Genomic DNA, 144,179 nt, shown 5'->3' with positions numbered 1-144,179 from the left:
ATGAGGAGCAAGAAACGGTCTGAAAAATAGGAGGAGCATGAAGCGGTGTTGAAAAACATGAAGAGCCTGAAAAAGTGTGAAATATATGAAGAGCTTCAAAAGGTGTAAAAAATATGAGGAGCATGAAAAGGTCTGAAAAATAGGTGGAGCATGAAGCGTTGTTCAAATACATGAAGAGCCTGATAAGATGTGAAAAATATGAAGAGCTTCAAAAGGTGTCAAATATGAGTGCATGAAACGGTCTGAAAAATAAGAGGAGCATGAAGCGGTGTTGAAAAGCATGAAGAGCCTGAAAAGGTGTGAACTATATGAAGAGCTTCAAAAGGTGACAAAAATACGAGGAGCATGAAACGGTCTGAAAAATAGGAGGAGCATGAAGTGGTGTTGAAAAACTTGAAGAGCCTGAAAAGGTGTGAAATATATGAAGAGCTTCAAAACGTGTCAAATATATGAGGAGCATGAAACGATCTGAAAAATATGAGCAGCATGAAGCGGTGTGGTAAAACATAAAGAGCCTGAAAAGGTGTAAAAAATATGAAGAGCTTCAAAAAGTGTCAAAAATATGAAGAGCATGAAAAGGTCTGAAAAATAGGAGGAGCATGAAGTGGTGTTGAAAAACATGAAGAGCCTGAAAAGGTGTAAAAAATATGAAGAGCTTCAAAAAGTGTCAAAAATATGAGGAGCATGAAACGATCTGAAACATAGTAGGAGCATGAAGCGTTGTTCAAAAACATGAAGAGCCTGAAAAGTTGTGAAATATATGAAGAGCTTCAAAAGGCGTCAAAAATATGAGGAGCATGACATGGTCTGAAAAATAGGAGGAGCATGAAGCAGTGTTGAAAAACATGAAGAGCCTGAAAAGGTGTGAAAAATATGAAGAGGTTCAAAAAGTTTGAAAAATATGAAGAGCTTCAAAGGTGTCAAAAATATGAGGAGCATGAAACGGTCTGAAAAATAGGAGGATCATGAAGCGGTGTTCAAAAACATGAAGAGCATGAAAAAGTGTGAAAAATATGAAGAGCTTCAAAAGGTGTAAAAAATATGAAGAGCTTCAAAAGGTGTGAAAATATGAAGAGTTTCAAAAGGTGTCAAACATATGAGGAGCATGAAACGGTCTGAAAAATAGGAGGAGCATGAAATGGTGTTCAAAACCATGAAGAGACTGAAAAGGTGTGAAATATATGAAGACTTCAAAATGTGTCAAAAATATGAGGAGCATGAAACGTTCTGAAATATAGGAGGAGCATGAAACGTTTTTCGAAAACATGAAGAGCCTGAAAAGGTGTGAAAAATATGAAGAGCCTCAAAAGGTGTCAAAATTATGAGGAGCTTGAAACGGTCTCAAATATAGGAGGAGAATAAAACGGTGTTGAAAAATATGTAGATCCTGAAAAGGTGTGAAAAATTTGTACAGCCTCAAAAGGAGTGAAAAATATGAGGAGCATGAAATAGTCTGAAAAATAGGAGGACCATGAAACGGTGTTCAAAACCATGAAGAGACTGAAAAGGTGTGAAATATATGAAGATCTTCAAAAGGTGTCAAAAATATGAGGAGCATGAAACGGTCTGAAAAATAGGAGGAGCATGAAGCTGTGTTGAAAAATTTGAAGAGCCTGAAAAGTTGTGAACAATATGAAGAGCTTCAAAAAGTGTCTAAAATATGAGGAGCATGAAACGGTCTGAAAAATAGGAGGAGCATGAAACGGTGTTCAAAACCATGAAGAGACTGAAAAGGTGTGAAATATATGAAGACTTCAAAATGTGTCAAAAATATGAGGAGCATGAAACGTTCTGAAATATAGGAGGAGCATGAAACGTTTTTCGAAAACATGAAGAGCCTGAAAAGGTGTGAAAAATATGAAGAGCCTCAAAAGGTGTCAAAATTATGAGGAGCTTGAAACGGTCTCAAATATAGGAGGAGAATAAAACGGTGTTGAAAAATATGTAGATCCTGAAAAGGTGTGAAAAATTTGTACAGCCTCAAAAGGAGTGAAAAATATGAGGAGCATGAAATGGTCTGAAAAATAGGAGGACCATGAAACGGTGTTCAAAACCATGAAGAGACTGAAAAGGTGTGAAATATATGAATAGCTTCAAAAGGTGTCAAAAATATGAGGAGCATGAAAAGGTCTGAAAAATAGGAGGAGCATGAAGCTGTGTTGAAAAATTTGAAGAGCCTGAAAAGTTGTGAACAATATGAAGAGCTTCAAAAAGTGTCTAAAATATGAGGAGCATGAAACGGTCTGAAAAATAAGACGAACATGAAACGGTGTTGAAAAGCATGAAGAGCCTGAAAAGGAGTAAAATATATGAAGAGCTTCAAAAGGTGTCAAAAATATGAGGAGCATGAAACGGTCTGAAAATAGGAGGAGCATCAAGTGGTGCTGAAAAACATAGAGAGACTGAAAAGGTTTGAAAAATATATCGAGCTTCAAAAGGTGTCAAAAATATGAGGAGCATGAAACGGTCTGAAAAATAGGAGGAGCATGAAACGGTGGTGAAAAACATGAAGAGCAGGAATAAGTGTGAAAAATATGGAGAGCGTCAAAAGGTGTTAAAAATATGAGGAGCATGAAACGGTCTTAAAACTAGGAGGAGCAAGAAACGGTGTTGAAAAACATGAAGAGCCTGAAAAGGTGTGAAAAATATTAAGAGCTTCAAAATGTGTCAAAAATACGAGGAGCATCAAGCGGTCTGAAAATTAGGAGGAGCATGAAACGGTGTTGAAAAACCTGAAGTGCCTTAAAAGGTGTGAAGAATATGAAGAGAGTCAAAAGGTGTCAAAAATAGGAGGAGAGTGAAATGGACTGAAAAATATGGGGTGCATGAAACGGTCTGAAAAATACAAGGAGCATGATGCGGTGTTCAGAATCATGAAGAGCCTGAAAATGTGTGAAATATATGAAGAGCTTGAAACGGTGTCCAAAATATGAGGAGCATGAAACGGTCTGAAAAATACAAGGAGCATGATGCGGTGTTCAGAATCATGAAGAGCCTGAAAATGTGTGAGATATATGAAGAGCTTCAAACGGTGTCCAAATAATGAGAAGCATGAAACGGTTTGAAAAACAGGAGGAGCATAGAGCGATGTTGAAAAACATGAAGAGCCTGAAAATGTGTTAAAAATATGAAGAGCTTCAAAAGGTGTCAAAATTATGAGGAGCATGAAATGGTCTGAAAAATAGGAGTAGCATGAAGCGGTGTTGAAAAATATGAAAAGCCTGAAAAGGTGTGAAAAATATGAAGAGCTTCAAAAGGTGTCAAAAATATGAGGAGCATGAAACAGTCTGTAAAATAGGAAGATCATGAGGCGGTGTTGAAAAACATGAAAAGCCTGAAAACTTGTGCAAAATATGAAGAGCTTCAAAATGTGTGAAAAATATGAAGAGCTTCAAATCGTGTCAAAAATGAGAGGAGCATGAAACGGTCTGAAAAATAGGAGGAGCATGAAGCGTTGTTGAAAAACATGAAAAGCCTGAAAAGGTGTGAAAAATATGAGGAGCTTCAAAAGGTGTGAAAATTAAGAGTAGCTTGAAACGTTGTGAAAATAGGAGGAGCATGAAGCAGTGTTGAAAAACATGAAGAGCCCGAAAACGTTTGAAAAATAGGAAGAGCTCAAAAGGTGTAAAAATATGAAGAGCTTCAAACGGTGTCAGAAATATGAGGAGTATGAAACGGTCTGAAAAATAGGAGGAACATGAAGCGGTGTTGAAAAATATGAAAAGACTGAAAAGGTGTGAAAAATATGAGGAGCTTCAAAAGGTGTGAAAATTAAGAGTAGCTTGAAACCTTGTGAAAATAGGAGGAGCATGAAGCAGTGTTGAAATACATGAAGAGCGCGAAAACGTGTGAAAAATAGGAAGAGCTCAAAAGGTGTAAAAATATGAAGAGCTTCAAACGGTGTCAGAAATATGAGGAGTATGAAACGGTCTGAAAAATAGGAGGAACATGAAGCGGTGTTGAAAAACATGAAAAGACTGAAAAGGTGTGAAAAATATGAGGAGCTTCAAAAGGTGTGAAAATTAAGAGTAGCTTGAAACGTTGTGAAAATAGGAGGAGCATGAAGCAGTGTTGAAAAACATGAAGAGCCCGAAAACGTGTGAAAAATAGGAAGAGCTCAAAAGGTGTAAAAATATGAAGAGCTTCAAACGGTGTCAGAAATATGAGGAGTATGAAATGGTCTGAAGAACAGGAGGAACATGAAACGGTGTTGAAAAACATGAAGAGCCTGAAAAGGTGTGAAAAATATGAGGAGCTTCAAAAGGTGTGAAAATTAAGAGTAGCTTGAAACGTTGTGAAAATAGGAGGAGCATGAAGCAGTGTTGAAAAACATGAAGAGCCCGAAAACGTGTGAAAAATAGGAAGAGCTCAAAAGGTGTAAAAATATGAAGATCTTCAAACGGTGTCAGAAATATGAGGAGTATGAAATGGTCTGAACAATAGGAGGAACATGAAACGGTGTTGAAAAACATGAAGAGCCTGAAAAGGTGTGAAAAATATGAAGAGGTTCAAAAGGTGTCAAAAATATGAGGAGCATTAAACGGTATGAAAAATACCAGGAGCATGATGCGGTGTTCAGAATCATGAAGAGCCTGAAAATGTGTGAAATATATGAAGAGCTTGAAACGGTGTCCAAAATATGAGGAGCATGAAACGGTCTGAAAAATACAAGGAGCATGATGCGGTGTTCAGAATCATGAAGAGCCTGAAAATGTGTGAGATATATGAAGAGCTTCAAACGGTGTCCAAATAATGAGGAGCATGAAACGGTTTGAAAAACAGGAGGAGCATAGAGCGATGTTGAAAAACATGAAGAGCCTGAAAATATGTTAAAAATATGAAGAGCTTCAACAGGTGTCAAAATTATGAGGAGCATGAAATGGTCGGAAAAATAGGAGGAGCATGAAGCGGTGTTGAAAAATATGAAGAGCCTGAAAAGGTGTGAAAAATATGAAGAGCTTCAAAAGGTGTCAAAAATATGAGGAGCATGAAACGGTCAGAAAAATATGAGGAGCATGCAGCGGTGTCGAAAAACATGAGAAGCCTGAAAAGGTGTTCAAAAACATGAAGTGCCTGGAAAGATGTGAAAAATATGAAGAGCTTCAAACGGTGTCAGAAATATGAGGAGCATGAAACGGTCTGAAAAATAGGAGGAACATGAAGCGGTGTTGAAAAACATGAAAAGACTGAAAAGGTGTGAAAAATATGAGGAGCTTCAAAAGGTGTGAAAATTAAGAGTAGCATGAAACGTTGTGAAAATAGGAGGAGCATGAAACAGTGTTGAAAAACATGAAGAGCCCGAAAAGGTGTGAAAAATAGGAAGAGCTCAAAAGGTGTAAAAATATGAAGAGCTTCAAACGGTGTCAGAAATATGAGGAGTATGAAATGGTCTGAACAATAGGAGGAACATGAAACTGTGTTGAAAAACATGAAGAGCCTGAAAAGGTGTGAAAAATATGAAGAGGTTCAAAAGGTGTCAAAAATATGAGGAGCATTAAACGGTATGAAAAATACCAGGAGCATGATGCGGTGTTCAGAATCATGAAGAGCCTGAAAATGTGTGAAATATATGAAGAGCTTGAAACGGTGTCCAAAATATGAGGAGCATGAAACGGTCTGAAAAATACAAGGAGCATGATGCAGGTTCAGAATCATGAAGAGCCTGAAAATCTGTGAGATATATGAAGAGCTTCAAACGGTGTCCAAATAATGAGGAGCATGAAACGGTTTGAAAAACAGGAGGAGCATAGAGCGATGTTGAAAAACATGAAGAGCCTGAAAATGTGTTAAAAATATGAAGAGCTTCAAAGGGTGTCAAAATTATGAGGAGCATGAAATGGTCTGAAAAATAGGAGGAGCATGAAGCGGTGTTGAAAAACATGAAGAGACTGAAAAGGTGTGAAATTTATGAAGAGTTTCAAAAGGTGTCAAAAATATGAAGAGCATGAAACGGTCTGAAAAATAGGAGGAGCATGCAGCGGTGTCGAAAAACATGAGAAGCCTGAAAAGGTGTTCAAAAACATGAAGAGCCTCGAAAGATGTGAAAAATATGAAGAGCTTCAAAACGTGTCAAAAATATGAGGAGCATGAAACGGTCTGAAAAATAGGAGGAACATGAAGCGGTGTTGAAAAACATGAAAAGCCCGAAAAGGTGTGAAAAATAGGAAGAGCTCAAAAGGTGTAAAAATATGAAGAGCTTCAAACGGTGTCAGAAATATGAGGAGTATGAAACGGTCTGAACAATAGGAGGAGCATGAAACGGTGTTGAAAAACATGAAGAGCCTGAAAAGGTGTGAAAAATATGAAGAGGTTCAAAAGGTGTCAAAAATATGAGGAGCATGAAACGGTATGAAAAATACAAGGAGCATGATGCGGTGTTCAGAATCATGAAGAGCCTGAAAATGTGTGAAATATATGAAGAGCTTCAAACGGTGTCCAAAATATGAGGAGCATGAAACGGTTTGAAAAACAGGAGGAGCATAGAGCGATGTTGAAAAACATGAAGAGCCTGAAAATGTGTTAAAATTATGAAGAGCTTCAAAAGGTGTCAAAATTATGAGGAGCATGAAACGGTCAGAAAAATATGAGGAGCATGACACGGTGTTCAAAAACATGAAGAGCCTGAAAAGGTGTGAAATTTATGAAGAGTTTCAAAAGGTGTCAAAAATATGAAGAGCATGAAACGGTCTGAAAAATAGGAGGAGCATGCAGCGGTGTCGAAAAACATGAGAAGCCTGAAAAGGTGTTCAAAACCATGAAGTGCCTGGAAAGATGTGAAAAATATGAAGAGCTTCAAAAGGTGTCAAAAATATGAGGAGCATGAAACGGTCTGTAAAATAGGAAGATCATGAAGCGGTGTTGAAAAACATGAAAAGCCTGAAAACTTGTGCAAAATATGAAGAGCTTCAAAATGTGTGAAAAATATGAAGAGCTTCAAATCGTGTCAAAAATGAGAGGAGCATGAAACGGTCTGAAAAATAGGAGGAGCATGAAGTGGTGTTGAAAAACATGAAGAGTCTGAAAAGGTGTGAAATATATGAAGAGCTTCAAAAGGAGTCAATAATATGAAGAGCATGAAACGGTCTGAAAAATAGGAGGAGCATGAAGCGTTGTTGAAAAACATGAAAACCTGAAAAGGTGTGAAAAATATGAGGAGCTTCAAAAGGTGTGAAAATTAAGAGTAGCTTGAAACGTTGTGAAAATAGGAGGAGCATGAAGCAGTGTTGAAAAACATGAAGAGCCCGAAAACGTGTGAAAAATAGGAAGAGCTCAAAAGGTGTAAAAATATGAAGAGCTTCAAACGGTGTCAGAAATATGAGGAGTATGAAACGGTCTGAAAAATAGGAGGAACATGAAGCGGTGTTGAAAAACATGAAAAGACTGAAAAGGTGTGAAAAATATGAGGAGCTTCAAAAGGTGTGAAAATTAAGAGTAGCTTGAAACCTTGTGAAAATAGGAGGAGCATGAAGCAGTGTTGAAAAACATGAAGAGCCCGAAAACGTGTGAAAAATAGGAAGAGCTCAAAAGGTGTAAAAATATGAAGAGCTTCAAACGGTGTCAGAAATATGAGGAGTATGAAACGGTCTGAAAAATAGGAGGAACATGAAGCGGTGTTGAAAAACACGAAAAGACTGAAAAGGTGTGAAAAATATGAGGAGCTTCAAAAGGTGTGAAAATTAAGAGTAGCTTGAAACGTTGTGAAAATAGGAGGAGCATGAAGCAGTGTTGAAAAACATGAAGAGCGCGAAAACGTGTGAAAAATAGGAAGAGCTCAAAAGGTGTAAAAATATGAAGAGCTTCAAACGGTGTCAGAAATATGAGGAGTATGAAACGGTCTGAAAAATAGGAGGAACATGAAGCGGTGTTGAAAAACATGAAAAGACTGAAAAGGTGTGAAAAATATGAGGAGCTTCAAAAGGTGTGAAAATTAAGAGTAGCTTGAAACGCTGTGAAAATAGGAGGAGCATGAAGCAGTGTTGAAAAACATGAAGAGCCCGAAAACGTGTGAAAAATAGGAAGAGCTCAAAAGGTGTAAAAATATGAAGAGCTTCAAACGGTACAGAAATATGAGGAGTATGAAATGGTCTGAACAATAGGAGGAACATGAAACGGTGTTGAAAAACATGAAGAGCCTGAAAAGGTGTGAAAAATATGAGGAGCTTCAAAAGGTGTGAAAATTAAGAGTAGCTTGAAACGTTGTGAAAATAGGAGGAGCATGAAGCAGTGTTGAAAAACATGAAGAGCCCGAAAACGTGTGAAAAATAGGAAGAGCTCAAAAGGTGTAAAAATATGAAGAGCTTCAAACGGTGTCAGAAATATGAGGAGTATGAAATGGTCTGAACAATAGGAGGAACATGAAACGGTGTTGAAAAACATGAAGAGCCTGAAAAGGTGTGAAAAATATGAAGAGGTTCAAAAGGTGTCAAAAATATGAGGAGCATTAAACGGTATGAAAAATACCAGGAGCATGATGCGGTGTTCAGAATCATGAAGAGCCTGAAAATGTGTGAAATATATGAAGAGCTTGAAACCGTGTCCAAAATATGAGGAGCATGAAACGGTGTGAAAAATACAAGGAGCATGATGCGGTGTTCAGAATCATGAAGAGCCTGAAAATGTGTGAGATATATGAAGAGCTTCAAACGGTGTCCAAATAATGAGGAGCATGAAACGGTTTGAAAAACAGGAGGAGCATAGAGCGATGTTGAAAAACATGAAGAGCCTGAAAATATGTTAAAAATATGAAGAGCTTCAACAGGTGTGAAAATTATGAGGAGCATGAAATGGTCTGAAAAATAGGAGGAGCATGAAGCGGTGTTGAAAAATATGAAGAGCCTGAAAAGGTGTGAAAAATATGAAGAGCTTCAAAAGGTGTCAAAAATATGAGGAGGATGAAACGGTCAGAAAAATATGAGGAGCATGCAGCGGTGTCGAAAAACATGAGAAGCCTGAAAAGGTGTTCAAAAACATGAAGTGCCTGGAAAGATGTGAAAAATATGAAGAGCTTCAAAACGTGTCAAAAATATGAGGAGCATGAAACGGTCTGAAAAATAGGAGGAACATGAAGCGGTGTTGAAAAACATGAAAAGCCTGAAAAGGTGTGAAAAATATGAGGAGCTTCAAAAGGTGTGAAAATTAAGAGTAGCATGAAAAGGTGTGAAAATAGGAGGAGCATGAAACAGTGTTGAAAAACATGAAGAGCCCGAAAAGGTGTGAAAAATAGGAAGAGCTCAAAAGGTGTAAAAATATGAAGAGCTTCAAACGGTGTCAGAAATATGAGGAGTATGAAATGGTCTGAAAAATAGGAGGAACATGAAACGGTGTTGAAAAACATGAAGAGCCTGAAAAGGTGTGAAAAATATGAAGAGGTTCAAAAGGTGTCAAAAATATGAGGAGCATTAAACGGTATGAAAAATACCAGGAGCATGATGCGGTGTTCAGAATCATGAAGAGCCTGAAAATGTGTGAAATATATGAAGAGCTTGAAACGGTGTCCAAAATATGAGGAGCATGAAACGGTGTGAAAAATACAAGGAGCATGATGCCGTGTTCAGAATCATGAAGAGCCTGAAAATGTGTGAGATATATGAAGAGCTTCAAACGGTGTCCAAATAATGAGGAGCATGAAACGGTTTGAAAAACAGGAGGAGCATAGAGCGATGTTGAAAAACATGAAGAGCCTGAAAATGTGTTAAAAATATGAAGAGCTTCAAAGGGTGTCAAAATTATGAGGAGCATGAAATGGTCTGAAAAATAGGAGGAGCATGAAGCGGTGTTGAAAAACATGAAGAGCCTGAAAAGGTGTGAAATTTATGAAGAGTTTCAAAAGGTGTCAAAAATATGAAGAGCATGAAACGGTCTGAAAAATAGTAGGAGCATGCAGCGGTGTTGAAAAACATGAGAAGCCTGAAAAGGTGTTCAAAAACATGAAGTGCCTGGAAAGATGTGAAAAATATGAAGAGCTTCAAATCGTGTCAAAAATATGAGGAGCATGAAACGGTCTGAAAAATAGGAGGAACATGAAGCGGTGTTGAAAAACATGAAAAGCCCGAAAAGGTGTGAAAAATAGGAAGAGCTCAAAAGGTGTAAAAATAAGAGGAGCTTCAAACGGTGTCAGAAATATGAGGAGTATGAAACGGTCTGAACAATAGGAGGAGCATGAAACGGTGTTGAAAAACATGAAGAGCCTGAAAAGGTGTGAAAAATATGAAGAGGTTCAAAAGGTGTCAAAAATATGAGGAGCATGAAACGGTATGAAAAATACAAGGAGCATGATGCGGTGTTCAGAATCATGAAGAGCCTGAAAATGTGTGAAATATATGAAGAGCTTCAAACGGTGTCCAAAATATGAGGAGCATGAAACGGTTTGAAAAACAGGAGGAGCATAGAGCGATGTTGAAAAACATGAAGAGCCTGAAAATGTGTTAAAATTATGAAGAGCTTCAAAAGGTGTCAAAAATATGAGGAGCATGAAACGGTCTGTAAAATAGGAAGATCATGAAGCGGTGTTGAAAAACATGAAAAGCCTGAAAACTTTTGCAAAATATGAAGAGCTTCAAAAAGTGTGAAAAATATGAAGAGCTTCAAATCGTGTCAAAAATGAGAGGAGCATGAAACGATCTGAAAAATAGGAGGAGCATGAAGTGGTGTTGAAAAACATGAAGAGTCTGAAAAGGTGTGAAATATATGAAGAGCTTCAAAAGGAGTCAATAATATGAAGAGCATGAAACGGTCTGAAAAATAGGAGGAGCATGAAGCGTTGTTGAAAAACATGAAAAGCCTGAAAAGGTGTGAAAAATATGAGGAGCTTCAAAAGGTGTGAAAATTAAGAGTAGCTTGAAACGTTGTGAAAATAGGAGGAGCATGAAGCAGTGTTGAAAAACATGAAGAGCCTGAAAACGTGTGAAAAATAGGAAGAGCTCAAAAGGTGTAAAAATATGAAGAGCTTCAAACGGTGTCAGAAATATGAGGAGTATGAAACGGTCTGAAAAATAGGAGGAACATGAAGCGGTGTTGAAAAACATGAAAAGACTGAAAAGGTGTGAAAAATATGAAGAGCTTCAAACGGTGTCAGAAATATGAGGAGTATGAAACGGTCTGAACAATAGGAGGAACATGAAGCGGTGTTGGAAAACATGAAAAGACTGAAAAGGTGTGAAAAATATGAGGAGCTTCAAAAGGTGTGAAAATTAAGAGTAGCTTGAAACGTTGTGAAAATAGGAGGAGCATGAAGCAGTGTTGAAAAACATGAAGAGCCCGAAAACGTGTGAAAAATAGGAAGAGCTCAAAAGGTGTAAAAATATGAAGAGCTTCAAACGGTGTCAGAAATATGAGGAGTATGAAATGGTCTGAACAATAGGAGGAACATGAAACGGTGTTGAAAAACATGAAGAGCCTGAAAAGGTGTGAAAAATATGAAGAGGTTCAAAAGGTGTCAAAAATATGAGGAGCATTAAACGGTATGAAAAATACCAGGAGCATGATGCGGTGTTCAGAATCATGAAGAGCCTGAAAATGTGTGAAATATATGAAGAGCTTGAAACGGTGTCCAAAATATGAGGAGCATGAAACGGTCTGAAAAATACAAGGAGCATGATGCGGTGTTCAGAATCATGAAGAGGCTGAAAATGTGTGAGATATATGAAGAGCTTCAAACGGTGTCAAAATTATGAGGAACATGAAATGGACTGAAAAATAGGAGGAGCATGAAGCGGTGTTGAAAAACATGAAGAGCCTGAAAAGGTGTGAAAAATATGAAGAGCTTCAAAAGGTGTCAAAAATGAGAGGAGAAAGAAACGGTCAGAAAAATAGGACGAGTATGAAGTGGTGTTGAAAAACATGAAGAGCCTGAAAAGGTGTGAAACATATGAAGAGATTTAAAAGTTGTGAAAAACATGAAGAGCTTCAAAAGGTGTGAAATATATGAGGAGCTTCAAAAGGTGTGAAAAACATGAGGAGCATGGAACGGTCTGAAAAATTGGAGGAGCATGAAGCGGTGTTCAAAAACATGAAGAGTCTGAAAAGGTGTGAAAAATATGAAGAGATTCAAAAGGTGTCAAAATTATGAGGAGCATGAAACAGTCTGAAAAAAAGGAGAAGCATGAAACTGTGTTGAAAAACCTGAAGGGCATTAAAAGTGTGAGAAATATAAAGAGCTTCAAAAGGTGTCAAAAATATGAGGAGCAAGAAACGGTATGAAAAATAGGAGGAGCATGAAACGTTGTTGAAAAACATGAAGAGCATGAAAATTGTGAATAACCTAAAGAGCTTCAAAAGGTGTCAAAAATATGAGGAACATGAAACGGTCTGAAAAATAGGACGAGCATGAAACGGTGTTGAAAAACATGAAGAGCATTAAAAGTGTGAAAAATAAAAAGAGCTTCAAAAGCTGTCAAAAATATGAGGAGCAAGAAACGGTCTGAAAAATAAGAGGAGCATGAACGGTGTTCAAAAACATGAAGAGCATGAAAAGGTTTGAAAAATATGAAAAGCTACAAAGCGTGTCAAAAAAATTAGGAGGATGAAACGGTCTGATAAATTGGAGGAGCATGAAGCGGTGTTGAAAAACATGAAGAGCCTGAAAAGGTGGGAAAAATATGAAGAGCTTCAAAAGGTTTTCAAAAATATGAGGAGCGTGAAATGGTCTGGAAAATAGGAGGAGCATGAAATGCTGTTGAAAAACATGAAGAGCCTGAAAAGGTGTGAAAAATATGAATCGCTTCAAAACTAGTAAAAAACATGAGGAGCATGAAACTCTCTGCAAAATAGGAGGAAGATGAAGTGGTGTTTAAAAACATGAAGAGCTTGAAAAGGTGTAAAAAATATGAAGAGCTTAAAATGTGTGAAAAATATGAGGAGCATGCAACTGTCTGAAAAATAGGAGGAGCATGAAGCAGTGTTCAAAAACATGAAGAACCTGAAAAGTTGTGAAAAATATGAAGAGCTTCAAAAGGTGTCAAAAATATGAGGAGCATTAAACCTTCTGAAAAATAGGAGGAGCATGAACGGTGTTCAAAAACATGAAGAGCATGAAAAGGTTTGAAAAATATGAAAAGCTACAAAGCGTGTCAAAAAAATTAGGAGGATGAAACGGTCTGATAAATTGGAGGAGCATGAAGCGGTGTTGAAAAACATGAAGAGCCTGAAAAGGTGTTAAAAATATGAAGAGCTTCAAAAGGTTTTCAAAAATATGAGGAGCATGAAACAGTCTGTAAAATACGAGGAGCATGAAAGAGTTTGGAAAACAGGAGGAGCATGAAACTGTATTGAAAAACATGAAGAGCCTGAATATGTGTGAAAAATATGAATAGCTTCAAAACGAGTAAAAAAATTAGGAGCATGAAACAGTCTGAAAAATAGGAGGAGCATGAAGTGGTGTTCAAAAACATGAAGAGCCTGAAAAGGTGTAAAAAATATGAAGAGCTTAAAAAGGTGTGAAAAATATGAGGAGCTTAAAAAGGTGTGAAAAATATGAGGAGCATGAAACTGACTGAAAAATAGGAGGAGCATGAAGCGGTGTTCAAAAACATGAAGAACCTGAAAAGGTGTGAAAAATATGAAGAGCTTCAAAAACGTAAAAAATATGAGGAGCATGAACCGGTCTGAAAGATAGGAGGAGCATGAACGGCGTTCAAAAATATGAAGATCCTGAAACGGTGTGAAAAATATGAAGTGCTTCAAAAGGTGTGAAAAATATGAAGAGCTTCAAAAGGTGTCAAAAATAAGAGAGGCATGAAATGGTGTTCAAAAACATGAAGAGCCTGAAAAGGTGTGAAAAATAGGAAGAGCTTCAAAAGGTGTCAAATTTATGAGGAGCATGAAACGGTCTGAAAAATAGGTGGAGCATGACACGGTGATAAAAAACATGAAGAGCCTGAAAAGTTTTGAAAAATATGAAAAGCTACAAAACGTGTCTAAAATATGAGGAGCATGAAACGGTCTGAAAAATAGGAGGAGCATGACACGGTCTGAAAAATAGGAGGAGCATGAAGTGGTTTTGAAAACATGAATAGTCTGAAAAGTTATGAAAAATATGAAGAGCTTCAAAAAGAGTCAAAAATATGAGGAGGATGAAACGGTCTGAAAAATAGGAGGAGCATGAAATGGTGTTCAAAATATGAAGAGCATGAAAAGGTGTGAAAAATATGAAGAGCTTCAAAAAGTGTCAAAAATATGAGGAGCATGAAACACTCTGAAAAATAGGAGGAGCATGAAACGGTGTTGAAAAACATGAAGAGCATGAAAAGTTGTGAAAAATATGAAGAGCTTCAAAAGGTGTCAAAAATATGAGGAGCATGAAACGGCGTGAAAAATAGGAGGAGCATGAAACGGAGTTGAAAACATGAAGAGCATGAAAAGGTGTGAAAAATATGAAGAGCTTCAAAAGGTGTGAAAAATATGAGGAGCATGAAACGGTCTGAAAATTGGAGTAGCATGAAGTGGTTTTGAACACATGAAGAGCCTGAAAAAGTATGAAAAATATGAAGAGCTTCAAAAGGTGTAAAAAATATGAGGAGCATGAAACGGTCTGAAAAATAGGAGGAGCATGAAGTAGTGTTGAAAAACATGAAGAGCCTGAAAAGGTGGGAAATATATGAAGAGCCTCAAAAGGTTTTAAAAAATATGAGGAGCGTGAAACCGTCTGGAAAATAGGAGGAGCATGAAACGGTGTTGAAAACCATGAAGAGCATGAAAAGGTGTTAAAAATATGAATAGGTTCAAAACAAGTAAAAAACATGAGGAGCATGAAACTATCTGGAAAATAGGAGGAGCATGAAGCGGTGTTCAAAAACATGAAGAGCCTGAAAAGGTGTAAAAAATATGAAGAGCTTAAAAAGGTGTGAAAAATATGAGGAGCATGAAACTGTCTGAAAAATAGCAGGAGCATGAAACGGTGTTGTAAAACATGATAAGCATGAAAAGGTGTGAAAAATACAAGGAGCATGAAAAGGTGTGAAAAATACAAGGAGCATGAAAAGGTGTGAAAAATACGAGGAGCATGACAACGTCTAAAAAATACGAGGAGCATGAAAGGTGTGAAAAATACGAGAAGCATGAAAAGGTCTGAAAAATATGAGGAGCATGAAAAGTTCTGAAAAACACGAGGAGCATGAACAGGTGTGAATAATATGAGGAGCATGATAAGGTGTGAAACATACGAAGTGCATGAAAAGGTGTGAAATATACAAAGAGCATGAAAAGGTGTGAAAAATACGAAAAACATGAAATGGTGTGAAAAATATGAAGACATGAAACTGTGTGAAAATATGAGAAGCATGAAACGGTGTGAAAAATATGAGGAGCATGAAAAGGTGTGAATAATATGAGAAGCATGATAAGGTGTGAAACATACGAAGTGCATGAAAAGTTGTAAAATATATAAAGAGCATGAAAAGGTGTGAAAAATACGAAGAGCATGATATGGTGTGAAAAAGATGAAGAGCATGAAACGGTGTAAAAATATGAGGACCATGAAACGATGAGAAAATATGAGGAGCATAGAACGGAGTGACAAATATGAAGAGCATGAAAAGGTGTGAAAAATATGAAGAGCATGAAAAGGTGTGAAAAATATGAAGAGCATGAAATTGTGTGAAAAATATGAAAAGCATGAAACTGTGTGAAAAATATGAAAAGCATGAAAACGTGTGAAAAATATGAAGAGCATGAAAAGGTGTGAAAAATATGAAGAGCATGAAACGGTGTGAAAAATATGAAGAGCATGAAAAGGTGTGAAAAATACGAAGAGCATGAAAAGGTGTGAAATATATGAAGAGCATGAAAAGGTGTGAAAAATTACCAAGACCATGAAAATGTCTGAAAAATACAAAGAGCATGAAAATGTGTGAAAAATAGGAAGAGCAAGAAAATGTGTGAAAATGTGAGGAGCATGAAAAGGTGTGAAAAATAGTAGGAGCATGAAAAGGTCTGAAAAATACGAGGAGCATGAAAAGGTGTGAAAAATACGAGGAGCATGAAAAGGTCTGAAAAATACGAGGAGCATGAAAATGTCTGAAAAATACGAGGAGCATGAAAAGGTGTGAAAAATACGAGTAGCATAAAAAGGTGTGTAAAATAGTAGGAGCATGAAAAGGTCTGAAAATATGGGGAGCATGAAAATGTCTGAAAAATACGAGTAGCATGAAAAGGTGTGAAAAATACAAAGAGCATGAAAAGGTGTGAAAAATACAAGGATCATGAAAAGCTCTGTAAAATACTAGAAGCATGAAAAGGTGTGAAAAATACGAGGAGCATATAAAGGTCTGAAATATATGAGGAGCATGAAAAGGTCTAAAAAACGTGAGGAGCATGAAACGGTGTGAAAATATGAAGACGTTTAAAACGTGTCAAAAATATGAGGACCATGAAAAGATGTGAAAAATATGAGGAGCATGAAATGCTATGAAAAAAATGAGGAGCATGAAAATATGTAAAAAATATGAAGAGCATGAAAAGTTGTGAAATATGAGGAGCATGAAAAGGTGTGAAAAATACGAGGAGCATGAAAAGGTGTGAAAAATACGAGGAGCATGAAAAGGTCTGAAAAATACGAGGACCATGAAAGGTATGTAAAATACGGGGAGCATGAATCGTTCTGTAAAATACGAGGACCATGAAAGGTATGAAAAATACGGGGAGCATGAAAAGGTCTGAAAAATACGAGGAGCATGAAAAGGTGTGAAAAATACGAGAAGCATGAATTGTTCTGAAAAATACGAGGACCATGAAAGGTATGAAAAATACGGGGAGCATGAAAAGGTCTGAAAAATACGAGGAGCATGAAAAGGTCTGAAAAATAAGAGGAGTATGAAAAGGTATCAAAAATATGAGGAGCATGAAACGGTGTGAAAATATAAAGAGCATGAAACGGTGTGAAAAATATGAAGAGCATGAAAGGTGTGAGAAATATGAGGAGCATGAAAAGGTCTGAAAACTACAAGGAGCATGAAAAGTTGTGAAAAGTACGAGGAGCATGAAAAGGTCTGGAAAATATGAGGAGCATGAAAATATCTGAAAAATATGAGGAGCATGAAACAGTATGGAAACATGAAGAGCATGAAACGGTGTGAAAAATATGAAGAGCATGAAAAGGTGTGAAAAATATGAGGAGCATGAAACGGCCTGAAAAATATGAAGAGCATTAAAAGGTGTGAAAAATATGAGGATCATGAAAAGGTATGAAAAATACGATGAGCATGAAAAGTTGTGAAAAATACGAGGAGCATGAAAAGGTGTGAAAAATATGAGAAGCATGAAACAGTCTGAAAAATACAAGGATCATGAAAAGGTGTCAAAAATATGAGAAGCATGAAAAGGTGTGAAATATATGAGGATCATGAAACGGTATGAAAAATATGAGGAGCATGAAAAGATGTGAAAAATATGAAGAGCATGAAAAGTTGTGAACAATATGAGGAGCATGAAAAGGTGTGAAAAATACGAGGAGCATGAAAAGGTCTGAAAAATACGAGGGGCCTTAATGTCTGACAAATACGAGGAGCGTGAAAAGGTGTGAAAAATACGAGGAATATGAAAATGTGTGAAAAATACGAGGAGCATGAAAAGGTCTGAAAAATACGAGGACCATGAAAAGTTCTGAAAAATACGAGGGGCCTGAATGTCTGAAAAATACGAGGAGCGTGAAAAGGTCTGAAAAACGCGAGGAGCATGAAAATGTCTGAAAAATACGAGGGGCCTGAATGTCTGAAAAATATGAGGAGCGTGAAAAGGTCTGAAAAACACGAGGAGCATGAAAAGGTCTGAAAAATATGAAGAGCATTAAAAGGTGTGGAAAACACGAAGAGCAAGAAAAGGTGTGAAAAACACGGAGAGCATGAAAAGGTGAGAAAAATATCAAGAGCGTGAAAAGTCCTGAAAAATATGAAGAGCATTAAAAGGAGTGAAAAACACGAAGGGCAAGAAAAGGTGTGAAAAACAGGAAGAGCATGAAAAGGTGTGAAAAATATGAGAAGCATGAAACGGTCTGAAAAATACGAGGACCATGAAAGGTATGAAAAATACAGGGAGCATGAAAAGGTCTGAAAAATACGAGGAGCATGAAAAGGTATGAAAAATATGAGGAGCATTAAAAGATGTGAAAAATATGAAGAGCAAGAAAAGGTGTGAACAATATGAGAAGCATGAAAAGGTGTGAAAAATACAAGGAGCATGAAAAGGTGTGAAAAGTACAAGGGGCCTTAATGTCTGAAAAATACAAGGAGCATGAAAAGGTGTGAAAAATAGGAGGAATATGAAAATGTGTGAAAAATACGAGGAGCATGAAAAGGTCTGAAAAACACGAGGAGCATGTAAATGTCTGAAAAATACGAGGAGCATGAAAAGGTCTGGAAAATACGGGAAGCATGAAAAGGTGTGAAAAATAAGAGGAGCATGAAATGTTATCAAAAATATGAGGAGCATGAAACGGTGTGAAAATATCATGAGCATGAAACCGTGTGAAAAATATGAAGAGCATGAAAGGTGTGAGAAATATGAGGAGCATGAAAAGGTCTGAAAAGTACAAGGAGCAGGAAAAGATCAGAAAAATACTAGGAGAATGAAAAGGTCTGAAAAATATCAGAAGCATGAAATGGTCTGAAAATTACGAGGAGCATGAAAAGATGTCAAAAATACGAGGAAAATGAAAAGGTCTGAAAAATACGGGGAGCATGAATAGGTCTGGAAAATACGAGGAGCATGAAAAGGTCTGGAAAATACGAGGAGCATGAAAATGTGTGAAAAATATGAGGAGCATGAAAACGTCTCAAAAATATGAGGAGGATGAAACGGTGTGAAAATATGAAGAGCATGAAACGCTGTGAAAAATATGAAGAGCATGAAAGGTGTGGAAAACATGAGGAGCATGAAAAGGTGTGAAAAATACGAGGAGCAAGAAAAGGTGTGAAAAATTCGAGGAGCATGAAAAGGTCTGAAAATACGAGGAGCACGAAAAGTTCTGAAAAATAAGAGGAGCATGAAAAGCTCTGTAAAATACGAGGAGCATGAAAAGGTCTGAAAAATACGAGGAGCATGAAACGGGCTGAAAAATACAAGGAGCATGAAAAGGTGTAAAAATACGAGGAGCAAAAAAAGGTCTGAAAAATACGAGGAGCATGAAAAGGTCTGAAAAATATGAGAAGCATGAATTGTTCTGAAAAATACGAGGACCATGAAAGGTATGAAAAATACGGGGAGCATGAAAAGGTCTGAAAAATACAAGGAGCATGAAAAGGTCTGAAAAATAAGAGGAGTATGAAAAGGTATCAAAAATATGAGGAGCATGAAACGGTGTGAAAATATAAAGAGCATGAAACGGTGTGAAAAATATGAAGAGCATGAAAGGTGTGAGAAATATGAGGAGCTTGAAAAGGTCTGAAAACTACAAGGAGCATGAAAAGTTGTGAAAAGTACGAGGAGCATGAAAAGGTCTGGAAAATACGAGGAGCATGAAAATGTCTGAAAAATACGAGGTGCCTAAATGTCTGAAAAATACGAGGAGCGTGAAAAGGTCTGAAAAACACGAGGAGCATGAAAAGGTCTGAAAAATACGAAGACCATGAAAGGTATGAAAAATACAGGGAGCATGAAAAGGTCTGAAAAATACGAGGAGCATGAAAGGTATGAAAAATACAGGGAGCATGAAAAGGTCTGAAAAATACGAGGACCATGAAAATGTCTGAAAAATATGAGGGGCCTGAATGTCTGAAAAATATGAGGAGCGTGAAAAAGTCTGAAAAACACGAGGAGCATGAAAAGGTCTGAAAAATATGAGGAGCATGAAAAGGTGTCAAAAATATGACTAGCATGAAATGCTGTGAAAATATGAAGAGCATGAAATGGTGTGAAGAAATATGAGGAGCATGAAAAGGTGTGGAAAACACGAAGAGCAAGAAAAGGAGTGAAAAACACGAAGAGCATGAAAAGGTGTGAAAAACAGGAAGAGCATGAAAAGGTGTGAATAATACGAGAAGCATGAAACGGTCTGAAAAATACGAGGACCATGAAAGGTATGAAAGATACAGGGAGCATGAAAAGGTTTGAAAAATATGAGGAGCATGAAAAGGTGTGAAAAATAAGAGGAGCATGAAAAGTTATCAAAAATATGAGGAGCATGAAACGGTGTGAAAATATCATGAGCATGAAACTGTGTGAAAAATATGAAGACCATGAAAGGTGTGAGAAATATGAGGAGAATGAAAAGGTCTGAAAAGTACAAGGAGCATGAAAAGATCGGAAATATACTAGGAGAATGAAAAGGTCTGAAAAATAGGAGGAGCAAGAATAGGTCTGAAAATTACGAGGAGCATGAAAAGATGTCAAAAATACGAGGAACATGAAAAGGTCTGAAAAATACGAGGAGCATGAAAAAGTATGGAAAATACGAGGAGCATGAAAATGTGTGAAAAACATGAGGAGCATGAAAACGTCTCAAAAATATGAGGAGGATGAAACGGTGTGAAAATATGAAGAGCATGAAACGCTGTGAAAAATATGAAGAGCATGAAAGGTGTGGAAAACATGAGGAGCATGAAAAGGTGTGAAAAATTAGAGGAGCACGAAAAGGTCTGAAAATACGAGGAGCACGAAAAGTTCTGAAAATACGAGGAGCATGAAAAGCTCTGTAAAATACGAGGAGCATGAAAAGGTCTGAAAAATACGAGGAGCATGAAAAGGTGTAAAAATACGAGGAGCAAAAAAAGGTCTGAAAAATACGAGGAGCATGAAAAGGTCTGAAAAATATGAGGAGCATGAAAAGGTGTCAAAAATATGACTAGCATGAAATGCTGTGAAAATATGAAGAGCATGAAATGGTGTGAAGAAATATGAGGAGCAGGAAAAGGTGTGGAAACACGAAGAGCCAGAAAAGGAGTGAAAAACACGAAGAGCATGAAAAGGTGTGAAAAACAGGAAGAGCATGAAAAGGTGTGAAAAATTCGAGAAGCATGAAACGGTCTGAAAAATACGAGGACCATGAAAGGTATGAAAATACAGGGAGCATGAAAAGGTCTGAAAAATAAGAGGAGCATGAAAAGGTATGAAAAATATGAAAAGCATGAAAAGATGTGAAAAATATGAAGAGCATGAACAGTTGTGAACAATATGAGGAGCATGAAAAGGTGTGAAAAATACGAGGAGCATGAAAAGGTCTGAAAAATACGAGGGGCCTTAATGTCTGAAAAATACGAGGAGCGTGAAAAGGTGTGAAAAATCGGAGGAATATGAAAATGTGTTAAAAATACGAGGAGCATGAAAAGGTCTGAAAAACACGAGGAGCATGAAAATGTCTGAAAAATATGAGGGGCCTGAATGTCTGAAAAATACGAGGAGCGTGAAAAGGTCTGAAAAATACGAGGAGCATGAAAAGGTCTGAAAAACATGAGGAGCATAAAAAGGTGTCAAAAATATGACTAGCATGAAATGCTGTGAAAATATGAAGAGCATGAAGTGCTGTGAAGAAATATCAGGAGCATGAAAAGGTGTGGAAAACACGAAGAGCAAGAAAAGGTGTGAAAAACACGGAGAGCATGAAAAGGTGTGTAAAATATCAAGAGCGTGAAAAAGCCTGAAAAATATGAAGAGCATTAAAAGGAGTGAAAAACACGAAGAGCATGAAAAGGTGTGAAAAACAGGAAGAGCATGAAAAGGTGTGAAAAATACGAGAAGCATGAAACGGTCTGAAAAATACGAGGACCATGAATGTTATGAAAAATAAAGGGAGCATGAAAAGGTCTGAAAAATACGAGGAGCATGAAAAGGTGTGAAAAATAAGAGGAGCATGAAAAGTTATCAAAAATATGAGGAGCATGAAACGGTGTGAAAATATCATGAGCATGAAACCGTGTGAAAAATATGAAGAGCATGAAAGGTGTGAGAAATATGAGGAGCATGAAAAGGTTTGAAAAGTACAAGGAGCATGAAAAGATCGGAAAAATACTAGGAGAATGAAAAGGTCTGAAAAATATGAGGAGCATGAAATGGTCTGAAAAATACGAGGAGCATGAAAAGGTCTGAAAAATACGAGGAGCATGAAAAGGTCTGAAAAATATGAGGAGCAAGAAAAGGTCTGAAAAATACGAGGAGCATGAAAAGGTCTGGAAAATACGAGGAGCATGAAAATGTGTGAAAAACATGAGGAGCATGAAAACGTCTCAAAAATATGAGGAGGATGAAACGGTGTGAAAATATGAAGAGCATGAAACGCTGTGAAAAATATGAAGAGCATGAAAGGTGTGGAAAACATGAGGAGCATGAAAAGGTGTGAAAAATACGAGGAGCAAGAAAAGGTGTGAAAAATTCGAGGAGCATGAAAAGGTCTGAAAATATGAGGAGCACGAAAAATTCTGAAAAATAAGAGGAGCATGAAAAGCTCTGTAAAATAAGAGGAGCATGAAAAGTTCTGAAAAATACGAGGAGCATGAAACGGGCTGAAAAATACAAGGAGCATGAAAAGGTGTGAAAATACGAGGAGCAAAAAAAGGTCTGAAAAATACGAGGAGCATGAAAATGTCTGAAAAATACGAGGAACAAGAAAAGGTGTGAAAAATACGAGAAGCATGAATCGTTCTGAAAAATACGAGGACCAAGAAAGGTATGAAAAATACGGGGAGCATGAAAAGGTCTGAAAAATACGACTAGCATGAAAAGGTCTGAAAAATAAGAGGAGCATGAAAAGGTGTCAAAAATATGAGGAGCATGAAACAGTGTGAAAATATAAAGAGCATGAAACGGTGTGAAAAATATGAAGAACATGAAAGGTGTGAGAAATATGAGGAGCATGAAAAGGTCTGAAAACTACAAGGAGCATGAAAAGTTGTGAAAATTACGAGGAGCATGAAAAGGTCTGGAAAATACGAGGAGCATGAAAATATCTGAAAAATATGAGGAGCATGAAACAGTGTGAAAATATAAAGAGCATGAAACGGTGTGAAAAATATGAAGAGCATGAAAAGGTGTGAAAAATATGAGGAGCATGAAACGGCCTGAAAAATATTAAGAGCATTAAAAGGTGTGAAAAATATGAGGATCATGAAAAGGTATGAAAAATACGATGAGCATGGAAAGGTCTGAAAAATACGAGGGGCCTTAATGTCTGAAAAACACGAGGAGCATGAAAAGTTCTGAAAAATACGAGAAGCATGAAAATGTCTGTAAAACACAAGGAGCACGAAACGGTGTGATAAATATGAGGAGCATGAAACGGTTTGAAAAATATGAGGAGCATGAAACGGTCTGAAAATATGAGGAGCATGAAAAGGTCTGAAAAATACGAGGGGCCAGAATGTCTGAAAAATACGAGGAGCGTGAATACGTCTGAAAAACACGAGGAGCATTAAAAGGTCTGAAAAATATTAGGAGCATGAAAAGGTGTCAAAAATATGATTAGCATGAAACAGTGTGAAAATATGAAGAGCATGAAATGGTGTGAAAAATATGAGGAGCATGAAAACGTGTGAAAAACACGAAGAGCAAGAAAAGGTGTGAAAAACACAGAGAGCATGAAAAGGTGTGAAAAATATCAAGAGCGTGAAAAGGCCTGAAAAATATGAAGAGCATTAAAAGGAGTGAAAAACAGGAAGAGCATGAAAAGGTGTGAAAAAAAAACGAAGAGCATGAAAAGGTGTGAAAAATATGAGGAGCATGAAAAAGTGTGAAAAATACGAAGAGCATGAAAAGGTCTGAAATATACGAAGAGCTTGAAAACATGGGACAAATACGAAGAGCATGAAAAGATGTAAAAAATATGAAGTGCATGACAAGGTGTGAAAAATAAGTAGAGCATGAAATGGTGTGAAAAAAGAGAAGAGGATGAAAAGGTGTGAAAAATATGAAGAGCATAAAAAGGTGTGAAAAATTTCGAAGAACCTGAAAAGGTGTGAAAAATACGAAGAGCATGAAAAGTTGTGAAAAATACGAAGTGCATTAAAGGTGTGAAACATACGAATAGCCTGAACGGTGTGTAAAATATGAAGAGCATGAAAAGTTGTGAATAATATGAGGTTAATGAAATGGTGTGAAAAATATGAAGAGCATGAAACGGTCTGTAAAATATGAAGAGCATGAAAAGATGTGAAAAATACGCGGAGCATGAAAAGGTTTGAAAAATATGAGGAGCATGAAGAGGAGTGAAAAATACGAAGAGCATGAAACGGTCTAAAAAAAAGGAGGAGCATGAATAGGTCTGAAAATATGAAGAGCATGAAGAGAATGAAAAGTTCTGAAAAATATGAAGAGCATGAAAAGTTGTGTAAAATATGAAGAGCAAGAAAAGGTTTAAAAATACGAAGAGCATGAAAAGGTGTGAAAAATTTGAAAAGCATGACAAGGTGTGAAAAATATGAAGAGCATCAAACGGTGTGAAAAATAAGAAGAGCAAGAAAAGGTTTAAAAAATAAGAAGAGCATGAGAAGTTGTGTAAAATATGAAGAGCATGTAAACGTGTGAAAAATATGTGGAGCATGAAAAGGTCTGAAAAATACGAGGAGCATGAAGAGGAGTGAAAAATACGAAGAGGATGAAAAGGTCTGAAAAATAGGAGGAGCATGAATAGGTCTGAAAATACGAAGAGCATGAAGAGAATGAAAAGTTCTGAAAAATATGAAGAGCATGAAAAGTTGTGTAAAATATGAGGAGCAAGAAAAGGTTTAAAAAATACGAAGAGCGTGAAAAGGTGTGAAAAATTTGAAAAGCATGACAAGGTGTGAAATATATGAAGAGCATCAAACGGTGTGAAAAATAAGAAGAGCAAGAAAAGGTTTAAAAAATAAGAAGAGCATGAGAAGTTGTGTAAAATATGAAGAGCATGTAAACGTGTGAAAATTATGTGGAGCATGAAAATGTCTGAAAAATATGAAGAGCATGAAAAGCTGTGAAAAATCTGAGGAGCATGAAACGGTGTGACAATATGAAGCTCATGAAAAGATGTGAAAAATATGAGGAGCATGAAATGGTGTGAAAAATAAGAAGAGCATGAAAAGCTCTAAAAAATATGAAGAGCATGAAAAGGTGTGAAAAATATGAAGAGCATGAAAAGGTGTGAAAAATACAAAGAGCATGAAAAGGTGGGAAAAATACGAAGAGCATGAAAAGTTCTGAAAAATAGGAGGAGCATGAAAAGGTCTGAAAAATATCAAGAGATTGAAAAGGTCTGAAAAATATGAAAGGCATGAAAAGTTGTGAAAAATTGAAGAGCATGAAAAGGTCTGAAAAATATCAAGAACATGAAAACTTCTGAAAAATATCAAGAGCATGAAAAGGTATGAAAAATATGAAGAGCATGAAAAGTTCTGAAAATACGAAGAGCATGAAGAGCATGAAAATTTCTGAAAAACATGAAGAGCTGAAAAGGTGTGAAAAATATAATGAGCATGAAAAGTTGTGAATAATATGAGGAGTATGAAAGTTGTGAACAATATGAGGAGGATGAGAAGTTGTGAAAAATACGAGGAGCGTGAAAAGTTCAGAAAAATACGAGGAGCATGCAAAGGTCTGAAAAATACGAGGAGCATGAAAAGGTCTGAAAAATACAAAGAGCATGAAAAGGTCTGAAAAATACAAAGAGCATGAAACGGAAAAATGAGAAGAGGATGAAAAGGTGTGAAAAATATGAAAAGGTGTGAAAAATTTCGAAGAGCCTGAAGAGGTGTGAAAAATACGAAGAGCATGAAAAGTTGTGAAAAACACGAAGTGCTTGAAAAGGTGTGAAACATACGAAGAGCCTGAAATGGTGTGAAAAATGTGCAGAGCATGAAAGGTTGTGAAAACTACGAAGAGCTTGAAAAGGTCTGAAAAATATCAAGAGCTTGAAAAGTTCTGAAGTATATGAAGAGCATGAAAAGGTGTGAAAAATACCAGGAGCATGAAAAGCTGTGAAAAATACGAAGAGCAAGAAAAATTCTGAAAAATACGAAGAGCATGTAAAGGTCTGAAAACTATGAAGAGCATGAAAAGTTGTGAACAATATGAGGTTCATGAAATGGTGTGAAAAATATGAAGAGCATGAAACGGTGTGTAAAATATGAAGAGCATGAAAAGGTTTGAAAAATACCAGGAGCATGAAAAGCTGTGATTTACGAGGAGAATGAAAAGTTCTGAAAAATAGGAGGAGCATGAAAAGGTGTGAAAAATGCAAGGAGCATGAAAAGGTCTGAAAAATACCAGGAGCATAAAAAGTTGTGAATAATATGAGGAGTATGAAAAGGTGTGAACAATATGAGGAGCATGGGAAGTTGTGAAAAACACAAGGAGCGTGAAAAGGTCTGAAAAATACGAGGAGCATGCAAAGGTCTGAAAAATACGAGGAGCTTGCAAAGGTCTGAAAAATACGAGTAGCATGAAAAGGTGTAAAATATACGAGGAGCATGAAAAGGTGTGAATAATACGAGGAGCATGAAAAGGTCTAAAATATACAAGGAGCATGAAAAGGTGTGAATAATACAAAAAGCACGAAAAGTTGTGAAAAATACGAAGAGCATGAAAAGGTGTGAAAAATTACGAAGTGCAAGAAAAGTTGTGAAAAATTACGAGGAACATGAAAAGATGTGAAAAATACAAAGAGCATGAAAAGGTGAAAAATACAAAGAGCATGAAAAGCTGTGATAAATATGAAGAGCATTAAACGGTGTGAAAAATATGAAGTGCATGAAACGCTGTGAAAAATAGGAAGAGCTTGAAAAGTTCTGAAAAATATGAAGAGCATGAAAAGGTGTGAAAAATCCCAGGAGCATGAAAAGCTGTGAACAATATGAAGAGCATGAAAAATTCTGAAACATACGAAGAGCATATAAAGGTTTGAAAACTATGAAGAGCATGAAAAGTTGTGAACAATATGAGGTTCATGAAATGGTGTGAAAAATATGAAGAGCATGAAACGGTGTGTAAAATATGAAGAGCATGAAACGGTGTGAAAAATACCAGGAGCATGAAAAGCTGTGATTTACAAGGACAATGAAAAGTTCTGAAAAATAGGAGGAGCATGAAAAGGTCTGAAAAATACCAGAAGCATAAAAAGTTGTGAATAATATGAGGAGTATGAAAAGGTGTGAACAATATGAGGAGCATGAGAAGTTGTGAAAAACACGAGGAGCGTGAAAAGTTCTGAAAAATACGAGGAGCATGCAAAGGTCTGAAAAATACGAGGAGCTTGCAAACGTCTGAAAAATACGAGTAGCATGAAAAGGTCTAAAATATACGAGGAGCATGAAAAGGTGTGAATAATACGAGGAGCATGAAAAGGTCTAAAATATACAAGGAGCATGAAAAGGTGTGAATAATACGAAAAGCATGAAAAGGTGTGAAAAATACGAAGAGCATGAAAAGGTGTGAAAAATTACAAAGTGCATGAAAATTTGTGAAAAATTATGAAGACCATGAAAAGATGTGAAAAATAAAAAGAGCATGAAAAGGTGTGAAAAATACGAAGAGCATGAAAAGTTGTGAAAAATATGAAGAGCATTAAACGGTGTGAAAAATACGAAGTGCATGAAACGCTGTGAAAAATACGAAGCATCAGAATGTCTGAAAAATACGAAGAGCATGAAGTAGTGTGAAAAATACGAAGAGCATGAAAAGTTCTGAAAAATACGAAGAACATGAAAAGATGGGACAAATACGAAGAGGATGAAAAGATGTAAAAAATATGAAGAGCACGACAGGGTGTGAAAAATACGAAGAGCATGAAAAGGGGTGAAAAATTTCGAAGAGCCTGAAAAGGTGTGAAAAATACGAAGAGCATGAAAATTTGTGAAAAATACGAAGTGCATGAAAAGGTGTGAAACATACGAAGAGCCTGAAACGGTGTGTAAAATATGAAGAGCATGAAAAGGTGTGAATAATATAAGGTTAATGAAATGGTGTGAAAAATATGAAGAGCATGAAACGGTGTGTAAAATATGAAGAGCAAGAAAAGGTGTGAAAAATACGCAGAATATGAAAAGGTCTGAAAAATAGGAGGAGCATGAATAGGTCTGAAAATACGAAGAGCATGAAGAGAATGAAAAGTTCTGAAAAATATGAAGAGCATGAAAAGTTGTGAAAAATATGAAGAGCATGAAAAGTTGTGAATATTATGACGAGCATGAAAAGGTGTGAACAATATGAGGAGCATGAGAAGTTGTGAAAAATACGAGAAGCATGAAAAGTTCTGAACAATATGAAGAGCATGAAAAGGTGTGAACTATATGAAGAGCATGAAAAGGTGTGAAAAATATGAGGAGCATGAAAAGGTCTGAAAAATAAGAGGAGCTTGAAAGGTCTGAAAAATTTGAGGAGCATGAAAAGATCTGAAAAATACGAGGAGGTTGAAAAATTCTGAAAAATACCCAGAGCATGAAAAGTTCTGAAAAATACCCAGAGCATGAAAAGGTCTGAAAAATACAAAGAGCATGAAAAGGCGTGAAAATCACGAAGAGCATGCAAAGGTGTGAAAAATACGAGGAGCATGAAAATGTGTGAAAAATACGAGGAGCATGAAAAGTTCTGAAAAAAAACGAGGAACATGAAACGGTGTAAAAAATACGAGAACCATGAAAATGCGTGAAAATCACGAAGAGCATGAAAAGGTGTGAAAAATACGAGGAGCATGTAAAGGTCTGAAAAATAGAAGTAGCATAAAAAGGTCTGAAAAATACGGGGAGCATGAAAAGGTCTGAAAAATACGAGGAGCATGAAAAGGTGTGAAAAATACGAGGAGTATGAAAAGGTGTCAAAAATACGAAGAGCATGAACAGGTGTGAAATATTACAAAGAGCATGAAAAGGTGTGAAAAATATGAGGAGCATGAAATGGTGTGAAAAATATCAAGAATTTGAAAAGGTCTGAAATATACGAAGAGCATGAAAACGTGTGAACAGTATGAAGAGCATGAAAATTTCTGAAAAATACGAGTAGCATGAAGAGTTCTGAAAAATACAAAGAGCATGAATAGGTCTGAAAAATAAGAGGAGCATGAAGATGTCTGAAAAATAGTAAGAGCATGGAAAGGTCTATAAAATACGAGGACCAGGCAAGGTCTGAAAAATACGAGGAGCATGAAAAGGTCTGAAAAATACGAGGAGCATGAAAAGGTGTGAAAAATATGAGGAGCATGAAAAAGTGTGAAAAATACGAGGAGCATGAAAAGGTGTGAAAAACACGAAGAGCATGAAAATGAATGAAAAATTCGAAGAGCATGAAAAGGTTTGAAAAATATGAGGAGCATGAAAAAGTGTGAAAAATTCGGGGAGCATGAAAAGGTGTGAAAAATATGAAGAGCATGAAAAGTGTGAAAAATAGGAGCATGAAATGTGTGAAAAACACGAAGAGCAAGAAACGGTGTGAAAAACATGGAGAGCATGAAAAGGTGTGGAAAATATCAAGAGCATGAAAAGGCCTGAAAAATATGAAGAGCATTAAAAGGAGTGAAAAACACGAAGAGCATGAAAAGGTGTGAAAAACAGGAAGAGCATGAAAAGGTGTGAAAAATACAAAGAGCATATAAAGGTGTGAAAAATACGAGGAGCATGAAAAAGTGTGAAAAATACGAGGAGCATGAAAAGGTGTGAAAAATACGAGAAGCATGAAAAGGTCTGATAAATACGAGGAGGATGAAAAGGTCTGAAAAATACGAGGAGCATGAAAAGGTCTGAAAAACACAAGGAGCATGAAAAGGTCTGAAAAATACGGGGAGCCTGAAAAGTTGTGAACAATATGAACAGCATGAAACGGTGTGAAAAATATGAAGAGCATGAAGAGGTGTGAAATATACAAAGAGCATGAAAAGGTGTGAAATATACGAAGAGCATGAAAAAGTGTAAAAAATACGAAGAGCATGAAACAGTGTGAAAAATATGAAGAGCATGAAATGGTGTGAAAAATATGAAGAGCATGAAACGGTGTGAAAAATATGAAGAGCATGAAAAGGTGTGAATCATACGAAGTGCATGAAAAGGTGTGAAATATACGAAGAGCATTAAAATGTGTGAAAAATACAAAGAGCATGAAAAAGTGTGAAAAGTACAAACGCATCAAACGGTGTGAAAAATATGAAGAGCATGAAACGTTGTGAAAAATCACGAAAAGCATGAAAAGTTGTGAAAAATTCAGAGAGCATTAAAAGATGTGAAAAATTACCAAGAACATGAAAAAGTCTGAAAAATACAAAGAGCTTTCTGAAAAATATGAAGAGCATGAAACGTGTGAAAAATATGAGGAGCATGAAACTATCTGAAAATATGAAGAGCATGAAACGGTGTGAAAAATACGAGGAGCATGGAAAGGTCTGAAAAATACAAGGGTCGTGAAAAGGTGTGAAAAATACGAGGAGCATGGAAATGTGTGAAAAATACGAGGAGCATGAAAAGGTCTGAAAAATACGAGGAGCCTGAAAAGGTTTCAAAACTATCAAGAGCATGAAAAGGTCTGAAAAATACGAAGAGCATGCAAACGTCTGAAAAATATGAAGAGCATGAAAAGGTGTGCAAAATATGAGGAGCATGAAAAGTTCTGAAAAATATGAGGAGCATGAAAATGTGTGAAAAATACAGGGAGCATGCAAAGGCCTGAAAAACACGAAGAGCGTGAAAAGGTGTGAAAAATATGAGGAGGATGAAAAGGTCTGGAAAATACGAGGAGCATGCCAAGGTCTGAAAATTATGAGGAGCATGAAAAGGTCTGAAAAATACGAGGACCATGAAAAGGTCTGAAAAATATGAGGAGCATGAAACAGTGTGAGAATATGAAGAGCATGAAACGGTATGAAAAATATGAAGAGCAGGAAAAGGTGTGAAAAATATGAAGAGCATGAAACGGTGTGAAAAATATGAGGAGCAAGAAAAGGTGTCAAAAATATGAGGAGCATGTAAAGGTGTGAAAAATATGAAGAGCATGAAAAGTTCTGAAAAATACGAGGAGCAAGAAATGGTGTCAAAAATATGAGGAGCATGTAAAGGTGTGAAAAATTTGAAGAGCATGAAACTATGATAAATATGAGGAGCATGTAATGGTGTGAACATATGAAGAGCATGAAACAGTGTGAAATATATGAAGAGCATGAAAAGAAGTGAAAAATATGAAGATTATGAAACAGTGTGAAAAATATGAATAGCATGAAAAGGTGTGAAAAATATGAAGTGCATGAAACGGTGTGAAAAATGCGAAGAGCATGAAAAGTTCTGAAAAATATGGAGATCACGAAAAGTTCTGATAAATACGAAAAGCATGAAACGGTGTGAAAAATAAGAAGATCATGAAAACATCTGATAAATACGAAGAGCATGAAACGGTGTGAAAAATACAAAGAGCATGAAAAGATCTGAAAAATACGAAGAGAATGATAAAACCTGAAAAATACGAAGAGCATGAAAAGGTGTAAAAAATTTGAAAAGCATGACAAGGTGTGAAAAATATGAAGAGCATGAAACGGTGTGTAAAATATGAAGAGCAAGAAAAGGTTTAAAAAATATGAAGAGCATGAAAAGTTGTGTAAAATATGAGGAGCAAGAAAAGGTTTAAAAAATACGAAGAGCATGAAAAGGTGTGAAAAATTTGAAAAGCATGACAAGGTGTGAAAAATATGAAGAGCATGAAACGGTGTGAAAAATAAGAAGAGCAAGAAAAGGTTTAAAAAATAAGAAGAGCATGAGAAGTTGTGTAAAATATGAAGAGCATGTAAACGTGTGAAAAATATGTGGAGCATGAAAAGGTCTGAAAAATATGAAGAGCATGAAAAGCTGTGAAAAATCTGAGGAGCATGAAACGGTGTGACAACATGAAGCTCATGAAAAGATGTGAAATATATGAGGAGCATGAAATGGTGTGAAAAATAAGAAGAGCATGAAAAGCTGTAAAAAATATGAAGAGCATGAAAAGGTCTGAAAAATACGAAGAGCATGAAAAGGTCTGAAAAATATCAAGAGATTGAAAAGGTCTGAAAAATATGAAAGGCATGAAAAGTTGTGAAAAATTGAAGAGCATGAAAAGGTCTGAAAAATATCAAGAACATGAAAACTTCTGAAAAATATCAAGAGCATGAAAAGGTGTGAAAAATACGAAGAGCATGAAAAGTTCTGAAGAATACGAAGAGCATGAAAAGGTCTGAAAAATACGAAGAGCATGAAGAGCATGAAAATTTCTGAAAAATATGAAGAGCTGAAAAGGTGTGAAAAATAAAATGAGCATGAAAAGTTGTGAATAATATGAGGAGTATGAAAGGTGTGAACAATATGAGGAGCATGAGAAGTTGTGAAAAATACGAGGAGCGTGAAAAGTTCAGAAAAATACGAGGAACATGCAAAGGTCTGAAAAATACGAGGAGCATGAAAAGGTCTGAAAAATACAAAGAGCATGAAAAGGTCTGAAAAATACATTGAGCATGAAACGGTGTGAAAAATGAGAAGAGGATGAAAATGTGTGAAAAATATGAAGAGCATGAAAAAGTGTGAAAAATGTCGAAGAGCCTGAAGAGGTGTGAAAAATACGAAGAGCAAGAAAAGTTGTGAAAAACACGAAGTGCATGAAAAGGTGTGAAACATATGAAGAGCCTGAAACGGTGTGAAAAATGTGCAGAGCATGAAAGGTTATGAAAACTACGAAGAGCTTGAAAAAGTCTGAAAAATATCAAGAGCTTGAAAAGTTGTGAAGTATATGAAGAGCATGAAAAGGTGTGAAAAATACCAGGAGCATGAAAAGCTGTGATTTACGAGGAGAATGAAAAGTTCTGAAAAATAGGAGGAGCATGAAAAGGTGTGAAAAATGCGAGGAGCATGAAAAGGTCTGAAAAATACCAGGAGCATAAAAAGTTGTGAATAATATGAGGAGTATGAAAAGGTGTGAACAATATGAGGAGCATGGGAAGTTGTGAAAAACACAAGGAGCGTGAAAAGGTCTGAAAAATACGAGGAGCATTCAAAGGTCTGAAAAATACGAGGAGCTTGCAAAGGTCTGAAAAATACGAGTAGCATGAAAAGGTCTAAAATATACGAGGAGCATGAAAAGGTCTAAAACATACAAGGAGCATGAAAAGGTGTGAATAATACAAAAAGCATGAAAAGGTGTGAAATATACAAAGAGCATGAAAAGGTGTGAAAAATTATGAAGTGCATGAAAAGTTGTGAAAAATTACGAAAACCATGAAAAGATGTGAAAAATACAAAGAGCATGAAAAGCTGTGAAAAATACGAAGAGCATGAAAAGGTGTGAAAAATATGAAGAGCATTAAACGGTGTGAAAAATACAAAGTGCATGAAACGCTGTGAAAAATAGGAAGAGCTTGAAAAGTTCTGAAAAATATGAAGAGCATGAAAAGGTGTGAAAAATCCCAGGAGCATGAAAAGCTGTGAACAATACGAAGAGCATGAAAAATTCTGAAACATACGAAGAGCATGCAAAGGTTTGAAAACTATGAAGAGCATGAAAAGTTGTGAACAATATGAGGTTCATGAAATGGTGTGAAAAATATGAAGAGCATGAAACGGTGTGTAAATATGAAGAGCATGAAAAGGTGTGAAAAATACCAGGAGCATGAAAAGCTGTGATTTACGAGCAGAATGAAAAGTTCTGAAAAATAGGAGGAGCATGAAAAGGTCTGAAAAATACCAGGAGCATAAAAAGGTGTGAATAATATGAGGAGTATGAAAAGGTGTGAACAATGTGAGGAGCATGAGAAGCTGTGAAAAACACGAGGAGCGTGAAAAGTTCTGAAAAATACGAGGAGCATGCAAAGGTCTGAAAAATACGAGGAGCTTGCAAAGGTCTGAAAAATACGAGTAGCATGAAAAGGTGTGAAATATACAAAGAGCATGAAAAGGTGTGAAAAATACGAAGAGCATGAAAAGGTGTGAAAAATATGAACAGCATTAAACGGTGTGAAAAATACGAGGAGCATGAAAAGGTCTGAAAAATAGAAGGAGCATAAAAAGGTGTGAAAAATACGAGGAGTATGAAAAGGTGTCAAAAACACGAAGAGCATGAACAGGTGTGAAATATTACAAAGAGCATGAAAAGGTGTGAAAAATATGAGGAGCATGAAATGGTCTGAAAAATACGAAGAGCATGAAAAGGTCTGAAAAATATCAAGAACTTGAAAAGGTCTGAAATATACGAAGAGCATGAAAATGTGTGAACAGTATGAAGAGCATGAAAATTTCTGAAAAATACGAGTAGCATGAAGAGTTCTGAAAAATACGAAGAGCATGAATAGGTCTGAAATATCAGAGGAGCATGAAGAGGTCTGAAAAATACTAAGAGCATGAGGAGGTCTAAAAAATACGAGGAGCATGAAAAGATCTGAAAAATAAGAAGAGCATGAAAAGGTCAGAAAAATACGAGGAGCATGAAACAGTCTGAAAACTATGAAGAGCATGAAAAGATCTGAAAAATATGAAGTGATTGAAAAAGTGTGAAAAATATGAAGAGCATGAAATGCTGTGAAAAATATGAAGAGCATGAAAAGGTGTGAAAATTATGAGGAGCATGAAACGGAGTGACCAATACGAGGAGCATGAAATGGTGTGAACAATACGAGGAGCAGGAAAAGTTGTGAACAATACGAAGAGCATGAAAAGGTCTGAAAAATATAAGGAGCATGAAAAGGTCTGAAAAATAAGAAGAGCATGAAAAGGTGTGTTAAATATGAGGAGCATAAAAAGGTGTGAAAAATATTAACAGCATGAAAAGGTGTGAAAAATATGAAGAGCATGATAAGGTGTGAAACATATGAAGAGCATGAAAAGGTCTGAAAAATATGAAGAGCGTGAAGAGCGACGTCAGGACTTGTGCCTAGATGCGAGCGACACCTCGTGACTCTCCTCGAGGCTTGGCAGGGCAATTGGGATGCCTCTCCAGCTGAGGGGGGAGACCAGGGGGTCCCGTTCCACTTGCCACAGGAATCCTGGGACTATTATCCGTATTAAAGAGGTGTCAGGCATTGTCTCCTTTTGAAGCACTGACGTCCGCGTACCTCTGGAGTTTTCAAAGGATGTGAGGCCTCCGGTGGCGATGAGGCGGGGAACTAGGTCTTCCTCTGTGGTCTCCACAGGGGATTCAGGCATCCCTTCGTCATGGGAGATGCAAGACGAGCCTGCATTCAGTTAACTACAGCGATATCCGGCCTTACTTCAAGTCAGAGCATCTCGGTGTCCAATCCACGTGAGGCCACAAACTCAGGGTCCCTCTCACATACCTGTAGCTGAGAGATGCCTCCTCTTGAGGTGCTTGTGGAAAGTTGGTATTCCTCTTGAGTCGAAGCCAGGGACTAAGCTCTCATCTCGAGTTGATTTGGGGTCCACGGAGCCCTTTCGTGTTGCTACAGTGACCTCAGGATCCCATTAGACTTGAGACAGTGATCTTGGGTTTTCTCTGGATTGCCATCAAGGAAATCATGGCTCCTTTCACGTTTGAAATGGAACACGGAATTGCTCTGCACGCAGTGCAGGGGAATCAGGCCTCAGGTCGTGGCGAGGGGGAAGTCTCATGGTTTTTCCCGAGTTGCGGCCGGAACCTGGGGTATATTCTCGAGTTACGATGCGGAGGGCCCTTCCAGACACGTCTTTGTTCATCGACGTCAGCACTCCTGCCTAGGTGCGAGGGACACATCGGGATTCTCCTCGAGTCTTGGAATGGCAATTGGAACGCCTCTCCACGTGAGGAGGGAGACCCAGGGTCCCTTTCCACGTGCCACAGGGATCCTGGGACTCCTATCCATTTTCAAGAGGAGTCAGGCATCGTCTCCTTTGGAAGCATTGATCTCCGCAGACCTCTCGAGTTTTCAAAGGATGTGAGGCCTCTGGTCGCAATGAGGCGGAGAACTAGGTCTTTCTCTGTGGTCTCCAGAGGGGATTCAGACATCCCTTCGTCTTGGGAGATGAAAGACGAGCCTGCATTCAATTCCCTGCAGGGATATCCGGGTTTACTTCGAGTCAGAGCATCTCGGTGTCCATTCCACTTGAGGCCAAAAACTCAGAGTCCCTCTCACATACCTGTAGCTGAGAGAAGCCTCCTCTTGAGGTGCTTGGGGAAAGTTGGTATTCCTCTTGAGTCGAAGCCAGGGACTAAGCTCTCATTTCGAGTTGATTTGGGGTCCACGGAGACCTTTCATGTTGCTACAGTGACCTCAGGATCCCTCTAGACTTGAGACAGTGATCTTGGGTTTTCTCTGGAGTGCCATCAAGGAAATCAAGGCTCCTTTCACGTTTGATGTGGAACACGGAATTGCTCTGCGCCCAGTGCAGGGGAATCGGGCCTCATTTCGCGGCGAGGGGGAAGTCTCATGGTTTTTCTCGAGTTGCGGCTGGAACCTGGGGTATATTCTCGAGTTACGACGGGGAGGGCCCTTCTACACACGTGTTTGTTCAGCAACCTCACGACTCCTGCCTGGGTGCGAGGGACACCTCAGGATTCTCCTCGAGTCTTGGCATGGCAATTGGGACGCGTCTCCACGTGAGGCAGGAGACGCAGTGTCCCTTTCCGCATGCCACAGTGATCCTGGGACTCCTATCCATTTTCACGAGGAGTCAGGCATCGTCTCCTTTGGAAGCATTGATCTCCGCGGACCTCTCGAGTTTTCAAAGGATGTGAGGCCTCCGGTCGCGATGAGGCGGAGAACTAGGTCTTTCTCTGTGGCCGCCACAGGTGATTCAGACATCCCTTCGACTTGGGAGATGCAAGAAGAGCCTGCATTCAATTCACTGCAGGGATATCCAGTCTTACTTCGAGTCACAGCATCTCGGTGTCCATTCCACTTGAGGCCACAAACTCAGGGACCCTCTCACATACCTGTGGTTGAGAGAAGCCTCCTCTTGAGGTGCTTGTGGAAAGTTTGTGTTCCTCTTGAGCTGAAGCCAGGGACTAAGCTCTCATCTCGAGGTTATTTGGTGTCCACGGAGCCCTTTCGTTATGCTCCAGTGACCTGAGGATCCCTCTAGACTTGAGACAGTGATCTTGGGTTTTCTCTGGAGTGCCATCAAGGAAATAAAGGCTCCTTTCACGTTTGATGGGGAACACGGAATTGCTCAGCACGCAGTGCAAGGGAATCGGGCCTCATCTCGGGGCGAGGGGGAAGTCTCATGGTTTTTCTCGAGTGGCGCCCGGAACCTGGGGTATATTCTCGAGTTACGACGGGGAGGGCCCTTCCAGACATGTGTTTGTTCAGCGACGTCAGGACTCCTGCCTAGTTGCGAGGGACACCTCGGGATTCTCGTCGAGTCTTGGCATGGCAATTGCGAAGCGTTTCCACGTGAGTCGGGAGACCCAGGGTCCCTTTCCACGTGCCACAGGGATCCTGGGACTCCTATCCATTTTCAAGAGGAGTCAGGCATCGTCTCCTTTGGAAGCATTGATCTCCGCGGACCTCTCGAGTTTTCAAAGGATGTGAGGCCTCCGGTCGCGTTGAGGCGGAGAACTAGGTCTTTCTCTGTGGTCTCAACAGGGGATTCACACAACCCTGCGTCTTGGGAGATGCAAGACGAGCCTGCATTCAATTCACTGCAGGGATATCTGGCCTTACTTCGAGTCAGAGCATCTCGGTGTCCATTCCACTTGAGGCCACAAACTCAGGGTCCCTCTCACATACCTGTGGCTGAGAGAAGCCTCCTCTTGAGGTGCTTGTGGAAAGTTGGTATACCTCTTGAGTCGAAGCCAGGGACTAAGCTCTCATCTCGAGTTGATTTGAGGTCCACGGAGCCCTTTCGTGTTGCTCCAGTGACCTCAGGATCCCTCTAGTCTTGAGACAGTGATCTTGGGTTTTCTCTGGAGTGTCATCAAGGAAATCAAGGCTCCTTTCACGTTTGATGTGGAACACGGAATTGCTCTGAACGCAGTGCAGGGGAATCGGGCCTCATCTCGCGGCGAGGGGGAAGTCTCATGGTTTTTCTCGAGTTGCGGCCGGAACCTGGGGTATATTCTCGAGTTACGACGGGGAGGGCCCTTCCAGACACGTGTTTGTTCAGCGACATCAGGACTCCTGCCTAGGTGCGAGGGACACCTCGGAATTCTCCACGAGTCTTGGCATTGCAATTGGGATGTGTCTCCACGTGAGGCGGGAGACCCAGTGTCCCTTTCCACGTGCCACAGGGATCCTGGGACTCCTATCCATTTGCAAGAGGAGTCAGGCATGGTCTCCTTTGGAAGCATTGATCTGCGCGGACCTCTCGAGTTTTCAAAGGATGTGAGGCCTCCGTTCGCGTTGAGGCGTAGGACTAGGTCTTTCTCTGTGGTCTCCACAGGGGATTCAGACATCCCTTCGTCTTGGGAGATGCAAGACGAGCCTGCATTCAATTCACTGCAGGGATATCCGGCCTTACTTCAAGTCAGAGCATCTCGGTGTCCATTCCACTTGAGGCCACAAACTCAGGGTCCTCTCACATACCTGTAGCTGAGAGAAGCCTCCTCTTGAGGTGCTTGTGGAAAGTTGGTATTCCTCTTGAGTCGAAGCAAGGGACTAAGCTCTCATCTCGAGTTGATTTGGGGTCCACGGAGCCCTTTCGTATTGCTCCAGTGACCTCAGGATTCCTCTAGACTTGAAACAGTGATCTTGGGATTTCTCTGGAGTGCCATCAAGGAAATCAAGGCTCCTTTCACGTTTGATGTGGAACACGGAATTGCTCTGCACGCAGTGCAGGGTAATCGGGCCTCATCTCGTGGCGAGGGGGAAGTCTCATGGTTTTTCTCGAGTTGCGGCCGGAACCTGGGGTATATTCTCGAGTTACGACGGGGAGGTCCCTTCCAGACAAGTGTTTGTTCAGCGACGTCAGGACTCCTGCCTAGGTGCGAGGGACACCTCGGGATTCTCCTCGAGTCTTGGCATGGCAATTGGGACGCATCTCCACGTGAGGTGGGAGACCCAGGGTCCCTTTCCACGTGCCACAGGGATCCTGGGACTCCTATCCATTTTCAAGAGGAGTGAGGCATCATCTCCTTTGGAAGCATTGATCTCCGTGGACCTCTTGAGTTTTCAAAGGATGTGAGGAATCCGGTCGCTTTGAGGCGGAGGACTAGGTCTTTCTCTGTGGTCTCCACAGGGGATTAAGACAACCCATTGTCTTGGGAGATGCAAGACGAGACTGCATTCAATTCACTGCAGGGATATCCGGCCTTACCTCGAGTCAGAGCATCTCGGTGTCCATTCCACTTGAGGCCACAAACTCAGGGTCCCTCTCACATACCTGTAGCTGAGAGAAGCCTCCTCTTGAGGTGCTTGTGGAAAGTTGGTATTCCTCTTGAGTCGAAGCCAGGGACTAAGCTCTCATCTCGAGTTGATTTGGGGTCCACGGAGGCTTTTCGTGTTGCTCCAGTGAACTCAGGATCCCTCTAGACTTGAGACAGTGATCTTCGGTTTTCTCTGGAGTGCCATCAAGGAAATCAAGGCTCCTTTCACTTTTGATGTGGAACACAGAATTGCTCTGCACGCAGTGCAGGGGAATCGGGCCTCATCTCCCGGCGAGTGGGAGGTCTCATGGTTTTTCTCGAGTTGCGGCCGGAACCTGGGGTATATACTCGAGTTACGACGGGGAGGGCCCTTCCAGACACGTGTTTGTTCAGCGACGTCACGACTCCTGCCTAGGTGCGAGGGACACCTCGGGATTCTCCTCGAGTCTTGGCATGGCAATTGGGACGCGTCTCCACGTGAGGCGGGAGGCCCAGGGTCCCTTTCCACGTGCCACAGGGATCCTGGGACTCCTATCCATTTTCAAGAGGAGTCGGGCATGGTCTCCTTTGGAAGCATTGATCTGCGCGGACCTCTCGAGATTTCAAAGGATGTGAGGCCTCCGGTCTCGATGAGGCGGAGAACTAGGTCTTTCTCTGTGGTCTCCACAGGGGATTCAGACATCCCTTCGTCTTGGGAGATGCATAGGAGCCTGCATTCAATTCACTGCAGGGATATCCGGCCTTACTTCGAGTCAGAGCATCTCGGTGTCCATTCCACTTGAGGCCACAAACTCAGGGTCCCTCTCACATACCTGTAGCTGAGAGAAGCCTCCTCTTGAGGTGCTTGTGGAAAGTTGGTATTCCTCTTGAGTCGAAGCCAGGGAGTAAGCTCTCATCTCAAGTTGATTTGGGGTCCACAGAGCCCTTTCGTGTTGCTCCAGTGACCTCAAGATCCCTCTAGACTTGAGACAGTGATCTTGGGTTTTCTCTGGAGTGCCATCAAGGAAATCAAGGCTCCTTTCACGTTTGATGTGGAACACGGAATTGCTCTGCACGCAGTGCAGGGGAATCGGGCCTCATCTCGCGGCGAGGGGGAAGTCTCATGGTTTTTCTCGAGTTGCGGCCGGAACCTGGGGTATATTCTCGAGTTACGACGGGGAGGGCCCTTCCAGACACGTGTGTGTTCAGCGACGTCAGGACTCCTGCCTAGGTGCGAGGGAAACTTCGGGATTCTCCTCGAGTCTTGGCATGGCAATTGGGACGCGTCTCCACGTGAGGCGGGAGACCCAGGGTCCCTTTCCACGTGCCACAGGGATCCTGGGACTCCTATCCATTTTCAAGAGGAGTCAGGCATCGTCTCCTTTGGAAGCATTGATCTCCGCGGACCTCTCGAGTTTTCAAAGGATGTGAGGCCTCCGGTCGCAATGAGGCGGAGGACAAGGTCTTTCTCTGTGGTCTCCACAGGGGATTCAGACATCCCTTCGTCTTGGGAGAAGCAAGACGAGCCTGCATTCAATTCACTGCAGGGGTATCTGGCCTTACTTCGAGTCAGAGAATCTCGGTGTCCATTCCACTTGAGGCCACAAACTCAGGGTCCTCTCACATACCTGTAGCTGAGAGAAGCCTCCTCTTCAGGTGCTTGTGGAAAGTTGGTATACCTCTTGAGTCGAAGCCAGGGACTAAGCTCTCATCTATGTTGATTTGGAGTCCACGGAGCCCTTTCGTTTTGCTACAGTGACCTCAGGAACCCTCTAGATTTGAGAAAGTTATCTTCGGTTTTCTCTGGAGTGCCATCAAGGAAATCAAGGCTCCTTTCACGTTTGATGTGGGATACGGAATTGCTCTGCACGCAGTGCAGGGGAATCGGGACTCATCTCGCGGCGAGGGGGAATCTCATGGTTTTTCTCGAGTTGGGGCCGGAACCTGGGGTATATTCTCGAGTTACGACGGGGAGGGCCCTTCCAGACCCGTGTTGTTCAGCGACTTCAGGCCTCCTGCCTAGGTGCTAGGGACACCTCGGGATTCTCCTCGAGTCTTGGCATGGCAATTGGGACACGTCTCCACGTGAGGCGGGAGACCCAGGGTCCCTTTCCACGTGCCACAGGGATCCTGGGACTCCTATCAATTTTCAAAAGGACTCAGGCATCGTCTCCTTGGGAAGCATTGATCTCCGCGGACCTCTCGAGTTTTCAAAGGATGTGAGGGCTCCGGTCGCGATGAGGAGGAGAACTAGGTGTTCTCTGTGGTCTCCACAGGGGATTCAGACATCCCTTCGTCTTGGGAGAAGCAAGACGAGCCTGCATTCAATTCACTGCAGGGATATCCGGCCTAACTACGAGTCAGAGCTTCTCCGTGTCCATTCCACTGGAGGCCACAAACTCAGGGTCCCTCTCACATACCTGTAGCTCAGGGAAGCCTCTTCTTGAGGTGCTTGTGGAAAGTTGATATTCCTCTTGAGTCGAAGCCAGGGACTAAGCCCTCATCTCGTGTTGATTTGGGGTCCACGGAGCCCTTTCGTGTTGCTACAGTGACCTCAGGATCCCTCTCGACTTGAGACAGTGATCTTGGGTTTTCTCTGGAGTAAAATCAAGGAAATCAAGGCTCCTTTCACGTATGATGTGGAACACGGAATTGCTCTGCACGCAGTGCAGGGGAATCAGGCCTCATCTCGCGTCGAGTGGGAAGTCTCATGGTTTTTCTCGAGTTGCGGCTGGAACCTGGGATATATTCTCGAATTACGATGGGGAGGGCCCTTCCAGACACGTGTTTGTTCAGCGACGTCAGGACTCCTGCCTAGGTGCGAGGGACACCTCGGGATTCTCCTCGAGACTTTGCATGGCAATTGGGACGCGTCTCCACGTGAGGCGGAGACCCAGTGTCCCTTTCCACGTGCCACAGGGATCCTGGGACTCCTATCCATTTTCAAGAGGAGTCAGGCATCGTCTCTATCGGAAGTATTGATCTCTTCGGACCTCTCGAGATTTCAATGAATATGAGGCCTCCTATTGCGTTGAGGCGGAGGACTAGGTCTTTTTCTGTGCCCTCCACAGGGGATTCAGACAACCCTTCGTCTTGGGAGATGCAAGACGAGCCTGCATTCAATTCACAGCAGGGATATCCGTCCTTACTTCGAGTCAGAGCATCTCGGTGTCCATTCCACTTGAGGCCACAATCTCAGGGTCCCTCTCACATACCTGTAGCTGAGAGAAGCCTGCTCTGGAGGTGCTTGTGGAAAGTTGGTATTCCTCTTGAGTCGAAGCCAGGGAGTAAGCTCTCATCTCAAGTTGATTTGGGGTCCACAGAGCCCTTTCGTGTTGCTCCAGTGACCTCAAGATCCCTCTAGACTTGAGACAGTTATCTTGGGTTTTCTCTGGAGTGCCATCAAGGAAATCAACGCTCCTTTCACGTTTGATGTGGAACACGTATTTGCTCTGCAGGCAGCTCAGGGGAATCAGGCCTCATCTCGCGGGGACGGCGAAGTCTCATGGTTTTTATCGAGTTGCGGCCGGAACCTGGGGTATATTCTCGAGTTACGACGGGGAGGGCTTTTCCAGCCACGTGTTTGTTCTGCGACGTCAGGACTCCTGCCTAGGTGCGAGGGACACCTCGGGATTCTCCTCGAGTCTTGGCATGGCAATTGGGACGCGTCTCCACGTGATGCGGGAGACCCAGGGTCCCTTTCCACGTGCCACAGGGATCCTGGGACTCCTATCCATTTTCAAGAGGAGTCAGGCATTGTTTCCTTTGGAAGCATTGTTCTCCGTGGACCTCTCGAGTTTTCAAAGGATGTGAGGCCTCTGGTCGAGATGAGGCGGTGAACTAGGTCTTTCTCTGTGGTCTCCAGAGGGGATTCAGAGATCCCTTCATCTTGGGAGATGCAAGACGAGCCTGCATTCAATTCACTTCAGGGATATCCGGCCTTACTTCGAGTCAGAGCATCTCGGTGTCCATTCCACTTGAGGCCACAAACTCAGGGTCCCTCTCACATACCTGTAGCTGAGAGAAGCCTCCTCTTGAGGGGCTTGTGGAAAGTTGGTATTCCGCTTGATTCGAAGCCAGGGACTAAGCTCTCATCTCGAGTTGATTTGGGGTCCACGGAGCCCTTTCGTGTTGCTCCAGTGACCTCAGGATCCCTCTAGACTTGAGACAGTGATCTTGGGTTTTCTCTGGAGTGCCATCAAGCAAATCAAGGCTCCTTTCACGTTTGATGTGGAACACGGAATTGCTCTGCACGCAGTGCAGGGGAAACGGGCCTCATCTCGCGGCGAGGGGGATGTCTCATGGTTTTTCTCGAGTTGCGGCCCGAACCTGGGGTATATTCTCGAGTTACGACGGGGAGGGCCCTTCCAGACACGTGTTTGTTCAGCGACGTCAGCACTCCTGCCTAGGTGCGAGGGACACCTCGGGATTCTCCTCGAGTCTTGGCATGGCAATTGGGACGCGTCTCCACGTGAGGAGGGAGACCCAGGGTCCCTTTCCACGTGCCACAGGGATCCTGGGACTCCTATCCATTTTCAGGAGGAGTCAGGCATCGTCTCCTTTGGAAGCATTGATATCCGCGGACCTCTCGAGTTTTCAAAGCATGTGAAGGCTCCGGTCGCGATGAGGAGGAGAACTAGGTTTTCTCTGTGGTCTCCACAGGGGATTCAGACATCCCTTCGTCTTGGGAGAAGCAAGACGAGCCTGCATTCAATTCACTGCAGGGATATCCGGCCTAACTACGAGTCAGAGCTTCTCCGTGTCCATTCCACTGGAGGCCACAAACTCAGGGTCCCTCTCACATACCTGTAGCTCAGGGAAGCCTCTTCTTGAGGTGCTTGTGGAAAGTTGATATTCCTCTTGAGTCGAAGCCAGGGACTAAGCTCTCATCTCGTGTTGATTTGGGGTCCACGGAGCCCTTTCGTGTTGCTACAGTGACCTCAGGATCCCTCTCGACTTGAGACAGTGATCTTGGGTTTTCTCTGGAGTAAAATCAAGGAAATCAAGGCTCCTTTCACGTATGATGTGGAACACGGAATTGCTCTGCACGCAGTGCAGGGGAATCGGGCCTCATCTCGCGTCGAGTGGGAAGTCTCATGGTTTTTCTCGAGTTGCGGCTGGAACCTGGGATATATTCTCGAATTACGATGGGGAGGGCCCTTCCAGACACGTGTTTGTTCAGCGACGTCAGGACTCCTGCCTAGTTGCGAGGGACACCTCGGGATTCTCCTCGAGACTTTGCATGGCAATTGGGACGCGTCTCCACGTGAGGCGGAGACCCAGTGTCCCTTTCCACGTGCCACAGGGATCCTGGGACTCCTATCCATTTTCAAGAGGAGTCAGGCATCGTCTCTATCGGAAGTATTGATCTCTTCGGACCTCTCGAGATTTCAATGAATATGAGGCCTCCTATTGCGTTGAGGCGGAGGACTAGGTCTTTTTCTGTGCCCTCCACAGGGGATTCAGACAACCCTTCGTCTTGGGAGATGCAAGACGAGCCTGCATTCAATTCACAGCAGGGATATCCGTCCTTACTTCGAGTCAGAGCATCTCGGTGTCCATTCCACTTGAGGCCACAATCTCAGGGTCCCTCTCACATACCTGTAGCTGAGAGAAGCCTGCTCTGGAGGTGCTTGTGGAAAGTTGGTATTCCTCTTGAGTCGAAGCCAGGGAGTAAGCTCTCATCTCAAGTTGATTTGGGGTCCACAGAGCCCTTTCGTGTTGCTCCAGTGACCTCAAGATCCCTCTAGACTTGAGACAGTTATCTTGGGTTTTCTCTGGAGTGCCATCAAGGAAATCAACGCTCCTTTCACGTTTGATGTGGAACACGTATTTGCTCTGCAGGCAGCTCAGGGGAATCAGGCCTCATCTCGCGGGGACGGCGAAGTCTCATGGTTTTTATCGAGTTGCGGCCGGAACCTGGGGTATATTCTCGAGTTACGACGGGGAGGGCCTTTCCAGCCACGTGTTTGTTCAGCGACGTCAGGACTCCTGCCTAGGTGCGAGGGACACCTCGGGATTCTCCTCGAGTCTTGGCATGGCAATTGGGACGCGTCTCCACGTGATGCGGGAGACCCAGGGTCCCTTTCCACGTGCCACAGGGATCCTGGGACTCCTATCCATTTTCAAGAGGAGTCAGGCATTGTTTCCTTTGGAAGCATTGTTCTCCGTGGACCTCTCGAGTTTTCAAAGGATGTGAGGCCTCTGGTCGAGATGAGGCGGTGAACTAGGTCTTTCTCTGTGGTCTCCAGAGGGGATTCAGAGATCCCTTCGTCTTGGGAGATGCAAGACGAGCCTGCATTCAATTCACTTCAGGGATATCCGGCCTTACTTCGAGTCAGAGCATCTCGGTGTCCATTCCACTTGAGGCCACAAACTCAGGGTCCCTCTCACATACCTGTAGCTGAGAGAAGCCTCCTCTTGAGGGGCTTGTGGAAAGTTGGTATTCCGCTTGATTCGAAGCCAGGGACTAAGCTCTCATCTCGAGTTGATTTGGGGTCCACGGAGCCCTTTCGTGTTGCTCCAGTGACCTCAGGATCCCTCTAGACTTGAGACAGTGATCTTGGGTTTTCTCTGGAGTGCCATCAAGCAAATCAAGGCTCCTTTCACGTTTGATGTGGAACACGGAATTGCTCTGCACGCAGTGCAGGGGAAACGGGCCTCATCTCGCGGCGAGGGGGATGTCTCATGGTTTTTCTCGAGTTGCGGCCGGAACCTGGGGTATATTCTCGAGTTACGACGGGGAGGGCCCTTCCAGACACGTGTTTGTTCAGCGACGTCAGCACTCCTGCCTAGGTGCGAGGGACACCTCGGGATTCTCCTCGAGTCTTGGCATGGCAATTGGGACGCGTCTCCACGTGAGGAGGGAGACCCAGGGTCCCTTTCCACGTGCCACAGGGATCCTGGGACTCCTATCCATTTTCAGGAGGAGTCAGGCATCGTCTCCTTTGGAAGCATTGATCTCCGCGGACCTCTCGAGTTTTCAAAGGATGTGAGGCCTCCGGTCGCGTTGAGGCGGAGGACTAGGTCGTTCTCTGTGGCCTCAACAGGGGATTCACACAACCCTGCGTCTTGGGAGATGCAAGACGAGCCTGCATTCAATTCACTGCAGGGATATCCGGCCTTATTTCGAGTCAGAGCATCTCGGTGTCCATTCCACTTGAAGCCACAAATCAGGGTCCCTCTCACATACCTGTGGCTGAGAGAAGCCTCCTCTTGAGGTGCTTGTGGAAAGTTGGTATTCCTCTTGAGTCGAAGCCAGGGACTAAGCTCTCATCTGTAGTTGATTTGAGGTCCACAGAGCCCTTTCGTGTTGCTCCAGTGACCTCAGGATCCCTCTAGTCTTGAGACAGTGATCTTGGGTTTTCTCTGGAGTGCCATCAAGGAAATCAAGGCTCCTTTCACGTTTGATGTGGAACACGAAATTGCTCTGCACGCAGTGCAGGGTATTCGGGCCTCATCTCGTGGCGAGGGGGAAGTCTCATGGTTTTTCTCGAGTTGCGGCCGGAACCTGGGGTATATTCTCGAGTTACGACGGGGAGGGCCCTTCCAGACACGTGTTTGTTCAGCGACGTCAGGACTCCTGCCTAGGTGCGAGGGACACCTCGGGATTCTCCTCGAGTCTTGGCATGGCAATTGGGACGCATCTCCACGTGAGGCGGGAGACCCAGGGTCCCTTTCCACGTGCCACAGGGATCCTGGGACTCCTATCCATTTTCAAGAGGAGTGAGGCATCATCTCCTTTGGAAGCATTGATCTCCGCGGACCTCTCGAATTTTCAAAGGATGTGAGGCTTCCGGTCGCGATGAGACGGAGAACTAGGTCTTTCTCTGTGGTCTCCACAGGGGATTCAGACATCCCTTCGTCTTGGGAGATGCAAGACGAGCCTGCATTCAATTCACTGCAGGGATATCCGGCCTTACTTCGAGTCAGAGCATCTCGGTGTCCATTCCACTTGAGGCCACAAACTCAGGGTCCCTCTCACATACCTGTAGCTGAGAGAAGCCTCCTCTTGAGGTGCTTGTGGAAATTTGGTATTCCTCTTGAGTTGAAGCCAGGGACGAAGCTCCCATCTCGAGTTGATTTGGGGTCCACGGAGCCCTTTCCTGTTGCTCCACTGACCTCAGGATCCCTCTAGACTTGAGACAGTGATCTTTGGTTTGCTCTGGAGTGCCATCAAGGAAATCAAGGCTCCTTTCACATTTGATGTGGAACACGGAATTGCTCTGCACGCGGTGCATGGGAATCGGGCCTCATCTCGCGGAGAGGGGGAAGTCTCATGGTTTTACTCGAGTTGCGGCCGGAACCTGGGGTATATTCTCGAGTTACGACGGGGAGGGCCCTTCCAGACACGTGTTTCTTCAGCGACGTCAGGACTCCTGCCTAGGTGCGAGGGACACCTCGGGATTCTCCTCGAGTCTTGGCATGGCAGTTGGGACGCGTCTCCACGTGAGGCCGGAGCCCCAGGGTCCCTTTCCACGTGCCACAGCGATCCTGGGCCTCCTTACATTTTCCAGAGGAGTCAGGCCTCATCTCCTTTGGAAGCATTGATCTCCGCGGACCTCTCGAGTTTTCAAAGTATGTGAGGCCTCCGGTCGCCATGACGTGGAGAACTAGGTCTTTCTCTGTTGTCTCCACAGGGGATTCAGACATCCCTTCGTCTTGGGAGGTGCAAGACGAGCCTGCATTCAATTCACTGCAGGGATATCCGGCTTTACTTCGAGTCAGAGCATCTCGATGTCAATTCCACTTGAGGCCACAAACTCAGGGTCCCTCTCACATACCTGTAGCTGAGAGAAGCCTCCTCTTGAGGTGCTTGTGGAAAGTTGGTATTTCTCTTGAGTCGAAGCCCGGGGCTAAGCTCTCATCTCGAGTTGTTTTCGGGTCCACGGGGCCCTTTCGTGTTGCTACAGTGACCTTAGGATACCTCTAGACTTGAGACAGTGATCTTGGGTTTCCTCTGGAGGGCCATCAAGGAAATAAAATCTCCTTTCATGTTTGATGTGGAACACGGAATTGCTCTGCACGCAGGGCAGGGGAACGGGCCTCATCTCGCGGCGAGGGGAAAGTCTCATGGTTTTTCTCGAGTTGCGGCCGGAACCTGGGGTATATTCTCGAGTTCCGATGGGGAGGGCCCTTCAGGACGCCTGTTTGTTCAGCGACATCAGGACTCCGGCCTAGGTGTGAGGGACTCCTCGGGATTCTCCTCGAGTCTTGGCATGGCAATTGGGACGCGTCTCCCCGTGAGGCTGGAGACCTAGGGTCCCTTTCCATGTGCCACAGGGATCCTGGGACTCCTATCAATTTTCAAGAGGAGTCAGGCATCGATTCCTTTGGAAGCATTGATCTCCGCGGACCTCTCGAGTTTTCAAAGGATGTGAGGCCTCCGGTCGCGATGAGGCGGAGAACTAGGTCTTTCTCTTTGGTCTCTACAGGAGATTCAGACATCCCTTCGTCTTGGGAGATGCAAGACGAGCCTGCATTCAATTCACTGCAGGGATATACGCCCTTACTTCAAGTCAGAGCATTTCGTTGTCCATTCCACTTGAGGCCACAAACTCAGGGTCCCTCTCACATACCTGTAGCTGAGAGAAGCCTCCTCTTGAGGTGCTTGTGGAAAGTTGGTATTCCTCTTGAGTCGAAGCCAGGGACTAAGCTCTCATCTCGAGTTGATTTGGGGTCCACGGAGCCCTTTCGAGTTGCTCCAGTGACCTCAGGATCCCTCTAGACTTGAGACAGTGATTTTGGGTTTTCTCTGGAGTGCCATCAAGTAAATCAAGGGTCCTTTCACGTTTGATGTGGAACACGGAATTGTGAAATATATGTAGAGAATCAAAAGGTGTCAAAAATATGAGGAGCATGAAACGCTCTGAAAAACAGGAGGATCATGAAGTGGTGTTGAAAAACATGAAGAGACTGAAAAGGTTTGAAAAATATGAAGAGTTTCAAAAGGTGTGAAAATATGAGGAGCATGAAGCGGTCTGAAAAATAGGAGGAGCATGAAGCGGTGTTCAAAAACAAGAAGAGCATGAAAAGGTGTGAAATATATGAAGAGCTTAAAAAGGTGTGAAAAATAGGAGGAGCATGAAACGGTGTTGAAAAACATGAAGAGCATGAAAAAGTGTGAAATATATGAAGAGCTTAAAAAGGTGTGAAAAATAGGAGGAGCATGAAACGGTGTTCAAAAACATGAAGAGCATGAAAAGGTGTGAAATATATGAAGAGCTTAAAAAGGTGTGAAAAATAGGAGGAGCATGAAACGGTGTTCAAAAACATGAAGAGCATGAAAAAGTGTGAAAAATATAAAGAGCTTCAAAAGGTGTCAAAAATATGAGGAGCATGAAACGGTGTTCAAAAACATGAAGAGCCTGAAAAAGTGTGAAATATATGAAGAGCTTAAAAAGGTGTGAAAAATAGGAGGAGCATGAAACGGTGTTCAAAAACATGAAGAGCATGAAAAAGTGTGAAAAATATAAAGAGCTTCAAAAGGTGTCAAAAATATGAGGAGCATGAAACGGTGTTCAAAAACATGAAGAGCATGAAAAGGTGTGAAATATATGAAGAGCTTAAAAAGGTGTGAAAAATAGGAGGAGCATGAAACGGTGTTCAAAAACATGAAGAGCATGAAAAAGTGTGAAAAATATAAAGAGCTTCAAAAGGTGTCAAAAATATGAGGAGCATGAAACGGTGTTCAAAAACATGAAGAGCCTGAAAAAGTGTGAAAAATATGAAGAGCTTAAAAAGGTATGAAAAATAGGAGGAGCATGAAATGGTGTTTAAAGACATGAAGAGCATGAAAAGGTGTGAAAAATATGAAAAGCCTCAAATCGTGTCAAAAATATGAGGAGCATGTAACGGTCTGAAAAATAGAAGGAGCATGAAGCGGTGTTGAGAAACATAAACAGAATGAAAACTTTTGAAAAATATGAAGAGCTTCAAAAGGTGTGAAAAATATGAAGAGCTTCCAGAGGTGTGAAAAATGAGATGAGCATGAAACGTTTTGAAAAATAGGAGGAGCATGAAGTGGTGTTGAATAACATGAAGTGCCTGAAAAAGTGTGAAATATAGGAAGAGCTTCAAAAGGTGTGAAAAATATGAAGAGCTTCAAATGGTGAGAAATACATGAGGAGCATGAAACGGTCTGAAAAATAGGAAGATCAAGAAGCGGTGTTGAAAAACATGAAGAGCCTGAAAAGGTGTGAAAAATGTGAAGAGCTTCCAAAGGTGCAAAAATATGAGGAGCATGAAACGTTCTGAAAAATAGGAGGAGCATGAAACCATGTTCAAAAATATGAAGAGCCTGAAAAGGTGTGAAAAATATGAAGAGCTTTAAAAGGTGTGAAATACATGAGGAGCATGAAACGGTCTGAAAAATAGGAGGAGCATGAAGCGGTGTTCAAAAACATGAACAGCCTGAAAAGGTGTGAAAAATATGAAGAGCTTCAAAAGATGTGGAAAATATGAGGAGCATGAAACGGTCTGAAAAATAGGAGGAGAATGAAGCGGTGTTGAAAAACATGAAGAGTCTGAAAGGTGTGAAAAATACAAAGAGTTTCAAAAGGTGTCAAAAGTATGAGGAGAATGAATCGGTCTGAAAAATAGGAGGAGCATGAATCGGTGTTGAAAAACATGAAGAGCCTGAAAAGGTGTGAAAAATATGAAGAGATACAAAAGGTGTGAAAAATATGAAGAGCATGAAGCGGTGTTGAAAAACATGAAGAGCTTGAAAAGGCGTGAAAAATAAGAAGAGCTTCAAAAGGTGTCAAAAATAGGAGGAGCATGAAACGGTCTGAAAAATAGGAGGATCATGAAGCGGTGCTAAAAATCATGAAGAGCCTGAAAAGGTGTGAAAAATCTGAAGAGCTTCAAAAGGTGTCAAAAATATGAGGCGCATGAAACAGTCTGAAAAATAGCAGGAGCATGAAGCTGTGGTCAAAAACATAAAGAGCCTGAAAAGGTGTGAATAATATGAAGAGCTTCAAAAGGTGAGAAATATATGAGGAGCATGAAACGGTCTGAAAAATAGGAGGAGCGTGAAGCGGTGTTCAAAAACATGAAGAGCCTGAAAAGGTGTGAAAAATATGAAGAGATTCAAATGGTGAGAAATACATGAGGAGCATGAAACGGTCTGAAAAATAGGAAGATCAAGAAGCGGTGTTGAAAAACATGAAGAGCCTGAAAAGGTGTGAAAAATGTGAAGAGCTTCCAAAGGTGTAAAAATATGAGGAGCATGAAACGTTCTGAAAAATAGGAGGAGCATGAAACGGTGTTCAAAAACATGAAGAGCATGAAAAGGTGTGAAAAATATGAAAAGCCTCAAAAAGTGTGAAAAATAGGAGGAGCATTAAATGGTGTTCAAAAACATGAAAAGAATGAAAAGGTGTGAAAAATATGAAAAGCCTCAAAAAGTGTCAAAAATATGAGGTGCATGTAACGGTCTGAAAAATAGAAGGAGTATGAAGCGGTGTTGAAAACATGAAGAGAAAGAAAACTTTGAAAAATATGAAGAGCTTCAAAAGGTGTGAAAAATATGAAGAGCTTCCAGAGGTGTCAAAAATGAGATGAGCATGAAACGTTTTGAAAAATAGGAGGAGCATGAAATGGTGTTGAAAAACATGAAGTGCCTGAAAAGGTGTGAAATATATGAAGAGCTTCAAAAGGTGTCAAAAATATGAGGAGCTTCAAATGGTGAGAAATACATGAGGAGCATGAAACGGTCTGAAAAATAGGAAGATCAAGAAGCGGTGTTGAAAAACATGAAGAGCCTGAAAAGGTGTGAAAAATGTGAAGAGCTTCCAAAAGTATAAAAATATGAGGAGCATGAAACGTTCTGAAAAATAGGAGGAGCATGAAACCGTGTTCAAAAATATGAAGAGACTGAAAAGGTGTGAAAAATATGAAGAGCTTCAGAAGGTGTAAAAATATGAGGAGCATGAAACGCTCAGAAAAATAGGAGGAGCATGAAGTGTTGTTGAAAAACATGAAGAGCCTGAAAAGGTGTGAAAAATATGAAGAGCTTCAAAAGGTGTCAAATATAGCAGGAGCATGAAACGGTGTTCAAAAACATGAAACGCCTGCAAAGGTGTGAAATATATGAACAGCTTCAAAAGGTATCAAAAATATGAGGAGCATGAAGCGGTGTTGAAAAACATGAAGACCCTGAAAAGGTGTGAAAAATATGAAGAGCTTCAAAAAGTGTCAAAAATATGAAGAGCTTGAAACGGTCTGAAAAATCGGAGGAGCATGAAGTGATGTTGAAAAACATGAAGAGCCTAAAAAGGTGTGAAAAATATGAAGAGCTTCAAAACGTGTCAAAAATATGAGGAGCATGAAACGGTCTGAAAAACAGGAGGATCATGAAGCCGTGTTGAAAAACATGGGGAGACTGAAAAGGTGTGAAATATATGAAGAGCTTCAAAAGTTGTCAGAAATGATAGAAACCTGAAACGGTCTGAAAAATAGGATGAGCAAGAAGGGGTGTTGAAAAACATGAAGAGCCTGAAAACGTTTGAGAAATATGAAGAGATTCAAAAGGTGTGAAAAATATGAAGAGCTTCAAAAGGTGTCAAAAATGAGATGAGCATGAAACAGTCCGAAAAATAGGAGGAGCCTGAAATCATGTTCAAAAACATGAAGAGCCTAAAAAGGTGTGAAAAATATAAAGAGCTTCAAAAGGTGTGAAATACATGAGGAGCATGAAACGGTCTGAAAAATAGGAGGAGCATGAAGTGGTGTTGAAAAACATGAAGAGCCTGAAAATGTGTGAAATATATGAAGAGATTCAAAAGGTGTCAGAAATGAGAGGAGCATGAAACGGTCTGAAAAATAGGAGAAGCATGAAGTGGCTTTGAAAAACATGAAGAGCCTGAAAAGGTGTGAAAAATATGAAGAGCTTCAAAAGGTGTCAAAAATATGAGGAGCATGAAACGGTCTGAAAAATACGAGGAGCATGAAACGGTGTTCGAAAACATGAAGAGCCTTAAAAGGTGTGAAAAATATGAAGAGCTACAAAACGTGTCAAAAATATGAGGAGCATGAAACGGTCTGAAAAATAGGAGGAGCAAGAAGCGGTGTTGAAAAAGATTAAGAACCTGAAAACGTTTGATAATATGAAGAGCTTCAAAAGGTGTGGAAAATATGAAGAGCTTCAAATTGTGTCAAAAGCGAGATGAGTATGAAACGGTCTGAAAAATAGGAGGAGCATGAAGTGGTGTTGAAAAACATGAAGAGCCTGAAAATGTGTGAAATATATGAAGAGCTTCAAAATGTGTCAGAAATGAGAGAAGCATGAAACGGTCTGAAAAATAGGATGAGCAAGAAGGGCTGTTGAAAAACATGAAGAGCCTGAAAACGTTTGAGAAATATGAAGAGCTTCAAAAGGTGTGAAAAATATGAAGAGCTTCAAAAGTTGTTAAAAATGAGATGAGCATGAAACAGTTTGAAAAATAGGAGGAGCATGAAACCGTGTTCAAAAACATAAAGAGCGTAAAAAGGTTGAAAAATATGAAGAGCTTCAAAAGGTGTGAAAAATACGAGGAGCATAAAACGGTCTGAAAAATAGGAGAAGCATGAAGTGGTGTTGAAAAACATGAAGAGCCTGAAAACGTGTGAAATATATGAAGAGCTTCAAAAGGTGTCAAAAATATGAGGAGCATGAAACGGTCTGAAAAATAGGAGGAGAATGAAACGGTATTCAAAAACATGAAGAGCCTGAAAAGGTGTGAAAAATATGAAGAGCTTCAAACGGTTGGAAATACATGAGGAGCATGAAACCGTCTTGAAAAACATGACGAGCCTGAAAAGGTGTGAAATATATGAAGAGCTTCAAAAGGTGTGAAATACATGAGGAACATGAATCGGTCTGAAAAATAGGAGGACCATGAAGTAGTGTTTAAAAACATGAAGAGACTGAATAGGTGTGAAAAATATGAAGAGCTTCAAAAGGTGTCAAAATATGAGGAGCATGAAACGTTCTGAAACATAGGAGGAGCATGAACCGGTTTTGAAAAACATGAAGAGCCTGAAAATGTGTGAAAAATATGAAGATCTTCAAAACGTGTCAAAATATGAGGAGCATGAAACGGTCTGAAAAACAGGAGGATCATGAAGCCATGTTGAAAAACATGGGGAGCCTGCAAAGGTGTGAAAAATATGAAGAGCTTCAAAAGGTTGGAAATACATGAGGAGCATGTAACGGTCTGGAAAATAGGAAGAGCATGAATCGGTGTTGAAAAACATGAAGAGCCTGAAAAGGTAGATAAACTATGAAGAGCTTCAAAAGGTGTCAAAAATATGAGGAGCATGAAACGGTCTGAAAAATAGGAGAAATATGAAGTGGTGTTGAAAAACATGAAGAGTCTGAAAACGTGTGAAAAATACGAAGAGCTTCAAAAGGTGTGAAAAATATGAAGAGCTTCAAAAGGTGATAAAAATGAGATGAGCATGAAACGGTCTGAAAAATAGGAGGAGCATGAAGCGGTGTTGGAAATCATGAAGAGTAAAAAAAGGTGTGAAAAATATGAAGAGCTTCAAAAGGTGTCAAAAATATGAGGAGCATAAAACGGTCTGAAAAATAGGAGAAGCATCAAGTGGTGTTGAAAAACATGAAGAGCCTGAAAACGTGTGAAATATATGAGAGCTTCAAAAGGTGTCAAAAATATGAGGAGCATGAAACGGTCTGAAAATTAGGAGGAACACAAGTGGTGTTCAAAAACATGAAGAGCCTGAAAAGGTGGGAAAAATATGAAGAGCTTCAAAAGGTGTCAAAAATGAGACTAGATGAAACGGTCTGGAAAATAGGACGAACATGAAGTGGTGTTGAAAACATGGGGAGCCTGAAAAGGTGTGAAAAATATGAAGAGCTTTAAAAGGTGTGAAATACATGAGGAGCATGAAACGGTCTGAAAAATAGGAGGAGCATGAAACCGTGTTCAAAAACATGAAGAGCCTGAAAAGTTGTGAAAAATATGAAGAGCTTCAAACGGTTGGAAATACATGAGGAGCATGACGGTGTTGAAAAACATGAAGAGCCTGAAAAGGTGGGTAAAATATAAAGAGCTTCAAAAGGTGTCAAAAATATGAGGAGCATGAAACGGTCTGAAAAATAGGAAGAGCATTAAACGGTGTTCAAAAACATGAAGAGCCTGAAATGGTGTGAAATATGAAGAGCTTCAAAAGGTGTCAAAAATAGGAGGAGCATGAAACAGTCTGAAAAATAGGAGGAGCATGAAGCGGTGTAAAAAACATGAAGAGCCTGAAAAGGTGTGAAAAATATGAAGAGCTTCAAAACGTGTAAAAATATGAGGAGCATGAAACGGTCCGAAAAATAGGAGGAGCAAGAAGCGGTGTTGAAAAAGATTAAGAGCCTGAAAACGTTTGAAAAACATGAAGAGCTTCAAAAGGTGTGGAAAATATGAAGAGCTTCAAAATGTGTCAAATGCGAGATGAGTATGAAACGGTCTGAAAAATAGGAGAAGCATGAAGTGGTGTTGAAAAACATGAAGAGCCTGAAAACGTGTGAAATATATGAAGAGATTCAAAAGGTGTCAAAAATATGAGGAGCATGCAAGGGTCTGAAAAATAGAAGGAACACAAGTGGTGTTCAAAAACATGAAGAGCCTGAAAAGGTGTGAAAAATATGAAGAGATTCAAAAGGTGTCAAAAATATGAGGAGCATGAAACGGTCTGAAAAATAGGAGAAGCATGAAGCGGTGTTGAAAAACATGAAAAGTTGTGAAAAATCTGAAGAGCTTCAAAAGGTGTCAAAAATATGAGGAGCATGAACCGGTCTGAAAAATAGGAGGAGCATGAAGCGGTGTTCAAAAACATGAAGAGCATGAAAAGGTGTGAAAAATATGAAGAGCTTCAAAGGGTGTCAAAAATATGAGGAGCATGAAACGGTCTGAAAAATAGGAAGAGCATGAAGCGGTGTTGAAAAACATGAAGAACCTGAAAAGGTGTGAAATATATGAAGAGATTCAAAAGGTGTCAAAAATATGAGGAGCATGAAACGGTCTGAAAAATAGGAGGAGCATGAAGCGGTGCTGGAAATCATGAAGAGTCTGAAAAGGTGTGAAATATATTAAGAGCTTCAAAAGGTGTCAAAAATATGAGGAGCATGAAACGGTCTGAAAAATAGGAGGAAAATGAAGCGGTGTTGATAAACATGAAGAACCTGAAAAGGTGTGAAAAATATGAAGAGCTTCAAAAGGAGTCAAAACTATGAGGAGAAAGAAACGGTCTGAAAAATAGGAGGAGCATGAAAGGTTGTTCAAATGCATGAAGAGCCTGCAAAGGTGTGAAAAATATGAAGAGCTTCAAAAGGTGTAAAATACATGAGGAACATGAAACGGTCTGGAAAATAGGATGAGCATGAAGTTGTGTTGAAAAACATGAAGAGACTGAAAAGGTGTGAAAAATATGAAGAGGTTCAAAAGGTGTGAAAAATATGACGAGTATGATACGGTCTGAAAAATAGGAGGAGCATGAAGCTCTGTTCAAAAACATGAAGATGCTGAAAAGTTGTGAAAAATATGAAAAGCTTCAAAAGTTGTCAAAAATATTAGGAGCATGAAACATTCTGAAAAATAGGAGGATCATGAAGTGGTGTTCAAAATCATGAAGAGGCTGAAAAGGTGTGAAAAATATGAAGAGCTTCAAAACGTGTGAAATACATGAGGAGCATGAAAAAGTCTGAAAAATAGGAGGAGCATCAAGCGGTGTTCAAAAACATGAAGAGCCTGAAAAGGTGTGAAAAATATGAAGAGCTTCAAAAGGGGTGAAAAATAGGAGGAGCATGAAACGGGCTGAAAAATAGCAGGAGCATGAAGCGGTGTTCAAATACATGAAGAGCCTGAAAAGGTGTGAAACATATGAAGAGCTTCAAAAAATGTCAAAAATATGAGGAGCATTAAACGGTCTGAAAAATAGGAGCAGCATGAAACGGTGTTCAAAAACATCAACAGCCTGAAAAGGTGTGGCAAATATGAAGAGCTTCAAAAGGTGTGAAATACATGACGAGCATGAAACTCTCTGAAAAATAGGAGGAGCATGAAGCGGTTTTGAAAAACATGAAGAGTCTGAAAACGTGTGAAAATATGAAGAGCTTCAAAAATATGAAAAATATGAAGAGCTTCAAAAGGTGTTGAAAATATGAAGAGCTTCAAAATGTGTCAAAAGTGAGATGAGCATGAAACGGTCTGAAAAATAGGAGGAGCATGAAGTGGTGTTGAAAAACATGAAGAGCCTGAAAATGTGTGAAATATATGAAGAGCTTCAAAAGTTGTCAGAAATGATAGAAACATGAAACGGTCTGAAAAATAGAATGAGCAAGATGGGGTGTTGAAAAACATGAAGAGCCTGAAAACGTGTGAAAAATACGAAGAGCTTCAAAAGATGTGGTAAAATATGACGAGCTTCAAAAGGTGGCAAAAATGAGATGAGCATGAAACGGTTTGAAAAATAGAAGGAGCATGAAGCGGTGTTGAAAAACATGAAGAACCTGAAAAGCTGTGAGAAATATGAAGAGCTTCAAATGGTGTCAAAAATATGAGGAGCATGAAACGGTCTGAAAAATGGAGGAGCATGAAGCGATGATGAAAAAAAAGAAGAGCATGAAATGGTTTGAAGAATATAAGGAGCTTCAAAAGGTATGAAAAATAGTAGTAGCATGAAACGGTGTTCAAAAAATTGAAGAGCCTGAAAATGTGTAAAATATGAACAGCTTAAAAGGTGTCAAAATATTAGGAGCATGAAACGTTCTGAAAAATAGGAGGAGCATGAAGCGGTGTTCAAAAACATAAAGAGCCTGAAAAGGTGTGAAAAATATGAAGAGCGTTAAAACGTGTTAAAAATATGAGGAGCATGAAACGTTCTCAAAAATAGGAGGAGCAGCAAACGGTGTTCAAAAATATGAAGAGCCTGAAAATGTGTGAAAAATATGAAGAGCATGAAACGGTCTGAAAAATAGGAGGAGCGTGAAGCAGTGTTCAGAAACATGAAGAACCTGAGAACTGTGAAAAATATGAAGAGCTTCAAAAAGTGTGAAAAATATGAAGAGCTTCAAAAGGTGTGAAAAATATGAGGAACATGAAACGGTCTGAAAAATAGGAGGAGCATGAAACAGTGTGGAAAAAATGAAGAGCATGAATAGGTGTGAAAATTATGAAGAGCTTTAAAAGGTTTGAAAAATATGACGAGCATGAAACGGTCTGAAAATAGGAGGAGCATGAAGTGGTGTTGAAAAATATGAAGAGCCTGAAAAGGTGTGAAAAATATGAAGAGTTTCAAAGGTGTCAAAAATATGAGGAGCATGAAACGGTCTGAAAAATAGGAGGAGCATGAAACGGTGTTCAAAAATATGAAGAGCCAGAAAAGGTGTGAAAAATATGAAAGCTTCAAAAGGTATCAAAAATATTAGGAGCATGATATGGTCTGAAAAATAGGAGGAGCATGAAACGATGTTCAAAAACTTGAAGAGTCTGAAAGGTGTGAAAAATATGAAGAGCTTCAAAAGGTGTCAAAAATATGAGGAGCATGAAACGGTATGAAAAATAGGAGGAGAATGAGGCGGTGTTGAAAAACATGAAGAGCCTGAAAAGGTGTGAAAAATATGAAAAGCTTCAAATGGTGTCAAATATATGAAGAGAATGTTAAGATCTGAAAAATAGGAGGAGCATGATGCGGTGTTGAAAAACATGAAGAGCCTGAAAAGGTGTGAAAAATATGAAGAGCTTCAAAGGTGTGAAAAATATGAGGAGCATGAAACGGTCTAAAAAATAAGAGGAGCATGATGTGGTATTGAAAAATTGAAGAGCCTGAAAAGGTGTGAAAATTATGAAGAGATTCAAAAGGTGTCAAAAATATGAGGAGCATGAAATGGCCTGAAAAATAGGAGGAGAATGAAACCGTGTTCAAAATCATGAAGAGCCTGAAAATGTGGAAATATATGAAGTGCTTCAAAAGGTGTCAAAAATATGAGGAGCATGAAACGATCTGAAAAATGGAGGACCATGAAGCGGTGATGAAAAAAAAGAAGAGCATGAAATGGTTTGAAGAATATGAGGAGCTTCAAAAGTTATCAAAAATAGGAGTAGCATGAAGCCATGTTGAAAAACATCAAGAGCTTGAAAAGGTGTGAAAAATATGAAGAGCTGCAAAACGTGTCAAAAATATGAGGGGCATGAAACGTTCTCAAAAATAGGAGGTGAAGCAAACGGTGTTCAAAAATATGAAGAGCCTGAAAAGGTGTGAAAAATATGAAGAGCATGAAACGGTCTGAAAAATAGGAGGAGCATGAAGCGGTGTTCAGAAACATGAAGAGCCTGAAAACTGTGAAAAATATGAAGAGCTTCAAAAAGTGTGAAAAATATGAAAAGCTTCAAAAGGTGTGAAAAATATGAGGAGCATGAAACGGTCTGAAAAATATGAGGAGCATGAAACAGTGTGGAAAAAATGAAGAGCATGCATAGGTGTGAAAATTATGAGGGGCTTTAAAAGGTTTGAAAAATATGACGAGCATGAAACGGTCTGAAAAATTGGAGGAGCATGAAGCGGTGTTGAAATATATGAAGAGCCTGTAAAGGTTTGAAAATAATGAAGAGCTTCAAAAGGTGACAAAAATATGAGGAGCATGAAAGAGTCTGAAAAATAGGAGGAGCATGAAACGGTGTTGAAAAACATGAAGAGCATGAAATGGTGTGAAAAAAATGAAGAGCTTCAAAAGGTGTTTGAAATATGAGGAGCATGAAGGGGTGTTCAAATACATGAAGAACTTGAAAAGGTATGAAAAATATGAAGAGCCTCAAAAGGTGTCAAAAATATGAGGAGCATGAAACGGTCTGAAAAATATGAGGAGCATGAAGCGGTGTTGAAAAACATGAAGAGCCTGAAAAGGTGAAAAAAACAAGAAGAGCCTGAAAAGGTGTGACATATACGAAGAGCTTCAAAAGGTGTCAAAAATATGAGGAGCATGAAACGGTCTGAGAAATAGGAGGAGCATGAGGCGGAGTTGAAAAACATGAAGAGCCTGAAAAGGTGTGAAAAACATGAAGAGATCGAAAAGGTGTGAAATATATGAAGAGCTTCAAAAGGTGTCAAAAATTTGAGGAGCATGAAACGGTCTGAAATATAGAAGGAGCATGAAGCGGTGTTGAAAAGCATGAAGAGCCTGAAAAGGTGTGAAATATATGAAGAGCTTCAAAAGGTGTCAAATATATTAGAAGCATGAAACGGTCTGAAAATCAGGACGAGCATGAAGCGGTCTTGAATGACATGAAGAGCCTGAAAAGGTGTGAAAAATAGGAGGAGCTTCAAAATGTGTCAAATATATGAGGAGCATGAAATGGTCTGAAAAATAGGAGGAGCATGAAGTGGTGTTGAAAAACATGAAGAGCCTGAAAAAGTGTGAAATATATGAAGAGCTTCAAAAGGTGTCAAACAGATGAGGAGGATGAAAAGGTCTGAAAAATAGGAGGAGCATGAAGCGGTGTTGAAAAACATGAAGAGCCTGAAAAGGTGTGAAAAATATGAAGAGCTTCAAAGGTGTGAAAAATATGAGGAGCATGAAACGGTCTAAAAAATAAGAGGAGCATGATGTGGTATTGAAAAATTGAAGAGCCTGAAAAGGTGTGAAAATTATGAAGAGATTCAAAAGGTGTCAAAAATATGAGGAGCATGAAATGGCCTGAAAAATAGGAGGAGAATGAAACCGTGTTCAAAATCATGAAGAGCCTGAAAATGTGGAAATATATGAAGTGCTTCAAAAGGTGTCAAAAATATGAGGAGCATGAAACGATCTGAAAAATGGAGGACCATGAAGCGGTGATGAAAAAAAAGAAGAGCATGAAATGGTTTGAAGAATATGAAGAGCTTCAAAAGGTGTCAGAAATGAGATGAGCATGAAGCGGTCTGAAAAATAGGAGGAGCATGAAGTGGCGTTGAAAAACATGAAGAGCCTGAAAAGGTGTGAAAAATATGAAGAGCTTCAAAAGGTGTGACAAATATGAGGAGCATGAAACGGTCTGAAAAATAAGAGGAGCAAGAAGCGGTGTTGAAAAACATGAAGAGCTTCAAAAGTTCTGAAAAATATGAAAAATTTCAAAAGCTGTCAAAAATGAGATGAGTTGAAACGGTCTGAAAAATAGGCGGAGCATGAAGCGGTCTGAAAAATAGGAGGAGCATGAAACGGTGTTCAAGAACATGAAGAGCCTGAAAAGCTTCAAAAAATATGAAGAGCTTCAAAAGGTGTGAAAAATATGAAGAGCTTCAAAATGTGTGGAATACATGAGGAGCATGAAACGGTCTGAAAAATAAGAGGAGCGTGAAGCGGTGTTCAAAAACATGAAGAGCCTGAAAAGGTGTGAAATATATGAAGAGATTCAAAAGGTTTCAATAATATGAGGAGCATGAAACGCTCAGAAAAGTATGAGGATCATGAAGCGATGTTGAAAAACATGAAAAGCCTGAAAAGGCGTGAAAAATATGAAGAGCGTCAAAAGGTGTCAAAAATATGAGGAGCATGAAACGGTCTGAAAAATAGGAGGAGCATGAAGCGGTGTTGAAAAACATGAAGAGCCTGAAAAGGTGTGAAAAATGTGAAGAGCTTCAAAAGTTGTGAAATACAAGAGGAGCATGAAACGGTCTGAAAAAAAGGAGGAGCATGAAGCTGTGTTCAAAAACATGAAGAGCCTGAAAAGTTTTGAAAAATATGAAGAGCTTCAAAAGGTGTCAAAAATGAGATGAGCATGAAGCGGTCTAAAAATTGGAGGAGCATGAAGTGGCATTGAAAAACATGAAGAGCCTGAAAAGGTGTGAAATATATAAAGAGCTTCAAAAGGTGTCAAAAATATGAGGTGAATGAAACGGTCTGAAAAATAGGAGGAGCATGAAGCTTTGTTGAAAAACATGAAGAGCCTGTAAAGGTGGGAAATATATGAAGAGCTTCAAAAGGTGTCAAAAATATGAGGAGCATCAAACGGTCTGAAAAATAGGAGGAGCATGAAGTGGTGTTGAAAAACATGAAGAGCCAGAAAAGGTGTGAAATATATGAAGAGCTTCAAAAGGTGTCAAAAATATGAGGAGCATGAAACGGTGTGAAAAATAGGAGGAGCATGAAGGGGTGTTGAAAAACATGAAGAGCCTGAAAAGGTGTGAAAAACATGAAGAGCTTCAATAGGTGTGATAAACATGAGGAACAAGAAGTGGTCTGAAAAATAGGAGGAGCAGGAAGTGGTGTTCAAAAACATGAAGAGCCTGAAAAGGTGTGAAAAATGTGAAGAGCTTCAAAAGGTGTGAAATACAAGAGGAGCATGAAACGGTCTGAAAAAAAGAGGAGCATAAAGCGGTGATGAAAAACATGAAGAACCTGAATAGGTGAGAAAAATATGAAGAACTTCAAAAGGTGCCAAAAATATGAGGAGCATGAAACGGTCTGAAATAAAGGAGGAGCATGAAACGGTCTGAAAAATAGGAGGAGCATGAAACGGTGTTCAAAAACATGAAGAGCCTGAAAAGCTGTGAAATATATGAAGAGTTTCAAAAGGTTTGAAATATATGAAGAGCTTCAAAAGGTGTGAAATACATGAGGAGCAGGAAACAGTCTGAAAAATAGGAGGAGCATGAAGCAGTGTTGAAAAACATGAAGAGCCTGAAAAGCTGTGAAAAATATTAAGAGCTTCAAAAGGTGTCAAAAATATGAGGAGCATGAAACGGTCTGGAAAATAGGAGGAACATGAAACCGTGTTAGAAAATATGAAGAGCCTGAAAATGTGTGAAAAATATGAAGAGCTTCAAAAGGTGTGAAATACATGAGGAGCATGAAACGGTCTGAAAAATAGGAGGAGCATGAAGCGGTGTTGAAAAACATGAAGAGCCTGAAAAGGTGTGAAAAATATGAAAAGCTTCAAATGGTGTCAAATATATGAAGAGAATGTTAAGATCTGAAAAATAGGAGGAGCATGATGCGGTGTTGAAAAACATGAAGAGCCTGAAAAAGTGTGAAAAATATGAAGAGCTTCAAAGGTGTGAAAAATATGAGGAGCATGAAACGGTCTGAAAAATAGGAGAAGCATGAAGCGATGTTGAAAAACATGAAGAGCCTAAAAAGGTGTGAAAAATATGAAGAGCTTCAAAAGGTGTCAAAAATATGAGGAGCATGAAACGGTCTGGAAAATAGGAGGAGTATGAAGCTTTGTTGAAAAAAAGGAAGAGCCTGAAAAGGTGTGAAATATATGAAGAGCTTCAAAAGGTGTCAACAATATGAGGAGCATGAAACGGTCTGAAAAATAGGAGGAGCATGAAACGGTGTTCAAAAACATGAAGAGCCTGAAAAGGTGTGAGATATATGAAGAGATTCAAAAGGTGTCAAAAATATGAGGTACATGAAACGCTCTGAAAAATAGGAGGATCATGAAGCAGTGTTGAAAAACATGAAAAACCTGAAAAGATGTGAAAAATATGAAGAGCTTCAAAAGGTGTCAAAATTATGAAGAGCTTCAAAGGTGTCAAAAATATTAGTAGTATGAAGCGGTCTGAAAAATAGGAGGAGCATGAAGTGGCATTGAAAAACATGAAGAGACTGAAAAGGTGTGAAATATATGAAGAGCTTCAAAAGATGTCAAAATTTTGAAGAGCTTCAAAGGTGGCAAAAATATGAGGAGCATGAAACGGTGTTCAAAAACATGGAAAGCAAGAAAAGGTGTGAAAAATATGAAGAGCTTCAAAAGGTGTCAAAAATATGAGGAGCATGAAACGGTCTGAAAAATAGGAGGAAAATGAAGCGGTGTTGAAAAACATGAAGAGCTTCAAAAGGTTTGAAAAATATGAAGAGCTTCAAAAGGTGTCAAAAATAGGAGGAGCATGAAGCGGTATGAAAAATAGGAGGAGCATGAACCGGTGTTGAAAAACATGAAGAGCCTGAAAAGGTGTGACAATATGAAGAGTTTGAAAATGTGACAAAAATATGAGGAGCAGGAAACGGTCTGAAAAATAGAAGCATGAAGTGGTGTTGAAAAACATGAAGAGCCTGAAAAGCTGTGAAAAATATGAAGAGCATCAAAAACTGTCAACATATGAGGAGCATGAAACGGTGTTCAAAAACATGAAACGCCTGAAAAGGTGTGAAATATATGAACAGCTTCAAAAGGTATCAAAAATAGGAGGAGCATGAAGCGGTGTTGAAAAACATGAAGACCCTGAAAAGGTGTGAAAAATATGAAGAGCTTCAAAAGGTGTCAAATATATGAGGAGCATGAAACGGTCTGAAAAATAGGAAGAGCATGAAGTGGTATTCAAAAACATGAAGAGCCTGAAAAGTTGTGAAAAATATGAAGAGCTTCAAATGGTGTGAAAAATATGAGGAGCATTAAATGGTTTGAAAAATAGGAGGAGCATAAAACGGTGTTCAAAAACATGAAGAGCCTGAAAAGGTGTGAAATATATGAAGAGCTTCAAAAGGTGTCAAAAATAGAGGGGGCATGAAACTATCTGAAAAATACGAGGAGCATGAAGCGGTGTTGAAAAACATGAAGAACCTGAAAAGGTTTGAAAAATATGAAGAGCTTCAAAAGGTGTCAAAAATAATAGTAGCATGAAACAGTCTGAAAAAAAGGAAGAGCAGGAAGCGGTGCAGAAAAACATGAAGAGCCTGAAAAAGTGTGTAAAATATGAAGAGCTTCAAAAGGTGTCAAAAATATGAAGAGCTTCAAAAGGTGTCAAAAATAAGAGGAGCATGAAACGGTCTGAATAATAGGAGGAGCATCAAGCGGTGTTCAAAATCATGAAGAGCATTAAAAGGTGTGAAAAATATGAAGAGCTTCAAAAGGTGTCAAAAATATGAGGAGCATGAAACGATCTGAAAAATAGGAGCAGCATGAAACGGTGTGCAAAAACATGAAGAGCCTGAAAAGGTGTGAAAAATATGAAGACCTTCAAAATGTTTCAAAAATATGAGGAGCATGAAACGGTCTGAAAAATAGGAGGAGCAAGAAGAGGTGTTGAAAAACATGAAGAGCTTGAAAACGTTTGAAAAATATGAAGAGCTTCAAAAGGTGTGGAAAATATGAAGAGCTTCAAAATGTGTCAAAAATAAGAGGAGCATGAAACGGTCTGAAAAATAGGAGGAGCATGAAGTGGTGTTGAAAAACATGAAGAGACTGAATAGGTGTGAAAACTATGAAGAGTTTCAAAAGTTGTCAAAATATGAGGAGCATGAAACGGTCTGAAACATAGGAGGAGCATGAATCGGTTTTGAAAAACATGAAGAGCCTGAAAATGTGTGAAAAATATGAAGAGCTTCAAAAGGTGTCAAAAATATGAGGAGCATGAAACGGTCTGACAAATAGGAGAAGCATGAAGCGGTGTTGAAAAATATGAAGAACATGAAAGGTGTGAAAAATATGAAGAGCTTCAAAAGGTGTCAAAAATATGAGGAGCATGAACAGTTTTGAAAAATAGGAGGAGCATGAAACGGTGTTCAAAAACATGAAGGGCATGAAAAGGTGTGAAAAATATGAAGAGCTTCAAAAGGTGTCAAAAATATGAGGAGCATGAAACGGTCTGAAAAATAGGAAGAGCATTGAGCGGTGTTGAAAAACATGAAGAACCTGAAAAGGTGTGAAAAATATGAAGAGCTTCAAAAGGTGTCAAAAATATGAAGAGCATGAAACGGTCTGAAAAATAGGAGGAGCATGAAACGGTCTCACAAATGGGAGGAGCATGAAGCGGTGTTGAAAAACATGAAGAGCCTGAAAAGGTGTGAAAAATATGAAGAGCTTCAAAAGGTGTCAAAAATATGAGGAGCATGATAACGGTCTGAAAAATAGGAAGAGCATGAAGCGGTGTTGAAAAACATGAAGAGCCTGAAAACGTGTGAAACACATGAAGAGCTTAAAAGCTGTGAGAAATATGAAGAGCTTCAGAAGGTGTCAAAAATGAGACGAGCATGAAACGGTCTGGAAAATAGGACGAGCATGAAGCGGTGTTGAAAACATGAAGAGCCAGAAAAGGTGTGAAAAATATGAAGAGCTTCAAAAAGTGTCAAAAATATGAAGAGCTTGAAACGGTCTGAAAAATCGGAGGAGCATGAAGTGATGTTGAAATACATGAAGAGCCTAAAAAGGTGTGAAAAATATGAAGAGCTTCAAAACGTGTCAAAAATATGAGGAGCATGAAACGGTCTGAAAAACAGGAGGATCATGAAGCCGTGTTGAAAAACATGGGGAGACTGAAAAGGTGTGAAAAATATGAAGAGCTTCAAAAGGTGTCAAAAATATGAGGAGCATGAAACGGTCTGAAAAATAGGAGGAGCATTAAACGGTGTTCAAAAACAAGAAGAGCCTGAAATGGTGTGAAATATGAAGAACTTCAAAAGGTGTCAAAAATATGAGGAGCATGAAACGGTCTGAAAAATAGGAGGAACATGAAGCGGTGTTCAAAAACATGAAGAGGCTCAAAAGGTGTGAAAATATAAAGAGCTTCAAAAGGTGTCAAAAATATGAGGAGCATGAAACGGTCTGAAAAATAGGAGGAGCATGAAACGGTGTTCAAAAACATGTAGAGCATGTAAAGGTGTGAAAAATATGAAGAGCTTCAAAAGGTGTAAAAATAGGAGGAGCATGAAACGGTCTGAAAAATAGGAGCAGCATGAAACGGTGTAAAAAACATGAAGAGCCTGAAAAAGTGTGAAAGATATGAAGATCTTCCAAAGGTTTCAAAAATATGAGGAGCATGAAACGGTCTGAAAAATAGGAGCAGCATGAAGCGTTGTAATAAACATGAAGAGCCTGAAAAGGTGTGAAAAATATGAAGAGCTTCAAAAGGTGTGAGAAATATGAAGAGCTTCAAAATGTGTCAAAGTGAGATGAGCATGAAAAGGTCCGAAAAATAGGAGGAGCATGAAGTGGTGTTGAAAAATATGAAGAGCCTGAAAATGTGTGAAATATATGAAGAGCTTCAAAAGGTGTCAGAAAGGAGAGGAGCATGAAACGGTCTGAAAAATAGGAGAAGCATGAAGTGGCTTTGAAAAACATGAAGAGCCTGAAAAGGTGTGAAAAATATGAAGAGCTTCAAAAGGTGTCAAAAATATGAGGAGCATGAAACGGTCTGAAAAATACGAGGAGCATGAAACGGTGTTCAAAAACATGAAGAGCCTTAAAAGGTGTGAAAAATATGAAGAGCTTCAAAACGTGTCAAAAATATGAGGAGCATGAAACGGTCTGAAAAATAGGAGGAGCAAGAAGCGGTGTTGAAAAAGATTAAGAACCTGAAAACGTTTGATAATATGAAGAGCTTCAAAAGGTGTGGAAAATATGAAGAGCTTCAAAATGTGTCAAAAGCGAGATGAGTATGAAATGGTCTCAAAAATAGGAGGAGCATGAAGTGGTGTTGAAAAACATGAAGAGCCTGAAAATGTGTGAAATATATGAAGAGCTTCAAAATGTGTCAGAAATGAGAGAAGCATGAAACGGTCTGAAAAATAGGATGAGCAAGAAGGGGTGTTGAAAAACATGAAGAGCCTGAAAAGGTTTGAGAAATATGAAGAGCTTCAAAAGGTGTGAAAAATATGAAGAGCTTCAAAAGTTGTTAAAAATGAGATGAGCATGAAACGGTCTGAAAAATAGGAAGAGCATGAAGCGGTGTTGAAAAACATGAAGAGCCTGAAAAGGTGGATAAACTATGAAGACCTTCAAAAGGTGTCAAAAATATGAGGAGCATGAAACGGTCTGAAAAACAGGAGAAATATGAAGTGGTGTTGAAAAACATGAAGAGCTTGAAAAGTTGTGAAAAATATGAAGAGCTTCAAACGGTTGGAAATACATGAGAGGCATGACGGTGTTGAAAAACATGAAGAGCCTGAAAAGGTGGGTAAAATATGAAGAGCTTCAAAAGGTGTCAAAAATATGAGGAGCATGAAACGGTCTGAAAAATAGGAGGAACATGAAGCGGTGTTCAAAAACATGAAGAGGCTCAAAAGGTGTGAAAATATAAAGAGCTTCAAAAGGTGTCAAAAATATGAGGAGCATGAAACGGTCTGAAAAATAGGAGGAGCATGAAACGGTGTTCAAAAACATGTAGAGCATGAAAAGGTGTGAAAAATATGAAGAGCTTCAAAAGGTGTAAAAATAGGAGGAGCATGAAACGGTCTGAAAAATAGGAGCAGCATGAAACGGTGTAAAAAACATGAAGAGCCTGAAAAGGTGTGAAAAACATGAAGAGCTACAAAAGGGGTCAAAAATATGAGGAGCATGAAACGGTCTGAAAAATAGGAGGAGCATGAAATGGTGTTCAAAAACATAACAGCCTGAAAAGGTGTGAAAAACATGAAGAGCTTGAAAACGTGTGAAAAATATGAGGACTATGAAACCGTCTGAAAAATAGGAGGAGCAAGAAACGGTGTTGAAAACATGAAGAGCCAGAAAAGCTGTGAAAGATATGAAGAGCTTCAAAAGGTGTCATAAATATGACGAGCATGAAACGGTCTAAAAAATAGGAGGAACATGAGGCATTGTTGAAAAAAATGAAGAGCCTGAAAAGGTGTGAAAAATATGAAGAGCTTCAAAAGGAGTAAAAAATATGAGGAGCAGGAAAGGGTCTGAAAAAAAGGAGGAGCAAGAGGTGGTGTTGAAAAACATGAAGCGACTGAAATCTGTGAAATATATGAAGAGCTTCAAAAGGTGTCAAAAATCTGAGGAGCATGAAACAGTCTGAAAAATAGGAGGAGCATGAAGCGGTGTTGAAAAACATGAAGAGCCTGAAATGGTGTGAAAAACATGAAGAGCTTCAAAAGGAGTCAAAAATATGAGGAGCATGAAACGGTCTGAAAAAAAGGAGGAGCAAGAGGTGATGTTGAAAAACATGAAGCGCCTGAAAATGTGTGAAATCTATGAAGAGCTTCAAAAGGTGTCAAAAATATGAGGAGCATGAAACGGTATGATGAATAAGAGGAGCATGGAGCGGTGTTGAAAAACATGAAGAGCCTGAAAAGGTGTGAAAAATATGAAGAGCTTCAAAAGGTGTGAAAAATATGAGGCGCATGAAACGGTCTGAAAATTAGAAGCAGCATGAAGCGGTGTTGAAAAACATGAAGAGCCTGAAAGGTGTGAAATATAAGAAGAGTTTCAAAAGGTGTCAAAAATATGAGGAGCATGAAACCGTCTGAAAAATAGGAGGAGCATGAATAGGTGTTCAAAAACATGACAGCCTGAAAAGGTGTGAAAAATATGAAGAGCTTCAAAACGTGAGAAAAATATGAGGACCATGAAACCGTCTGAAAAATAGGAGGAGCATGAAACGGTATTGAAAACATGAAGAGCCTGAAAACGTGTGAAAAATATGAAGAGCTTCAAAAGGTGTCAAATGTATGACGAGCATGAAACGGTCTGAAAAATAGGAGGAGCATGAAGCAGTGTTGAAAAACATTAAGAGCCTGAAAAGGTGTGAAAAATATGAAGAGCTTCAAAAAGTGTCAAATATATGAGGAGCATGAAACGGTCTGAAAAATAGGAGGAGCATGAAGTGGTGTTGAAAAACATGAAGAGCCTGAAATGAGTGAAATATATGAAGAGCTTCAAAAGGTGTCAAAAATATGAGGAGCATGAAACGGTCTGAAAAATAGAAGGAGCATGAAGCTGTGTTGAAAAACATGAAGAGCCTGAAAAGGTGTGAAAATTATTAAGAGCTTCAAAAGGTGTCAAAAATATGAGAAACATGAAACGGTCTGAAAAATAGGAGAAGATTGAAGCGGTGTTGAAAAACATGAAGAGTCTGAAAAGTTGTGAACAATATAAAGAGCTTCAAAGGTGTCAAAAATATGAGGAGGATGAAATGGTGTTCAAAAACATGAAGAGCCTGAAAAGGTGTGAAAAATATGAACAGGTTAAAAAGGTGTCAAAAATATGAGGAGTTTGAAAAGGGTTCAAAAACATGAAGAGCATGAAAATGTATGAAAAATATGAAGAGTTTCAAATGGTGTCAAAAATATGAGAGCAAGAAACGGTCTGAAAAATAGGAGGAGCATGAAATGGTGTTCAAAAACATGAAGAGACTGAAAACCTGTGAAAAATATGAAGAGCTTCAAAAGTTGTGGAAAATATGAGGAGCATGAAACGGTCTGAAAAATAGGAGCATGAAACTGTGTTGGAAAATATGAAGAGCCTGAAAAGGTGTGAAATACATGAATAGGTTCAGAACGTGTCAAAAATATGAGGAGCATGAAACGGTCTGAAAAATAGGAGGAGCATGAAAAGGTGTTCAAAAACATGAAGCGCCTGAAAATGTGTGAAAAATATGAAGAGCTTCAAAAGGTGTGAAAAATATGAGGAGCATGAAGTGGTGTTCAAAAACATGAAGAGCTTGAAAAGGTATTAAATACTAAGAGCTTCAAAAGGTGTGAAAAATAGGAGGCGCAAAAAGCGGTGTTCAAAAACATGAAAAGCCTGATAAGGTGTGAAATATATGAAGAGCTTCAAAAGGTGTCAAAAGTATGAGGAGCATGAAACGGTCTGAAAATAGGAGGAGGATGTAAGGGTGTTGAAAACATGAAGAGCAAGAAAAGGTGTGAAAAATATGAAGAGCTTCAAAAGGTGTCAAAAATATGAGGAGCATGAAACGGTCTGAAAAACAGGAGGAGCACGAATCGGTGTTCAAAAACATGAAGAGCCTGAAAAGGTGTGAAAAATATGAAGAGCTTCAAAAGGTGTCAAAAATATGAGGAGCATGAAACGGCCTGAAAAATAGGAGGAGCATGAAAAGGTGTTCAAAACCATGAAGAGCTTGAAAAGTTGTGAAATATATGAAGAGCTTCAAAAGGTGTGAAAAATAGGAGGAGCATGAAGCGTTTTTCAAAAACATGAAGAGCTTGAAAAGGTGTGAAATATATGAAGAGCTTCAATAGATGTGAAAAATAGGAGGAGCATGAAGCTTTGTTCAAAAACATGAAGAACCTTAAGGTATGAAATATATGAAGAGCTTGAAAATGTGTCAAAAATATGAGGAGCATGAAACGGTCTGAAAAATAGGAGGAGCATGAGGGGGTGTTGAAAAACATGAAGAGACTGAAAAGGTGTGAAAAACATGAAGAGATCGAAAAGGTGTGAAATATATGAAGAGCTTCAAAAGGTGTCAAAAATATGAGGAGCATGAAACGGTCTGAAAAATAGGAGGTGCATGAAGCGATGTTCAAAAACATGAAGATCCTGAAAAGGTGTGAAATAAATGAAGAGCTTCAAAAGTTGTCAAAAATTTGAGGAGCATGAAACGATCTGAAAAATGGAGGAGCATGAAGCGGTGATGAAAAAAAAGAAGAGCATGAAATGGTTTGAAGAATATAAGGAGCTTCAAAAGGTATCAAAAATAGTAGTAGAATGAAACGGTGTTCAAAAACTTGAAGAGCCTGAAAATGTGTAAAATATGAACAGCTTAAAAGGTGTCAAAATATTAGGAGCATGAAACGTTCTGAAAAATAGGAGGAGCATGAAGCGGTGTTCAAAAACATAAAGAGCCTGAAAAGTTGTGAAAAATATGAAGAGTGTTAAAACGTGTTAAAAACATGAGGAGCATGAAACATTCTCAAAAATAGGAGGAGCAGCAAAGGGTGTTCAAAAATATGAAGAGCCTGAAAAGGTGTGAAAAATATGAAGAGCATGAAACGGTCTGAAAAATAGGAGGAGCGTGAAGCGGTGTTCAGAAACATGAAGAGCCTGAAAACTGTGAAAAATATGAAGAGCTTCAAAAAGTGTGAAAAATATGAAGAGCTTCAAAAGGTGTGAAAAATATGAGGAGCATGGAACGGTCTGAAAAATAGGAGGAGCATGAAACAGTGTGGAAAAAATGAAGAGCATGAATAGGTGTGAAAATTATGAAGAGCTTTAAAAGGTTTGAAAAATATGACGAGCATGAAACGGTCTGAAAAATAGGAGGAGCATGAAGTGGTGTTGAAAAACATGAAGCGCCTGAAAATGTGTGAAAAATATGAAGAGCTTCAAAAGGTGTGAAAAATATGAGGAGCATGAAGTGGTGTTCAAAAACATGAAGAGCTTGAAAAGGTATTAAATACTAAGAGCTTCAAAAGGTGTGAAAAATAGGAGGCGCAAAAAGCGTGTTCAAAAACATGAAAAGCCTGATAAGGTGTGAAATATATGAAGAGCTTCAAAAGGTGTCAAAAGTATGAGGAGCATGAAACGGTCTGAAAATAGGAGGAGGATGTAAGGGTGTTGAAAACATGAAGAGCAAGAAAAGGTGTGAAAAATATGAAGAGCTTCAAAAGGTGTCAATAATATGAGGAGCATGAAAAGGTCTCAAAATAGGAGGAGAATGAAACGGTCTGAAAAAGAGGAGGAGCATGAAACGGTGTTCAAAAACATGAAGAGCCGGAAAAGGTGTGAAAAATAGGAGGAGCTTCAAAAGGTTTCAAAAATATGAGGAGCATGAAACGGTCTGAAAAATAGGAGGAGCATGAAGCGGTCTTGAAAAACGTGAAGAGTCAGAAAAGGTGTGAAAAATATGAAGAGCTTCGAAACGTGTGAAAAATATGAGAAGCATGAAACGGTCTGAAAAATAGGAGGAGCATGAAGCGGTGATGAAAAACATGAAGAGCCTGAAAAGGTGTGAAAAATATGAAGAGCTTCGAAACGTGTGAAAAATATGAGAAGCATGAAACGGTCTGAAAAATAGAAGGAGCATGAAGCGGTGATGAAAAACATGAAGAGCCTGAAAAGGTGTGAAAAATATGAAGAGCTTCAAAAGGTGTCAAAAATATGAGGAGCATGAAACGGTCTGAAAAATAGGAGCAAGAAGCGCTGTTGAAAAAGATGAAGAGCCTGAAAATGTGTGAAAAATATGAAGAGCTTCAAAAAGTGTCAAAAATATGAGGAGCATGAAAAGTTCTGAAAAATAGGAGGAGCATGAAGCAGTGTTGAAAATCATGAAGAGCCTGAAAAGGTGTGAAAAATATGAAGAGCTTCAAAAGGGGTCAAAAATATGAGGAGCATGAAAAGTTCTGAAAAATAGGAGGAGCATGAAGCGGTGTTGAAAACATGAAGAGCCTGAAAAGGTATGAAAAATATGAAGAGCTACAAAAGGGGTCAAAAATATGAGGAGCATGAAACTGTCTGAAAAATAGGAGGAGCATGAAATGGTGTTCAAAAACATAACAGCCTGAAAAGGTGTGAAAAACATGAAGAGCTTGAAAACGTGTGAAAAATATGAGGACTATGAAACCGTCTGAAAAATAGGAGGAGCAAGAAACGGTGTTGAAAACATGAAGAGCCTGAAAAGCTGTGAAAGATATGAAGAGCTTCAAAAGGTGTCATAAATATGACGAGCATGAAACGGTCTAAAAAATAGGAGGAACATGAGGCATTGTTGAAAAACATGAAGAGCCTGAAAAGGTGTTAAAAATATGAAGAGCTTCAAAAGGAGTCAAAAATATGAGGAGCAGGAAAGGGTCTGAAAAAAAGGAGGAGCAAGAGGTGGTGTTGAAAAACATGAAGCGACTGAAATCTGTGAAATATATGAAGAGCTTCAAAAGGTGTCAATAATCTGAAAGCATGAAACAGTCTGAAAAATAGGAGGAGCATGAAGCGGTGTTGAAAAACATGAAGAGCCTGAAATGGTGTGAAAAACATTAAGAGCTTCAAAAGGAGTCAAAAATATGAGGAGCATGAAACGGTCTGAAAAAAAGGAGGAGCAAGAGGTGATGTTGAAAAACATGAAGCGCCTGAAAATGTGTGAAATCTATGAAGAGCTTCAAAAGGAGTCAAAAATATGAAGAGCATGAAACGGTCTGAAAATTTGGAAGATCATGAGCGGTGTTCAAAAATATGAAGAGCCTGAAAAGGTGTGAAAAATATGAAGAGCTTCAAATGGTGTCAAAATTATGAGAAGCATGAAACGGTCTGAAAGATAGGAGGAGCATGAAACGCTGTTGAAAAACATGAAGAGCCTGAAAAGGTGTGAAAAATATGAAGAGCTTCAAAAGGTATGAAAAATATGAGGAGCATGAAACGGCCTGAAATATAGAAGCAGAATGAAACGGTGTTGAAAAATATGATGAGCTTGAAAAGGTGTGAAAAATATGAAGAGCTTCAAAAGGGGTCAAAAATATGAAGAGCATCAAAAGATGTCAAAATGAGATGAGCATGAAACGATCTGAAAAATACAAGGAGCATGAAGTGGTGTTGAAAAAAATGAAAAGCCTGAAAAGGTGTGAAATATATGAAGAGCTTCAAATGGTGTCAAAATTATGAGAAGCATGAAACGGTCTGAAAGATAGGAGGAGCATGAAACGGTGTTGAAAAACATGAAGAGCCTGAAAAGGTGTGAAAAATATGAAGAGCTTCAAAAGGTATGAAAAATATGAGGAGCATGAAACGGCCTGAAATATAGAAGCAGAATGAAACGGTGTTGAAAAATATGATGAGCTTGAAAAGGTGTGAAAAATATGAAGAGCTTCAAAAGGGGTCAAAAATATGAAGAGCATCAAAAGATGTCAAAATGAGATGAGCATGAAACGATCTGAAAAATACAAGGAGCATGAAGTGGTGTTGAAAAAAATGAAAAGCCTGAAAAGGTGTGAAATATATGAAGAGCTTCAAAAGGTGTCAAAAATATGAGGAGAAAGAAACGGTCTGCAAAATAGGAGGAGCATGAAATGGTGTTCAAAAACACGAAGAGCATGAAAAGCTTTGAGAAATATGAAGAGCTTCAAAAGGTGTGAAAATATGAGGAGCATGAAATGGTCTGAAAACTAGGAGGAGCATGAAGCGGTGTTCAAAAACATGACGAGCCTAAAAAGGTGTGAAATATATGAAGAGCTTCAAAAGGTGTCAAAAATGAGATGAGCTTAAAACGGTCTGAAAAATAGGAGGAGCATGAAGTGGTGTTGAAAAAAAAGAAGAGACTGAAAAGGTGTGAAATATACGAAGAGCTTCAAAAGGTGTCAAAAATATGAGGAGAAGGAAAGGGTCTGAAAAATAGGATGAGCATGAAGCTGTGTTGAGAAACATGAAGCGCCTGAAAAGGTATGAAAAATATGAACAGTTTCTAGAGGTGTCAAAAATATGAGGAGCATGAAACGGTCTGAAAAATTGATGTGGCATGAAATGGTGTTGAAAAACATGAAGAGAGTGAAAAGGTGTGAAAAATATGAAGAGCTTCAAAAGGTGTGAAATACATGAGGAGCATGAAACGAGCTGAAAAATAGAAGCATGAAGTGGTGTGGCAAAATATGAAGAGCCTGAAAAGGTGTGAAAAATATGAAGAGCTTCAAAAGGAGTGAAATACATTAGGAGCATGAAACTCTCTGAAAAAAAGGAGGAGCATGAAGCGGTGTTCAAAAACATGAAGAGCCTAAAAAGTTGTGAAAAATATGAAAAGCTTCAAAAGGTGTCAAAAATGAGATGAGCATGAAACGGTCTGAAAAATAGGAGGATCATGAAACGGTGTTGAAAAACATGAAGAGCCTGAAAAGGTGTGAAAAATATGAAGAGTTTCAAAAGGTGTTAAAAATATGAGGAGCATGAAACAGTCTGAAAAATAGGAGGAGCATGAATCTGTGTTCAAAAATATGAAGAGCCTGAAAAGGTGTGAAAAATATGAAGAGCTTCAAAAGGTGTGAAAAATATGAGGAGCATGAAACGGTCTGAAAAATAGAAGCAGCATGAAACGGTGTTGAAAAACATGAAGAGACTGAAAAGGTGTGAAAAATATGAAGAGCTTCAAAAGGTGTGAAAAAAATGAGGAGCACGAAACGGTCTGAAAAATAGGAGGAGCATGAAGCGGTGTTCAAAAACATGATGAGCCTGAAAAGGTGTGAATAATATGAAGAGCTTCAAAAGGTGTGAAATAAATGAGGAGCATGAAACGGTCTGGAATATAGGAGGAGCATGAAGCGGTGTTCAAAAACATGAAGAGCCTGAAAAGGTGTGAAAAATATGAAGAGCTTCTAAAGGTTTCAAAAATATGAGGAGCATGTAATGTTCTGAAAAACAGGAGTAGCATGAAGTGGTGTTGAATAACATCAAGAGCCTGAGAAGGTGTGAAAAATATGAAGAGCTTCAAAAGGGGTGAAATACATGAGGAGCATGAAACGGGCTGAAAAATAGGAGAAGCATGAAGTGCTGTGGAAAAACATGAAGAGCCATGAAAGGTGTGAAAAATATGAAGAGCTGCAAATGGTGTCAAAAATATGAGGAGCATGTAATGTTCTGAAAAATAGGAGGAGCATGAAACGGTGATCAAAAATATGAGGAGCCTGAAATGGTTTGATAAATATGAAGAGCTTCAAATCGTGTCAAAAATATGAGAAGCATGAAACAGTCTGAAAGATAGGAGGAGCATGAAACGGTGATCAGAAACATGAAGAGCCTGAAGAGTTGTGAAAAATATGAAGAGCTTCAAAAGGTGTGAAATTCATGAGGAGCATGAAAAGGTCTGAAAAATAGGAGAAGCATGAAGTGGTGTGGAAAAACATGAAGAGCCTGAAAAGGTGTGAAAAATATGAAGAGCTTCAATTGGTGTCAAAAATATGAAGAGCATGAAACGATCTAAAAATTTGGAAGATCATGAGCAGTGTTCAAAAATATGAAGAGCCTGAAAAGGTGTGAAAAATATGAAGAGCTTCAAATGGTGTCAAAAATATGAGAAGCATGAAACGGTCTGAAAGATAGGAGGAGCATGAAACGGTGATCAGAAACATGAAGAGCCTGAAAAGTTGTGAAAAATATGAAGAGCTTCAAAAGGTGTCGAAAATATGAGGATGAAACGGTCTGAAAAATAGGAGAAGCATGAAGTGGTGTGGAAAAATATGAAGAGCCTGAAAAGGTGTGAAAAATATGAAGAGCTTCAATAGGTGTGAAAAATATGAGGAGCAGTATACGGTGTGAAAAATAGGAGAAGCATGAAGCGGTGTTCAAAACATGAAGAGCCTGAAAAGGAGTGAAAAATATGAAAAGTTTGAAAAGGTGTCAAAAATGAGATGAGGATGAAACGGTCTGAAAAATAGGAGAAGCATGAAGTGGTGGTGCAAAACATGAAGAGCCTGAAAAGGAGTGAAAAATATGAAAAGTTTGAAAAGGTGTCAAAAATGAGATGAGGATGAAACGGTCTGAAAAATAGGAGGAGCATGAAGTGGTGTTGAAAAACCTGAAGAGTCTGAAAACGTGTGAAAAATATGAAGAGCTTCAAAAGGTGTCAAAAATATGAGGAGCATGAAACGGTCTGGAAAATAGGAGGAGCATGAAGTGGTGTTCAAAAACATGAAGAGTCTGAAAACGTGTGAAAAATATGAAGAGCTTCAAAAGGTGTCAAAACTATTAGGGGCATGAAACGGTCTGAAAAATACGAGGAGCATGAAGTGGTGTTGAAAAACATGAAGAGCCTAAAAAGGTGTGAAAATTATGAAGAGCTTCAAAAGTTGTCAAAAATATGAGGAGCATGAAACGGTCTGAAAAATAGGAGAAGCGTGAAGCTGTGTTCAAAAACATGAAGAGCCTGAAAAGGTGTGAAAAATATGAAGAGCTTCAAAAAATGTGAAAAATATGAGGAGCATGGAAAGGTCTGAAAAATAGAAGCAGAATGAAATGGTGTTGAAAAACATGAAGAGCCTGAAAAGGTGTGAAAAATATGAAGAGCTTCAAAAGGAGTGAAATATATTAGGAGCATGAAACTCTCTGAAAAATAGGAGGAGCTTGAAGCGGTGTTCAAAAACATGAAGAGCCTAAAAAGTTTGAAAAATATGAAAAACTTCAAAAGGTGTCAAAAATGAGATGAGCATGAAACGGTCTGAAAAGTAGGAGGATCATGAAACGGTGTTGAAAAACATGAAGAGCCTGAAAAGGTGTGAAAAATATGAAGAGTTTCAAAAGGTGTGAAAAATATGAGGAGCATGAAACGGTCTGAAAAATAGAAGCAGCATGAAACGGTGTTGAAAAACATGAAGAGCCTGAAAAGGTGTGAAAAATATGAAGAGCTTCAAAAGGTGTGAAAAATACGAGGAGCATGAAACGGCCTGAAAAATAGAAGCAGCATGAAACGGTGTTGAAAAATATGAAGAGCCTGAAAAGGTGTGAAAAATATGAAGAGCTTCAAAAGGGGTCAAAAATATAAAGAGCATGAAACGGTCTGTAAAATGGGAGGTTCATGAAGCGGTGTTCAAAATCATGAAGAGCCTGAAAACGTGTGAAAAATATGAAGTGCTTCAAAAGGTGTGAAATATATGAAGAGTTTCAAAAGGTGTTAAAAATTAGATGAGCATGAAACGGTCTGAAAAATATTAGGAGCATGAAGTGGTGTTGAAAAACATGAAGAGCCTGAAAAGGTGTGAAAAATATAAAGAGCTTCAAAAGGTGTGAATTACATGAGGAGCAAGAAAAAGTCTGAAAAAAAGGAGGAGCATAAGGCGGTGTTGAAAAACATGAAGAGCCTGAAAAGGTGTGAAAAATATGAAGAGATTCAAAAGGTGTCAATAATATGAGGAGCATGAAACGGTCTGAAAAATGGGAGGAGCATGAAGCTGTGTTCAAAAACATGAAGAGCCTGAAAAGGTGTGAAAAATATGAGGAGCATGAAATTGTCTGAAAAATAGGAGGAGCATGAAGCGTTGTTTAAAAACGTGAAGAGCCTGAAAAGGTATGAAAAATGTGAAGAGCTTCAAAAGGTGTCAAAAATATGAGGAGCATGAAACGGTCTGAAAAATAGAAGCAGCATGAAGCGGTGTTCAAAAACATGAAGAGCCTGAAAACGTGTGAAAAATAACAAGAGCTTCAAAAGGTGTGAAAAATATGAAGAGCTTCAAAAAGTGTCTAAAATTAGATGAGCATGAAAAGGTCTGAAAAATAGGAGGAGCATGAAGCGTTGTTCAAAAACGTGAAGAGCCTGAAAAGGTGTGAAAAATATGAAGAGCTTCAAAAGGTGTCAAAAATATGAGGAGCAGGAAATGGTCTGAAAAATAGAAGGAGCATGAAACGGTCTTCAAAAACATGAAGAGCCTGAAAAGGTGTGAAAAATATGAAGAGCTTCAAAAGGTGTCAAAAATGTGAGGAGCATGAAACGGTCTGAAAAATAGGAGGAGCATGAAGCGGTGTTCAAAAACATGAAGAGCCTGAAATGGTGTGAAAAATATGAAGAGATTCAAAACGTGTCAAAAATATGAGGAGCATGAAACGGTCTGAAAAAATGAAGAGCAAGAAAGGGTGTTGAAAAACATGAAGAGACTGAAAACGTGTGAAAAATATGAAGAGCTTCCAAAGATGTGAAAAATATGAAGAGCTTCAAAAGGTGTCAAAAATGAGATGAGCATGAAATGGTCTGAAAAATACGAGGAGCATGAAGGTGTGTTGAAAATCATGAAAAGCCTGAAAAGGCGTGAAAAATATGAAGAGCTTCAAAAGATGTGAAAAATTAGAAGAGCATCAAAAGATGTCAAAATGAGATGAGCATGAAACGGTCTGAAAAAAAGGAGGAGCATGAAGTGGTGTTGAAAAAAATGAGAAGCCTGAAAAGATGTGAAATATATGAAGAGCTTCAAAAGGTGTTAAAAATATGAGGAGAAAGAACCGGTCTGCAAAATAGGAGGAACATGAAATGGTGTTCAAAAACACGAAGAGCATGAAAACCTGTGAGAAATATGAAGAGCTTCAAAAGGTGTGAAAAATATGAGGAGCATGAAATGGTCTGAAAAATAGGAGGAGCATGAAGCGGTGTTCAAAAACATGACGAGCCTGAAAAGGTGTGAAAAATATGAAGAGCTTCAAAAGGTGTGAAATAAATGAGGAGCATGAAACGGTCTGAAAAACAGGAGTAGCATGAAGTGGTGTTGAATAACATCAAGAGCCTGAAAAGGTGTGAAAAATATGAAGAGCTTCAAAAGGTGTTAAAAATATGAAGAGCATGAAACGGTCTGAAAATTTGGAGGACTATGAGCGGTGTTCAAAAACATGAAGAGCCTGAAAAGGTGTGAAAAATATGAAGAGCTTCAAATGGTGTCAAAATATGAGAAGAATGAAACGGTCTGAAAGATAGATGCGGCATGAAATGGTGTTGAAAAACATGAAGACCCTGAAAAGGTGTGAAAAATATGAAGGGCTTCAAAAGGTGTGAAAAATATGAGGAGCATGAAGCGGTCTGTAAAATAGGAGGAGCATGAAGCGGTGTTGAGAAACATGGAGAGCCTGAAAAGGTGTGAAAAATATGAAGAGCTTCAAAAGGTGTGAAATTCATGAGGAGCATGAAACGGTCTGAAAAATAGAAGCATGAAGCGGTGTTGAAAAACATGAAGAGCCTGAAAAGGTGTGAAAAATATGAAGAGCTTCAAAAGGTGTGAAAAATATGAGGAGCATGAAGCGGTCTGTAAAATAGGAGGAGCATGAAGCGGTGTTGAGAAACATGGAGAGCCTGAAAAGGTGTGAAAAATATGAAGAGCTTCAAAAGGTGTGAAATACATGAGGAACGTGAAACGGTCTGAAAAATAGGAGGAGCATGAAGCGGTGTTGAGAAACATGGGCAGCCTGAAAAGGTGTGAAAAATATGAAGAGCTTCAAAAGGTGTGAAATACATGAGGAGCATGAAACGGTCTGAAAAATAGGAGGAGCATGAAACGGTGTTCAAAAACCTGAAGAGAATGAAAAGGTGTGAAAAATATGAAGAGCTCAAAAGGTGTGAAATACATGAGGAGCATGAAACGGTCTGAAAAATAGGAGGACCATGAAGCGGTTTTGAAAAACATGAAGAGCCTGAAAAGGTGTGAAAAATATGAAGAGCTTCAATAGGTGTGATAAACATGAGGAGCAACAAGCGGTCTGAAAAATAGGAGGAGCATGAAGCGGTGTTCAAAAACATGAAGAGCCTGAAAAGGTGTGAAAAATGTGAAGAGCTTCAAAAGGTGTGAAACAAGAGAGGAGGATGAAACGGTCTGAAAAAAAGGAGGAGCATAAAGCGGTGTTGAAAAAAATGAAGAACCTGAAAAGTTGTGAAAAATATGAAGAACTTCAAAAGGTGCCAAAAATATGAGGAGCATGAAACGGTCTAAAATAAAGGAGGAGCATGAAACGGTCTGAAAAATAGAAGGAGCATGAAACGGTGTTCAAAAACATGAAGAGCCTGAAAAGCTGTGAAATATATGAAGAGATTCAAAAGGTGTGAAATATATGAAGAGCTTCAAAAGGTGTGAAATACATGAGGAGAAGGGAACAGTCTGAAAAATAGGAGGAGCATGAAACGGTGTTCAAAAACATGAAGAGCCTGAAAAGGTGTGAAATATATGAAGAGATTCAAAAGGTGTCAAAAATATGAGGAGCATGAAACGCTCTGAAAAATAGGAGCATAATGAAGCGGTGTTGAAAAACATGAAGAGCCTGAAAAGGCGTGAAAAATATGAAGAGCTTCAAAAGGTGTCATATATATGAGGAGCATGAAACGGTCTGAAAAATAGGAAGAGCCTGAAGTGGTATTCAAAAACATGAAGAGCCTGAAAAGATGTGAAAAACATGAAGAGCTTCAAATGGTGTGAAAAATACGAGGAGCATTAAACGGTTTGAAAAATAGGAGGAGCATGAAACGGTGTTCAAAAACATGAAGAGCCTGAAAAGCTGTGAAATATATGAAGAGTTTCAAAAGGTGTGAAATATATGAAGAGCTTCAAAAGGTGTGAAATACAAGAGGAGCAGGAAATAGTCTGAAAAATAGGAGGAGCATGAAGCGGTGATGAAAAACATGAAGAGCCTGAAAAGCTGTGAAAAATATTAAGAGCTTCAAAAGGTGTCAAAAATATGAGGAGCATGAAACGGTCTGGAAAATAGGAGGAGCATGAAACCGTGTTCAAAAACATGAAGAGCCTGAAAATGTGTGAAAAATATGAAGAGCTTTAAAAGGTGTGAAATACATGAGGAGCATGAAAAGGTCTGAAAAATAGGAGGAGCATGAAGTGGTGTTGAAAAACATGAAGAGCCTGAAAAGGTGTGAAAAATATGAAGAGCTTCAAAAGGTGTCAAATATATGAAGAGAATGTTAAGATCTGAAAAATAGGAGGAGCCTGATGCGGTGTTGAAAAACATGAAGAGCCTGAAAACGTGTGAAAAATATGAAGGACCTCAAAGGTGTGAAAAATATGAGGAGCATGAAACGGTCTGAAAAATAGGAGAAGCATGAAGCGGTGTTGAAAAACATGAAGAGCCTGAAAAGGTGTGAAAAATATGAAGAGCTTCAAAAGGTGTGAAAAATATGAGGAGCATGAAACGGTCTGAAAAATAGGAGGAGTATGAAGCTTTGTTGAAAAACAGGAAGAGCCTGAAAATGTGTGAAATATATGAAGAGCTTCAAAAGGTGTCAACAATATGAGGAGCATGAAACGGTCTGAAAAATAGGAGGAGCATGAAACGGGGTTCAAAAAAAAGAAGAGCCTGAAAAGGTGTGAAATATATGAAGAGAGTCAAAAGGTGTCAAAAATATGAGGAGCATGAAACGCTCTGAAAAATAGGAGGATCATGAAGCAGTGTTGAAAAACATGAAGAACCTGAAAAGGTGTGAAAAATATGAAGAGCTTCAAAAGGTGTCAAAATTATGAAGAGCTTCAAAGGTGTCAAAAATATGAGGAGCATGAAACGGTCTGAAAAATAGGAGGAGCATGAAGTGGCATTGAAAAACATGAAGAGACTGAAAAGGTGTGAAATATATGAAGAGCTTCAAAAGGTGTCAAAATTTTGAAGAGCTTCAAAGGTGTCAAAATTATGAGGAGCATGAAACGGTGTTCAAAAACATGGAAAGCAAGAAAAGGTGTGAAAAATATGAAGAGCTTCAAAAGGTGTCAAAAATATGAGGAGCATGAAACGGTCTGAAAAATAGGAGGAAAATGAAGCGGTGTTGAAAAACATGAAGAGCTTGAAAAGGTTTGAAAAATATGAAGAGCTTCAAAAGGTGTCAAAAATAGGAGGAGCATGAAGCGGTATGAAAAATAGGAGGAGCATGAACCGGTGTTGAAAAACATGAAGAGCCTGAAAAGGTGTGAAAAATATGAAGAGTTTGAAAATGTGACAAAAATATGAGGAGCAGGAAACGGTCTGAAAAATAGGAGAATGAAGTGGTGTTGAAAAACATGAAGAGCCTGAAAAGCTGTGAAAAATATGAAGAGCATCAAAAACTGTCAAAATATGAGGAGCATGAAACGGTGTTCAAAAACATGAAACGCCTGCAAAGGTGTGAAATATATGAACAGCTTCAAAAGGTATCAAAAATAGGAGGAGCATGAAGCGGTGTTGAAAAACATGAAGACCCTGAAAAGGTGTGAAAAATATGAAGAGCTTCAAAAGGTGTCAAATATATGAGGAGCATGAAACGGTCTGAAAAATAGGAAGAGCATGAAGTGGTATTCAAAAACATGAAGAGCCTGAAAAGTTGTGAAAGAAATGAAGAGCTTCAAATGGTGTGAAAAATATGAGGAGCATTAAACGGTTTGAAAAATAGGAGGAGCATAAAACGGTGTTCAAAAACATGAAGAGCCTGAAAAGGTGTGAAATACATGAAGAGCTTCAAAAGGTGTCAAAAATAGAGGGGGCATGAAACTATCTGAAAAATAGGAGGAGCATGAAGCGGTATTGAAAAACATGAAGAACCTGAAAAGGTTTGAAAAATATGAAGAGCTTCAAAAGGTGTCAAAAATTTGAGGAGTATCAACCGGTTTGAAAAATAGGAGGAGCATGAAGCGGTGTTCAAAAACATGAAGAGCATGAAAAATGTGAAAAATATGAAGAGCTTCAAAAGGTGTCAAAAATATGAGGAGCATGAAACGATCTGAAAAATAGGAGCAGCATGAAACGGTGTGCAAAAACATGAAGAGCCTGAAAAGGTGTGAAAAATATGAAGAGCTTTAAAAGGTGTGAAATACATGAGGAGCATGAAACGGTCTGAAAAATAGGAGGAGCATGAAACCGTGTTCAAAAACATGAAGAGCCTGAAAAGTTGTGAAAAATATGAAGAGCTTCACATGGTTGGAAATACATGAGGTGCATGAAACGGTGTTGAAAAACATGAAGAGCCTGAAAAGGTGGGTAAAATATGAAGAATTTCAAAAGGTGTCAAAAATTTGAGGAGCATGAAACGGTCTGAAAAATAGGAGGAGCATTAAACGGTGTTCACAAACATAAAGAGCCTGAAATGGTGTGCAATATGAAGAGCTTCAAAAGGTGTCAAAAATAGGAGGAGCATGAAACAGTCAGAAAAATAGGAGGAGCATGAAGCGGTGTAAAAAACATGAAGACCCTGAAAAGGTGTGAAAAATATGAAGAGCTTCAAAAGGTGTCAAAAATATGAGGAGCATGAAACGGTTCGAAAAATAGGAGGAAAATGAAGCGGTGTTCAAAAACATGAAGAGGCTCAAAAGGTGTGAAAAATATGAAGAGCTTCAAAAGGAGTCAAAAATATGAGGAGCATGAAACGGTCTGAAAAATAGGAGGAGCATGAAACGGTGTTCAAAAACATGTAGAGCATGAAAAGGTGTGAAAAATATGAAGAGCTTCAAAAGGTGTAAAAAATAGGAGGAGCATGAAACGGGCTGAGAAATAGGAGCAGCATTAAGCGGTGTAAAAAACATGAAGAGCCTGAAAAGGTGTGAAAGATATGAAGATCTTCAAAAGGTGTCAAAAATTTGAGGAGCATGAAACGGTCTGAAAAATAGGAGCAGCATGCAGCGTTGTAATAAACATGAAGAGCCTGAAAAGGTGTGAAAAATATGAAGAGCTTCAAAAGGTGTGAAAAATATGAGGAGCATGAAATGATCTGAAAAATAGGAGGAGCAAGAAGCAGTGTTGAAAAAAATGAAGAGCCTGAAAACGTTTGAAAAATATGAAGAGCTTCAAAAGGTGTGGAAAATATGAAGAGCTTCAAAATGTGTCAAAGTGAGATGAGCATGAAACGGTCTGAAAAATAGGAGGAGCATGAAGTGGTGTTGAAAAACATGAAGAGCCTGAAAATGTGTGAAATATATGAAGAGCTTCAAAAGGTGTCAGAAATGAGAGGAGCATGAAACGGTCTGAAAAATAGGAGAAGCATGAAGTGGCTTTGAAAAACATGAAGAGCCTGAAAAGGTGTGAAAAATATGAAGAGCTTCAAAACGTGTCAAAATTATGAGGAGCATGAAACGGTCTGAAAAATAGGAGGAGCAAGAAGCGGTGTTGAAAAGGATTAACAACCTGAAAACGTTTGATAATATGAAGAGCTTCAAAAGGTGTGGAAAATATGAAGAGCTTCAAAATGTGTCAAAAGCGAGATGAGTATGAAACGGTCTGAAAAATAGGAGGAGCATGAAGTGGTGTTGAAAAACATGAAGAGCCTGAAAATGTGTGAAATATATGAAGAGCTTCAAAATATGTCAGAAATGAGAGAAGCATGAAACGGTCTGAAAAATAGGATGAGCAAGAAGGGGTGTTGAAAAACATGAAGAGCCTGAAAACGTTTGAGAAATATGAAGAGCTTCAAAAGGTGTGAAAAATATGAAGAGCTTCAAAAGTTGTTAAAAATGAGATGAGCATGACACAGTTTGAAAAATAGGAGGAGCATGAAACCGTGTTCAAAAACATAAAGAGCCTAAAAAGGTTGAAAAATATGAAGAGCTTCAAAAGGTGTGAAAAATACGAGGAGCATAAAACGGTCTGAAAAATAGGAGAAGCATGAAGTGGTGTTGAAAAACATGAAGAGCCTGAAAATGTGTGAAAAATATGAAGAGCTTCAAAAGGTGACAAAAATATGAGGAGCATGAATCGGTGTTGAAAAACATGAAGAGCCTGAAAATGTGTGAAATATATGAAGAGCTTCAAAAGGTGACAAAAATATGAGGAGCATGAATCGGTGTTGAAAAACATGAAGAGCCTGAAAATGTGTGAAAAATATGAAGAGCTTCAAAAGGTGTTAAAAATATGAGGAGCATGAAACGGTCTGAAATATAGGAAAAGCATGAAGCGGTGTTGAAAAACATGAAGAACATGAAAAGGTGTGAAAAATATGAAGAGCTTCAAAAGGTGTCAAAAATGAGATGAGCATGAAACGGTCTAAAAAATAGGAGGAGGATTAAGCGGTGTTCACAAACATGAAGAGCATGAAAAGTTGTGAAAAATATGAAGAGCTTCAAAAGGTGTCAAAAATATGAGGAGCATGAAACGGTCTGAAAAATAGGAGGAGAATGAAACGGTGTTCAAAAACATGAAGAGCCTGAAAAGGTATGAAAAACATGAAGAGCTTTAAAAGGTGTGAAATACATGAGGAGCATGAAACGCTCTGAAAAATAGGAGGATCATGAAGCAGTGTTGAAAAACATGAAGAACCTGAAAAGGTGTGAAAAATATGAAGAGCTTCAAAAGGTGTCAAAATTATGAAGAGCTTCAAAGGTGTCAAAAATATGAGAAGCATGAAACGGTCTGAAAAATAGGAGGAGCATGAAGTGGCATTGAAAAACATGAAGAGACTGAAAAGGTGTGAAATATATGAAGAGCTTCAAAAGGTGTCAAAATTTTGAAGAGCTTCAAAGGTGTCAAAAATAGGAGGAGCATGAAACAGTGTTCAAAAACATGGAAAGCAAGAAAAGGTGTGAAAAATATGAAGAGCTTCAAAAGGTGTCAAAAATATGAGGAGCATGAAACGGTCTGAAAAATAGGAGGAAAATGAAGCGGTGTTGAAAAACATGAAGAGCTTGAAAAGGTTTGAAAAATATGAAGAGCTTCAAAAGGTGTCAAAAATAGGAGGAGCATGAAGCGGTATGAAAAATAGGAGGAGCATAAACCGGTGTTGAAAAACATGAAGAGCCTGAAAAGGTGTGAAAAATATGAAGAGTTTGAAAATGTGACAAAAATATGAGGAGCAGGAAAAGGTCTGAAAAATAGGAGCATGAAGTGGTGTTGAAAAACATGAAGAGCCTGAAAAGCTGTGAAAAATATGAAGAGCATCAAAAACTGTCAACATATGAGGAGCATGAAACGGTGTTCAAAAACATGAAACGCCTGCAAAGGTGTGAAATATATGAACAGCTTCAAAAGGTATCAAAAATAGGAGCAGCATGAAGCGGTGTTGAAAAACATGAAGACCCTGAAAAGGTGTGAAAAATATGAAGAGCTTCAAAAGGTGTCAAATATATGATGAGCATGAAACGGTCTGAAAAATAGGAAGAGCATGAAGTGGTATTCAAAAACATGAAGAGCCTGAAAAGTTGTGAAAAATATGAAGAGCTTCAAATGGTGTGAAAAATATGAGGAGCATTAAACGGTTTGAAAAATAGGAGGAGCATAAAACGGTGTTCAAAAACATGAAGAGCCTGAAAAGGTGTGAAATATATGAAGAGCTTCAAAAGGTGTCAAAAATAGAGGGGGCATGAAACTATCTGAAAAATAGGAGGAGCATGAAGCGGTGTTGAAAAAGATGAAGAACCTGAAAAGGTTTGAAAAATATGAAGAGCTTCAAAAGGTGTCAAAAATAAGAGGAGTATGAACCGGTTTGAAAAATAGGAGGAGCATGAAGCGGTGTTCAAAAACATGAAGAGCATGAAAAGGTGTGAAAAAAATGAAGAGCTTCAAAAGGTGTCAAAAATATGAGGAGCATGAAACGATCTGAAAAATAGGAGCAGCATGAAACGGTGTGCAAAATCATGAAGAGCCTGAATAGGTGTGAAAAATATGAAGAGCTTTAAAAGGTGTGAAATACATGAGGAGCATGAAACGGTCTGAAAAATAGGAGGAGCATGAAACCGTCTTCAAAAACATGAAGAGCCTGAAAAGTTGTGAAAAATATGAAGAGCTTCACACGGGTGGAAATACATGAGGTGCATGAAACGGTGTTGAAAAACATGAAGAGCCTGAAAAGGTGGGTAAAATATGAAGAACTTCAAAAGGTGTCAAAAATATGAGGAGCATGAAACGGTCCGAAAAATAGGAGGAGCATTAAACGGTGTTCACAAACATAAAGAGCCTGAAATGGTGTGAAATATGAAGAGCTTCAAAAGGTGTCAAAAATAGGAGGAGCATGAAACAGTCAGAAAAATAGGAGGAGCATGAAGCGGTGTAAAAAACATGAAGACCCTGAAAAGGTGTGAAAAATATGAAGAGCTTCAAAAGGTGTCAAAAATATGAGGAGCATGAAACGGTTCGAAAAATAGGAGGAACATGAAGCGGTGTTCAAAAACATGAAGAGGCTCAAAAGGTGTGAAAAATATGAAGAGCTTCAAAAGGAGTCAAAAATATGAGGAGCATGAAACGGTCTGAAAAATAGGAGGAGCATGAAACGGTGTTCAAAAACATGTAGAGCATGAAAAGGTGTGAAAAATATGAAGAGCTTCAAAAGGTGTAAAAAATAGGAGGAGCATGAAACGGGCTGAGAAATAGGAGCAGCATTAAGCGGTGTAAAAAACATGAAGAGCCTGAAAAGGTGTGAAAGATATGAAGATCTTCAAAAGGTGTCAAAAATTTGAGGAGCATGAAACGGTCTGAAAAATAGGAGCAGCATGCAGCGTTGTAATAAACATGAAGAGCCTGAAAAGGTGTGAAAAATATGAAGAGCTTCAAAAGGTGTAAAAAATATGAGGAGCATGAAACGATCTGAAAAATAGGAGGAGCAAGAAGCAGTGTTGAAAAAAATGAAGAGCCTGAAAACGTTTGAAAAATATGAAGAGCTTCAAAAGGTGTGGAAAATATGAAGAGCTTCAAAATGTGTCAAAGTGAGATGAGCATGAAACGGTCTGAAAAATAGGAGGAGCATGAAGTGGTGTTGAAAAACATGAAGAGCCTGAAAATGTGTGAAATATATGAAGAGCTTCAAAAGTTGTCAGAAATGATAGAAACATGAAACGGTCTGAAAAATAGGATGAGCAAGAAGGGGTGTTTAAAAACACAAAGAGCCTGAAAACGTTTGAGAAATATGAAGAGATTCAAAAAGTGTGAAAAATATGAAGAGCTTCAAAAGGTGTCAAAAATGAGATGAGCATGAAACAGTCCGAAAAATAGGAGGAGCCTGAAATCATGTTCAAAAACATGAAGAGCCTAAAAAGGTGTGAAAAATATAAAGAGCTTCAAAAGGTGTGAAATACATGAGGAGCATGAAACGGTCTGAAAAATAGGAGGAGCATGAAGTGGTGTTGAAAAACATGAAGAGCCTGAAAATGTGTGAAATATATGAAGAGCTTCAAAAGGTGTCAGAAATGAGAGGAGCATGAAACGGTCTGAAAAATAGGAGAAGCATGAAGTGGCTTTGAAAAACATGAAGAGCCTGAAAAGGTGTGAAAAATATGAAGAGCTTCAAAACGTGTCAAAAATATGAGGAGCATGAAACGGTCTGAAAAATAGGAGGAACAAGAAGCGGTGTTTAAAAGGATTAAGAACCTGAAAACGTTTGATAATATGAAGAGCTTCAAAAGGTGTGGAAAATATGAAGAGCTTCAAAATGTGTCAAAAGCGAGATGAGTATGAAGCGGTATGAAAAATAGGAGGAGCATGAAGTGGTGTTGAAAAACATGAAGAGCCTGAAAATGTGTGAAATATATGAAGAGCTTCAAAATGTGTCAGAAATGAGAGAAGCATGAAACGGTCTGAAAAATAGGATGAGCAAGAAGGGGTGTTGAAAAACATGAAGAGCCTGAAAACGTTTGAGAAATATGAAGAGCTTCAAAAGGTGTGAAAAATATGAAGAGCTTCAAAAGTTGTTAAAAATTAGATGAGCATGACACAGTTTGAAAAATAGGAGGAGCATGAAACCGTGTTCAAAAACATAAAGAGCCTAAAAAGGTTGAAAATTATGAAGAGCTTCAAAAGGTGTGAAAAATACGAGGAGCATAAAACGGTCGGAAAAATAGGAGAAGCATGAAGTGGTGTTGAAAAACATGAAGAGCCTGAAAACGTGTGAAATATATGAAGAGCTTCAAAAGGTGACAAAAATATGAGGAGCATGAATCGGTGTTGAAAAACATGAAGATCCTGAAAATGTGTGAAAAATATGAAGAGCTTCAAAAGGTGTTAAAAATATGAGGAGCATGAAACGGTCTGAAATATAGGAAAAGCATGAAGCGGTGTTGAAAAACATGAAGAACATGAAAAGGTGTGAAAAATATGAAGAGCTTCAAAAGGTGCCAAAATATGAGGAGCATGAACAGGTCTGAAAAATAGGAGGAGGATTAAGCGGTGTTCACAAACATGAAGAGCATGAAAAGGTGTGAAAAATATGAAGAGCTTCAAAAGGTGTCAAAAATATGAGGAGCATGAAACGGTCTCAAAAATAGGAGGAGAATGAAACGGTGTTCAAAAACATGAAGAGCCTGAAAAGGTGTGAAAAATATGAAGAGCTTTAAAAGGTGTGAAATACATGAGGAGCATGAAACGCTCTGAAAAATAGGAGGATCATGAAGCAGTGTTGAAAAACATGAAGAACCTGAAAAGGTGTGAAAAATATGAAGAGCTTCAAAAGGTGTCAAAATTATGAAGAGCTTCAAAGGTGTCAAAAATATGAGAAGCATGAAACGGTCTGAAAAATAGGAGGAGCATGAAGTGGCATTGAAAAACATGAAGAGACTGAAAAGGTGTGAAATATATGAAGAGCTTCAAAAGGTGTCAAAATTTTGAAGAGCTTCAAAGGTGTCAAAAATATGAGGAGCATGAAACGGTGTTCAAAAACATGGAAAGCAATAAAAGGTGTGAAAAATATGAAGAGCTTCAAAAGGTGTCAAAAATATGAGGAGCATGAAACGGTCTGAAAAATAGGAGGAAAATGAAGCGGTGTTGAAAAACATGAAGAGCTTGAAAAGGTTTGAAAAATATGAAGAGCTTCAAAAGGTGTCAAAAATAGGAGGAGCATGAAGCGGTATGAAAAATAGGAGGAGCATAAACCGGTGTTGAAAAACATGAAGAGCCTGAAAAGGTGTGAAAAATATGAAGAGTTTGAAAATGTGACAAAAATATGAGGAGCAGGAAACGGTCTGAAAAATAGGAGCATGAAGTGGTGTTGAAAAACATGAAGAGCCGGAAAAGCTGTGAAAAATATGAAGAGCATCAAAAACTGTCAACATATGAGGAGCATGAAACGGTGTTCAAAAACATGAAACGCCTGCAAAGGTGTGAAATATATAAACAGCTTCAAAAGGTATCAAAAATAGGAGGAGCATGAAGCGGTGTTGAAAAACATGAAGACCCTGAAAAGGTGTGAAAAATATGAAGAGCTTCAAAAGGTGTCAAATATATGATGAGCATGAAACGGTCTGAAAAATAGGAAGAGCATGAAGTGGTATTCAAAAACATGAAGAGCCTGAAAAGTTGTGAAAAATATGAAGAGCTTCAAATGGTGTGAAAAATATGAGGAGCATTAAACGGTTTGAAAAATAGGAGGAGCATAAAACGGTGTTCAAAAACATGAAGAGCCTGAAAAGGTGTGAAATATATGAAGAGCTTCAAAAGGTGTCAAAAATAGAGGGGGCATGAAACTATCTGAAAAATAGGAGGAGCATGAAGCGGTGTTGAAAAACATGAAGAACCTGAAAAGGTTTGAAAAATATGAAGAGCTTCAAAAGGTGTCAAAAATATGAGGAGTATGAACCGGTTTGAAAAATAGGAGGAGCATGAAGCGGTGTTCAAAAACATGAAGAGCATGAAAAGGTGTGAAAAATATGAAGAGCTTCAAAAGGTGTCAAAAATATGAGGAGCATGAAACGATCTGAAAAATAGGAGCAGCATGAAACGGTGTGCAAAAACATGAAGAGCCTGAAAAGGTGTGAAAAATATGAAGAGCTTTAAAAGGTGTGAAATACATGAGGAGCATGAAACGGTCTGAAAAATAGGAGGAGCATGAAACCGTGTTCAAAAACATGAAGAGCCTGAAAAGTTGTGAAAAATATGAAGAGCTTCACACGTTTGGAAATACATGAGGTGCATGAAACGGTGTTGAAAAACATGAAGAGCCTGAAAAGGTGTGAAAAATATGAAGAGCTTCAAAAGGTGTCAAAAATATGAGGAGCATGAAACGGTTCGAAAAATAGGAGGAACATGAAGCGGTGTTCAAAAACATGAAGAGGCTCAAAAGGTGTGAAAAATATGAAGAGCTTCAAAAGGAGTCAAAAATATGAGGAGCATGAAACGGTCTGAAAAATAGGAGGAGCATGAAACGGTGTTCAAAAACATGTAGAGCATGAAAAGGTGTGAAAAATATGAAGAGCTTCAAAAGGTGTAAAAAATAGGAGGAGCATGAAACGGGCTGAGAAATAGGAGCAGCATTAAGCGGTGTAAAAAACATGAAGAGCCTGAAAAGGTGTGAAAGATATTAAGATCTTAAAAAGGTGTCAAAAATTTGAGGAGCATGAAACGGTCTGAAAAATAGGAGCAGCATGCAGCGTTGTAATAAACATGAAGAGCCTGAAAAGGTGTGAAAAATATGAAGAGCTTCAAAAGGTGTGAAAAATATGAGGAGCATTAAACGGTTTGAAAAATAGGAGGAGCATAAAACGGTGTTCAAAAACATGAAGAGCCTGAAAAGGTGTGAAATATATGAAGAGCTTCAAAAGGTGTCAAAAATAGAGGGGGCATGAAACTATCTGAAAAATAGGAGGAGCATGAAGCGGTGTTGAAAAACATGAAGAACCTGAAAAGGTTTGAAAAATATGAAGAGCTTCAAAAGGTGTCAAAAATATGAGGAGTATGAATCGGTTTGAAAAATAGGAGGAGCATGAAGCGGTGTTCAAAAACATGAAGAGCATGAAAAGGTGTGAAAAATATGAAGAGCTTCAAAAGGTGTCAAAAATATGAGGAGCATGAAACGATCTGAAAAATAGGAGCAGTATGAAACGGTGTGCAAAAACATGAAGAGCCTGAAAAGGTGTGAAAAATATGAAGAGCTTTAAAAGGTGTGAAATACATGAGGAGCATGAAACGGTCTGAAAAATAGGAGGAGCATGAAACCGTGTTCAAAAACATGAAGAGCCTGAAAAGTTGTGAAAAATATGAAGAGCTTCACACGTTTGGAAATACATGAGGTGCATGAAACGGTGTTGAAAAACATGAAGAGCCTGAAAAGGTGTGAAAAATATGAAGAGCTTCAAAAGGTGTCAAAAATATGAGGAGCATGAAACGGTTCGAAAAATAGGAGGAACATGAAGCGGTGTTCAAAAACATGAAGAGGCTCAAAAGGTGTGAAAAATATGAAGAGCTTCAAAAGGAGTCAAAAATATGAGGAGCATGAAACGGTCTGAAAAATAGGAGGAGCATGAAACGGTGTTCAAAAACATGTAGAGCATGAAAAGGTGTGAAAAATATGAAGAGCTTCAAAAGGTGTAAAAAATAGGAGGAGCATGAAACGGGCTGAGAAATAGGAGCAGCATTAAGCGGTGTAAAAAACATGAAGAGCCTGAAAAGGTGTGAAAGATATGAAGATCTTCAAAAGGTGTCAAAAATTTGAGGAGCATGAAACGGTCTGAAAAATAGGAGCAGCATGCAGCGTTGTAATAAACATGAAGAGCCTGAAAAGGTGTGAAAAATATGAAGAGCTTCAAAAGGTGTGAAAAATATGAGGAGCATGAAACGATCTGAAAAATAGGAGGAGCAAGAAGCAGTGTTGAAAAAAATGAAGAGCCTGAAAACGTTGAAAAATATGAAGAGCTTCAAAAGGTGTGGAAAATATGAAGAGCTTCAAAATGTGTCAAAGTGAGATGAGCATGAAACCGTCTGAAAAATAGGAGGAGCATGAAGTGGTGTTGAAAAACATGAAGAGCCTGAAAATGTGTGAAATATATGAAGAGCTTCAAAAGTTGTCAGAAATGATAGAAACATGAAACGGTCTGAAAAATAGGATGAGCAAGAAGGGGTGTTTAAAAACATGAAGAGCCTGAAAACGTTTGAGAAATATGAAGAGATTCAAAAAGTGTGAAAAATATGAAGAGCTTCAAAAGGTGTCAAAAATGAGATGAGCCTGAAACAGTCCGAAAAATAGGAGGAGCCTGAAATCATGTTCAAAAACATGAACAGCCTAAAAAGGTGTGAAAAATATAAAGAGCTTCAAAAGGTGTGAAATACATGAGGAGCATGAAACGGTCTGAAAAATAGGAGGAGCATGAAGTGGTGTTGAAAAACATGAAGAGCCTGAAAATGTGTGAAATATATGAAGAGCTTCAAAAGGTGTCAGAAATGAGAGGAGCATGAAACGGTCTGAAAAATAGGAGAAGCATGAAGTGGCTTTGAAAAACATGAAGAGCCTGAAAAGGTGTGAAAAATATGAAGAGCTTCAAAACGTGTCAAAAATATGAGGAGCATGAAACGGTCTGAAAAATAGGAGGAGCTAGAAGCGGTGTTGAAAAGGATTAAGAACCTGAAACCGTTTGATAATATGAAGAGCTTCAAAAGGTGTGGAAAATATGAAGAGCTTCAAAATGTGTCAAAAGCGAGATGAGTATGAAACGGTCTGAAAAATAGGAGGAGCATGAAGTGGTGTTGAAAAACATGAAGAGCCTGAAAATGTGTGAAATATATGAAGAGCTTCTAAATGTGTCAGAAATGAGAGAAGCATGAAACGGTCTGAAAAATAGGATGAGCCAGAAGGGGTGTTGAAAAACATGAAGAGTCTGAAAACGTTTGAGAAATATGAAGAGCTTCAAAAGGTGTGAAAAATATGAAGAGCTTCAAAAGTTGTTAAAAATGAGATGAGCATGACACAGTTTGAAAAATAGGAGGAGCATGAAACCGTGTTCAAAAACATAAAGAGCCTAAAAAGGTTGAAAATTATGAAGAGCTTCAAAAGGTGTGAAAAATACGAGGAGCATAAAACGGTCTGAAAAATAGGAGAAGCATGAAGTGGTGTTGAAAAACATGAAGAGCCTGAAAACGTGTGAAATATATGAAGAGCTTCAAAAGGTGACAAAAATATGAGGAGCATGAATCGGTGTTGAAAAACATGAAGAGCTTGAAAATGTGTGAAAAATATGAAGAGCTTCAAAAGGTGTTAAAAATATGAGGAGCATGAAACGGTCTGAAATATAGGAAAAGCATGAAGCGGTGTTGAAAAACATGAAGAACATGAAAAGGTGTGAAAAATATGAAGAGCTTCAAAAGGTGCCAAAATATGAGGAGCATGAACAGGTCTGAAAAATAGGAGGAGGATTAAGCGGTGTTCACAAACATGAAGAGCCTGAAATGGTGTGAAAAATATGAAGAGCTTCAAAAGGTGTCAAAAATATGAGGAGCATGAAACGGTCTGAAAAATAGGAGGAGAATGAAACGGTGTTCAAAAACATGAAGAGCCTGAAAAGGTGTGAAAAATATGAAGAGCTTTAAAAGGTGTGAAATACATGAGGAGCATGAAACGCTCTGAAAAATAGGAGGATCATGAAGCAGTGTTGAAAAACATGAAGAACCTGAAAAGGTGTGAAAAATATGAAGAACTTCAAAAGGTGTCAAAATTATGAAGAGATTCAAAGGTGTCAAAAATATGAGAAGCATGAAACGGTCTGAAAAATAGGAGGAGCATGAAGTGGCATTGAAAAACATGAAGAGACTGAAAAGGTGTGAAATATATGAAGAGCTTCAAAAGGTGTCAAAATTTTGAAGAGCTTCAAAGGTGTCAAAAATATGAGGAGCATGAAACGGTGTTCAAAAACATGGAAAGCAATTAAAGGTGTGAAAAATATGAAGAGCTTCAAAAGGTGTCAAAAATATGAGGAGCATGAAACGGTCTGAAAAATAGGAGGAAAATGAAGCGGTGTTGAAAAACATGAAGAGCTTGAAAAGGTTTGAAAAATATGAAGAGCTTCAGAAGGTGTCAAAAATAGAGGAGCATGAAGCGGTATGAAAAATAGGAGGAGCATAAACCGGTGTTGAAAAACATGAAGAGCCTGAAAAGGTGTGAAAAATATGAAGAGTTTGAAAATGTGACAAAAATATGAGGAGCAGGAAACGGTCTGAAAAATAGGAGCATGAAGTGGTGTTGAAAAACATGAAGAGCCTGAAAAGCTGTGAAAAATATGAAGAGCATCAAAAACTGTCAACATTAGAGGAGCATGAAACGGTGTTCAAAAACATGAAACGCCTGCAAAGGTGTGAAATATATGAACAGCTTCAAAAGGTATCAAAAATAGGAGGAGCATGAAGCGGTGTTGAAAAACATGAAGACCTTGAAAAGGTGTGAAAAATATGAAGAGCTTCAAAAGTTGTGAAAGATAGGAGGAGCATGAAACGGACTGAAAAATAGCAGGAGCATGAAGCGATATTCAAAAACATGAAGAGCCTGAAAAGGTGTGAAAAATATGAAGAGCTTCAAAAGGTGTGAAATACATGAGGAGCATGAAACTCTCTGAAAAATAGGAGGGGTTTGAAGCGGTTTTGAAAAACATGAAGAGTCTGAAAACGTGTGAAAATATGAAGAGCTTCAAAAATATGAAAAATATGAAGAGCTTCAAAAGGTGTGGAAAATATGAAGAGCTTCAAAATGTGTCAAAAGTGAGATGAGCATGAAACGGTCTGAAAAATAGGAGGAGCATGAAGTGGTGTTGAAAAACATGAAGAGCCTGAAAATGTGTGAAATATATGAAGAGCTTCAAAAGTTGTCAGAAATGATAGAAACATGAAACGGTCTGAAAAATAGGATGAGCAAGAAGGGGTGTTGAAAAACATGAAGAGCCTGAAAACGTTTGAGAAATATGAAGAGATTCAAAAGGTGTGAAAAATATGAAGAGCTTCAAAAGCTGTCAAAAATGAGATGAGCATGAAACAGTCCGAAAAATAGGAGGATCCTGAAATCGTGTTCAAAAACATGAAGAGCCTAAAAAGGTGTGAAAAATATAAAGAGCTTCAAAAGGTGTGAAATACATGAGGAGCATGAAACGGTCTGAAAAATAGGAGGAGCAAGAAGTGGTGTTGAAAAACATGAAGAGCCTGAAAATGTGTGAAATATATGAAGAGCTTCAAAAGGTGTCAGAAATGAGAGGAGCATGAAACGGTCTGAAAAATAGGAGAAGCATGAAGTGGCTTTGAAAAACATGAAGAGCCTGAAAAGGTGTGAAAAATATGAAGAGCTTCAAAAGGTGTCAAAAATATGAGGAGCATGAACGGTCTGAAAAATAGAAGGAGCATGAAATGGTGTTCAAAAACATGAAGAGCCTGAAAAGTTGTGAAAAATATGAAGAGCTTTAAGAGGTGCGAAATACATGAGGATCATGAAACGGTCTGAAAAATAGGAGGAGCAAGAAACCGTGTTCAAAAACATGAAGAGCCTGAAAAGTTGTGAAAAATATGAAGAGCTTTAAACGGTTGGAAATACATGAGGAGCATGAAACGGTGTTGAAAAACATCAAGAGCCTGAAAAGGTGGGTAAAATATGAGGAGCTTCAAAAGGTGTGAAATACATGAGGAGCATGAATCGGTCTGAAAAATAGGAGGAGCATGAAGTGGTGTTTAAAAACATGAAGAGACTGAATAGGTGTGAAAAATATGAAGAGCTTCCAAAGGTGTCAAAATATGAGGAGCATGAAACGGTCTGAAACATAGGAGGAGCATGAATCGGTTTTGAAAAACATGAAGAGCCTGAAAATGTGTGAAAAATATGAAGATCTTCAAAACGTGTCAAAATATGAGGAGCATGAAACAGTCTGAAAAACAGGAGGATCATGAAGCCGTGTTGAAAAACATGGGGAGCCTGCAGAGGTGTGAAAAATATGAAGAGCTTCAAAAGGTTGGAAATACATGAGGAGCATGAAACGGTGTTGAAAAACATGAAGAGCCTGAAAAGGTGGGTAAAATATGAGGAGCTTCAAAAGGTGTGAAATAGATGAGGAGCATGAATCGGTCTGAAATATAGGAGGAGCATGAAGTGGTGTTTAAAAACATGAAGAGACTGAATAGGTGTGAAAAATATGAAGAGCTTCCAAAGGTGTCAAAATATGAGGAGCATGAAACGGTCTGAAACATAGGAGGAGCATGAATCGGTGTTGAAAAACATGAAGAGCCTGAAAACGTGTGAAAAATATGAAGAGCTTCAAAAGTTGTGAAAAATATGAAGAGCTTCAAAAGGTGATAAAAATGAGATGAGCATGAAACGGTCTGAAAAATAAGAGGATCATGAAACGGTGTTGGAAATCATGAAGAGTCTAAAAAGGTGTGAAATATATTAAGAGCTTCAAAAGGTGTCAAAAATATGAGGAGCATGAAACGGTCTGAAAAATAGGAGGAGAATGAAGCGGTGTTGAAAAACATGAAGAACCTGAAAAGGTGTGAAAAATATGAAGAGCTTCAAAAGGTGTCAAAACTATGAGGAGAAAGAAACGGTCTGAAAAATAGGAGGAGCATGAAAGGGTGTTCAAATGCATGAAGAGCCTGAAAAGGTGTGAAAAATATGAAGAGCTTCAAAAAGTGTAAAATACATGAAGAACATGAAACGGTCTGGAAAATAGGATGAGCATGAAGTTGTGTTGAAAAACATGAAGAGACTGAAAAGGTGTGAAAAATATGAAGAGGTTCAAAAGGTATGAAAAATATGACGAGTTGATACGGTCTGAAAAATAGGAGGAGCATTAAGCTCTGTTCAAAAACATGAAGACCCTGAAAAGTTGTGAAAAATATGAAAAGCTTCAAAAGTTGTCAAAAATATTAGGAGCATGAAACATTCTGAAAAATAGGAGGATCATGAAGCGGTGTTCAAAATCATGAAGAGGCTGAAAAGGTGTGAAAAATATGAAGAGCTTCAAAACGTGTGAAATACATGAGGAGCATGAAAAAGTCTGAAAAATAGGAGGAGCATCAAGCGGTGTTCAAAAACATGAAGAGCCTGAAAAGGTGTGACAAATATGAAGAGCTTCAAAAGGTGTGAAAAATAGGAGGAGCATGAAACGGGCTGAAAAATAGCAGGAGCATGAAGCGGTGTTCAAATACATGAAGAGCCTGAAAAGGTGTGAAAAATATGAAGAGCTTCAAAAAATGTCAAAAATATGAGGAGCATTAAACGGTCTGAAAAATAGGAGCAGCATGAAACGGTGTTCAAAAACATGAACAGCCTGAAAAGGTGTGGAAAATATGAAGAGCTTCAAAAGGTGTGAAATACATGAGGAGCATGAAACTCTCTGAAAAATAGGAGGAGCATGAAGCGGTTTTGAAAAACATGAAGAGTCTGAAAACGTGTGAAAATATGAAGAGCTTCAAAAATATGAAAAATATGAAGAGCTTCAAAAGGTGTGGAAAATATGAAGAGCTTCAAAATGTGTCAAAAGTGAGATGAGCATGAAACGGTCTGAAAAATAGGAGGAGCATGAAGTGGTGTTGAAAAACATGAAGAGCCTGACAACGTGTGAAATATATGAAGAGCTTCAAAAGGTGTCAAAAATATGAGGAGCATGAACCGGTCTGAAAAAGAAGAGGAGCATGAAGCGGTGTTCAAAAACATGAAAAGCCTGAAAAGGTGTGAAAAATATGAAGAGTTTCAAAAGGTGTCAAAAATATGAGGAGCATGAAACGGTCTGAAAAATAGGAGCATGAAACGGTCTGAAAAATGGGAGGAGCATGAAGCGGTGTTGAAAAACAAGAAGAGCCTGAAAACGTGTGAAAAACATGAAGAGCTTAAAAGTTGTGAGAAATATGAAGAGCTTCAAAAGGGGTCAAAAATGAGACGATCATGAAACGGTCTGGAAAATAGGACGAGCATGAAGCGGTGTTGAAAACATGAAGAGCCAGAAAAGATGTGGAAAATATGAAGAGCTTCAAAAAGTGTCAAAAATATGAAGAGCATGAAACGGTCTGGAAAATAGGACGAGCATGAAGTGATGTTGAAAAACATGAAGAGCCTAAAAAGGTGTGAAAAATATGAAGAGCTTCAAAACGTGTCAAAAATATTAGGAGCACGAAACGGTCTGAAAAAGAGTAGGATCATGAAGCCGTGTTGAAAAACATGGGGAGCCTGAAAAGGTGTGAAAAATATGAAGAGCTTCAAAAGGTGTCAAAAATATGAGGAGCATGAAACGGTCTGAAAAATAGGAGGAGAATGAAACGGTGTTCAAAAACATGAAGAGCCTGAAAATTTGTGAAAAATATGAAGAGCATTAAAAGGTGTGAAATACATGAGGAGCATGAAACGGTCTGAAAAAAAGGAGGAGCATGAAACCGTGTTCAAAAACATGAAGAGCCTGAAAAGTTGTGAAAAATATGAAGAGCTTCAAACGGTTGGAAATACATGAGGAGCATGAAACTGTCTGAAAAATAGGAGGAGAATGAAACGGTGTTCAAAAACATGAAGAGCCTGAAAATGTGTGAAAAATATGAAGAGCTTTAAAAGGTGTGAAATACATGAGGAGCATGAAACGGTCTGGAAAAGAGGAAGAGCATGAAGCGGTGTTGAAAAACATGAAGAGCCTAAAAAAGGTGGATAAAATATGAAGAGCTTCAAAAGGTGTCAATAATATGAGGAGCATGAAATGGTCCGAAAAATAGGAGAAGCATGAAGTGGTGTTGAAAACATGAAGAGCCTGAAAACGTGTGAAAAATATGAAGAGCTTCAAAAGGTGTGAAAAATGTGAAGAGCTTCAACAGCTGATCAAAATAAGATGAGATTGAAACGGTCTGAAAAATAGGAGGAGCATGGAGCGGTGTTGGAAATCATGAAGAGTATGAAAAGGTGTGAAAAACATGAAGAGCTTCAAAAGGTGTCAAAAATATGAGGAGCATGAAACGGTCTGAAAAATAGGAGGAACATGAAGCGGTGTTGAAAAACATGAAGAGCCTGAAAAGGTGTGAAAAATATGAAGAGCTTCAAAAGGTGTGAAAGATAGGAGGAGCATGAAACGGGCTGAAAAATAGCAGGAGCATGAAGCGATGTTCAAAAACATGAAGAGCCTGAAAAGGTGTGAAAAATATGAAGAGCTTCAAAAGGTGTGAAATACATGAGGAGCATGAAACTCTCTGAAAAATAGGAGGGGTTTGAAGCGGTTTTGAAAAACATGAAGAGTCTGAAAACGTGTGAAAATATGAAGAGCTTCAAAAATATGAAAAATATGAAGAGCTTCAAAAGGTGTGGAAAATATGAAGAGCTTCAAAATGTGTCAAAAGTGAGATGAGCATGAAACGGTCTGAAAAATAGGAGGAGCATGAAGTGGTGTTGAAAAACGTGAAGAGCCTGAAAATGTGTGAAATATATGAAGAGCTTCAAAAGTTGTCAGGAATGATAGAAACATGAAACGGTCTGAAAAATAGGATGAGCAAGAAGGGGTGTTGAAAAACATGAAGAGCCTGAAAACGTATGAGAAATATGAAGAGATTCAAAAGGTGTGAAAAATATGAAGAGCTTCAAAAGGTGTCAAAAATGAGATGAGCATGAAACAGTCCGAAAAATAGGAGGAGCCTGAAATCGTGTTCAAAAACATGAAGAGCCTAAAAAGGTGTGAAAAATATAAAGAGCTTCAAAAGGTGTGAAATACATGAGGAGCATGAAACGGTCTGAAAAATAGGAGGAGCATGAAGTGGTGTTGAAAAACATGAAGAGCCTGAAAATGTGTGAAATATATGAAGAGCTTCAAAAGGTGTCAGAAATGAGAGGAGCATGAAACTGTCTGAAAAATAGGAGAAGCATGAAGTGGCTTTGAAAAACATGAAGAGCCTGAAAAGGTGTGAAAAATATGAAGAGCTTCAAAAGGTGTCAAAAATATGAGGAGCATGAAACGGTCTGAAAAATAGGAGGAGCATGAAACGGTGTTCAAAAACATGAAGAGCCTGAAAAGTTGTGAAAAATATGAAGAGCTTTAAGAGGTGCGGAATACATGAGGATCATGAAACGGTCTGAAAAATAGGAGGAGCAAGAAACCGTGTTCAAAAACATGAGGAGCCTGAAAAGTTGTGAAAAATATGAAGAGCTTCAAACGGTTGGAAATACATGAGGAGCATGAAACGGTGTTGAAAAACATGAAGAGCCTGAAAAGGTGGGTAAAATATGAAGAGCTTCAAAAGGTGTGAAACAGATGAGGAGCATGTATCGGTCTGAAAAATAGGAGGAGCATGAAGTGGTGTTTAAAAACATGAAGAGACTGAATAGGTGTGAAAAATATGAAGAGTTTCCAAAGGTGTCAAAATATGAGGAGCATGAAACGGTCTGAAACAGAGGAGGAGCATGACTCGGTTTTGAAAAACATGAAGAGCCTGAAAATGTGTGAAAAATATGAAGATCTTCAAAACGTGTCAAAATATGAGGAGCATGAAACAGTCTGAAAAACAGGAGGATCATGAAGCCGTGTTGAAAAACATGGGGAGCCTGCAGAGGTGTGAAAAATATGAAGAGCTTCAAAAGGTTGGAAATACATGAGGAGCATGAAACGGTCTGGAAAATAGGAGAAGCATGAAGTGGTGTTGAAAAACATGAAGAGCCTGAAAACGTGTGAAAAATATGAAGAGCTTCAAAAGTTGTGAAAAATATGAAGAGCTTCAAAAGGTGATAAAAATGAGATGAGCATGAAACGGTCTGAAAAATAAGAGGATCATGAAGCGGTGTTGGAAATCATGAAGAGTCTGAAAAGGTGTGAAATATATTAAGAGCTTCAAAAGGTGTCAAAAATATGAGGAGCATGAAACAGTCTGAAAAATAGGAGGAGAATGAAGCGGTGTTGAAAAACATGAAGAACCTGAAAAGGTGTGAAAAATATGAAGAGCTTCAAAAGGTGTCAAAACTATGAGGAGAAAGAAACGGTCTGAAAAATAGGAGGAGCATGAAAGGGTGTTCAAATGCATGAAGAGCCTGAAAAGGTGTGAAAAATATGAAGAGCTTCAAAAGGTGTAAAATACATGAGGAACATGAAACGGTCTGGAAAATAGGATGAGCATGAAGTTGTGTTGAAAAACATGAAGAGACTGAAAAGGTGTGAAAAATATGAAGAGGTTCAAAAGGTGTGAAAAATATGACGAGTATGATACGGTCTGAAAAATAGGAGGAGCATGAAGCTCTGTTCAAAAACATGAAGATGCTGAAAAGTTGTGAAAAATAGGAAAAGCTTCAAAAGTTGTCAAAAATATTAGGAGCATGAAACATTCTGAAAAAAAGGAGGATCATGAAGCGGTGTTCAAAATCATGAAGAGGCTGAAAAGGTGTGAAAAATATGAAGAGCTTTAAAACGTGTGAAATACATGAGGAGCATGAAAAAGTCTAAAAAATAGGAGGAGCATCAAGCGGAGTTCAAAAACATGAAGAGCCTGAAAAGGTGTGAAAAATATGAAGAGCTTCAAAAGGTGTGAAAAATAGGAGGAGCATGAAACGGGCTGAAAAATAGCAGGATCATGAAGCGGTGTTCAAATACATGAAGAGCCTGAAAAGGTGTGAAAAATATGAAGAGCTTCAAAAAATGTCAAAAATATGAGGAGCATTAAACGGTCTGAAAAATAGGAGCAGCATGAAACGGTGTTCAAAAACATGAAGAGCCTGAAAAGGTGTGGAAAATATGAAGAGCTTCAAAAGGTGTGAAATACATGAGGAGCATGAAACTCTCTGAAAAATAGGAGGAGCATGAAGCGGTTTTGAAAAACATGAAGAGTCTGAAAACGTGTGAAAATATGAAGAGCTTCAAAAATATGAAAAATATGAAGAGCTTCAAAAGGTGTGGAAAATATGAAGAGCTTCAAAATGTGTCAAAAGTGAGATGAGCATGAAACGGTCTGAAAAATAGGAGGAGCATGAAGTGGTGTTGAAAAACATGAAGAGCCTGAAAATGTGTGAAATATATGAAGAGCTTCAAAAGTTGTCAGAAATGATAGAAACATGAAACGGTCTGAAAAATAGGATGAGCAAGAAGTGGTGTTGAAAAACATGAAGAGCCTGAAAACGTTTGAGAAATATGAAGAGATTCAAAAGGTTTGAAAAATATGAAGAGCTTCAAAAGGTGTCAAAAATGAGATGAGCATGAAACAGTCCGAAAAATAGGAGGAGCCTGAAATCGTGTTCAAAAACATGAAGAGCCTAAAAAGGTGTGAAAAATATAAAGAGCTTCAAAAGGTGTGAAATACATGAGGAGCATGAAACGGTCTGAAAAATAGGAGGAGCATGAAGTGGTGTTGAAAAACATGAAGAGCCTGAAAATGTGTGAAATATATGAAGAGCTTCAAAAGGTGTCAGAAATGAGAGGAGCATGAAACGGTCTGAAAAATAGGAGAAGCATGAAGTGGCTTTGAAAAACATGAAGAGCCTGAAAACGTTTGAAAAATATGAAGAGCTTCAAAAGGTGTGGAAAATAGGAAGAGCTTCAAAATGTGTCAAAAGCGAGATGAGTATGAAACGGTCTGAAAAATAGGAGGAGCATGAAGTTGTGTTGAAAAACATGAAGAGCCTGAAAATGTGTGAAATATATGAAGAGCTTCAAAATGTGTCCGAAATGAGAGAAGCATGAAACGGTCTGAAAAATAGGATAGGCAAGAAGGAGTGTTGAAAAACATGAAGAGCCTGAAAACGTTTGAGAAATATGAAGAGCTTCAAAAGGTGTGAAAAATATGAAGACTTCAAAAGTTGTTAAAAATGAGATGAGCATGACACAGTTTTAAAAATAGAAGGAGCATGAAACCGTGTTCAAAAACATGAAGAGCCTAAAAAGGTTGAAAAATATGAAGAGCTTCAAAAGGTGTGAAAAATACGAGGAGCATAAAACGGTCTGAAAAAGAGGAGAAGCATGAAGTGGTGTTGAAAAACATGAAGAGCCTGAAAACGTGTGAAATATATGAAGAGCTTCAAAAGGTGTCAAAAATATGAGGAGCATGAAACGGTCTGAAAAATAGGAGGAACACATGTGGTGTTCAAAACATGAAGAGCCTGAAAAGGTGTGAAAAATATGAAGAGATTCAAAAGGTGTCAAAAATATGAGGAGCATGAATCGGTGTTGAAAAACATGAAGAGCCTGAAAATGTGTGAAAAATATGAAGATCTTCAAAACGTGTCAAAATATGAGGAGCATGAAACAGTCTGAAAAACAGGAGGATCATGAAGCCGTGTTGAAAAACATGGGGAGCCTGCAGAGGTGTGAAAAATATGAAGAGCTTCAAAAGGTTGGAAATACATGAGGAGCATGAAACGGTCTGGAAAATAGGAGAAGCATGAAGTGGTGTTGAAAAACATGAAGAGCCTGAAAACGTGTGAAAAATATGAAGAGCTTCAAAAGTTGTGAAAAATATGAAGAGCTTCAAAAGGTGATAAAAGTGAGATGAGCATGAAACGGTCTGAAAAATATGAGGAGCATGAAGCGGTGTTGGAAATCATGAAGAGTCTGAAAAGGTGTGAAATATATTAAGAGCTTCAAAAGGTGTCAAAAATATGAGGAGCATGAAACGGTCTGAAAAATAGGAGGAGAATGAAGCGGTGTTGAAAAACATGAAGAACCTGAAAAGGTGTGAAAAATATGAAGAGCTTCAAAAGGTGTCAAAACTATGAGGAGAAAGAAACGGTCTGAAAAATAGGAGGAGCATGAAAGGGTGTTCAAATGCATGAAGAGCCTGAAAAGGTGTGAAAAATATGAAGAGCTTCAAAAGGTGTAAAATACATGAGGAACATGAAACGGTCTGGAAAATAGGATGAGCATGAAGTTGTGTTGAAAAACATGAAGAGACTGAAAAGGTGTGAAAAATATGAAGAGGTTCAAGAGGTGTGAAAAATATGACGAGTATGATACGGTCTGAAAAATAGGAGGAGCATGAAGCTCTGTTCAAAAACATGAAGATGCTGAAAAGTTGTGAAAAATAGGAAAAGCTTCAAAAGTTGTCAAAAATATTAGGAGCATGAAACATTCTGAAAAATAGGAGGATCATGAAGCGGTGTTCAAAATCATGAAGAGCCTGAAAAGGTGTGAAAAATATGAAGAGCTTCAAAACGTGTGAAATACATGAGGAGCATGAAACGATCTGAAAAATAGGAGGAGCAAGAAGCATTGTTGAAAAAATGAAGAGCCTGAAAACGTTTGAAAAATATGAAGAGCTTCAAAATGTGTCAAAAGCGAGATGAGCATGAAACGGTCTGAAAAATAGGAGGAGCATGAAGTGGTGTTGAAAAACATGAAGAGCCTGAAAATGTGTGAAATATATGAAGAGCTTCAAAATGTGTCAGAAATGAGAGAAGCATGAAACGGTCTGAAAAATAGGATGAGCAAGGAGGGGTGTTGAAAAACATGAAGAGCCTGAAAACGTTTGAGAAATAAGAAGAGCTTCAAAAGGTGTGAAAAATATGAAGAGCTTCAAAAGTTGTTAAAAATGAGATGAGCATGACACAGTTTGAAAAATAGGAGGAGCATGAAACCGTGTTCAAAAACATAAAGAGCCTAAAAAGGTTGAAAAATATGAAGAGCTTCAAAAGGTGTGAAAAATACGAGGAGCATAAAACGGTCTGAAAAATAGGAGAAGCATGAAGTGGTGTTGAAAAACATGAAGAGCCTGAAAACGTGTGAAATATATGAAGAGCTTCAAAGGTGTCAAAAATATGAGGAGCATGAATCGGTGTTGAAAAACATGAAAAGCCTGAAACTGTGTGAAAAATATGAAGAGCTTCAAAAGGTGTCAAAAATATGAGGAGCATGAAACGGTCTGAAATATAGGAGAAGCATGAAGCGGTGTTGAAAAACATGAAGAACAAGAAAAGGTGTGAAAAATATGAAGAGCTTCAAAAGGTGTCAAAATATGAGGAGCATGAACAGGTCTGAAAAATAGGAGGAGGATTAAGCGGTGTTCAAAAACATGAAGAGCATGAAAAGGTGTGAAAAATATGAAGAGCTTCAAAAGGTGTCAAAAATATGAGGAGCATGAAACGGTCTGAAAAATAGGAGGAGAATGAAACGGTGTTCAAAAACATGAAGCGCCTGAAAAGGTGTGAAAAATATGAAGAGCTTTAAAAGGTGTGAAATACATGAGGAGCATGAAACGGTCTGAAAAATAGGAGACGAATGAAACCGTGTTCAAAAACATGAAGAGCCTGAAAAGTTGTGAAAAATATGAAGAGCTTCAAACGGTTGGAAATACATGAGGACCATGAAACGGTGTTGAAAAACATGAAGAGCCTGAAAAGGTGGGTAAAATATGAAGAGCTTCAAAAGGTGTCAAAAATATGAGGAGCATGAAACGGTCTGAAAAATAGGAGGAGCATTAAACGGTGTTCAAAAACATGAAGAGCCTGAAATGGTGTGAAATATGAAGAGATTCAAAAGGTGTCAAAAATAGTAGGAGCATGAAACAGTCTGAAAAATAGGAGGAGCATGAAGCGGTGTAAAAAACATGAAGAGCCTGAAAAGGTGTGAAAAATATGAAGAGCTTCAAAACGTGTCAAAAATATGAGGAGCATGAAAGGGTCCGAAAAATAGAATGAGCAAGAAGGGGTGTTGAAAAACATGAAGAACCTGAAAAGGTGGGTAAAATATGAAGAGCTTCAAAAGGTGTCAAAAATATGAGGAGCATGAACCGGTCTGAAAAAGAAGAGGAGCATGAAGTGGTGTTCAAAAACATGAAGAGCATGAAAAGGTGTGAAAAATATGAAGAGCTTCAAAAGGTGTAAAAAATAGGAGGAGCATGAAACGGTCTGAAAAATAGGAGCAGCATGAAGCGGTGTAAAAAACATGAAGAGCCTGAAAAGGTGTGAAAGATATGAAGATCTTCAAAAGGTGTCAAAAATATGAGGAGCATGAAACGGTCTTAAAAATAGGAGCAGCATCAAGCGGTGTAATAAACATGAAGAGCCTGAAAAGGTGTGAAAAATATGAAGAGCTTCAAAAGGTGTGAAAAAAATGAAGAGCTTCAAAATGTGTCAAAAATATGAGGAGCATAAAAAGATCTGAAAAATAGGAGCACCATGAAACGGTGTTCAAAGACATGAAGAGCCGGAAAAGGTATGAAAAATATGAAGAGCTTCAAAACGTGTCAAAAATATGAGGAGCATGAAACGATCTGAAAAATAGGAGGAGCAAGAAGCAGTGTTGAAAAAAATGAAGAGCCTGAAAACGTTTGAAAAATATGAAGAGCTTCAAAATGTGTCAAAAGCGAGATGAGTATGAAACGGTCTGAAAAATAGGAGGAGCATGAAGTGGTGTTGAAAAACATGAAGAGCCTGAAAATGTGTGAAATATATGAAGAGCTTCAAAATGTGTCAGAAATGAGAGAAGCATGAAACGGTCTGAAAAATAGGATGAGCAAGGAGGGGTGTTGAAAAACATGAAGAGCCTGAAAACGTTTGAGAAATATGAAGAGCTTCAAAAGGTGTGAAAAATATGAAGAGCTTCAAAAGTTGTTAAAAATGAGATGAGCATGACACAGTTTGAAAATAGGAGGAGCATGAAACCGTGTTCAAAAACATGAAGAACATGAAAAGGTGTGAAAAATATGAAGAGCTTCAAAAGGTGTCAAAAATATGAGGAGCATGAATCGGTGTTGAAAAACATGAAGAGCCTGAAAATGCGTGAAAAATATGATGAGCTTCAAAAGGTGTCAAAAATATGAGGAGCATGAAACGGTCTGAAAAATAGGAGAAGCATGAAACGGTGTTGAAAAACATGAAGAACATGAAAAGGTGTGAAAAATATGAAGAGCTTCAAAAGGTGTCAAAAATATGAGGAGCATGAACCGGTCAGAAAAATAGGAGGAGCATGAAGCGGTGTTCAAAAACCTGAAGAGCATGAAAAGGTGTGAAAAATATGAAGAGCTTCAAAAGGTGTCAAAAATATGAGGAGCATGAACCGGTTTGAAAAATAGGAGGAGCATGAAGCGGTGTTCAAAAACATGAAAAGCCTGAAAAGGTGTGAAAAATATGAAGAGTTTCAAAAGGTGTCAAAAATATGAGGAGCATGAAACGGTCTGAAAAATAGGAGCATGAAACGGTCTGAAAAATGGGAGGAGCATGAAGCGGTGTTGAAAAACAAGAAGAGCCTGAAAACGTGTGAAAAACATGAAGAGCTTAAAAGTTGTGAGAAATATGAAGAGCTTCAAAAGGTGTCAAAAATGAGACGAGCATGAAACGGTCTGGAAAATAGGACGAGCATGAAGCGGTGTTGAAAACATGAAGAGCCAGAAAAGGTGTGGAAAATATGAAGAGCTTCAAAAAGTGTCAAAAATATGAAGAGCATGAAACGGTCTGGAAAATAGGACGAGCATGAAGTGATGTTGAAAAACATGAAGAGCCTAAAAAGGTGTGAAAAATATGAAGAGCTTCAAAACGTGTCAAAAATATTAGGAGCACGAAACGGTCTGAAAAAGAGTAGGATCATGAAGCCGTGTTGAAAAACATGGGGAGCCTGAAAAGGTGTGAAAAATATGAAGAGCTTCAAAAGGTGTCAAAAATATGAGGAGCATGAAACGGTCTGAAAAATAGGAGGAGAATGAAACGGTGTTCAAAAACATTTAGAGCCTGAAAATGTGTGAAATATATGAAGAGCTTCAAAAGGTGTCAGAAATGAGAGGAGCATGAAACGGTCTGAAAAATAGGAGAAGCATGAAGTGGCTTTGAAAAACATGAAGAGCCTGAAAAGGTGTGAAAAATATGAAGAGCTTCAAAAGGTGTCAAAAATATGAGGAGCATGAAACGGTCTGAAAAATAGGAGGAGCATGAAACGTGTTCAAAAACATGAAGAGCATGAAAAGTTGTGAAAAATATGAAGAGCTTTAAGAGGTGCGGAATACATGAGGAGCATGAAACGGTCTGAAAAATAGGAGGAGCAAGAAACCGTGTTCAAAAACATGAAGAGCCTGAAAAGTTGTGAAAAATATGAAGAGCTTCAAACGGTTGGAAATACATGAGGAGCATGAAACGGTCTGAAAAATAGGAGGAAAATGAAACGGTGTTCAAAAACATGAAGAGCCTGAAAATGTGTGAAAAATATGAAGAGCTTTAAAAGGTGTGAAATACATGAGGAGCATGAAACTGTCTGGAAAATAGGAAGAGCATGAAGCGGTGTTGAAAAACATGAAGAGTCTGAAAAGGTGGATAAAATATGAAGAGCTTCAAAAGGTGTCAATAATATGAGGAGCATGAAATGGTCTGAAAAATAGGAGAAGCATGAAGTGGTGTTGAAAACATGAAAAGCCTGAAAACGTGTGAAAAATATGAAGAGCTTCAAAAGGTGTGAAAAATGTGAAGAGCTTCAACAGCTGATCAAAATAAGATGAGATTGAAACGGTCTGAAAAATAGGAGGAGCATGGAGCGGTGTTGGAAATCATGAACAGTATGAAAAGGTGTGAAAAACATGAAGAGCTTCAAAAGGTGTCAAAAATATGAGGAGCATGAAACGGTCTGAAAAATAGGAGGAACATGAAGCGGTGTTGAAAAACATGAAGAGCCTGAAAAGGTGTGAAAAATATGAAGAGCTTCAAAAGGTGTGAAAGATAGGAGGAGCATGAAACGGGCTGAAAAATAGCAGGAGCATGAAGCGATGTTCAAAAACATGAAGAGCCTGAAAAGGTGTGAAAAATATGAAGAGCTTCAAAAGGTGTCAAAACTAAGAGGAGAAAGAAACGGTCTGAAAAATAGGAGGAGCGTGAAAGGGTGTTCAAATGCATGAAGAGCCTGAAAAGGTGTGAAAAATATGAAGAGCTTCAAAAGGTGTAAAATACATGAGGAACATGAAACGGTCTGGAAAATAGGATGAGCATGAAGTTGTGTTGAAAAACATGAAGAGCCTGAAAAGGTGTGAAAAGTATGTAGAGCTTCAAAAGGTGTGAAAAAAATGAAGAGCTTCAAAATGTGTCAAAAATATGAGGAGCATGAAAAGATCTAAAAAATAGGAGCAGCATGAAACGGTGTTCAAAGACATGAAGAGCCTGAAAAGGTGTGAAAAATATGAAGAGCTTCAAAACGTGTCAAAAATATGAGGAGCATGGAACGGTCTGAAAAATAGGAGGAGCATGAAACTGTCTGAAAAATGGGAGGAGCATGAAGCGGTGTTGAAAAACATGAAGAGCCTGAAAACGTGTGAAAAACATGAAGAGCTTAAAAGTTGTGAGAAATATGAAGAGCTTCAAAAGGTGTCAAAAATGAGACGAGTATGAAACTGTCTGGAAAATTGGACGAGCATGAAGCGGTGTTGAAAACATGAAGAGCCAGAAAAGTTGTGAAAAATATGAAGAGCTTCAAAAAGTGTCAAAAATATGAAGAGCATGAAACGGTCAGAAAAATAGGAGGAGCAGGAAGTTATGTTGGAAAACATGAAGAGGCTAAAAATGTGTGAAAAATATGAAGAGCTTCAAAAAGTGTCAAAAATATGAGGAGCATGAAACGGTCTGAAAAACAGTAGGATCATGAAGCCGTGTTGAAAAACATGGGGAGCCTGAAAAGGTGTGAAAAATATGAAGAGATTTAAAAGTTGTGAAATACATGAGGAGCATGAAACGGTCTTAAAAATAGGAGGAGCATGAAACCGTGTTCAAAAACATGAAGAGCCTGAAAAGTTGTGAAATATATGAAGAGCTTCAAACGGTTGGAAATACATGAGGTGCATGAAACGGTGTTGAAAAACATGAAGAGCCTGAAAAGGTGGGTAAAATATGAAGAGCTTCAAAAAGTGTCAAAAATATGAGGAGCATGAAACGGTCTGAAAATTAGGAGGAACACAAGTGGTGTTCAAAAACATGAAGATCCTGAAAAGGTGGGAAAAATATGAAGAGCTTCAAAAGGTGTCAAAACTATGAGGAGAAAGAAACGGTCTGAAAAATAGGAGGAGCATGAAAGGGTGTTCAAATGCATGAAGAAACTGAAAAGGTGTGAAAAATATGAAGAGCTTCAAAAGGTGTAAAATACATGAGGAACATGAAACGGTCTAAAAAATAGGATGAGCATGAAGTTGTGTTGAAAAACATGAAGAGACTGAAAAGGTGTGAAAAATATGAAGAGGTTCAAAAGGTGTGAAAAATATGACGAGTATGATACGGTCTGAAAAATAGGAGGAGCATGAAGCTCTGTTCAAAAACATGAAGATCCTGAAAAGTTGTGAAAAATATGAAAAGCTTCAAAAGTTGTCAAAAATATGAGGAGCATGAAACATTCTGAAATATAGGAGGATCATGAAGCGATGTTCACAATCATGAAGAGGTTGAAAAGGTGTGAAAAATATGAAGAGCTTCAAAACGTGTGAAATACATGAGGAGCATGAAAAAGTCTGAAAAATAGGAGGAGCATCAAGCGGTGTTCAAAAACATGAAGAGCCTGAAAAGGTGTGAAAAATATAAAGAGCTTCAAAAGGTGTGAAAAATAGGAGGAGCATGAAACGGGCTGAAAAATAGCAGGAGCATGAAGCGGTGTTCAAAAACATGAAGAGCCTGAAAAGTTGTGAAAAATATGAAGAGCTTCAAAAAATGTCAAAAATATGAGGAGCATTAAACGGTCTGAAAAATAGGAGCAGCATGAAACGGTGTTCAAAAACATGAAGAGCCTGAAAAGGTGTGAAATATATGAAGAGTTTCAAAAGATGTGGTAAAATATGACGAGCTTCAAAAGGTGGCAAAAGTGAGATGAGCATGAAACGGTCTGAAAATTAGGAGGAGCATGAAGAGGTGTTCAAAAACATGAAGAGCCTGAAAATGTGTGAAATATATGAAGAGCTTCAAAAGTTGTCAGAAATGATAGAAACATGAAACGGTCTGAAAAATAGGATGAGCAAGAAGGGGTGTTGAAAAACATGAAGAGCCTGAAAACGTGTGAAAAATACGAAGAGCTTCAAAAGATGTGGTAAAATATGACGAGCTTCAAAAGGTGGCAAAAATGAGATGAGCATGAAACGGTCTGAAAAATAGGAGGAGCATGAAGCGGTGTTGAAAAACATGAAGAACCTGAAAAGCTATGAGAAATATGAAGAGCTTCAAATGGTGTCAAAAATATGAGGAGCATGAAACGGTCTGAAAAATAGGAGGAGCATGAAGCGGTGTTGAAAAACATGAAGTACCTGAAAAGCTGTGAGAAATATGAAGAGCTTCAAATGGTGTCAAAAATATGAGGAGCATGAAACGATCTGAAAAATAGGAGGAGCATGAAGCGGTGTTCAAAAACATGAAGAGCCTGAAAAGGTTTGAAATATATGAAGAGTTTCAAAAGGTGTCAAAAATATGAGGAGCATGAAACGGTCTGAAAAATAGGAGTGTCATGAAACGGTGTTGAAAAACATGAAGACCCTGAAAAGGTGTGAAATATATGAAGAGTTTCAAAAGGTGTCAAAGATATGAGGAGCTTGAAACGGTCTGAAAAATAGGAGGAGCATGAAGCGGTGTGCAAAAACATGAAGAGCCTGAAAGATGTGAAAAATATGAAGAGCTTCAAAAGGTGTCAAAAATATGAGAAGCATGAAACGGTCTGAAAAATAGGAGGAGCAGGAAGCGATGTTCAAAAACATGAAGAGCCTGAAAACGTGTGAAAAATATGAACATCTTCAAAAGGTGTGAAATACATGAGAAGCATGAAACGGTCTGAAAAATAGGAGGAGCATGAAGCGGTGTTCAAAAACATGAAGAGCCTGAAAACGTGTGAAAAATATGAAGAGCTTCAAAAGGTGTGAAATGCATGAGGAGCATTAAACGGTCTGAAAAATAGGAGGAGCATGAAGCATGTTCAAAAACAGGAAGAGCCTGAAAAATTGTGAAAAATATGAAGAGTTTCAAAAGGTGTCAAAAACAAGAGGAGCATGAAACGGTCTGAGAAATAGGAGGAGCATGAAGCGGTGTTCAAAAACATGAAAAGCCTGAAATGGTGTGAAATATATGAAGAGCTTCAAAAGGTGTCAAAAATGAGATGAGCTTAAAACGGTCTGAAAAATAGGAGGAGCATGAAGTAGTGTTGAAAAAAAGAAGAGACTGAAAAGGTGTGAAATATATGAAGAGCTTCAAAATGTGTCAAAAATATGAGGAGAAGGAAAGGGTCTGAAAAATAGGAGGAGCATGAAGCTGTGTTGAGAAACATGAAGGGCCTGAAAAGGTGTGAAAAATATGAAGAGCTTCTAAAGGTGTCAAAAATATGAGGAGCATGAAACGGACTGAAAAATAGATGCGGCATGAAATGGTGTTGAAAAACATGAAGAGAGTGAAAAGGTGTGAAAAATATGAAGAGCTTCAAAAGGTGTGAAATACATGAGGAGCATGAAACGAGCTGAAAAATAGAAGCATGAAGTGGTGTGGAAAAACATGAAGAGCCTGAAAAGGTGTGAAAAATATGAAGAGCTTCAAAAGGAGTGAAATACATTAGGAGCATGAAACTCTCTGAAAAATAGGAGGAGCATAAAGCGGTGTTCAAAAACATGAAGAGCCTAAAAAGTTGTGAAAAATATGAAAAGCTTCAAAAGGTGTCAAAAATGAGATGAGCATGAAACGGTCTGAAAAATAGGAGGATCATGAAACGGTGTTGAAAAACATGTAGAGCCTGAAAAGCTGTGAAAAATATGAAGAGCTTCAAAAGGTGTTAAAAATATGAGGAGCATGAAACGGTCTGAAAAATAGAAGCAGCATGAAACGGTGTTGAAAAACATGAAGAGCCTGAAAAGGTGTGAAAAATATGAAGAGCTTCAAATGGTGTGAAAAATATGAGGAGCATGAAACGGTCTGAAAAATAGGAGGAGCATGAAGCGGTGTTCAAAAACATGACGAGCCTGAAAAGGTGTGAATAATATGAAGAGCTTCAAAAGGTGTGAAATAAATGAGGAGCATGAAACGGTCTGGAATATAGGAGGAGCATGAAGCGGTGTTCAAAAACATGAAGAGCCTGAAAAGGTGTGAAAAATATGAAGAGCTTCTAAAGGTGTCAAAAATATGAGGAGCATGTAACGTTCTGAAAAACAGGAGTAGCATGAAGTGGTGTTGAATAACATCAAGAGCCTGAGAAGGTGTGAAAAATATGAAGAGCTTCGAAAGGGGTGAAATACATGAGGAGCATGAAACGGGCTGAAAAATAGGAGAAGCATGAAGTGGTGTGGAAAAACATGAAGAGCCAGAAAAGGTGTGAAAAATATGAAGAGCTTCAAAAGGAGTCAAAAATATGAAGAGCATGAAACAGTCTGAAAATTTGGAAGATCATGAGCGGTGTTCAAAAATATGAAGAGCCTGAAAAGGTGTGAAAAATATGAAGAGCTTCAAATGGTGTCAAAATTATGAGAAGCATGAAACGGTCTGAAAGATAGGAGGAGCATGAAACGGTGTTGAGAAACATGAAGAGCCTGAAAAGGTGTGACAAATATAAAGACTTTCAAAAGGTTTCAAATATATGAGGAGCATGTAACGGTCTGAAAAATAGGAGGAGCATGAAGCGGTGTTGAAAAATATGAAGAGCTTCAAAAGGTGTGAAAAATATGAAGAGCTTCAAAAGCTGTCAAAAATATGAGGAGCATGAAACGGTCTGAGAAATAGGAGCAGCATGAAATGGTGTTCAAAAACATGAAGAGCCTGAAAAGGTGTGAAAAATATGAAGACCTACAATAGGGGTGAAAGACATGAGGAACATGAAACGGTCTGAAAACTAGGAGGAGCATGAAGCTGTGCTCAAAAACATGAAGAGCCTGAGAAGGTGTGAGAAATATGAAGAGCTTCAAAAGGTGTGAAAATTATGAGGAGAATGAAACGGTCTGAAAAATAGGAGGAGCATGAAGCGGTGTTCAAAAATATGAAGAGCCTGAAAGGATGTGAAAAATATGACGTGCCTCAAAAGGTGTCAAAAATATGAGGAGCATGAAACGTTCTCAAAATAATAGGAGCATGAAGCGGTGTTGAAAAACATGAAGAGCCTGAAAAAGTGTGAAAAATAGGAAGAGCTTCAAAAGGTGTCAATAATAAGAGGTGCATGAAACAGTCTGAAAAAAAAGGAGGAGCATGAAACGGTCTGAAAAATAGGAGGAGCTTGAAGCTGTGTTGAAAAACATGAAGAGCCTGAAAAGGTGTGACAAATATAAAGACCTTCAAAATGTTTCAAAAATATGAGGAGCATGAAACGGTCTGAAAAATAGGAGGAGCAAGAAGCGGTGTTGAAAAAAATGAACAGACTGAAAACGTTTGAAAAATATGAAGAGCTTCAAAAGGTGTGAAATTAATGAGGAGCATGAAACGGTCTGAAAAATACGAGAAGCATGAAGTGGTGTGGAAAAACATGAAGAACCTGAAAACGTGTGAAAAATATGAAGAGTTTCAAAAGGTGTCAAAAATATGAAGAGCATGAAACGGTCTGAAAATTTGAAGGATCATGAGCGGTGTTCAAAAACATGAGGAGCCAGAAAAGGTGTGAAAAATATGAAGAGCTTCAAATGGTGTCAAAAATATGAGAAGCATGAAACGGTCTGAAAGATAGGAGGAGCATGAAACGGTGATCAGAAACATGAAGAGCCTGAAAAGTTGTGAAAAATATGAAGAGCTTCAAAAGGTGTGAAAAATATGAAGAGCTTCAAAAGGTGTCAAAAATTAGATGAGCATGAAACGGTCTGAAAAATAGGAGGGACATGAAGTGGTGTTGAAAATAATGAAGAGCCTGAAAAGGTGTGAAAAATATGAAGAGCTTCTAATGGTGTCAAAAATATGAAGAGCATGAAACGGTCTGAAAAATAGGAGGAGCATGAAGCGGTGTTCAAAAACATGAAGAGCCTGAAAAGGTGTGAAAAATATGAAGAGCTTCAAAACGTGTCAAAAATATGAGGAGCATGGAAAGGTCTGAAAAACAGGAGGAGCAAGAAGCGGTGTTGAAAAACATGAAGAGCCTGAAAACGTGTGAAAAATATGAAGAGCTTCAAAAGATGTGAAAAATATGAAGCGCTTCAAAAGGTGTCAAAAATGAGATGAGCATGAAACGGTCAGAAATATAGGAGGAGCATGAAGCGGTGTTGAAAAACATGAAGAACCTGAAAAGGTGTGAAATATATGAAGAGCTTCAAAAGATGTGAAAAATATGAAGAGCTTCAAAAGGTGTCAAAATGATATGAGCATGAAACGGTCTGAAAAATAGGAGGAGCATGAAGTGGTGTTGAAAAACATGAGGAGTCTGAAAAAGTGTGAAAAATATGAAGAGCTTCAAAAGGTGTCAAAAATATGAGGAGAAGGAAAGGGTCTGAAAAATAGGAGGAGCATGAAGCTGTGTTGAGAAACATGAAGAGCCTGAAAAGGTGTGACAAATATAAAGACCTTCAAAAGGTTTCAAAAATATGAGGAGCATGTAACGGTCTGAAAAATAGGAGGAGCATGAAGCGGTGTTGAAAAATATGAAGAGCTTCAAAAGGTGTGAAAAATATGAAGAGCTTCAAAAGGTGTCAAAAATATGAGGAGCATGAAACGGTCTGAAAAATAGGAGCAGCTTGAAATGGTGTTCAAAAACATGAAGAGCCTGAAAAGGTGTGAAAAATATGAAGAGCTTCAATAGGGGTGAAAGACATGAGGAACATGAAACGGTCTGAAAACTAGGAGGAGCATGAAGCTGTGCTCAAAAACATGAAGAGCCTGAGAAGGTGTGAGAAATATGAAGAGCTTCAAAAGGTGTGAAAATTATGAGGAGAATGAAACGGTCTGAAAAATAGGAGGAGCATGAAGCGGTGTTCAAAAATATGAAGAGCCTGAAAGGATGTGAAAAATATGACGTGCCTCAAAAGGTGTCAAAAATATGAGGAGCATGAAACGTTCTCAAAATAATAGGAGCATGAAGCGGTGTTGAAAAACATGAAGAGCCTGAAAAAGTGTGAAAAATAGGAAGAGCTTCAAAAGGTGTCAATAATAAGAGGTGCATGAAACAGTCTGAAAAAAAAGGAGGAGCATGAAACGGTCTGAAAAATAGGAGGAGCTTGAAGCTGTGTTGAAAAACATGAAGAGCCTGAAAAGGTGTGACAAATATAAAGACTTTCAAAAGGTGTGAATAATATGAGGAGCATGAAAAGGTCTCAAAATAGGAGGAGCATGAAACGGTCTGAAGAATAGGAGGAGCATGAAGCGGTGTTAAAAATATTAAGAGCCCGAAAAGGTATGAAAAATATGAAGAGCTTCAAAAGTTGTCAAAAATATGAGGAGCATGAAACGCTCTGAAAAATAGGAGAAGCATGAAGTTCTGTGGAAAAACATGAAGAGCCTGAAAAGTTGTGAAAAATATGAAGAGCTTCAAAAAGTGTCAATTATAAGAGGTGCATGAAATGGTCTGAATGAAAAGAGAGGCATGAATCGGTGTGAAAAACCGGAGGAGCATGAAGCGGTGTTGAAAAAATTGAAGAGCCTGAAAAGGTGTGACAAATATAAAGACTTTCAAAAGGTGTGAATAATATGAGGAGCATGAAAAGGTCTCAAAATAGGAGGAGCATGAAACGGACTGAAAAATAGGAGGAGCATGAAACGGTGTTCAAAAACATGAAGAGCCGGAAAAGGTGTGAAAAATAGGAGGAGCTTCAAAAGGTTTCAAAAATATGAGGAGCATGAAACGGTCTGAAAAATAGGAGGAGCATGAAGCGGTCTTGAAAAACGTGAAGAGTCAGAAAAGGTGTGAAAAAAAAGAAGAGCTTCGAAAGGTGTGAAAAATATGAGAAGCATGAAACGGTCTGAAAAATAGGAGGAGCATGAAGCGGTGATGAAAAACATGAAGAGCCTGAAAAGGTTTGAAAAATATCAGGAGCTTCAAAAGGTGTTAAAAATATGAGGAGCATGAAACGGTCTGAAAAATTGGAAGAGCATGCAGCTGTGCTCAAACACATGAAGAGCCTGAAAAGGTGTGAAAAATACGAAGAGCTTCAAAAGGTGTCAAAAATGAGGAGCATGAAACGGTATGAAAAATAGGAGGAGCAAGAAGCGCTGTTGAAAAACATGAAGAGCATGAAAGGTGTGAAATATATGAAGAGCTTCAAAAGTTGTCAAAAATTTGAGGAGCATGAAGCGGTGTTCAAAAACATGAAGCGCCTGAAAATGTGTGAAATATATGAAGAGCTTCAAAAGGTGTCAAAAATATGAGGAGCATGAAACGGTCTGAAAAATAAGAGGAGCATGAAGCGGTGTTGAAAAACATGAAGAGCATGAAAGGTGTGAAATATATGAAGAGCTTCAAAAGTTGTCAAAAATTTGAGGAGCATGAAGCGGTGTTCAAAAAGATGAAGAGCCTGAAAAGGTGTGAAATATATGAAGAGCTTCAAAAGGTGTCAAAAATATGAGGAGCATGAAACCTTCTGAAAAATACGAGGAGCATGAAGCGGTGTTGAAAACATGAAGAGCCTGAAAAGGTATGAAAAATATGAAGAGCTACAAAAGGGGTCAAAAATATGAGGAGCATGAAACGGTCTGAAAAATAGGAGGAGCATGAAATGTTGTTCAAAAACATAACAGCCTGAAAAGGTGTGAAAAACATGAAGAGCTTGAAAACGTGTGAAAAATATGAGGACTATGAAACCGTCTGAAAAATAGGTGGAGCAAGAAACGGTGTTGAAAACATGAAGAGCCTGAAAAGCTGTGAAAGATATGAAGAGCTTCAAAAGGTGTCATAAATATGACGAGCATGAAACGGTCTAAAAAATAGGAGGAACATGAGGCATTGTTGAAAAACATGAAGAGCCTGAAAAGGTGTGAAAAATATGAAGAGCTTCAAAAGGAGTCAAAAATATGAGGAGCAGGAAAGGGTCTGAAAAAAAGGAGGAGCAAGAGGTGGTGTTGAAAAACATGAAGCGACTGAAATCTGTGAAATATATGAAGAGCTTCAAAAGGTGTCAATAATCTGAGGAGCATGAAACAGTCTGAAAAATAGGAGGAGCATGAAGCGGTGTTGAAAAACATGAAGAGCCTGAAATGGTGTGAAAAACATGAAGAGCTTCAAAAGGAGTCAAAAATATGGGGAGCATGAAACGGTCTGAAAAAAAGGAGGAGCAAGAGGTGATGTTGAAAAACATGAAGCGCCTGAACGTGTGTGAAATCTATGAAGAGCTTCAAAAGGTGTCAAAAATATGAGGAGCATGAAACGGTATGATGAATAAGAGGAGCATGGAGCGGTGTTGAAAAACATGAAGAGCCTGAAAACTTGTAAAAAATATGAAGATCTTCAAAAGGTGTGAAAAATATGAGGCGCATGAAACGGTCTGAAAAATAGGAGAAGATTGAAGCGGTGTTGAAAAACATGAAGAGTCTGAAAAGTTGTGAACAATATAAAGAGCTTCAAAGGTGTCAAAAATATGAGGAGGATGAAATGGTGTTCAAAAACATGAAGATCCTGAAAAGGTGTGAAAAATATGAACAGGTTAAAAAGGTGTCAAAAATATGAGGAGCTTGAAAAGTGTTCAAAAACATGAAGAGCATGAAAATGTATGAAAAATATGCAGAGTTTCAAATGGTGTCAAAAATATGAGAGCATGAAACGGTCTGAAAAATAGGAGGAGCATGAAATGGTGTTCAAAAACATGAAGAGACTGAAAACCTGTGAAAAATATGAAGAGCTTCAAAAGTTGTGGAAAATATGAGGAGCATGAAACGGTCTGAAAAATAGGAGCATGAAACTGTGTTGAAAAATATGAAGAGCCTGAAAAGGTGTGAAATACATGAATAGGTTCAGAACGTGTCAAAAATATGAGGAGCATGAAACGGTCTGAAAAATAGGAGGAGAATGAAGCGGTGTTGAAAAACATGAAGAGCCTGAAAAGGTGTGAAAAATATGAAGAGCTTCAAAAGGTGTCAAAAATATGAGGAGCATGAAACTGTCTGAAAAATAGGAGGAGCATGAAAAGGTGTTCAAAAACATGAAGAGCCTGAAAATGTGTGAAAATTATGGAGAGCTTCAAAAGGTGTGAAAAATATGAGGAGCATGAAGTGGTGTTCAAAAACATGAAGAGCTTGAATAGGTGTGAAATATACGAAGAGCTTTAAAAGGTGTGAAAAGTATGAGGAGCATGAAACGCTCTGAAAATAGGAGGAGAATGAACCGGTGTTGAAAAACATGAAGAGCATGAAAGGTGTGAAAAATATGAAGAGCTTCAAAAGGTGTCAAAAATATGAGGAGCATGAAACGGTCTGAAAAATAGGAGGAGCACGAATCGGTGTTCAAAAACATGAAGAGCCTGAAAAGGTGTGAAAAATATGAAGAGCTTCAAAAGGTGTCAAATATATGAGGAGCTTGAAAAGGTGTTCAAAAACATGAAGAGCATGAAAATGTGTGAAAAATATGAAGAGTTTCAAATGATGTCAAAAATATGAGGAGCATGAAACTGTTCGAAAAATAGGAGGAGCATGAAATGGTGTTCAAAAACATGAAGAGACTGAAAACCTGTGAAAATTATTAAGAGCTTCAAAAGGTGTGAAAAATATGAAGAGCTTCAAAAGGTGTGAAAAATATGAGGAGCATGAAACGGTCTGAAAAATAGGAGGGGCATGAAATGGTGTTCAAAAACATGAAGAGACTGAAAACCTGTGAAAAATATGAAGAGCTTCAAAAGTTGTGGAAAATATGAGGAGCATGAAACGGTCTGAAAAATAGGAGCATGAAACTGTGTTGAAAAATATGAAGAGCCTGAAAAGGTGTGAAATATATGTATAGGTTCAGAACGTGTCAAAAATATGAGGAGCATGAAACTGTCTGAAAAATAGGAGAAGATTGAAGCGGTGTTGAAAAAGATGAAGAGCCTGAAAAGGTGTGAAAAATATGAAGAGCGTCAAAAGGTGTCAGAAATATGAGGAGCATGAAACGGTCTGAAAAATAGGAGGAGCATGAAAAGGTATTCAAAAACATGAAGGGCCTGAAAATGTGTGAAAAATATGAAGAGCTTCAAAAGGTGTGAAAAATATGAGGAGCATGAAGTGGTGTTCAAAAACATGAAGAGCCTGAAAAGGTGTGAAATATATGAAGAGCTTCAAAAGTTGTCAAAAATTTGAGGAGCATGAAACGGTGTTCAAAAACATGAAGAGCCTGAAAAGGTGTGAAATATATGAAGAGCTTCAAAAAGTGTCAAATATATGAGGATCATGAAACCGTCTGAAAAATAGGAGGAGCATGAAGCGGTGTTGAAAACATGAAGAGCCTGAAAAGGTATGAAAAATATGAAGAGCTACACAAGGGGTCAAAAATATGAGGAGCATGAAACGGTCTGAAAAATAGGAGGAGCATGAAATGGTGTTCAAAAACATGACAGCCTGAAAAGGTGTGAAAAATATGAAGAGCTTCAAAAGGTGTCAAAAGTATGAGGAGCATGAAACGGTCTGAAAATAGGAGGAGGATGTAAGGGTGTTGAAAACATGAAGAGCAAGAAAAGGTGTGAAAAATATGAAGAGCTTCAAAAGGTGTCAAAAATATGAGAGCATGAAACGGTCTGAAAAATAGGAGGAGCATGAAATGGTGTTCAAAAAAATGAAGAGACTGAAAACCTGTGAAAAATATGAAGAGCTTCAAAAGTTGTGGAAAATATGAGGAGCATGAAACGGTCTGAAAAATAGGAGCATGAAACTGTGTTGAAAAATATGAAGAGCCTGAAAAGGTGTGAAATACATGAATAGGTTCAGAACGTGTCAAAAATATGAGGAGCATGAAACGGTCTGAAAAATAGGAGGAGAATGAAGCGGTGTGGAAAAACATGAAGAGCCTGAAAAGGTGTGAAAAATATGAAGAGCTTCAAAAGGTGTCAAAAATATGAGGAGCATGAAACTGTCTGAAAAATAGGAGGAGCATGAAAAGGTGTTCAAAAACATGAAGAGCCTGAAAATGTGTGAAATTATGAAGAGCTTCAAAAGGTGTGAAAAATATGAGGAGCATGAAGTGGTGTTCAAAAACATGAAGAGCTTGAATAGGTGTGAAATATACGAAGAGCTTCAAAAGGTGTGAAAAATAGGAGGAGCATGAAGCGGTGTTCAAAAACATGAAAAGCCTGAAAAGTTGTGAAATATATGAAAAGCTTCAAAAGGTGTCAAAAGTATGAGGAGCATGAAACGCTCTGAAAATAGGAGGAGGATGAAACCGTGTTGAAAAACATGAAGAGCATGAAAGGTGTGAAAAATATGAAGAGCTTCAAAAGGTGTCAAAAATCTGAGGAGCATGAAACGGTCTGAAAAATAGGAGGAGCACGAATCGGTGTTCAAAAACATGAAGAGCCTGAAAAGGTGTGAAAAATATGAAGAGCTTCAAAAGATGTCAAAAATATGAGGAGCTTGAAAAGGTGTTCAAAAACATGAAGAGCATGAAAATGTGTGAAAAATATGAAGAGTTTCAAATGGTGTCAAAAATATGAGGAGCATGAAACTGTCTGAAAAATAGGAGGAGCATGAAATGGTGTTCAAAAACATGAAGAGACTGAAAACCTGTGAAAATTATTAAGAGCTTCAAAAGGTGTGAAAAATATGAAGAGCTTCAAAAGGTGTGAAAAATATGAGGAGCATGAAACGGTCTGAAAAATAGGAGGAGCATGAAACTGTGTTGAAAAATATGAAGAGCCTGAAAAGGTGTGAAATATATGTATAGGTTCAGAACGTGTCAAAAATATGCGGAGCATGAAACAATCTGAAAAATAGGAGGAGCATGAAAACGTGTTAAAAAACATGAAGCGCCTGAAAATATGTGAAAAATATGAAGAGCTTCAAAAGGTGTGAAAAATATGAGGAGCATGAAGTGGTGTTCAAAAACATGAAGAGCTTGAAAAGGTATGAAATATACTAAGAGCTTCAAAAGGTGTGAAAATTAGGAGGCGCAAAAAGCGGTGTTCAAAAACATGAAAAGCCTGATAAGGTGTGAAATATATGAAGAGCTTCAAAAGGTGTCAAAAGTATGAGGAGCATGAAACGGTCTGAAAATAGGAGGAGGATGTAAGGGTGTTGAAAACATGAAGAGCAAGAAAAGGTGTGAAAAATATGAAGAGCTTCAAAAGGTGTCAAAAATATGAGGAGCATGAAACGGTCTGAAAAATAGGAGGAGCATGAAGCAGTGTTGAAAAACATGAAGAGCCTGAAAAGGTGTGAAAAATATGAAGAGCTTCAAAAAGTGTCAAAAATATGAGGAGCATGAAACGGTCTGAAAAATAAGAGAAGCATGAAATGGTGTTGAAAAACATGAAGAGCCTGAAATGAGTGAAATATACGAAGAGCTTCAAAAGGTGACAAAAATATGAGGAGCATGAATCGGTATGAAAAATAGGAGGAGCCTGAAGCGGTGTTGAAAAACATGAAGAGCCTGAAAAGGTGGGAACAATATGAAGAGCTTCAAAAGGTGTGAAAAATGTGAAGTGCTTCAAAAGTTGTCAAAATATGAGGTGCATGAAACGATTTGAAAAATAGGAGCAGCATGAAGCGGTTTTGAAAAACATAAAGAGCCTGAAAAGGTGTTAAAAATATGAACAACTTCAAAACGTGTCAAAAATATGAGGAGTTTGAAAAGGTGTTCAAAAACATGAAGAGCATGAAAATGTGTGAAAAATATGAACAGCTTCAAAAGGTGTCAAAAACATGAGGAGCATGAAACGGTCTGAAAAATAGGAGGAGCATGAAGTTGTGTTGAAAAACATGAAGAGCCTGAAAAGGAGTGAAATGTATGAAGAGCTTCAAAAGGTGTCAAAAGTATGAGGAGCATGAAACGGCCTGAAAAATAGGAGGAGCATGAAAAGGTGTTCAAAACCATGAAGAGCTTGAAAAGGTGTGAAATATATGAAGAGCTTCAAAAGGTGTGAAAAATAGGAGGAGCATGAAGCGTTTTTCAAAAACATGAAGAGCATGAAAAGGTGTGAAATATATGAAGAGCTTCAATAGATGTGAAAAATAGGAGGAGCATGAAGCTTTGTTCAAAAACATGAAGAACCTTAAGGTATGAAATATATGAAGAGCTTGAAAATGTGTCAAAAATATGAGGAGCATGAAACGGTCTGAAAAATAGGAGGAGCATGAAGGGGTGTTGAAAAACATGAAGAGCCTGAAAAGGTGTGAAAAACATGAAGAGATCGAAAAGGTATGAAATATATGAAGAGGTTCAAAAGGTGTCAAAAATATGAGGAGCATGAAACGGTCTGAAAAATAGGAGGTGCATGAAGCGATGTTCAAAAACATGAAGATCCTGAAAAGGTGTGAAATAAATGAAGAGCTTCAAAAGTTGTCAAAAATTTGAGGAGCATGAAACTGTCTGAAATATAGGAGGAGCATGAAGCGGTGTTGAAAAGCATGAAGAGCCTGAAAAAGTGTGAAAAGTATGAAGAGCTTCAAAAAAGTGTCAAAAATATGAGTAGCATGAAACGGTCTAAAAAATAAGAGGAGCATGAAGCAGTGTTGCAAAACTTGAAGAGCCTGAAAAGGTGTGAAAAATAGGAGGAGCTTCAAAATGTGTCAAAAATATGAGGAGCATGAAACGGTCTGAAAAATAGGAGGAGCATGAAGTGGTGTTGAAAAATTTGAAGAGCCTAAAAAGGGGTGAAAAATATGAAGAGTTTCAAAGGTGTCAAAAATATGAGGAGCATGAAACGGTCTGAAAAATAGGAGGAGCATGAAACGGTGTTCAAAAACATGAAGAGCCAGAAAAGGTGTGAAAAATATGAAAGCTTTAAAAGGTGTCAAAAATATGAGGAGCATGAAACGGTCTGAAAAATAGGAGGAGCATGACGCGGTGTTCAAAAACATGAAGAACCTGAAAAGGTGTGAAAAATATGAAGAGCTTCAAAAGGTGTCAAAAATATGAGGAGCATGAAACGGTATGAAAAATAGGAGGAGAATGAGGCGGTGTTGAAAACATGAAGAGCCTGAAAATCTGTGAAATATATGAAGAGCTTCAAAACGTGTCAAAAAGATGAGGAGCACAAAACGGTCTGAAAAATAGGAGGAGCATGAAGCGGTGTTGAAAAACATGAAGAGCCTGAAAAGGTGTAAAAATATGAAGAGCCTGTAAAGGTTTGAAATATATGAAGAGCTTCAAAAGGTGTCAAAAGTATAAGGAGCAGGATACGGTCTGAAAAATAGGAGGAGCATGAAGCGGTGTTGAAAAACATGAAGAGCCTGAAAAGGTGTGAAAAACATGAAGAGTTTGAAAGGTGTGAAATATATGAAGAGCTTCAAAAGGTGTCAAAAATATGAGGAGCATGAAACGGTCTGAAAAAGAGGAGGAGTATGAAGCGGTCTTGAAAGACATGAAGAGCGTGAAAAGGTGTGAAAATTATGAAGAGATTCAAAAGGTGTCAAAAATATGAGGAGCATGAAATGGCCTGAAAAATAGGAGGAGAATGAAACCGTGTTCAAAATCATGAAGAGCCTGAAAATGTGGAAATATATGAAGTGCTTCAAAAGGTGTCAAAAATAGGAGGAGCATGAAACGATCTGAAAAATGGAGGAGCATGAAGCGGTGATGAAAAAAAAAGAAGAGCATGAAATGGTTTGAAGAATATAAGGAGCTTAAAAAGGTATCAAAAATAGTAGTAGCATGAAACGGTGTTCAAAAACTTGAAGAGCCTGAAAATGTGTAAAATATGAACAGCTTAAAAGGTGTCAAAATATTAGGAGCATGAAACGTTCTGAAAAATAGGAGGAGCATGAAGCGGTGTTCAAAAACATAAAGAGCCTGAAAAGGTGTGAAAAATATGAAGAGCGTTAAAACGTGTTAAAAATATGAGGAGCATGAAACGTTCTCAAAAATAGGAGGAGCAGCAAACGGTGTTCTAAAATATGAAGAGCCTGAAAAGGTGTGAAAAATATGAAGAGCATGAAACGGTCTGAAAAATAGGAGGAGCATGAAGCAGTGTTCAGAAACATGAAGAGCCTGAAAACTGTGAAAAATATGAAGAACTTCAAAAAGTGTGAAAAATATGAAGAGCTTCAAAAGGTGTGAAAAATATGAGGAGCATGAAACGGTCTGAAAAATAGGAGGAGCATGAAACAGTGTGGAAAAAATGAAGAGCATGAATAGGTGTGAAAATTATGAAGAGCTTTAAAAGGTTTGAAAAATATGACGAGCATGAAACGGTCTGAAAAATAGGAGGAGCATGAAGTGGTGTTGAAAAATATGAAGAGCCTGAAAAGGTGTGAAAAATATGAAGAGTTTCAAAGGTGTCAAAAATATGAGGAGCACGAAACGGTCTGAAAAATAGGAGGAGCATGAAACGGTGTTCAAAAATATGAAGAGCCAGAAAAGGTGTGAAAAATATGAAAGCTTCAAAAGGTATCAAAAATATTAGGAGCATGATACGGTCTGAAAAACAGGAGGAGCATGATACGATGTTCAAAAACTTGAAGAGTCTGAAAGGTGTGAAAAATATGAAGAGCTTCAAAAGGTGTCAAAAATATGAGGAGCATGAAACGGTATGAAAAATAGGAGGAGAATGAGGCAGTGTTGAAAAACATGAAGAGCCTGAAAAGGTGTGAAATATATGAAGAGCTTCAAAACGTGTCAAAAAGATGAGGAGCAGGAAACGGTCTGAAAAATAGGAGGAGCATGAAGTGGTGTTGAAAAACATGAAGAGCCTGAAAAGGTGTGAAAAACATGAAGAGTTTGAAAAGGTGTGAAATTTATGAAAAGCTTCAAAAGGTGTCAAAAATATGAGGAGTATGAAACGGTCTAAAAAATAAGAGGAGCATGATGTGGTGTTGAAAAATTGAAGAGCCTGAAAAGGTGTGAAAATTATGAAGAGATTCAAAAGGTGTCAAAAATATGAGGAGCATGAAACGGTCTGAAAAATAGGAGGAGCATTAGGCGGTGTTGAAAAACATGAAGAGCCTGAAAAGGTGTGAAAACATGAAGAGATCGAAAAGGTGTGAAATATATGAAGAGCTTCAAAAGGTGTCAAAAATATTAGGAGCATGAAACGGTCTGAAAAATAGGAGGTGCTTGAAGCGATGTTCACAAACATGAAGATCCTGAAAAGGTGTGAAATAAATGAAGAGCTTCAAAAGATGTCAAAAATTTGAGGAGCATGAAACGGTCTGAAATATAGGAGGAGCATGAAGCGGTGTTGAAAAGCATGAAGAGCCTGAAAAGGTGTGAAAAATAGGAGGAGCTTCAAAATGTGTCAAAAATATGAGGAGCATGAAATGGTCTGAAAAATAGGAGGAGCATGAAGTGGTGTTGAAAAACATGAAGAGCCTGAAAAAGTGTGAAATATATGAAGAGCTTCAAAAGGTGTCAAACCGATGAGGAGGATGAAAAGGTCTGAAAAATAGGAGGAGCATGAAGCGGTGTTGAAAAACATGAAGAACCTGAAAAGGTGTGAAAAATATGAAGAGCTTCAAAAGGTGTCAAAAATAAAAGGAGCATGAAATGGTCTGAAAAACAGGAGGAGCATGAAGCGGTATTGAAAAACATGAAGAGCCTGAAAAGGTGTGAAAAATATGAAGAGCTGCAAAACGTGTCAAAAATATAAGGAGCATGAAACGTTATCAAAAATAGGAGGTGAAGCAAACGGTGTTCAAAAATATGAAGAGCCTGAAAAGGTGTGAAAAATATGAAGAGCATGAAACGGTCTGAAAAATAGGAGGAGCATGAAGCGGTGTTCAGAAACATGAAAAGCCTGAAAACTGTGAAAAATATGAAGAGCTTCAAAAAGTGTGAAAAATATGAAGAGCTTCAAAAGGTGTGAAAAATATGAAGAGCTTCAAAAGGTGTGAAAAATATGAGGAGCATGAAACGGTCTGAAAAATAGGAGGAGCATGAAACAGTGTGGAAAAAATGAAGAGCATGAATAGGTGTGAAAATTATGAAGAGCTTTAAAAGGTTTGAAAAATATGACGAGCGTGAAACGGTCTGAAAAATTGGAGGAGCATGAAGCGGTGTTGAAATATATGAAGAGCCTGTAAAGGTTTGAAAATAATGAAGAGCTTCAAAAGGTGACAAAAATATGAGGAGCATGAAACAGTCTGAAAAATAGGAGGAGCATGAAACGGTGTTGAAAAACATGAAGAGCATGAAATGGTGTGAAAAAAATGAAGAGCTTCAAAAGGTGTTTGAAATATGAGGAGCATGAAGGGGTGTTCAAATACATGAAGAACTTGAAAAGGTATGAAAAATATGAAGAGCCTCAAAAGGTGTCAAAAATATGAGGAGCATGAAACGGTCTGAAAAATATGAGGAGCATGAAGCGGTGTTGAAAAACATGAAGAGCCTGAAAAGGTGAAAAAAACAAGAAGAGCCTGTAAAGGTGTGACATATACGAAGAGCTTCAAAAGGTGTCAAAAATATGAGGAGCATGAAACGGTTTGAAAAATAGGAGGAGCATTAGGCGGTGTTGAAAAACATGAAGAGCCTGAAAAGGTGTGAAAAACATGAAGAGATCGAAAAGGTGTGTAATATATGAAGAGCTTCAAAAGGTGTCAAAAATATTAGGAGCATGAAACGGTATGAAAAATAGGAGGTGCATGAAGCGATGTTCACAAACATGAAGATCCTGAAAAGGTGTGAAATAAATGAAGAGCTTCAAAAGATGTCAAAAATTTGAGGAGCATGAAACGGTCTGAAATATAGGAGGAGCATGAAGCGGTGTTGAAAAGCATGAAGAGCCTGAAAAGGTGTGAAATATATGAAGAGCTTCAAAAGGTGTCAAAAATATTAGGAGCATGAAACGGTCTGAAAAACAGGACGAGCATGAAGCGGTCGTGAAGGACATGAAGAGCCTGAAAAGGTGTGAAAAATAGGAGGAGCTTCAAAATGTGTCAAAAATATGAGGAGCATGAAATGGTCTGAAAAATAGGAGGAGCATGAAGTGGTGTTGAAAAACATGAAGAGCCTGAAAAAGTGTGAAATATATGAAGAGCTTCAAAAGGTGTCAAACAGATGAGGAGGATGAAAAGGTCTGAAAAATAGGAGGAGCATGAAGCGGTGTTGAAAAACATGAAGAACCTGAAAAGGTGTGAAAAATATGAAGAGCTTCAAAAGGTGTCAAAAATAAAAGGAGCATGAAATGGTCTGAAAAACAGGAGGAGCATGAAGCGGTATTGAAAAACATGAAGAGCCTGAAAAGGTGTGACAAATTTGAAGAGCTTCAAAAGGTTCCAAAAATATGAGGAACATGAAACAATCTGAAAAATAGGAGGAGCATGAAACGGTGTTGAAAATCATGAAGAGCCTGAAAAGGTGTGACAAATTTGAAGAGCTTCAAAAGGTGTAAAATACATGAGGAGAATGAAACGGTGTGAAAAATAGGAGGAGCATGAAGTGGTGTTCAAAAACATGAAGAGTCTGAAAAGAAGTGAAATATATGAAGAGCTTCAAACGTTGTCAAAAATATGAGGAGCATGAAACGGTCTGAAAAAAGGAGGCGCATGAAGCTGTGTTCAAAAACATGAAGAGCCTGAAAAGTTGTGAAAAATATGAAGAGCTTCAAGAGGTGTCAGAAATGAGAAGAGCATGAAGCGGTCTGAAAAATAGGAGGAGCATGAAGTGGCGTTGAAAAACATGAAGAGCCTGAAAAGGTGTGAAAAATATGAAGAGCTTCAAAAGGTGTGACAAATATGAGGAGCATGAAACGGTCTGAAAAATAAGAGGAGCAAGAAGCGGTGTTGAAAAACATGAAGAGCTTCAAAAGTTGTGAAAAATATGAAAAATTTCAAAAGCTGTCAAAAATGAGATGAGTTGAAACAGTCTGAAAAATAGGCGGAGCATGAAACGGTCTGAAAAATAGGAGGAGCATGAAACGGTGTTCAAGAACATGAAGAGCCTGAAAAGCTTCAAAAAATATGAAGAGCTTCAAAAGGTGTGAAAAAAATGAAGAGCTTCAAAATGTGTGGAATACATGAGGAGCATGATACGGTCTGAAAAATAAGAGGAGCGGGAAGCGGTGTTCAAAAACATGAAGAGCCTGAAAAGGTGTGAAATATATGAAGAGATTCAAAAGGTTTCAATAATATGAGGAGCATGAAACGCTCAGAAAAGTATGAGGATCATGAAGCGATGTTGAAAAACATGAAAAGCCTGAAAAGGCGTGAAAAATATGAAGAGCTTCAAAAGGTGTCAAAAATATGAGGAGCATGAAACGGTCTGAAAAATAGGAGGAGCAAGAAATCATGTTCAAAAACATGAGGAGCCTGAAAACGTGTGAAAAATATAAAGAGCTTCAAAATGTGTGGAATACATGAGGAGCATGAAACGGTCAGAGAAATAGGAGGAGCATGAAGCGGTGTTGAAAAACATGAAGAACCTGAAAAGTTGTGAAAATTATGAAGAACTTGAAAAGGTGCCAAAAATATGAGGAGCATGAAACGGTCTGAAATAAAGGAGGAGCATGAAACGGTCTGAAAAATAGGAGGAGCATGAAGCGGTGTTCAAAAACATGAAGAGCCTGAAAAGGTGTGAAATATATTAAGAGATTCAAAAGGTGTCAAAAATATGAGGAGCATGAAACGCTCTGGAAAATAGGAGGAGCATGAAACCGTGTTGAAAAACATGAAGAGCCTGAAAACGTCTGAAAAATATGAAGAGCTTCAAAAGGTGTCAAAAATATGAGGAGCATGAAACTGTCTGAAAAACAGTAGGAGCATGAAGCGGTTTTGAAGGACATGAAGAGCCTGAAAAGGTGTGAAAAATAGGAGGAGCTTCAAAATGTATCAAAAATATGAGGAGCATGAAACGGTCTGAAAAATAGGAGGAGTATGGTGTTGTTGAAAAATATAAAGAGCCTGAAAAGGTGTGAAAAATATGAAGAGTTTCAAAGGTGTCAAAAATATGAGGAGCATGAAACGGTCTGAAAAATAGGAGGAGCATGAAGCGGTGTTGAAAAACATGAAGAGACTGAAATGATGTGAAAAATATGAAGAGCTTCAAAAGGTGTCAAAAATATGGGGACCATGAAAAGGTCTGAAAAATAGGAGGAGCATGAAGTGGTGTTGAAAAACATGAAGAGCCTGAAAAAGTGTGAAATATATGAAGAGCTTCAAAAGGTGTCAAACAGATGAGGAGGATGAAAAGGTCTGAAAAAGAGGAGGAGCATGAAGCGGTGTTGAAAAACATGAAGAACCTGAAAAGGTGTGAAAAATATGAAGAGCTTCAAAAGGTGTCAAAAATAAAAGGAGCATGAAATGGTCTGAAAAACAGGAGGAGCATGAAGCGGTGTTGAAAAACATGAAGAGTCTGAAAAGGTGTGAAAAATATAAAGAGCTTCAAAAGGTGTGAAATACATGAGGAGCATGAAACGGGCTGAAAAATAGGAGCAGCATGAAGCGGTGTTCAAAAACATGAATAGCATGAAAAGGTGTGAAAAATATGAAGAGCTTCAAAAGGTGTCAAAAATATGAGGAGCATGAAACGGTCTGAAATATAGGAAGAGAATGAAGCGGTGTTGAAAACATGAAAAGCCTGAAAAGGTGTGAAATATGTGAAGAGATTCAAAAGGTTTAAATAATATGAGGAGCATGAAACAATCTGAAAAATAGGAGGAGCATGAAACGGTGTTGAAAATCATGAAGAGCCTGAAAAGGTGTGAAAAATTTGAAGAGCTTCAAAAGGTGTAAAATACATGAGGAGAATGAAACGGTCTGAAAAATAGGAGGAGCATGAAGTGGTGTTCAAAAACATGAAGAGTCTGAAAAGAAGTGAAATATATGAAGAGCTTCAAAGGTTGTCAAAAATATGAGGAGCATGAAACGGTCTGAAAAATGGGAGGAGCATGAAGCTGTGTTCAAAAACATGAAGAGCATGAAAAGTTGTAAAAAATATGAAGAGCTTCAAAATGTGTCAAAAATGAGATGAGCATGAAGCGGTCTGAAAAATAGGAGGAGCATGAAGTGGCTTTGAAAAACATGAAGAGCCTGAAAAGGTGTGAAATATATAAAGAGCTTCAAAAGGTGTGAAATATATAAAGAGCTTCAAAAGGTGTGAAATACATGAGGAGCATGAAACGGTCTGAAAAATAGGAGGAGCATGAAGCTGTGTTTAAAAACATGAAGAGCCTGAAAAGGTGTGAAATATATAAAGAGCTTCAAAAGGTGTGAAATATATAAAGAGGTTCAAAAGGTGTGAAATACATGAGAAGCATGAAACGGTCTGAAAAATAGGAGGAGCATGAAGCTGTGTTCAAAAACATGAAGAGCCTGAAAAGCTGTGAAAAATATGAAGAGCCTGAAAAGGTGTAAAAAATATGAAGAGCTTCAAAAGATGTCAAAAATATGAGGAGCATGAAACCCTTTTAAAAATATGAGGAGCATGAAGCAGTGTTGAAAAACATGAAGAGCCTGAAAAGGTGTGAAAAATATGAAGAGCTTCAAAAGGTGTGACAAATATGAGGAGCATGAAACGGTCTGAAAAATAAGAGGAGCAAGAAGCGGTGTTGAAAAACATGAAGAGCTTCAAAAGTTGTGAAAAATATGAATAATTTCAAAAGCTGTCAAAAATGAGATGAGTTGAAACGGTCTGAAAAATAGGGGGAGCATGAAACGGTCTGAAAAATAGGAGGAGCATGAAACGGTGTTCAAGAACATGAAGAGCCTGTAAAGCTTCAAAAAATATGAAGAGCTTCAAAAGGTGTGAAAAATATGAAGAGCTTCAAAATGTGTGGAATACATGAGGAGCACGAAACGGTCTGAAAAATAAGAGGAGAGTGAAGCGGTGTTCAAAAACATGAAGAGCCTGAAAAGGTGTGAAATATATGAAGAGATTCAAAAGGTTTAAATAATATGAGGAGCATGAAATGCTAAGAAAAGTATGAGGATCATGAAGCGATGTTGAAAAACATGAAAAGCCTGAAAAGGCGTGAAATATATGAAGAGCTTCAAAAGGTGTCAGAAATGAGATGAGCATGAAGCGGTCTGAAAAATAGGAGGAGCATGAAGTGGCGTTGAAAAACATGAAGAGCCTGAAAAGGTGTGAAAAATATGAAGAGCTTCAAAAGGTGTGACAAATATGAGGAGCATGAAACGGGCTGAAAAATAAGAGGAGCAAGAAGCGGTGTTGAAAAACATGAAGAGCTTCAAAAGTTGTGAAAAATATGAAAAATTTCAAAAGCTGTCAAAAATGAGATGAGTTGAAACGGTCTGAAAAATAGGCGGAGCATGAAACGGTCTGAAAAATAGGAGGAGCATGAAACGGTGTTCAAGAACATGAAGAGCCTGAAAAGCTTCAAAAAATATGAAGAGCTTCAAAAGGTGTGAAAAATATGAAGAGCTTCAAAATGTGTGGAATACATGAGGAGCATGATACGGTCTGAAAAATAAGAGGAGCGTGAAGCGGTGTTCAAAAACATGAAGAGCCTGAAAAGGTGTGAAATATATGAAGAGATTCAAAAGGTTTCAATAATATGAGGAGCATGAAACGCTCAGAAAAGTATGAGGATCATGAAGCGATGTTGAAAAACATGAAAAGCCTGAAAAGGCGTGAAAAATATGAAGAGCTTCAAAAGGTGTCAAAAATATGAGGAGCATGAAACGGTCTGAAAAATAGGAGGAGCAAGAAATCATGTTCAAAAACATGAGGAGCCTGAAAACGTGTGAAAAATATAAAGAGCTTCAAAATGTGTGGAATACATGAGGAGCATGAAACGGTCTGAAAAATAGGAGGAGCATGAAGCGGTGTTGAAAAACATGAAGAACCTGAAAAGTTGTGAAAAATATGAAGAGCTTCAAAAGGTGTGACAAATATGAGGAGCATGAAACGGTCTGAAAAATAAGAGGAGCAAGAAGCTGTGTTGAAAAACATGAAGAGCTTCAAAAGTTGTGAAAAATATGAATAATTTCAAAAGCTGTCAAAAATGAGATGAGTTGAAACGGTCTGAAAAATAGGGGGAGCATGAAACGGTCTGAAAAATAGGAGGAGCATGAAACGGTGTTCAAGAACATGAAGAGCCTGTAAAGCTTCAAAAAATATGAAGAGCTTCAAAAGGTGTGAAAAATATGAAGAGCTTCAAAATGTGTGGAATACATGAGGAGCATGAAACGGTCTGAAAAATAAGAGGAGAGTGAAGCGGTGTTCAAAAACATGAAGAGCCTGAAAAGGTGTGAAATATATGAAGAGATTCAAAAGGTTTAAATAATATGAGGAGCATGAAATGCTAAGAAAAGTATGAGGATCATGAAGCGATGTTGAAAAACATGAAAAGCCTGAAAAGGCGTGAAATATATGAAGAGCTTCAAAAGGTGTCAGAAATGAGATGAGCATGAAGCGGTCTGAAAAATAGGAGGAGCATGAAGTGGCGTTGAAAAACATGAAGAGCCTGAAAAGGTGTGAAAAATATGAAGAGCTTCAAAAGGTGTGACAAATATGAGGAGCATGAAACGGGCTGAAAAATAAGAGGAGCAAGAAGCGGTGTTGAAAAACATGAAGAGCTTCAAAAGTTGTGAAAAATATGAAAAATTTCAAAAGCTGTCAAAAATGAGATGAGTTGAAACGGTCTGAAAAATAGGCGGAGCATGAAACGGTCTGAAAAATAGGAGGAGCATGAAACGGTGTTCAAGAACATGAAGAGCCTGAAAAGCTTCAAAAAATATGAAGAGCTTCAAAAGGTGTGAAAAATATGAAGAGCTTCAAAATGTGTGGAATACATGAGGAGCATGATACGGTCTGAAAAATAAGAGGAGCGTGAAGCGGTGTTCAAAAACATGAAGAGCCTGAAAAGGTGTGAAATATATGAAGAGATTCAAAAGGTTTCAATAATATGAGGAGCATGAAACGCTCAGAAAAGTATGAGGATCATGAAGCGATGTTGAAAAACATGAAAAGCCTGAAAAGGCGTGAAAAATATGAAGAGCTTCAAAAGGTGTCAAAAATATGAGGAGCATGAAACGGTCTGAAAAATAGGAGGAGCAAGAAATCATGTTCAAAAACATGAGGAGCCTGAAAACGTGTGAAAAATATAAAGAGCTTCAAAATGTGTGGAATACATGAGGAGCATGAAACGGTCTGAAAAATAGGAGGAGCATGAAGCGGTGTTGAAAAACATGAAGAACCTGAAAAGTTGTGAAAAATATGAAGAACTTGAAAAGGTGCCAAAAATATGAGGAGCATGAAACGGTCTGAAATAAAGGAGGAGCATGAAACGGTCTGAAAAATAGGAGGAGCATGAAGCGGTGTTCAAAAACATGAAGAGGCTGAAAAGGTGTGAAATATATTAAGAGATTCAAAAGGTGTCAAAAATATGAGGAGCATGAAACGCTCTGGAAAATAGGAGGAGCATGAAACCGTGTTGAAAAACATGAAGAGCCTGAAAACGTCTGAAAAATATGAAGAGCTTCAAAAGGTGTCAAAAATATGAGGAGCATGAAACGGTCTGAAAAATAGGAGGAGTATGAAGTGGTGTTGAAAAATATAAAGAGCCTGAAAAGGTGTGAAAAATATGAAGAGTTTCAAAGGTGTCAAAAATATGAGGAGCATGAAACGGTCTGAAAAATAGGAGGAGCATGAAGCGGTGTTGAAAAACATGAAGAGACTGAAATGATGTGAAAATTATGAAGAGCTTCAAAAGGTGTCAAAAATATGGGGACCATGAAAAGGTCTGAAAAATAGGAGGAGCATGACGCGGTTTTGAAGGACATGAAGAGCCTGAAAAGGTGTGAAAAATAGGAGGAGCTTCAAAATGTATCAAAAATATGAGGAGCATGAAACGGTCTGAAAAATAGGAGGAGTATGAAGTGGTGTTGAAAAATATAAAGAGCCTGAAAAGGTGTGAAAAATATGAAGAGTTTCAAAGGTGTCAAAAATATGAGGAGCATGAAACGGTCTGAAAAATAGGAGGAGCATGAAGCGGTGTTGAAAAACATGAAGAGACTGAAATGATGTGAAAATTATGAAGAGCTTCAAAAGGTGTCAAAAATATGGGGACCATGAAAAGGTCTGAAAAATAGGAGGAGCATGAAGTGGTGTTGAAAAACATGAAGAGCCTGAAAAAGTGTGAAATATGTGAAGAGCTTCAAAAGGTGTCAAACAGATGAGGAGGATGAAAAGGTATGAAAAAGAGGAGGAGCATGAAGCGGTGTTGAAAAACATGAAGAACCTGAAAAGGTGTGAAAAATATGAAGAACTTCAAAAGGTGCCAAAAATATGAGAAGCATGAAACGGTCTGAAATAAAGGAGGAGCATGAAACGGTCTGAAAAATAGAAGGAGCATGAAACGGTGTTCAAAAACATGAAGAGCCTGAAAAGCTGTGAAATATATGAAGAGTTTCAAAAGGTGTGAAATATATGAAGAGCTTCAAAAGGTGTGAAATACATGAGGAGCAGGAAACAGTCTGAAAAATAGGAGGAGCATGAAGCGGTGTTCAAAAACATGAAGAGCCTGAAAAAGTGTGAAATATATGAAGAGATTCAAAAGGTGTCAAAAATATGAGGAGCATGAAACGCTCTGAAAAATAGGAGCATAATGAAGCGGTGTTGAAAAACATGAAGAGCCTGAAAAGGTGTGAAAAATATGAAGAGCTTCAAAAGGTGTCAAATATATGAGGAGCATGAAACGGTCTGAAAAATAGGAAGAGCCTGAAGTGGTATTCAAAAACATGAAGAGCCTGAAAAGATGTGAAAAACATGAAGAGCTTCAAAAGGTGTGAAAAATACGAGGAGCATTAAAAGGTTTGAAAAATAGGAGGAGCATAAAAAGGTGTTCAAAAACATGAAGAGCCTGAAAAGGTGTGAAATATATGAAGAGCTTCAAAAGGTGTCAAAAATAGAGGGGGCATGAAACTATCTGAAAAATAGGAGGAGCATGAAGCGGTGTTGAAAAACATGAAGAACATGAAAAGGTTTGAAAATTATGAAGAGCTTCAAAAGGTGTCAAAATAAGAGGAGCATGAAACGGTCTGAAAAAACGAAGGAGCATGAAGTGGTGTTGAAAAATATAAAGAGCCTGAAAAGTTGTGAAAAATAGGAAGAGCTTCAAAAGGTGTCAAAAATATGAGGAGCATGGAACGGTCTGAAAAAAAGGAAGAGCATGAAGCGGTGTGAAAAAACATGAAGAGACTGAAAAGGTGTGAAAAATATGAAGACCTTCAAAAGGTGTTAAAAAGAGGAGGCACATGAAACTGTCTGAAAAATACGAGGAGCATGAAGCGGTGTGGAAAAACATGAAGAGCATGAAAAAGTGTGAAAAATATGAAGAGCTTCAAAAGGTGTCAGAAATATGAAGAGCTTCAAAAGGTGTAAAAAATATGAAGAGCATGAAACGTCTGAAAAATAGGAGGAGCATGAAATCGTGTTCAAAAACATGAGGAGCCTGAAAACATGTGAAAAATATAAAGAGCTTCAAAGTGTGTGAAATACATGAGGAGCATGAAACGGTGTGAAAAATATGAGGAGCATGAAGGGGTGTTGAAAAACATGAAGAGCCTGAAAAGTTGTGAAAAACATGAAGAGCTTCAATAAGTGTGATAAACATGAGGAACAAGAAGTGGTCTGAAAAATAGGAGGAGCATGAAGCGGTGTTCAAAAACATGAAGAGCCTGAAAAGGTGTGAAAAATGTGAAGAGCTTCAAAAGGTGTGAAATACAAGAGGAGCATGAAACGGTCTGAAAAAAAGAGGAGCATAAAGCGGTGATGAAAAACATGAAGAACCTGAAAAGGTGAGAAAAATATGAAGAACTTCAAAAGGTGCCAAAAATATGAGGAGCATGAAACGGTCTGAAATAAAGGAGGAGCATGAAACGGTCTGAAAAATAGGAGGAGCATGAAACGGTGTTCAAAAACATGAACAGCCTGAAAAGCTGTGAAATATATGAAGAGTTTCAAAAGGTGTGAAAAATATGAAGAGCTTCAAACAGTTGGAAATACATGAGGTGCATGAAACGGTGTTGAAAAACATGAAGAGCCTGAAAAGGTGGGTAAAATGTGAAGAGCTTCAAAAGGTGTCAAAAATATGAGGAGCATGAAATGGTCTGAAAAATAGGAGGAGCATTAAACGGTGTTCAAAAACATGAAGAGCCTGAAATGGTGTGAAATATGAAGAGCTTCAAAAGGTGTCAAAAATAGGAGGAGCATGAAACAGTCTGAAAAATAGGAGGAGCATGAATCGGTGTAAAAAACATGAAGACCCTGAAAAGGTGTGAAAAATATGAAGAGCTTCAAGGTGTCAAAAATATGAGGAGCATGAAATGGTCTGAAAAATAGGAGGAACATGAAGCGGTGTTCAAAAACATGAAGAGGCTCAAAAGGTGTGAAAAATATAAAGAGCTTCAAAAGGTGTCAAAAATATGAGGAGCATGAAACGGTCTGAAAAATAGGAGGAGCATGAAACGGTGTTCAAAAACATGTAGAGTTTGAAAAGGTGTGAAAAATATGAAGAGCTTCAAAAGGTGTAAAAAATATGAGGAGCATGAAACGGTCTGAAAAATAGGAGCAGCATGAAGCGGTGTAATAAACATGAAGAGCCTGAAAAGGTGTGAAAAATATGAACAGCTTCAAAAGGTGTGAAAAATATGAGGAGCATGAAACGATCTGAAAAATAGGAGGAGCAAGAAGCAGTGTTGAAAAAAATGAAGAGCCTGAAAACGTTTGAAAAATATGAAGAGCTTCAAACGGTGTGGAAAATATGAAGAGCTTCAAAATGTGTCAAAGTGAGATGAGCATGAAACGGTCTGAAAAATAGGAGGAGCATGAAGTGGTGTTGAAAAACATGAAGAGCCTGAAAATGTGTGAAATATATAAAGAGCTTCAAAAGGTGTCAGAAATGAGAGGAGCATGAAACGGTCTGAAAAATAGGAGAAGCATGAAGTGGCTTTGAAAAACATGAAGAGCCTGAAAAGGTGTGAAAAATATGAAGAGCTTCAAAAGGTGTCAAAAATATGAGGAGCATGAAACGGTCTGAAAAATACGAGGAGCATGAAATGGTGTTCAAAAACATGAAGAGCCTCAAAAGGTGTGAAAAATATGAAGAGCTTCAAAACGTGTCAAAAATATGAGGAGCATGAAACGGTCTGAAAAATAGGAAGAGCAAGAAGCGGTGTTGAAAAAGATTAAGAACCTGAAAACGTTTGATAATATGAAGAGCTTCAAAAGGTGTGGAAAATATGAAGAGCTTCAAAAGTTGTTAAAAATGAGATGAGCATGACACAGTTTGAAAAATAGGAGGAGCATGAAACCGTGTTCAAAAACATAAAGAGCCTAAAAAGGTTGAAAAATATGAAGAGCTTCAAAAGGTGTGAAAAATACGAGGAGCATAAAACGGTCTGGAAATAGGAGGAACACAAGTGGTGTTCAAAAACATGAAGAGCCAGAAAAGGTGTGAAAAATATGAAGAGATTCAAAAGGTGTCAAAAGTATGAGGAGCATGAATCGGTGTTGAAAAACATGAAGAGCCTGAAAATGTGTGAAAAATATGAAGAGCTTCAAAAGGTGTCAAAAATATGAGGAGCATGAAACGGTCTGAAATATAGGAGAAGCATGAAGCGGTGTTGAAAAACATGAAGAACATGAAAAGGTGTGAAAAATATGAAGAGCTTCAAAAGGTGTCAAAATATGAGGAGCATGAACAGGTCTGAAAAATAGGAGGAGGATTAAGCGGTGATCAAAAACATGAAGAGCATGAAAAGGTGTGAAAAATATGAAGAGCTTCAAAAGGTGTCAAAAATATGAGGAGCATGAAACGGTCTGAAAATAGGAGGAGAATGAAAAGGTGTTCAAAAACATGAAGAGCCTGAAAAGGTGTGAAAAATATGAAGAGCTTTAAAAGTTGTGAAATACATGAGGAGCATGAAACGGTCTGAAAAATATGAGGAGAATGAAACCGTGTTCAAAAACATGAAGAGCCTGAAAAGTTGTGAAAAATATGAAGAGCTTCAAACGGTTGGAAATACATGAGGAGCATGACGGTGTTGAAAAACATGAAGAGCCTGAAAAGGTGGGTAAAATATGAAGAGCTTCAAAAGGTGCCAAAAATATGAGGAGCATGAAACGGTCTGAAAAATAGGAGGAGCATTAAACGGTGCTCAAAAACATGAAGAGCCTGAAATGGTGTGAAATATGAAGAGCTTCAAAAGGTGTCAAAAATAGGAGGAGCATGAAACAGTCTGAAAAATTGGAGGAGCATGAAGCGGTGTAAAAAACATGAAGAGCCTGAAAAGGTGTGAAAAATATGAAGAGCTTCAAAACGTGTCAAAAATATGAGGAGCATGAAACGGTCCGAAGAATAGGAAGAGCAAGAAGCGGTGTTGAAAAAGATTAAGAGCCAGAAAACGTTTGAAAAATATGAAGAGCTTCAAAAGGTGGGGAAAATATGAAGAGCTTCAAAATGTGTCAAATGCGAGATGAGTATGAAACGGTCTGAAAAATAGGAGGAGCATGAAGTGGTGTTGAAAAACATGAAGAGCCTGAAAATGTGTGAAATATATGTAGAGCTTCAAAATGTGTCAGAAATGAGAGAAGCATGAAACGGTCTGAAAAATAGAATGAGCAAGAAGGGGTGTTGAAAAACATGAAGAACCTGAAAAGGTGGGTAAAATATGAAGAGCTTCACAAGGTGTAAAAAATAGGAGGAGCATGAAACGTTCTGAAAAATAGGACCAGCATGAAACGGTGTAAAAAACATGAAGAGCCTGAAAAGGTGTGAAAGATATGACGATCTTAAAAAGGTGTCAAAAATATGAGGAACATGAAACGGTCTGAAAAATAGGAGCAGCATCAAGCGGTGTAATAAACATGAAGAGCCTGAAAAGGTGTGAAAAATATGAAGAGCTTCAAAAGGTGTGAAAAAAATGAAGAGCTTCAAAATGTGTCAAAAATATGAGGAGCATGAAAAGATCTGAAAAATAGGAGCAGCATGAAACAGTGTTCAAAGACATGAAGAGCCTGAAAACGTGTGAAAAATATGAAGAGCTTCAAAACGTGTCAAAAATATGAGGAGCATGAAACGATCTGAAAAATAGGAGGAGCAAGAAGCAGTGTTGAAAAAAATGAAGAGCCTGAAAACGTTTGAAAAATATGAAGAGCTTCAAAATGTGTCAAAAGCGAGATGAGTATGAAACGGTCTGAAAAATAGGAGGAGCATGAAGTGGTGTTGAAAAACATGAAGAGCCTGAAAATGTGTGAAATATATGAAGAGCTTCAAAATGTGTCAGAAATGAGAGAAGCATGAAACGGTCTGAAAAATAGGATGACCAAGGAGCGGTGTTGAAAAACATGAAGAGCCAGAAAACGTTTGAGAAATATGAAGAGCTTCAAAAGGTGTGAAAAATATGAAGAGCTTCAAAAGTTGTTAAAAATGAGATGAGCATGACACAGTTTGAAAAATAGGAGGAGCATGAAACCGTGTTCAAAAATATGAAGAGCCTAAGAAAGTTGAAAAATATGAAGAGCTTCAAAATGTGTGAAAAATACGAGGAGCATAAAACGGTCTGAAAAATAGGAGAAGCATGAAGTGGTGTTGAAAAACATGAAGAGCCTGAAAACGTGTGAAATATATGAAGAGCTTCAAAAGGTGTCAAAAATATGAGGAGCATGAATCGGTGTTGAAAAACATGAAGAGCCTGAAAATGTGTGAAAAATATGAAGAGCTTCAAAAGGTGTCAAAAATATGAGGAGCATGAAACTGTCTGAAAAATAGGAGAAGCATGAAACGGTGTTGAAAAACATGAAGAACATGAAAAGGTGTGAAAAATATGAAGAGCTTCAAAAAGTTTCAAAAATATGAGGAGCATGAACCGGTCTGAAAAATAGGAGGAGCATGAAGCGGTGTTCAAAAACATGAAGAGCATGAAAAGGTGTGAAAAATATGAAGAGCTTCAAAAGGTGTCAAAAATATGAGGAGCATGAACCGGACTGAAAAATAGGAGGAGGATTAAGCGGTGTTCAAAAACATGAAGAGCATGAAAAGGTGTGAAAAATATGAAGAGCTTCAAAAGGTGTCAAAAATATGAGGAGCATGAAACGGTCTGAAAAATAAAGAGCATGAAGCGGTGTTGAAAAACATGAAAAGCCTGAAAAGGTGTGAAAAATATGAAGAGTTTCAAAAGGTGTCAAAAATATGAGGAGCATGAAACGGTCTGAAAAATAGGAGGAGCATGAAACGGTCTGAAAAATGGGAGGAGCATGAAGCGGTGTTGAAAAACAAGAAGAGCCAGAAAAGGTGTGAAAAATATGAAGAGCTTCAAAAGGTGTCAAAAATATGAGGAGCATGAAACGGTCTGAAAAATAGGAGGAGAATGAAACGGTGTTCAAAAACATGAAGAGCCTGAAAATGTGTGAAAAATATGAAGAGCATTAAAAGGTGTGAAATACATGAGGAGCATGAAACGGTCTGAAAAATAGGAGGAGTATGAAACTGTGTTCAAAAACATGAAGAGCCTGAAAAGTTGTGAAAAAATGAAGAGCTTCAAACGGTTGGAAATACATGAGGAGCATGAAACGGTCTGAAAAATAGGAGGTTCATGAAGTGGTGTTCAAAAACATGAAGAGCCTGAAAATCTGTGAAAAATATGAAGAGCTTTAAAAAGTGTGAAATACATGAGGAGCATGAAACGGTCTGAAAAATAGGAGGAGCATGAAACCGTGTTCAAAAACATGAAGAGCCTGAAAAGTTGTGAAAAATATGAAGAGCTTCAAACGGTTGGAAATACATGAGGAGCATGAAACGGTCCGAAAAATAGGAGCAGCCTGAAATCGTGTTCAAAAACATGAAGAGCCTGAAAACGTGTGAAAAATATGAAGAGATTCAAAAGGTGTGAAAAATATGAAGAGCTTCAAAAGGTGTCAAAAATGAGATGAGCATGAAACAGTCCGAAAAATAGGAGCAGCCTGAAATCGTGTTCAAAAACATGAAGAGCCTGAAAACGTGTGAAAAATATGAAGAGATTCAAAAGGTGTGAAATATATGAAGAGCTTCAAAAGGTGTCAGAAATGAGAGGAGCATGAAACGGTCTGAAAAATAGGAGAAGCATGAAGTGGCTTTGAAAAGCATGAAGAGCCTGAAAAGGTGTGAAAAATATGAAGAGCTTCAAAAGGTGTCAAAAATATGAGGAGCATGAAACGGTCTGAAAAATACGAGGAGCATGAAACGGTGTTCAAAAACATGAAGAGCCTGAAAAGGTGTGAAATATATGAAGAGCTTCAAAACGTGTCAAAAATATGAGGAGCATGAAACGGTCCGAAAAATAGGAGGAGCAAGAAGCGGTGTTGAAAAAGATTAAGAGCCTGAAAACGTTTGAAAAATATGAAGAGCTTCAAAAGGTGTGGAAAATAGGAAGAGCTTCAAAATGTGTCAAAAGCGAGATGAGTATGAAACGGTCTGAAAAATAGGAGGAGCATGAAGTTGTGTTGAAAAACATGAAGAGCCTGAAAATGTGTGAAATATATGAAGAGCTTCAAAATGTGTCCGAAATGAGAGAAGCATGAAACGGTCTGAAAAATAGGATGAGCAAGAAGGGGTGTTGAAAAACATGAAGAGCCTGAAAACGTTTGA

Source organism: Dama dama, chromosome 12 (assembly GCF_033118175.1).
Source record: "Dama dama isolate Ldn47 chromosome 12, ASM3311817v1, whole genome shotgun sequence".
NCBI classification, from domain to species: Eukaryota; Metazoa; Chordata; class Mammalia; order Artiodactyla; family Cervidae; genus Dama; species Dama dama.
Note: the sequence above shows the minus strand (reverse complement) of the source record.